The sequence below is a fragment of the Musa acuminata genome, chromosome BXJ2-8 (assembly GCF_036884655.1).
Source record: "Musa acuminata AAA Group cultivar baxijiao chromosome BXJ2-8, Cavendish_Baxijiao_AAA, whole genome shotgun sequence".
NCBI lineage: Eukaryota > Viridiplantae > Streptophyta > Magnoliopsida > Zingiberales > Musaceae > Musa > Musa acuminata.
The window spans coordinates 29,884,567-30,028,745 of NC_088345.1; the positions used below are offsets into that span (position 1 = coordinate 29,884,567).

Genomic DNA, 144,179 nt, shown 5'->3' on the forward strand with positions numbered 1-144,179 from the left:
CTACAAAAGGTGCAACCGCCTGAGCTCGGTCTTCGAGCTCTGGCAAAGAGGTGCAATCGCCTCTGACAGAGGTGGCACCGCCCAGAGGCTCAGTCTTCGAGCTCTGCCAGGCGGTGCAACCTCTCCAGTCAGGAGGTGCAACCGCCTGATCCCGGAATTCCGGGATTTGATCATTTTGAGCTCCAAATTTGAACTGGGTTGGGGCCTATAAATACCCCACCCATTCAGCACTGAAAAGATATAGATCCACACCAAATTCTTGATCTTTTCTGTGATTCTAAGAGCTCAAATTTGTGTAAAGTCCAAAAGTTCTCCTCTTTCTGTTCTTCAAGTCTTGAGTTGTAAAGAGAGGAGAGAAAGGATCTGTAAGGGTTGTCTCCTGAGCCCGTCAAAAGGAGAGAAACTGTAAAAAGGCAATTGGCCTTCGCCTATTGAAGGAAGGCCTCTAGTTGACGTCGGTGACCTCATCGGTGGAGGAAGCCAAAAGTGGAGTAGGTCAAGACTGACCGAACCACTCTAAATCTCTGGTTTGCTTTTATTTTGAGTATTTTATCATTACTGCAAACCTCCTACATAGCTACTGCTCTCTGCGCCTTTACGAACAAGTTTCTAAGTTCTAATCTTTCTGAATCTGCATTCAGACGTAAATCGGTGTTTTCGTACGATCTTCACATCGCAGCTTACATTTACGTCTTGAGTCTGTTTATTACTGCAAACTGTCTTTTGCGCTTTTACGAACGAGTTTCTGTGTAGTTTACGTTTACGTCTTGATTCCATTTATAACTGCAAACTGTCTTCTGCGCTTTTACGAACGAGTTTCTTTGCAGTTTACGTTTACATTTTGTTTCCATTCATAACTGCGAATTGTCATCTGCGCTTAGACGCAAACTGTGTTTAGACGTAAACTGTGTTTAGACGCAAATTGCGCTTAGACGCAAACTGTGTTTAGACGCAAACTGCGCTTAGACGCAAACTGCGCTTAGACGCAAACTGTGTTTAGACGCAAACTGTGTTTAGACACAAACTGCTCTTAGACGCAATCTGCGCTTAGACGCAAACTGCGCTTAGATACAAACTGTGAATCGGCTTTTGCATCATAATAGATTTTATCGAACGAACGCACCTTTCGGTTTTAATCGCTGTAAGATTTCCGCTGCACTAATTCACCCCCCCCCCCCCCCCCCCCCCCCCCCCTCTTAGTGCTCTCGATCCTAACAATTGGTATCAGAGCCCGATTAACTCTCAAACGGATTAAAACCCAAGAGAGATGGCTTACGCCGGAAACCAAGAGGGTCATTCCATTACACGTCCACCCATGTTTAATGGGACAGACTACACCTATTGGAAGACCCGAATGAGGATCTTTCTTATTTCTATGGACGTTGAACTCTGGAATCTTGTCGAGAATGGTTTTTCAAAGTCTTCTCTTCCAATGATCGATTGGAACGATTCGGAGAAGAAGGCTTTCGCTCTTAATGCAAAGGCTATGAATGCCTTATTTTGCGCACTTGATAAAAACGAGTTTAATCATGTTTCGATTTGTGAAAATGCATTTGATATTTGGCACACACTCGAAGTGACTCATGAAGGCACAAGTAGAGTGAAAGAGTCAAAAATCAATCTTTTGTTACACTCTTTCGAACTTTTCCAAATGAAACCGAGTGAGACTATTGGCGACATGTTTACCCGTTTCACGGATGTTGTCAACGGTCTAAAAGGACTCGGAAAAAGTTTTTGAGATTTTGAGCTTGTAAATAAGATTCTAAGATCCCTTCCTAAGAGTTGGGATCCTAAAGTCACTACTATTCAAGAGGCAAAAGATCTAAACAACTTCCCTCTTGAAGAACTAATTGGGTCATTAATGACCTACGAGATGACTTGCAAAGATCATGAAGAGCAAGAAGACATCCTTCCAAAGAACAGGAAGGATATGGCACTTAAAACTTCTGAATGCCACTTGAAAGAAAACTCAAGTGATGAGGACTGTGATGATGACTTGGCACTTCTGACAAGAAAGTTTAAAAAGTTCTTTAAAAGAAACAAGTTTAAGAATGATGCAAAAATTAAACTTGAACCCAAGAAGGACCAAGTGATCTGCTATGAATGCAAAAAGCCGGGACACTACAAGAGTGATTGTCCCCAAGTCAAAAGGAGAACATCAAAGAAGAAGGCTCTTCAAGCAACATGGGATGACTCGAGCGCATCTGAAGAAGAGGAGTCTAACACCGAGCAAGTTGCTCATTACGCCTTAATGGCCATTGGAGATGAGGTAACGAATTTATTAGATGCTGATTTATCTTTCGATGAATTATTAAATGCCTTCCATGACTTATTTGATGAATGCAAGATTATCAATAGAAAATACAAATTGCTGAAAAAGGAGCATGATAGTCTTACTTGTGATTTTGATAAGTTAAAAATTGAATATCATGATAGTTTAAATTCAAGTATCAAATGTCAAGATCTAGAAACTCTCCAAAAAGAAAACTCGCTACTTAAGGACACCTTGAAGAAATTCGAGGTTGGTAGCAAGTCATTGAACATGATCCTTGCAAACAAGGGTCACGTTCCAAAAAGAAGTTGAATCGGATTTGTGAGAAGTCCTCACCTAAATCCAACCACCTTTATAAAAGGCCCCATCTTACATGTTCAACACCAAGCAAAATGTAACTTTTGTTGCAAATTTGGACACAAGACACATTATTGTCCATTCAAGAAAATTAGTCCAAACAAATTGATTTGGGTTCCTAAAGGAACCATGATAAACTCTGTGCAACATGATAAACAATGTAAATCTATTTTTGAGGCACTCAAAAGCAAATGGGTACCTAAAAATCATCCTTTCTTGTAGAAACCCACACCATCGCAAGCTAGGAGCAAGAGATGGTACCTTGATAGTGGATGCTCAAGGCATATGACCGGAGATCCATCTCAATTCTCTAAGCTCACTAGCATAGACGAAGGCTATGTCACCTTCGGAGACAACAACAAGGGTAAAATCATTGGCAAAGGAACCATAGGTAACAAATCCAACTTCTTTATTGAAGAAGTTTTGTTAGTTGATAGTTTAAAACATAACCTCTTGAGCATTAGTCAATTATGTGATAAAGGATACGTTGTCAAATTCAAATCTAATGCTTGCATCATTGAAAAACCACATAAGAACATGTCTATGATTACATTAAAACAAAATAACGTATACACTATTGACATCAATGATTTGTGTGATGAAATGTGTTTTTCGGTTATGAATGAGGATGCTTGGCTATGGCACAGAAGATTAGGTCATGCTAGCATGAAACTAATCACTCAAATATCATCTAGAGAACTTGTAAGAGGAATTTCTCATATCAAGTTCATCAAAGATAATGTATGTGATGCTTGCCAATTAGGTAAACAAATTAAGGGTAGTTTCAAAGCTAAGAATCAAATAAGCACCTCTAGGCCCTTACAATTGATCCATATGGACTTATTCGGACCAATCTCTACATCGAGTCTTGGAGGTAGCAAGTACGCCTTTGTCATTGTTGATGACTATAGCAGATATACATGGACCTACTTCTTAAAACAAAAAAATGAATGCTTTAAATATTTTACCAAGTTTTGTAAACTTGTTCAAAATCAGAAGGGTTCTATGATTTCGTCAATTAGAAGTGATCATGGTGGAGAATTTCAAAACCATGACTTCCAAGAATTCTGTGAACTCTATGGATACAACCATAACTTCTCTACTCCAAGAAATCCTCAACAAAATGGGGTAGTAGAAAGAAAAAATCGAAATCTACAAGAAATGGCAAGAACCATGTTGAATGAACATAGCCTACCCAAATATTTTTGGGCCGAAGCCGTAAACACTGCATGCTATATTTTGAATAGAGTTCTAGTAAGACCCTTACTCACCAAAACTCCTTATGAGTTATGGAATAACAAAAAACCCAATGTCTCATATTTTAAAGTCTTTGGGTGTAAATGTTTCATCTTAAATGAAAATGATAACTTAGGAAAATTCGATGCTAAATCTGATGAAGGAATCTTTCTTGGTTATTCTTCGGTTTCTAAAGCTTTTCGTATTTTCAATAAAAGAACTTTAATTATTGAAGAATCCATCCATGTTGTTTTCAATGAGATTTCCGAAATTAGGAAAAATGATCTTGACGATGATGTTAATTTTGATTCTTTGAATTTAAACGAAACCCCATCTCCAACTAGCATATTGGATGCATCCACTTCTCAGATTTCCTTACCCAAGGATTGGAAGTATGTAGATGCTCATCCTAAGGAGCTAATCTTAGGAGACACATCAAAGGGGGTTCAAACACGATCTTCTTTTAAAAATTTTTGTGCCAACGCTGCCTTTCTCTCCCAAATTGAACCCAAATGTGTTGATGAAGCCATGAAAGATGATTCATGGATTATCGCAATGCAAGATGAATTGAATCAATTTGAGAGAAATGAGGTGTGGACGCTTGTTCCTAGGCCAAATGACCATTTAGTTATTGGTACTAAATGGGTCTTTAGAAACAAGCAAGATGAAAATGGTATCGTGGTTAGAAACAAGGCTAGATTAGTGGCCAAAGGTTTCAACCAAGAAGAAGGTATCGACTATGAAGAAACCTTCGCTCCTGTGGCTCGATTAGAAGCCATAAGAATGCTCCTTGCTAATGCTAGCAGTATTAATTTTAAATTATTTCAAATGGATGTTAAAAGCGCTTTTCTTAATGGCTTTATTTCCGAAGAAGTCTATGTTGAACAACCTCCTGGATTTGAAAATAATAGTCTCTCTAATCATGTGTTTAGATTAACTAAAGCTCTCTATGGTTTAAAACAAGCTCCAAGGGCTTGGTACGAGAGACTTAGTTCTTTTCTTATTGAAAATAATTTCATAAAAGGCAAGGTTGATACTACATTATTCATCAAGAACTTTGAAAATAATTTTCTCATTGTTCAAATTTATGTTGATGATATTATCTTTGGTTCTACGAATGAATCTCTTTGTGAGTCCTTTGCTAAAACTATGAGTCTTGAATTCGAAATGAGTCTAATGGGAGAGTTAACATTCTTCTTAGGTCTACAAATCAAACAACTAAGCAATGGCATCTTTATTAGTCAAACTAAATATGCTATGAGTTTACTAAAGAAGTTTAATATGAATAACTCAAAAGCTATTAACACTCCTATGAGCACCTCCACTAAGTTAGAAATTGATGAAAGTGGAGAAAGCTTCGATCAAAAAACCTATAGGGGTATGATAGGAAGTTTACTTTACCTCACTACAACTAGACCAGACATAATGTTTAGTGTAGGACTTTGTGCTAGATTTCAATCAAACCCTAAGATATCTCATCTCAAAGCAGTTAAAAGAATACTCAGATATCTTAATGGTACCACAAATCTAGGATTATGGTACCCAAAATCAGAGAAGCTTGAGTTAATTGCTTATGCTGATGCGGACTTCGCTGGCTGTAGATTAGATAGAAAAAGCACATCAGGAACATGTCAATTCTTAGGACATGCCCTTGTTTCCTGGTCATCCAAGAAACAAAACTCGGTTGCACTATCAACAACCGAAGCTGAATATATTGCAGCAAGTGCATGCTGTGCACAAGTTGTTTGGATGAAAAATACCTTAGAAGATTATAAAGTTCATCTTAAAAATGTTCCCATTAAATGTGATAACACAAGTGCAATATGCCTAACAAAAAACCCTATACAACACTCAAGAACAAAACATATTGATATCAGACATCACTTTATACGAGATCATGTTACGAATCATGATGTAATCATAGAATTCATTGATACGAAACATCAACTAGCTGATATCTTTACAAAACCTCTAAGTGAAGAACAATTTGATTTCATAAGAAGAGAATTAGGAATGTTAATGTGTCTGAATACTTAAACTAGTTAAAATTATTTTTTCGGACGTTATTGATTACTATTGCATGCCTTGGTATCACTTGATCAGATAACATGTTGGAAATTATGTGACAAATGTATTTGAAAATCAGTAGCTTACTCATATCCGAATGCATGTCATCTTATTTTTTGTTAGAATTTTCCTATACACTCTTATGAAAACTTTTTGAAAAATGAGTTTCCTCCTTCAAGCAACGAACTATAACATAACAAGGGGAAGAGATATTCAAAGTATTATATGTGTCATGCCTTCCTTTATGTGCTTGATAACCTGCTGGAATCACATCTACCATGCTTTTTGATAATGCTACCATGCTTTTTGTTGATGACAAAGGGGGAGAAACATATGAATTGATATGGTTGCTAATGTTGATATGGTTGCTATCACCGATACTATGATTAGGCCATACTTGCATCACCAAGAAAAATATGATTGCCATATGCCCTGTATCAAGATATCAAACAAAAATTTACATCATACGAACTGATATCTTATCATGTGATGCAATGCTACACTTGCTAAAATATTCGAAATGTGTACATCATATGATATCAAAATCTTGCTTCACAACTTTACATGTCGATATCTTACAAAATGATGAATTGCAACAATAACCATCATTCAAATTTGTTAAATTTGAAAATGTATGTCAAGCCTTGACATCATCTTCAAAGAGATACATAATTATAGGAATCATGATGAGAATATGTCTCTTGAATTTATAAAGTTTTAAATTCAAGAAGTATGGCATATAGACAGGGGGAGTTAAGGTTAACTCCATTATCAATTGATTGTCATCATCAAAAAGGGGGAGATTGTTGAATCTCGGATTTTGATGATGAAGTCAATTGTCATTTGTTGTCTAATGTATGTGTTGAGATAAGTGTGCAGGATTAACTACGATGAAAGTAAGACGTACAGCAGGGGTTGCGCCGGAGTCATGACAATGATCACGTTGGGAGTTCGAAAGCTCGACGGAAGTTCGGACAGTCGTTAGAGGTTCTGCGGGAACAAATCCGAGAAGTCCATAAGCTTGCCAAAGGAGCTCGTCGGAACTTGCCAAGTAGATCGTCGCAGTCCAGGAGTTTGCCGGAAGTCCGCAGGAGTATCACCGAGGGTTCATCGGATGATCGACGGAAGTTCGCCGGAAACTCGCCGGAAGAAGCGAGTGACGCACCAAAGCAAGCTGTAGAATATGTCTTAGGAAATAATCGTAGTTAGCACTTTGATTAAGTTAGAAATGAGAGGTGATCCCATTAGCTTAATCCTGGGGCAATTGGGCCCCTGAAGAACTCAAATTGGGTCGAATGGTTCAACCCATTCGGACCCAGGTTGCTGTGGGAGGTGCAACCGCCCAAGCAGGGAGATAGCACCGCCCAGGCTATGTCTCCCAGCGAGACTAGGCGGTGCAACCGCCCCAGCCAAGAGGTGCAACCGCCCAGGTGTCACGCCCCTCAAAATATCCATAATTTTTAAAATTTTCATCATAGACCAATCCAGGATCCAAACTAACGTTTGAGGACACTGAAAAACATTCAATCAAATTCACATCCATAAAACCTGTGCATTTTAAAATCATATATCACATCACTCGATAATTCACATTTATGGCAACCCAAGCCAACTTAACAAACATGAACAACATTTATAAATCCACAAGCTAAATAAATTATACAATCAGAACTTCAACTATTCACCACAAGTTCATATCGTCATAATTTAGACTTAACATTCCGAAATTCTAAATAAGAGAGATCTTCTAACACTTTTACACAGTATATCCATTTCGATTCATCAACAACATTTCATTACATACAAAATATGCTTATACAACAATAACATAACAACCAACAAGACTTGCCCATAATTCTGAATAGTTATCCACTACCTCAGCCCAAATCAAACATCTCGAAGAGTGACACGCTGACCTGAAAGATTTATATAACAACGGAGTGAGCCAAAAACGGCTCAGCAAGTGACAAAACATATTCAGAACAAAAGGAACGATTTCAAACGAGTAAGGTATCATAATGTAAGGCAGAATACAAGAATTCTCAAGGATGCCATCTCATTAGATACAAAATCATATATATCAGGTCATTCAAAACATATTTGATCCATAACAAATGGAGCATAGAGTAATTGGAGCATATCAATGGCAGATAGGACATTTCAGAACATATCAGTTCATAGCAAATGGAGCACAGAGTAATTGGAGCATATCAATGGCAGATAGGACATTTCAGAATATATCAGTTCATAGCAAATGGAGCACAGAGTAATTGGAGCATATCAATGGCAGATAGGATATTTCAGAACATATCAGTTCATAGCAAATGGAGCACAGAGTAATTGGAGCATATCAATGGCAGATAGGACATTTCAAAATATATCAGTTCATAGCAAATGGAGCACAGAGTAATTGGAGCATATCAATGACAGATAGGACATTTCAGAATATATCAGTTCATAGCAAATGGAGCACAGAGTAATTGGAGCATATCAATGGCAGATAAGACATTTCAGAACATATCAATTCATAGCAAATGGAGCACAGAGTAATTGGAGCATATCAATGGCAGATAGGACATTTCAGAATATATCAGTTCATAGCAAATGAAGCACAGAGTAATTGGAGCATATCAATGGCGTATGAAATGTTCCGGAGCATATCAACGACATATGGAACATTTCGAAACATATCAACAGTGGATGAAACATTTCAGAGCATATCAATAACAAATACCGTACAGAAGCTCAAACGTCGTCTTTGACGTTGCAAACATATCAATCTTATCCAAAGCATGTACAGAAACACATAACCAAAGCTCTGGATATCATATCAAACATACAGAAGGTGTAGTGGGATCTCAGTCAGAATGTGATTCATCCATTTCTGAATGACCACCTGACAAAAGTCTCCCACGTCTGGGAGCTCCATCCACCCACGTCTAGGTGAAGTCAAAGGGGGCCGGCAGAGCATCGCAGGCTCTAATCACATACCCACATAGTGGGCAACAAGCGCATACCCTTTACCATTTCTGGCAAAGGTCCAGAATATCCCACATAACGGGACCCCACATAGCGGGCAAATAGCGCATACCCTTTACCATTTCTGGCAAAGGTCCAAACAATCCCACACACCAGAGTACAAAAGGGCAGTTTCAACAATAAGTAGCATATATCGGAAGCACACGCGGAACAACAAAACGTACATGTGCCTTTTCAAGACAATATGCTGCAAGGAACAAATCTCTCACAAATGTATTCATATTAGGAATGAAATGGAAGCAAGAGTATACAGGGAATCCAAGCAATCATATTTAGCTCAATTCAAATAATAAGGTTAGAAGAATTCAATATCCAAAGGAATGAAACTAGAATAGGCACGCATCGAAAGCAAATGCGGAATCATGGGTTATACATGTGCCTATAGAAGTCAATACGATATAGCTTAAACGTTACACAATAGTTTTCAAGAATGCAAATAACTTTAAGGACAAGAGCATACAAGAATTCAGAGCAGTATTATAAAGCTCAATTGAATAAGAAAGCTAAAGGATATCAATTTCCAAAGGAATGAAACCAGAATATTAGAAATCGACCAAAGCTCGATTTCTGGCAGAATACAAGAGGCACATTGAACAAATGATTCAAACTATCAATCGTGCTCCAATTGACTCAGAAATATATCATTGGATTATACTTTCAGATAAGACAGGCTTCATATGAATTGAACTGTCCAATAGAGAGAGTTTCAAATAATTTGGTAAACAAGGGTCGTAGAACAAAATCTCTGTTTGGCAGAATTCATAATGTCAGATTTAATAAGTAACTGGGCAGGTGTTTGGATTCCAAATCTTTCAATCCATATATCAAAAGAAAGATCTATGAGTCTGGTTTCCAATGAAATAAGCTTTGAGTAAATCAATGTTTGCAACAGGGACTTATAAGCAGTTCAGTATCGAAAGGTCAAAAATTACGATCCCTGTTTTGCAGAATCTGTAGGCTCATTTGAAACAGAAGTTTGGGCAGACAAACTTACTCCGAATTCTTAAAATAAGCTATCAAAACAAAGGTTTATGAGTCTATATTCTGATCAAATAAGTTTTGTCCAAATCAGAGGTCAATACATGAAGTTATAGCCATAACAAAGTAGAAGGGTCAGAATATCAGAAGTTGCATAGATTCGAATCGTTACGTCTAAACAGGAGATATATCAAATGAAAGGCTAGAACAATTCAAAGTTCCTCATATTCAAAACAAATGTAACGGTAAAATTGCGGTAAGGAAAAATCAGAACACTTGCAATAGGAAAGATTAGAAAGCTTGCAATAGGAAAGATCAGAACACTTGCAATAAGAAATATCAGAGCAATTATAGGAGAAACGATCAGGGAACTTGCCTTTCAAAGATTTCGATCCGAAGATCCAAAGAAGGTGCTAGCCCAAATCCTTCTACTTTTTCTCCGTGTCCTCTCTCTGTTTCGTTTTGTGCTCCCGTTTTCTTCCTTTCTTCGCAACTACACCACGTGTCGAACATCGAGGCACAGTCACCTGCTCTCTCTTACTCTCATTCCTTCTTTTTCTTTCCGAAACGCAGCTGCCACAGCCGCCGCCACTACCGCTGCCATAATCGCAGCCCCTTCCACCGCACTACCTTCCTTCCTCCCTTCTCTCGCAGACAATAACTGCTGCATACGCAGTCGCTGCCGCTGCGTCCGCAATCCCGTCCGCAGCCCCTTTTTCCCCCTTTCTTTTCTTTCCCAGCTGCAACTGTCACAGTCGCAGTCGCAACCATGGCCGCAGCCACCACAACCGCAGCCTCTTCTTCCTCCGCTACTCTATTTCCTCTCCTTCTTCTCTTCCAACTGCAGCTGCCACTGCCGCAGCTGCCACCCCTTCTCCTCTTCCTCTCTTCTTCCTCTCCTCCCCTTTCTCTTCTTCTTCCTTTCCTTCTCTTCTTTCCCAGCTGCACTGCTGCAGTCGCAGCCTCAGCCACGGTCGCAGCCTCTTCTTCCTCCCCTGCACATCTTCCTCTCCTTCCCTCTTCCAACTGCAACTGCCATCGCAGCAGCCGCAGCCCCTTCTCTTCCCCTTCTCTTCTTCCTCCCCTTCCCTTCTTCCTTCCTCTTCCTCTTTCCCTGCCACAGCTGCAGCTGCCACAGCCGCAGCCGCAGCTACTTCTTTCCCTTCTCCTCTTCCTCCTCCTTCCTTTCTTCTTCTTCTCTTCTTCTCCTTCCTCCCCTTCTTCTCCCCGACGAACAGCTCCTCCTTTCCTCTGTTTCCTCCTGCAGGAAACAGAGGTGCCGCCTCTTCACCTGCTTCTACTTCTTCTCTTCTTCCTCACCATCTCTTCCTCTCCTTCTCTTCCAGCTGCAGCTTCCACTGCCGCAGCCGCAGCTCCTCCTTCCCCTTCTCTTCTTCTCCTCTTCTTCTTCCCTCCTCCTCCCCGGCGTCACACACACCCTCTCCTCTGTTTCCTCTGCAGGAAACAGAGGTATCACAACCTCTTCTCCTGCTTCCTCTTCTTCTTCTCTTCCTCTTCTCCTTCCTCTCCTCTTCGAACGCCCCACACCTCACCTCTATTTCCACCTGCTGGAAACAGAGGTGCTGCAGCCCTAGCTGCTGCCACCTCTCGCTCCTCTCCCTCTTCTTCTCCTTCTCTTCTTCTCCTCTTCCCTTTTCCTCCCCAACACCACACACCTCCTCGCTGCAGCCCTGCTGCAGCTATCCTCCTCTCTTCTTCTTCTTCTTCTTCTTCTTCTTCTTCTTCTCCTTCTTCTTCTTCTTCTTCTCTTCTCCTCCCCAACGCCCCACACATACTCTCCTCTGTTTCCACCTGCGGGAAACAGAGGTGCAGCAGCCCTAGCTGCTGCTGCTGCCTCTCCCTCTCCTCTCCATCTTCCCTCTCTTCTTCTTCTTCTTCTTTTCTTCTCTTCTCCCTCTTCCTCTTCTCTTCTTTTCCCTCTTCTTCTTCTTTCTTCTCTCCTCACGCCCCACCGCTCCTCTCTGTTGAAGAAACAGAGAGTGCGTGGGAGGCGGTGGGATAAAACCGAAATTTTCGGTTTTCTTTATTTTCTTTTCATTTTACAACTTAGCAGTTTAGTCCTTGAAATTTTTATATTTACATATAGGTCCTCAAATTTACATATAGTTTCTTATTAATAATTTTCAAAAGTGAGGGATATTACACCAGGGCTCAGTCTTCGAGCAAGATTGGGCGGTGCAACCTCCTTTGTCAGGAGGTAGCACCGCCAGAGCTCAAGTTTCGAGCCCTGCCAGGCGGTGCAACCTCTCCAGTCAGGCGGTGCAACCGCTTGAGTTCGGTCTTCGAGCTCTGGCAGAGAGGTGCAACCGCCTCTGTCAGAGGTGGCACCGCCCAGAGGCTCAGTCTTCGAGCTCTGCCAGGCGGTGCAACCTATCCAGTCAGGAGGTGCAACCGCCTGATCCCGGAATTCCGGGATTTGATTGTTTTGAGCTCTAAATTTGAACTGGGTTGGGGCCTATAAATACCCCACCCATTCAGCACTGAAAAGATATAGATCCACACCGAATTCTTGATCTTTTCTGTGATTCTAAGAGCTCAAATTTGTGTAAAGTCCAAAAGTTATCCTCTTTCTGTTCTTCAAGTCTTGAGTTGTAAAGAGAGGAGAGAAAGGATCTGTAAGGGTTATCTCCTGAGCCCGTCAAAAGGAGAGAAACTGTAAAAAGGCAGTTGGCCTTCGCCTATTGAAGGAAGGCCTCTAGTTGACGTCGGTGACCTCATCGGTGGAGGAAGCCAAAAGTGGAGTAGGTCAAGACTGACCGAACCACTCTAAATCTCTGGTTTGCTTTTATTTTGAGCATTTTATCACTACTGCAAACCTCCTACATAGCTACTGCTCTATGTGCCTTTACGAACAAGTTTCTAAGTTCTAATCTTTCCGAATCTGCATTCAGACGTAAATCGATGTTTTCGTACGATCTTCACATCGCAGCTTACATTTACGTCTTGAGTCTGTTTATAACTGCAAACTATCTTTTGCGCTTTTACGAACGAGTTTCTGTGCAGTTTACGTTTACGTCTTGATTCTATTTATAACTGCAAACTGTCTTCTGCGCTTTTACGAACGAGTTTCTTTGCAGTTTACGTTTACGTTTTGTTTCCATTCATAACTGCGAACTGTCATCTGCGCTTAGAAGCAAACTGTGTTTAGACGTAAACTGTGTTTAGACGCAAACTGTGCTTAGACGCAAACTGTGTTTAGACGTAAACTGTGTTTAGACGCAAACTGCGCTTAGACGTAAACTGCTCTTAGATGCAATCTGCGCTTAGACGCAAACTGCGCTTAGATACAAACTGTGAATCGGCTTTTGCATCATAATAGATTTTATCGAACGAACGCACCTTTCGGTTTTAATCGCTGTAAGATTTCCGCTGCACTAATTCACCCCCCCCCCCCCTCCCACCTCTTAGTGCTCTCGATCCTAACAGTTAATACCTTTATGAAACAATTTTTCGTCAGAAACGGATTTAATCGCAAGGAAGTTTTAAACCGACGTAATTTTTACAGCTGCACTAATTCACCCCCCCCCCCCCCCCCCCTCTTAGTGCCGACTCTTTTCCTAACACTGATAGCCCCCTTGTTGCTCTCAACCTTGCTAACTTTGGCCAGGCCGAGAGCAACAAGGTGTGCTCTCGGCTAAGGTTGCAAGTAGCCTTCAGCCAAATTGTAGGTAGCAATAGTTGCTGCCCTTTTCCCTCTATTCTGTGACAATAAATTTGGTACCAAAATTTTGATTTAAAATACCTTTTAATAGGGAGAAGACATGCAGTCCAAATCTCAAGAACTATGATAAAAATAACAGCAATTGTGTAAACCAATTCTATGCGATTGAACATAATACACATAATTTAAAAACTAATCTTTTGCACGAGCAAACTGGCTTTGATACTACTATAGGGAAACCTGGGGTGACATCTTATATGTAGTGGAAGAATAAAAAATAAAAATCCTAAAATTTTTCATAGAAAATAAGGTTTCATTATCATGTAAAAATTGGTCCTCAAAAACCCGCAAAATCGAAAAACAGCTTGTACAAGGGAGATTATGTTATCTGAGATTGTATATCTTTGAATTCCTATAGATCTATGAGAGAGAATGAAGAAGGTCAACTATTCTCCTCTCTAGCGGTGATCCACATAGTAGAGGTTGCGAAGATGCTCCTCAAATCGCTGCATAATCCTCCTCGCAGTGCGCACCACACAATCAAGATGGGGTTGCCCCTTCTTACTGTCCACATGGTCCAAATAGGGGCTTCATGTTGAGGAGGAGAGGGAGAGAGGAGAATAGGAGGTGGTAGCAAAACAAACCTAGCCTATGGCCCTTTCGTTCCCTCCTATATATAGAGGACTCTTGTCAACATAACCCTAATAGATATTGTCATATTAGATATTGGATCTCCATCCAACTATTCATGCCTCTTAGATTAGTGGGTCTCTACCCAATATTCTCTCATTGGCTCTTATTGGATTTCATTCATGTGATCCAATAATTCATGGGCTTATTGGATATCCAATAAGATATGAGCTCCAACAGATATCTTATATTTGAACTTCTACTCGTCGCAACACCTACCATATGTGTGTGACTCTCTAGGCCTCGTATCGAGCTTGCTGCGGGTCATACCTATCAAAACTCCTTCTAGCTCAAAGAATTATTATCTTCATAATAATTCACTTGACTCATCGAATACGGGCGTACTATACTACTACGCTATAGTCCCTAAATAATATAGGGGAATCTAATCCATTGAACCTGTCTGTCCTCAATTATCATGTATCTATAATCACTTATCTATCTAATATCCCAAAGATCGTATAGTCTCGCTCTAATCGGATTCTTTCATTGTATCGTATTATTTTTCAAAATTACTACTTTCCATGATATATGAAATTAATAAAGGGTCTTTTTATTCTTATACTATAGTTCTTTGACCCAATTTTTGTTTATATGGATTAAAAACACTTATCTCAAATATGTATATATATCTTAATTTTCTACTAGTTCATGACCCAAATGGAGTTGATATAACTAATTTACTATGAACTATATTTAAGATATATATATATCCTTAGAGCTATATAAGTACTATTTCACCTTTCAACAACCTTTATATAAGTACTATTTCACCTTTCAACAACCTTTATTATATTATGACATACCTCTTAAGACATATTGAGTACAAATAACTCTCCATTCTAAAAATTTAGCAAAAAGAAATAAGATTTTGACTTGATTCATCAAATTTATCATAAAATTCATCACACTTATTGGATACGATAATTTTAAGCTTTCCATCTAATTATCTTTATATTACATTTATGTATACCTGAAAGATGTCAATAATCTTAAGCCTTTCATTTATTAATTATAATATTTATATCTCGAATATCATATATGAAGTGATCCTTAGATAAAGTACATATAATATATTTTATTATATATGAAATATCATATAATATCATATAATATTATATTATATAATAACATATAATATTATTATATTTAAAATATCATATTATTTTATTATATTATATAATAACATATAATATCATATATGTAATATCTTTCTTCACATATGAAGTGATCCTTAGATAAAGTACATATAATCTCAAAAAGTTCATTAATAAAACTATATTTTATTTTAAATTTGATTGTATGGTCGTTAATATTTTTACATACTCAATATTTAAATTAATTCTATACAAATTATCATATAGAATTTTAGAATAAACTTTTATTGAATCATAAATATACCAAGTTTACCAACAAAAGAAAGATAATATTCTAATTATTCTAGATAAATAAATTATATTTCTAGAATTATAAGAATATAATACGTATCATCAAGATCCATTAAATGAATCATTTTTAAGTTAGGTGATAAGTGTCTACTACTATTGTTAGGATCTTAATGATACTAAGAGGGAGGTGGATTAGTGTCACAATAAATTTTAGTCAACTTTAAAATTTGATCGAGAAAAACATGTATCGAAAACGCGAAAAACTAAATATGAAGTGTGAGGAAGAGTTGTAGGTGAAGTGAACAATCATGAGCAAAAGTCATAAGAGAAAGGATGCAAACCAATTTATAGTTGCTATATTTTCTTGACCTATGTCCACCTATGATTCCTCCCTCGAGGTTATCAGCTTTCACTATCAATCTTCTTTCCAACGAGCGAATATCAATAAACATTATCACAACTTTATCTTTTACTAACTTTAAGCCTAATGGCTTTTAGGATAAATGGGCTTTGTTTTAGCCTAATAATAACTCAAATTAGCCCAAAATTTTATCAACCAAGACCTTGACTCATCAACTATTTATCTGAAACATCTTCGAAGCTTTTGACATATTGTCCACTCTTTTAACATGTCATTTGATCTTTCGAACCTTTGTTACATTGTCTTATCCTCTAGTATGTCACTCAATCTTTTAGCATGTCGACTTTCCTATGATATTCGATCTTCGCGCATGATATTTGATCCTTCTAGCATGATATTTAAACTTTTAACATAAAGCATGTTCTTTGGTATATCGACCAATCCTCCCACTTAACGTGTAATTTCTAGTACGATAATCTTCTAACACAATGTTCAACTCTCTTGCTTGATATTTAACCCTTCAGTGGTCCGAGTATATGATCAAAGTATTTCTTATGTCACTTATCTAAGAAGCAAATTAGTTCATTAAATTCATCAATTGATTTCATCATCAAAATTCAGTATTTAATAATTTTTTTTCTTTTTTTATAATAATAAGTAATTGATGAAGGGATCTTAACAAGACTCACTTGTGTATATGCCACCTAAAAAAAATTATGATCAACCTGAATTCAAAATAAAAAGAACATATATTATTTAAATGATAATCTTGAATTTAAGTTGTTCTTATCTATTTAGTCATTTCAACCTCAAATATCAAGGTATAATCAAGTTTCAAATTTCATGATACAATTATAAATAATATTTAATCATTATCAATGTATAACATCATTCAAAGGATAAATAAAAGTTAACCATTTGCATAAAATAAGTCAAACGTGAGTTATATAACTATCAAAAATATCATAAGTTAAAACATGAGTTAATTCTCCTTGTCAGTACATAATCAGATAAAAGTAAAAGTCAAGTAAAAGCTTCGGTTACTATTTATCCTCTTTTGTCATAAAAATAAAAAAAAATAGAGAAATATGCACATAAGAATAACTTAAGTTGCTCGGGTGGAAGTATTCCAAAATATGACTATGTTGTTATCCCTTTTTTTATTTTTTAACCAAGCATCTTAATTAAGGCCATGTGCTATTATTCAAAAAAAAATTAATAGGCTTATTTTTCTTTTAATAAAATCCTCACTCTGGGTTTAGTAAAGGTATTTATCAATTGATATTTTGTATTAATGAAATCCAATGTCATGGTTATTAATATAATCTTTAATAAAATAATATCTCATGTTAATATACTTAATTCGAGAATATTGAATAATATTTTTTTAAGTAAATTGTACTAGTATTATCACACTTTATCAGGATAATTTTTAAAGAAAGTCCGTAATCTTTTAAACTATATTTTATCTAAATTACTTGTGTGCAAAATGCATGTAGTGCAACATATTTAGCTTCAATAGTAGATAGTGTGATAGAATTTTACTTCTTAGATGATCAAGAGACAAGTGTTTGACCTAGAACTTGATAAATTCTAGATGTAGTTTTTCAAATGATCCTACATCGTAAAAAATTAATAGTATTAATATAAGCAATCAAATCCAAATTATCATATATGAAATATCATAGTCGGTATTCCTTTTTACGTATTTTAAAAAAAATTTATAACTTTAAAATGAGACTACTTAGTTTGATAGGATTATGCTACTGTCAATCTCTGATACTTATTATTGTGAATGATTTATATATGTAACTGTAACTAAAAGAATACATGATTCATTTTAGTAGAGGAGATAATAATTCTATCTCCCATGCTGGCATTCTCCCGCTTCACATAACATAATTGTCTTAGACCATTTGATATATGATTCTCTTCCACAAGCACACTCTTTTTCCCATCAACAATTTTATATATATATATATATATATATTTGTGTGTGTGTTTAGAAAAAGATTAGCTAGCTAGCTCACCATGAAATCTCCAATAAAGTGCAACTATGTCACCATGGGCTCAAATCCAGAAGGTTCGGTTTCTCATCTCGTTACATAAGATATAATATGTTTGTTTTGTTTTGTAAACTTGTGAGGGATCGCAATGATTTAATTAAGTTCCCAGAATTTAAGAAATAATTGCAAAACAAAAAAAGTTACAAACAATTGAAAACCCACCCTCTGTTGTTTGTTGTTTTCGGGAGTTTCATTTGATATATTTGGGCAGTTATTACTGGTGAAAGAATCTCATGATATTGTAAACGTTTACAAGCCGAAATGGAAAATTTTGACAAAATTGTAATAAGTAAATACAATGTTTAATATCATCATCATCATCATCATCATCATCATCAATACAATGTTTAATATCATCATCGTCGTCGTCGTCATCATCATCATCAATACAATGTTTAATATCATCATCAGGCTCATTGTTTGTACCAATTTATTTCTGCCTGCGAATTATAATCCATCACAATTCTTCCATGGAAGATTCTGAAATTTCAATCCGACCATGCTCGATACATTCCAGCTGCTTAGATCATCTCAAGATTCCCTGTCCAGATCATGTCCTGTCACATTGTGTTTGAAACAAGCAAAGCAAACCCCACCCCACCCCACCCCACCCTTTTGTTGAATGGATAGAGAGCCTGTGTTACTTCCACACCTCTGAGACAAAGCACTTGAGTGTGTGTGTCAGCTTGGGCAGCTGCTCCACAAAAATAAACACATCTCTTTTTTCTTCTTTTTTTAATGTTCATACCAAATTGTCTTGCATATTGTTCGTTACCAAGCCTCTTTCTTTAGCTCAACTTAGTTGATTCACATTGTGTTGCAGCCAAGATTTGTCCTTGGTATATATCAAGCTACCTTTTTGACTGTGGCTTCTGCTGTCATCGTTCCACTCTTTGCTGCATCTCCATGGAGCTATCTGCGGAGCCACCGAGAGCAAGCAGCAGCTGCACCTCCTCGCCCGAGTTCGAGTTTTGGATGGTCGGCAAGAATCCCTCCACCTGCCAAACAGACTTCCTCACGGCCGACGAGCTCTTCGTCGACGGGGTCGTCCTCCCCCTCGACCTTCTCTCGCTCTCTATTCCCAGCCAAGGCTGCGTTTCCCATTGCCCTTCTGAGCCTGGAACCAACCTGCAGCCGCCATCTGCTCCAAGCTCCTCTTTGGGGAGTGCTCCGCCAGCCTCCCACTCGAACAAGTGGAAAGATCTCATCAAGGCGGGCGAGAAGGCGTTGGAAGAGATCAGGAAGAGGAGGAACCGGATAAGGGGCGGCACGGGTGGCTCCGCTAAGTCCAGGAACGGTATCTGGCCCTTCAACAGCAGCCACTCCTCCGCAAGTACCGGCACTGGCTCCTGGGGCAGGGCCAAAGCGGCGGTGACCCGACGCAGGGCCAGTGGGGAACCTTGTTCCCGGAGCAACTCCCGTGGGTTGTCCTCCGAGCCGCTGCCGGCCACCACCTCATCTTCCTCGAGGTGGCCACTGAGCTCGGGCAGGATGAGGTCTGCCGGAGGCTTCCATCTCAGCAGGACCAATCCAGTGTGGAAGCTTCGAGGGAAGACTGCTAAAACTATTCATGAGAAGGAGGCGAATGTGAGCAGTGCAATCAAAGACAGAACAGGAGATGGAGATGCTGGTTTTGGGACACGGAACTCCAGTGTGGATATGGGTTGTGAGGTTGATCATCCAAATACGAGGCCCAGCGGCGGCGACGGCGGCAGCAGCGGTGGTGGAAGCAGTAGCGTTATCTTAACACTTAGAACTATGTTCTCTAAGAAGGTTCAGTAATGTACAATATATATATATATATATATATGCTTTGTGTTATTTGTTGAACCTTGTTGACTTGTATATAATATATATATATATATATATATGCTTTGTGTTATTGTTGAACCTTGTTGACTTGTATATAGTATTCTTGAGCCGTAAAACCAAGTGTTTTCTGCAGATATTCCACCCAAAAGTCGCATGTATCGTATCATCTGCAGTATTAGTTAGTCGGTTGTTGTTCAATCTCTTTGATCTGCAAATACTAGTCCTGCTGAAGCTTAATCCTTTCTTGCTCCATGGTTTGCTCATCCTCAGTCTTCTTCTGAAACTTATCGCCTTCTTTCTCGTTATTTTCAATCAAGTCTTTTACCCTTTCTTTTTTTCTTCTTCTTCCTTCTTCTTTTACGTGTGGTCAATCATTGCAACAGAAGGTCATGTTGTTGTCCTCTATGTTCCAAGGTTTTCTATGGCATACTTACGACGAATACGATCCACAACTACTCCAATTCAGTCACCATGTCCCAATTCCACATCATCGTAATTGATTGATGACCAGTTAGTTAATCAGTAGCTGCTGATATATGGAGTTAAAAAGTTGAACGAAGAAGAAAACTATCGACATTTTCTTCACCAACCAACCAGAGATGAGATGAGATGAGATGAGAAATTTAGATGGATCTCATTGTAGGATTGGAGATTGGTCATCCTGGTATATTCAATCATATGAACATCGAGGATATCTATACATATATATAAGAATTATAGCTGATTACTAAGCCAATAAGGCAACTCAAATTCCCACACGGAATGTAGGAAGAATGAGTTAAGAGAAGATGGAAATTTAATATAGGATTTCATACTAGCTAACATTGGTGATGGTTGAATTTACTCATTTAAGGTTCAATGTCCCACCTCTCATCATAAAAATTTAATAAGATACCAACAACTAGTAAGATTGATTCTAATATCAAGTTCCATCTTCACCGCTCCATCTTTGCTCAAAAAAAATAAATAATAATAATAATAATAATAATAAGGGACCAAACTCTTGTATTGTAACACACCTACAGGATTTTACGATAAAATTATATATAAAAAAAATGGATCCTATTTTCTATTAAGAATGGTTTCAGGACCTCCTACCAAAAATGTAAAAATGAACCTTACCAAAAAATAATAACTAAAAAAACTACTTTATAATGTGATATTCTTCTATTCGACTCATCGCCTTAACCGACCGCTATCACTTAATCTCTTACCGTCGTTTTCTCATTCATAAATACCATTGATCATATCTTTCTTAATCTTCCTTTCTACATGAACATTGGTGTTGGTGCTATCATTCGATCCGTAAAAAAAAAAAAAAAAAAAAAAAATACAATACAATACAAACTATTTATTATAGTACACACTCACACTACACAGTCTGAAAAATATAAGAATCAGCATAATATACACTTAAGTTTAATACTAGTATTTAACTATGATGGAGCTTGGGATCATGACTCTAATACTGGTCTTGACTCTGTTCTGAGAAATATTGATGATGATGTAATTATTTTGGCTGCAAATGTCTACCTTCTCGGAATAGCCTCAATTCATTGTAGGGTGGGCTGCTATGGTTGGGTCTTCGTGTTCCGGAAGACATATTGGCTGATATTTTGCTTCGACACATCCCCTCCTGCACCTTCAACTACACTCACATTGGTTAGGAAAATTAAAGATTTATTATTATGAATGAAAATTCTCTCATATGTTTAACAAGGAAAATGGAGTTGGAAATTCGATTGGCTTCCTTTGCTCCAACACATGTTTTTTTTTGGACTGGATATACTTTTTTTTATTTTTTGGTTCACTGTGATACAAACCACAATGAACGTTTCTATTCTAATCAGTAAAGTTTAGCCAATCTATATTTTTGGAACATTACATATTCTGAGTACATAAAACCAAAATATATACATGTTACTTACTATCTCGATACACACACATATAACTAACTTAATATAAAAGTGTCTATACTCCCCCAGTTTTATACCATATTATAAGTTAAAATTACAACCGAAGAATGTTGTTATGTTTATTAGGAAATGGCATATAATGGAATACAAAAAAGGTATAAACATTAGTTTGTAGAAGTTGGAGTCGAATTAGAGAAGCATAGTATTCGTCCGCCTTTTCTTTTCCAAAAAAAAAAAAAAAAAAAAAAAAACCAACCAACCATTTGCGAAAAGATACAAAATTGTTCATATCTCAGAGTGAACCATTAAATTATTATGAATTCTACCTTATAGTTTCTTAGTATATATATTGTTCAAAAAGAAAAACAAATAAGGTTATACTTTGGTATGAAATAATTTAAACCCTTGCAACGTTAGATAATATATAAATATATATAGAATTAGGCTGAAATCACTTGCATCCGCCAAAAACAATTAGATATTATGAACCAATTACAACATTATGCGATGATCTTTTTTTACCAATATGACCGTAAAACTCTACGAGAACCCTATAGTTAATTATTCGCTAGGTAGTTGTTACATACAAACCCTAAAATCACGATCCTTTATCCCAAGCCTTAAATCCAAATTCTATATCTTGAACTACAAGTCTTGGATATTAAAATATATTATTATCTATGATGTACATATTATAGTTCACGGTCTATGATTTAGTATTTGATATTCATATATATGATTATGATTTAAGACCTTGGTTATACAGTGTAGCTGAAAAGAAAAATGGATGGGCACTTCAAAATGATTATGGTGTCGCAATGACGGTGATAGCATGAGAAAAAATAAAAACTAGCGATGGTACTCTAGTCTTAAATATGATTAAGGACAATGTGTTTTTGATAGTATTTATCGGTCCGGGATCAATTTTCTAATGGACTTTATATATATATATATATATATATATATATATATATATATATATATATATATATATATATATATATATATATATATATATATATATATATATATATATATATAGTATGGATTAAACCTCTCTTGATCTCTCCAATGTCCGTCACCATCGGCTGAAGAGAATGGTTGTATGGTACGATGAAGAGAATAGTGGTATGGAGAACATGAAAAAGATGCGCGGTTACGAGGGTAGAAAGACGGAGAGAGCCAATGATTCCAAATAATTAAATAAAATTCAAGGACAAAACGAAAGCCAATGATTTCATAAAGCTAATATAAAATCTGAGGACGAAACCAGTCTCTCTATTTAAGAGAGAGAGAGAGAGAGAGAGAGAGAGGAACAGAATGAAATTGACATAAGCAACCTAAATACAATGTATCTTGTCAATAGTCCTTGAGCATGGAATCAAATCTTTCAAACTTGTGGGTGGGGGAGCAGCAGAGACTGAGCACATGGGGTGTGTGGCAGTGGTGGTGTGTGCGCGAGGTAAAAGAGGAAGATGCCCTGCACGGCCTCCGCTCACCAGTACTAAGGTCCTGCAGCCTTTCTCGTGTGCCTCACGGACCCAATCAACAACAATTCCACATCGGAGAGCGTAGGACGTCCTTGGAACTTGTGAGGAAACGCATGTCGTCGGTCACCACTCGGCTCCCCCATGTTTGTGGGTGGTCATATAATATAATATAATATGGTAATCCTTTTTTTATTTTATCAAAATTATCTTTTATTATATATATATATATATATATATTATAAAACATGTAATTTATATAATTTATTTCTTTAGAATCATTTTTTTACCGGATAACATATCATTTTTATCTTAGCCATTTTTTTATAAATAAATATGTACATAATCTTAATTATTCTAGTTAATGATATTATCTTCTATCTGCTGTCTTTTTATTTATTTTATTATCCTTAGAGCAAGACGAGGAGAAGACAAAGGAAAGATGAGAGAAGATGAAAATAAAAAAAAATTAAAATATTTTATTTTAAATTGATTCATTAACCCGAACCAATTAAAATAATATATAAAAGCAAAATCAACATTTATAAAAGAACACCCTAAAGTAAAAGTGAATGATAATGATGAAAAATATATGATAAAACAGCAAGTGTGAGAGGTATTATTCGATTAAAAAAAACTATGAGAGCAAATCAACATCGTTTTTCCTTTTTTTGTTTTTTTTTTTATGTAACAAATGGTTGGACTATCACAAATGGTTGGACATGTACAAATTTCCTCCATTGCAAACAGATAACTCTTTTCACCAAATATTATACTAAATCTGAATAAAATATATTAATTCTAAAATAGAAATAGTTCACAAGGAGCCTTCACTAAGGTCCTGAATGCAAAAGAGCAATTTTATTATATAAAATCTACCACATGCTACCAGTACACATCTACCAAATATCAAAATATTAAACACACGTTTTCAGATCTAATTTGGTCAACAAATCTGAATTACCAATGTGCAAAGAAATGGAAATCTTGGGAGTAATAAGCCCAAAAGTTAATATGTAATCTTAACAAAGAAACCTCCTCACGACTCGATTGATTAAGCTTATTATCATTAATCGTTGCTATGCTTCAAGAAGCATCATCCGACTCTAACTCGGGTAGGTCTCTCATTGCCACAATAAGAGTACTACTCATATGCCAGTTGATTATACCGAATTGCATTCAGAAAAAAAAAAAACAAAAAAGGCCATTGCATTACATGCAAGCACGCATCCTAGGCCTGACAATGGATTGAGCTCCGTCAACGAAAATGGTAGCGCCAGTCGTGTAACGGGAATCATCTCCCACCAAGTACATTACGGTAGAAACAACATCATTCTTCGGATCGAGCCATCGCAACAACGGCATGATATCCGCTGTGGACTTCTCCACCTTCTCCTTCCCCATTGCACGAGGATACTCGTCATCCAATTGAAGACCACGGGCAACTGCATTGACTCTTATTTTGTGCTTACCAATCTCCATTGCTGATAGCTGCAATGGTAAACTAGATTCAGAAAAATTGAAAAGGAGAACAAATTGCATAGGCAAACATGCTCAAATTATCTTCCACCCCATATAGTCACACATAGCTGCAATGGTAATACTTGACATATATAATGTTGTAAAAACTCTAGAATGAACAAGCAAATTTAGAAAATATAAGAAAATGAAAGAGGAAATTGAACCAGCAATAAAACAGATCCTTCACAATCCATCTCCAATAAAAGCACTCAAAACTACAGTGCTGGGTCCCTCCACTAGGGCCTGGCCTTGAAAATAATGGATCAACTAAAGTGACTCAAGATCAAAGAAACTCCATTATGCACAGCTAATGCTTGAGGAATATATAATAGTAAGCAACCAAGACAAAATAAATGAAGGTGACAACCTCCTGTGCTAGCACAAGAATGGCAACAGTTTCGAAATAGTGGCTATGTATTTCATATTCCCTCACTCCAGTATGCTGAAAATGGGGCCTCCCCACCAGACTCGATGTAGGAAGCCAATGAGCTGAGGCCGACTGAGAGGCATGTCTTATGTTTTCCAAACGCTTTCCAATCCCATGTGGGAGTTCAAAGATAAGAGCCCCCAACCTGAATCTTTTGGCCAATGTTCATACATATATTTCACTTAGGGGCTAATTCATTGATTAGCCATCTTTAAATCTTGCAGGATTCAAGAAAGGCAATTGTTATCTGAGAAAATTGTGTCAAAGGGTCCTTTCAACATTGCTGTGCCTGTTCCAACTTTGTGTTTTTCCCTAATATCTTCACACGTGGACATGGGCATGTTGTCTGAACATTTAAATCATGAGTTTTTTGCTGTGTGATTGTTCTCTTCTGTCTATTTCACTAGTTTCTGTGTAGTGTATCCTACTTAGAAACTTTTTTTGAACAAAAGTTAGTCATCTTTCCATTTTCCAGTCTCCAACACCAACAATAGTTCAATAACTATCAAGATCAAGAAGCATTTTACTGGCTGCCTAAGGAACATTGTAAACATCACCCATCCTAGTACTACTCTCGACCAAGCATTCAATTTGATCTTCTCCAACCTTGACAAAGAAGAACTCTTTAAATAATCAACCAGCATCCTCATATTATAATGTCTGTTTATATCAAGTAGTTAAGTTAAAACAACGATGGCAAGGTTGTTGCTATATAATATGTGACCATGGTTTGATATTAGAGGTAAGGTTGCGATACCAACTCTCCGTCAATCCTGCTTCAATCTTCTTTAGCTAAGCTGATTGAAAAGATATGAATATGGTAGAGAAAAAAATAACTGAGTTAAGCAAATAAGTATAAACTCTGGGCAGCATTTACATTGTAAAATTCTAAAATCCTTCCATTAAACACGGCTATCACAAATAATAAGGTCAGGTACTTACCAAAAAATAATAATAAGGTCAGGTATTTGTCAAAGGTCTCCGAAGATAAGACCATGATGCTTTCATATCTCCAATCCAAGTATCAGAAAATACTTTTGCTCATACCTAGAATATTTGTGGCTGTGAAATCAAGAGTTCAATGAACTAAATTTAACACTGGCAAATGGTGACACTTTAACTGTTCATCCAAGGAGTAATGTCAAAGCTTCAAACTCCACAAATTATATGTATGAACAGCGCTAAAACTACCATACAGATTTCAGATAAATATGCTTAACATGCACACCTGAAAAAGAAATCAATTCTATCACCAAAAAATTTAAATGATAGAACATTTTGATTATCAAACAATTGAAGATTTCATACATACATTCCTTTAAACTTTCAACCACCAAAAACACACATTGATGCCATCAATAGTACATGCCAAATTTTAAAACTTAACTGATCAGCAAGGATAATGTAATATTAGTTTATACATATCTATCATTGCATGTATCCACATGACAAAAAGGAACCACTTTGTCAGTTTCCTCAAAGGTGCTCTCATTATTCTTCATAGCACTGGAACACTTGACATTATGATTGTCAAGTGTATTGCATGTCAAATGCCAAGAAGTTGGCTGTCTTCCTAAAAGTTCCAATGGAACACTCAGGCTTCGGCAGCACATCACCAAAGAGGAAAGATACCAAGAACTTAATTCTCCTAGGTCTTTTTGAAGTTATACTCTCTAGTCCAAAATTATGAGATAAAATTCATTTATGCAAAGGCCTACCAGCTGCCAATCTAGAAACACCAACAAAATTCCAGATACTTAAGACAGGATAGCTAATTTGCAAATAGTAATTAGTAGGATTTGGTAATGCGAGGATAGGATATGCCAAAACAACCAAAATTTATTGTGAATGTATTCATCAAATCTTTTGGTTATAGGATCAATTTGCAACAAAATGTTCGAGCACAAATTAGAGAGAGAGAGCGAGAGGTAGGGAGGAAGGAAGGGAAGGAGAGGAATTTATATAAGCTAAAGGCCAGAATTTGACATCATGTGATCTGACCTAAGGAGCCTAAAACCGGTATGAATATGGATCAGGGTGTAGTTTTGATTTGAAGCAGGCAAGGTTTAAAAATATAACGATCAAAGTGCCTAGAAAGCATGTGTATCTGTGGTTCTGCTTTATATTTATTTGTATACAAACAATATTTATATATCTTTAATCAGACACAAAATAATACAAATAATCTTCTTTTTTATCTAACACTTCTTTATTTTATTTGCGTTCAACAATCTATTACAAAGAATTTGAACTCTAATTGTGTAAAGGATGTCATATTTATAAACATACATAATACATCTCATGATATATAGAATTGTGATTCCAAGCTTTAGAAGATTATGAATTTTACAAATTATGATTTATATGAACATGAGCCTCCATGTCACAATAGGGCTTTTCATTTATGACCTAGGTGACTAGTGTTCAAGTTTTAAAAATAAATTTCATACTTGTAGGTTAGGCAACACTGATCCTCCCCAAATCAACATTGATGGGAGCCTCATGCTTCAGGGTGACCTTTTTATGAATCATGATTCTTGTAGAACTTCTAAATTGTGAAGCATCTAAAAAGGATGCATCAGAACTTGTAAAATTAGTGCTACCAAGGGTCTAACTTCAATAATTTAAACAAAAAAAGTAAAACCTACATCACAAGTATTTTGACAAGCAAGGATTGTCCTTTAATGTCACCATGACATGTACAAACAGCTGTACCAGCATACCATGTGTCAGTATGTACTTAGCTTTGAAAAAATGAAAAAAGATTGAAAATTTTATAAAATATATATTACTGCCTGATACAAGCCCTGAGTGGCACGTGCCTAGCTAAGCAAGGCTCATATCAAGTGACAAGTGGTACACAAGCCTTGTAAGCATATTGCTCAGTTTACCCTGGTCCATGTGTCAATATTGACACGGGAGTGTCTAATTTGATACAATCTGCTCATATGGACCTTACTGATGCTATGGTATTTTTTTCAGCCAATATTGTTGCCTCTTAGTCTTGAACTCAGCCCACTCAAATATGACAGCTCAACAACATATTCCCTACACAAAGTTAAAGCTTTTTCAAGATGCTTTTCTTCATGATCAAGGAATACATTAAAGGAGTTGGTTAGCAGCTGTAAAACACTTAATTTCGAAATTCCCTATGCATAAAAGGTTGTTTCATGCACTAGTATTTATTTTGGTGTTTAGGGCTTAAAAAGAACTTTAGAAACTGATGATATTTTAGCAGAAGATTTCTTGGAGTACTCTCATAAACTCTGTATCTCTTGGATGCGTTCTTGAGTGGTGAGTCTTTTATTTTCTAGTTCTGTATCCTTGTTTAATTTTCGTTGGGTAGTGAACTTTCTGTATCCCATTGTGATTTTAAACTTGGTGGTGAGCTATTTTTTCGTTTTTATCAAAGTTGTTTCGTTAGTTCGCTCCTTTTCTATTCGACAAACTGTATTATCGGTTTTCTCTCGAATTCTATTATACTACACTCTCTCCCATACTGCATCACCCCGGTATCAGTTTGGTATCAAAGCTAAAAGCTATAGATTATGACAAGGCGGAATGGAAAAGATATAGTTGGTGAAGGTAGTTGCCATGAAGATAATGCTGAGTCGTTGAGGCTACAGCTACGAAGATTGTTGTGTAGTCTATAAGAAAAAAAATGAAATAATTGAAGAACTTCGAAGTAGAAACAATCTGCATGAAAATGATATCCGTGAGTTTACTTCTGATGATGATACACCTCCTCTTCCAAGGGAGTCGAGAAGATGTCGGACAAGAAATGGAATCCAAGACGAGTGGCAGAATAAATATAACCCAAGATTGGAGATTCTAGAGTTTGAAGGCAAAATAAATGTTGATGACTTTATTGATTGGTTTAATACAGTAGAAAATTTTTTTGATTTTCATGAACCACCAGAACAAAAGAAGGTCAAACTTGTGGCACTCAAACTCAGACGGAATGCATCTTTTTGGTGGAAAAATCTGAAAAAACAAAGAGAACGTGAGGGGAAGAGTAAGATCGTGACATGGGAAAAAATGAAAAAGGAGCTGAAAAAAAAATATTTACGTGACAATTATGGGCAAGAGATCTTTCTCAAAATCCATGATTTTAAACAAAAAGATCTTAGTGTGGAAGAGTACATTGCAGAATTCGATAACCTAATGTTAAAAGGAGAGTTTATGGAACCAAAAGAGTAAACCATTGTAAGATTCTTAGGAGGTCTGAAGTATGAGATTGCTAAAGTTATTCAACCGTAGCCATATTGGTCTTTAAATGATGCGAGTAAGCTAGCATTGAAAGTTGAAAAGCAATAGAAATTTGAAAAGAGTTCTCGGTACGGCCCAAAAGAAGGCTATACAAAAGGAGGAAGTTCCAAGCCTACTATCCAAAGCAAGGTGATATCGAAGGTGCAAGAAAAGGGTGAAGAATCTGCTAGCAGCAAAAAAACACCTAATTCTTCTACCCTAAGTGGCCGAAAATGCTTCAAATGTTATGGTTTTGGGCATATTGCTTCAGATTGTCCAAATAGGAGGATTGTAACTTTGGTTGAAGATTATAGTGATGGAGGAGAAGATGAAGCTGACGACGAACCAAAATACGATGATGATGAGGAAGAGATTACTTATGCTGATCATGGTTTGTCTATTGTATTACAACGTAGCTTACAAGTGTCCTATGTGGCCGAGGATGAAAGTTGGGTGAGAAAAAATGTGTTTCACACTAAATGTACTTCTCTTGGCAAGGTGTGCTTAATAATCATCGACAACGGTGGCTTTGAGAATGTGGTATCTTTGGAGATAGTGCAGAAGCTAAAGTTGGACACAATCCCTCATCCACATCCATACCAATTATGTTGGCTGCAAAAAGGAAATGATATCAAGGTAACCAAAAGATGTTTAGTTTCATTTTCTATTGGCAAGTATTATAAAGACGAAGTATGGTGTGATGTTGCTCCTATGGACGCGTGTCATTTGCTGTTAGGAAGACCTTGGCATTATGATAGGAGGGTGTTGTATGACGGCTACAAACATACTTATTCTTTTAAGGTGAATGAAAAAAAAAATTATCTTAGCTCCATTATAACCTTTCGAAATCAGCGCACCAGAAAGGGAAGTTAGCGCTTTTATGTCCTATGATGAGTGCAAAGGAGAATTGGAAAAGGGTGGTCATGTTATGGCTCTAGTGGTAGTAGAAGAGAATGAACAACATAAAGAGACACCGGCAATCATGAAATCAATCCTAGAGGAATTTCAAGATGTTATACCGGAAGAGATTCCACATGGCCTTCCACCATTGAGAGACATCAAGCATCATATTGATCTTATTTCGAGGGCTATTCTACCTAATAAAGCAATATAAAGAATGAGTCTCAAGGAGCATGAAGAACTTCAAAGGCAAGTTAATGAATTGGTGAAAAAGGGGTTAATTCGAGAAAGCATGAGTCCTTGTGCGGTTCCAGCCTTGTTAGTGCCTGAGAAGGATGGTTCTTGGAGAATGTACGTGGGCAGCTGCACCATCAACAAAATCACAGTGGACTATCATTTTCCTATTCCAAGGTTAGATGATTTACTTGATCAATTGTGTGGTGCTTATATTTTCTCTAAAATTGATTTAAGGAGTAACTATCACCAAATAAAAATGAGACCCGGAGACGAGTGAAAAACAACATTTAAAACTAGAGAAGGCTTATATGAATGGTTGGTTATGCCATTTGGGCTATCTAATGCTCTTAGCACTTTCATGAGATTTATTAATCATATACTTAAGCCATGCATTGGAATATTTGTTGTAGTTTACTTTGATGATATATTGGTGTACAATAAGAGCGAAGAAGAGCATATGATTCATCTGAAAGAGATATTTCTTATTTTGCGACAGCAAAAGCTTTAAGCTAATATAAAGAAGTGTGATTTCTTTACTTCTAGTGCTATGTTTTTAGGATATGTTGTTTCAAAAGATGGAATCATGATGGATCAAAGGTAGAAGTTATTCTCAATTGGCCAACACCTGCTTCATTGCATGATGTGAGGAGTTTCCATGGCTTAACTTCTTTTTACAGAAGATTCATCAAGAGTTTCAGCTCTATTGTCGCTCCAATCACCGAATGTCTAAAATATAATAAATTCAAATGGACTAGTGAGGCTAATGATGCTTTTGATGTGAGGAGTTTCCATGGATTAACTTCTTTTTACAGAAGATTCATCAAGGGTTTCAGCTCTATTGTTGCTCCAACCACCAAATGTCTGAAATGTGATAAATTCAAATGGACTAGTGAGGCTAATGATGCTTTTGAGCTTTTAAAAAAAAATGTGACTGAAGCTCCTATCTTAGTTCTACCAAATTTTGACAATGTGTTTAAGGTTGAATGTGATGCATCTAATGTGGGAATTGGTACTGTTTTGAGTCAAGATGGAAAGCCCATTGCATTTTTTAGTGAAAAGCTGAATGATACGAGGAAGAAATATTCTACTTATAACAAGGAGTTTTATGCGATTTATCGAGCTTTATCTCATTGGATTCAATATCTTCTTGTCAAGCTATTTGTCTTATATTCTGATCATGAGGCATTAAAATTCATTAATCATCAGCACAAGCTAAACAAGAGTCATGCAGCTTGGGTGAAGTTTTTACAATCTTATAACTTTACAATCAAGCACAAATCTGGTATTTAAAATGTGCTGATGCATTGAGTAGAAAATGTTCTTTATTATCAATAATGGAAGTCAAAGTAGTTGGATTTGAAACATTCAAAGATCTCTATGAGAGTGATGTAGATTTCGGCTCAATATGGTAGATTTGCAAATCAGGTTCCTTTCAACAATTTTCTATCTTTGACGGTTTTCTTTTTCGAGCTAATGCTTTATGTGTTCCCTCTTGTTCTTTGAGGCAAGTAATTCTAGCTAAAGCTCATGGTGGTGTTTTTGGTGGACATTTTGGTAGAGACAAGACTCTAGCTCTTATTCAATCAAACTCCTATTGGCTTAAGATGTTTAGAGATGTGGAGAGACATGTAAAGCAAAGTCGAGTGTGTCATTTGGTAAAAACAAGAAGTCAAAATTCTGGATTGTACACTCCATTGCTTGTGCCAATTGCTCCATGGGAGGAAGTGAGTCTTGATTTTGTTTTGGGACTGCCAAGAACTCAAAGGAATAAGGATTCTATCATGGTTGTTTAATACCGAGGAGGGTAAAATGCAGAATGGATTTTGAAAGAAAACCGATGGAACAATTTTTCAAATAGAAAATATCACAGTAGATAAGGAACGAACTCTTGAAGAAAAGTCGTAGTATAGTTGTATTTGCTAGAATGAGTGTTTTGAATAGAAAAGACACGAACTCATAATAAAACTTAAATAAGATCGAAAAATAGTTCACCACCAAGTTAAAATCACAAAAAGATACAGAAATTCACCACCCCAAGGATTATAAACGAGATTACAAAACATAAACCAAAAGACTCACCACTCAAGGATGCATCCAAGAGATACAGAGTTTAAGGGAGTCCTCCAAGAGAGCTTCTGCCAAGATATCATCAGTTTCTAAAGTTCTTTCTAAGCCCTAAACACAAAAATAAGTACTAGTGCATGAAACAACCCTTCATGCATAAGAAATTTCGAAATTAAGTGTTCACAACTGCTAACCAACTCCTTTAATACATTCCTTGGTCATAAAAAAAACACCTTAAAAACAGCTTTAACTTTGTGCAGAGAATATGCTGATGAGCTATTATATTTGAGTGGGCTGAGTTGAAGATTATGAGGCATCATTGTTGGCTGAAAAAAATATCATATCATAATTAAAGTTCATATGATCAGATTGTAGTAAATTAGACACTCCTGTGTCAATCTCCCCCGGTTGAAAAAGACTTGTCCTCAAGTCCTTGTTTGATTCATTAACATGATTATAAAAAGGACTTAAATCAGTCACATTAAATGTTGGGGCAGTGATTTAAAAAGCGCTAGGCGCCAAAAGGCGCCAAGGTCCAAAAACGCCCGAGGCGCTAGGCGCTCGCCCGAGCGAAGCAAGGCGCTAAAATATAAAAATATAAAATATAATTAATAAATATAATTATTTAAAATTTTAAATAAAAATATAAAAATATATAATATAATTAATAAATATAATCACATTAACAGTATAAACCTGCTGATGGAGAAACGAGGAAGCAGCGGCGAGCGGCGGCAGCAGCGGTGGCAGCAACGGCGGCGGCGGCAACGACGAGCGGCGGCAGCGATAGCGGGAAAGGGAAAGGGAGCGGAAGGCGCGAGTAGCGGGAAGGCTCGCAGGAGGCGAGAGGGCTCGCGGGAGGCGCAAGCAGCGGGAGGGCTCGAGGGAGGCGCGAGCAGCAGGAAGGCTCGCAGGAGACGCGAGCAGCGAGAGGGCTCGCGGGAGGCGCGAGCAGCGGGAAGGCTCGCGGGAGGCGCGAGCAGCGACAGCGGCGAGCAACGGCAGCGAGCGACGAGATCGCGATCGGGATCGGGATCGGGATCGAGAGCGGCAGCGGCAGCAGGTTAGTGTTGGGTTAGGGTTAGGGTTGGGGTTATATCGGTTTAGTTGGTTCGATTAAACCAACTAACAACCGAACCAGGACCGAACCAGACCTAAAATTCTGGTTCGGTTTACCTAGGCGCTCGCCCGAAGCGCCCAGCGCCTGGGCTCGGGCGAGCGCCTGTTTGAAGCGCGCCGCCTGGGACATTAGCGAGGCGCTCGGGCCTCGCCTCGCCTCGCCCGAGCGCCTAGGCGAGCGCCCGAGCGCCTTTTGCAATCACTGTGTTGGGGATACTCCGTAATTTTCAGGTAGCTTAATCTTATAAGCATTTTTGTCAATTCTCTTAAGCACCTTGAATGGACCATCAGCCTTTGGTTTCAGTTTTCCAAATTTGTCCGATGGAAATCTCTCCTTCCTTAGATGAATCCAGACCAAATCACATGCATTAAACTCCACATGTTTTCTATGTTTGTTGGCAGCTTGCATGTACCTCTCATTTTGCATCTCAATAGTTGCTTTCACACCCTCATGCAGCTTCTTTACTGCTTAGATCTTTCATCGGCATCTCCACTAAATTGCTTAGTTGTCGAATGAGGGACACAGTCCAAAGGACTAGTAGGATTAGCACCATAAACTACCTCAAAAGGACTCTTACCAATATTATGATGCATAGAACGATTGTAGGCAAACTCAATTTGTGTAAGAATGACATCTCACTGCTTAATATTCTTACCAACATAGCTTCTAAGTAAATTTCCCAAGCTTCTGTTCGTTACCTCAGTTTGCCCATCGGTTTGTGGATGATGCGAGCTGCTGAAATTCAAAGAAGTACCCAGCTTCCTCCAAAGAGTTCTCCAAAAATGACTAACAAATTTTGAATCTCGATCAAATGCCATAGTTCTTGGAATACCATGCAATTTAACAATCTCCTTAAAATATAAATCAGCAATATGAGATGCATCATTCGATTTATTGTATGGAACAAAGTGAGACATTTTTAAAAATCTGTCAACAACAACCATGACAGAATCCTTGTTCCTTTGAGTTCTTGGCAGTCGCAAAATGAAATCAAGACTCACATCCTCCCATGGAGCATTTAGCACTAGCAATGGAGTGTATAAACCCGAATTTTAACTACTTGTTTTGCCAAATGACACACTCGGCATTGCTTCACATGTCTCTCCACATCTCTGAATATCTTAGGCCAATAGAAATTTGAGTGGACAAGAGCTAGAGTCCTGTTCCTACCGAAACATCCTCCCAAAACACCACTATGAGCTTCAGCTAGAATTACTTGTCTCAAAGAACAAGATGGAACACATAAGGCATTAGCTCGAAAAAGAAAACCATCAAAGATAGAAAATTGTTGAAAGGAACCTGATTTACAATTCTGCTATATTGAGCCGAAATCTACATCATTCTCATATAGATCTTTGAACGTCTCAAATCCAACCACTTTAACTTCCATTGTTGATAATAAAGAATGCTTTCTGCTTAATGCGTCAGCAACTACATTTTGAATACCAGATTTGTGTTTAATTGTAAAGTTATAAGATTACAAAAACTCCACCCAAGCTGCATGCCTCTTGTTTAGCTTGTGCTGGTGATTAATGAACTTTAATGCTTCATGATCTGAATATAGCACAAATGCCTTAGCAAGAATGTACTGACTCCAATGAGATAAAGCTCGATATATGGTATAGAACTCCTTATCATAGGTAGAATATTTCTTTCTTGTATCATTCAACTTCTCACTAAAAAAAGCAATGGGCTTTCCGTCTTGACTCAAAACAGCACTAATTCCCACATTAGATGCATCATATTCAACCTCAAACACATTGTCAAAATTTGGTAGAACTAAGATAGGAGCTTCGGTCACCTTTTCTTTTTAAAAGCTTAAAAGCATCATCAGCCTCACTAGTCCATTTGAATTTATCTCATTTCAGACATTCGATGATTGGAGCGACAATAAAGCTGAAACCCTTGATGAATCTTCTGTAAATAGAAGTTAAGCCATGGAAACTCCTCACATCATTCAATGAAGCAGGTGTTGGCCAATTGATAATAGCTTCTACCTTACTTTGATCCATCATGATTCCATCTTTTAAAACAATATACCCCAAAAACACAACTCTAGAAGTAAAGAAATCACACTTCTTTAGATTAGCATAAAGCTTTTACTGTCCCAAAATAAAAAAAAATCTCTTTCAGATGATTTATATGCTCCTCTTCGCTCTTGCTATATACCAATATATCGTCAAAGTAAACTACAACAAATATTCCAATGCATGACTTAAGTATGTGATTCATAAATCTCATGAAAGTGCTAGGAGCATTAGATAGCCCAAATGGCATAACCAACCATTCATATAAGCCTTCTCTAGTTTTAAATATTGTTTTTCACTTATTTTCAGGCCTCATTCTTATTTGATGATAGCCACTCCTCAAATCAATTTTAGAGAAAATAGAAGCACTAGATAATTGATCAAGTAAATCATCTAACCTTGAAATGGAAAAACGATAATCCACTGTGATTTTGTTAATAGTGCGACTGTCCACACATATTCTCCAAGAACCATCCTTCTTAAGCACCAACAAGGTTGGAACCGCACAAGGACTCATGCCCTCCCGAATTAATCCATTTTTCACCAATTCATTAACTTGCTTTTGAAGTTCTTCATGCTCCTTGGGACTCATTCTGTATGCTGCCTTATTAGGTAGAATAACTCTTGGAATAAGATCAATATGATGTTGGATGTCTCTCAAAGGTAGAAGGCCATGTGGAATCTCTTCCGGTATAACATTTTGAAATTCCTCTAGGATTGGTTTCATGATTGTCGATGTCTCCTTATGTTATTCATTCTCCTCTACTTCCATTAGGGTCAAAACATGACCACCCTTGTCTAATTCACATTTGCATTCATAATACGACATAAAAGCACTGACATCCTTCTTTGGTGCACTGATTTTGAAAGGTTGTAATGGAGCTAAGATAATCTTCTTTTCATTCACCTTAAAAGAATAAGTATGTTTGTAGCCGTCATACAACACCCTTCTATCATAATGCCAAGGTCTTCCCAACAACAAATGACAAGTATCCATAGGAGCAACATCACACCATACTTCGTCTTTATAATATTTGCCAATGGAAAACGAAACTAAACATCTTTTAGTTACCTTGATGTCATTTCCTTTTTGCAATCAACATAATTGGTACGGATGTGGATGAGGGATTGTATCCAACTTTAGCTTCTGCACCATCTCCAAAGATACCACATTCTCAAAGCTGTCGCTGTCGATGATCACCAAGCACACCTTGCCAAGAGAAGTGCATTTAGTGTGAAACACGTTTTTTCTCACCCAACTTTCATCCTCGGCCACATAAGACACTTGTAAGCTACGTTGCAACACAATAAACAAACCATGATCTGCATAAGTAACCTCTTCCTCATCATTATCATATTTTGGTTCGTCATTGGCTTCATCTTCTCCTCCATCACTAAGATCTTCAACCAAAGTTACAATCCACCTGTTTGGATAATCTGAAGCAATATGCCCAAAACCATGACATTTGAAACATTTTCGACCACTTGGGGGTAAAAGAGTTAGGTGTTTTTTTACTGCCAGCAGATTCTTCACCCTTTTCTTGCACCTTCGAAGTCACCTTACTTTGGCCAGTAGGCTTTGAACTTTCTCCTTTTGTATATCCTTCTTTTGAACCAGATCAATAACTCTTTTCAAACTTCTGTTGTTTTTCAACTTTGAATGACAGCTTGCTCACATCATTTAAAGACCAATATGGCTGCAGTTGAACAACTTTAGCAATCTCATATTTCAGACCTCCTAAGTATCTTGCAATTATTTGCTCTTCCGGTTCCACAAGCTCTCCTTTTAACATTAGATTATCGAATTCTGCAGTGTACTCCACACTAAGATCTTTTTGCTTGAAATCATAGATTTTAAGAAAGATCTCTTGCCTATAATTGTGAGGTAAATATTTCCTTTTTAGCTCCCTTTTCATTTTTTCCCATGTCATAATTTTACTCTTCCCCTTACGTTCTCTATGGTTTTTCAGATTTTCCCACCAAAAAGATGCATTCCGTTTAAGTTTGAGTGTCACAAGTTTGACCTTCTTTTGTTTTGGTGGTTCATAAAAATCAAAAATTCTTTCTACTGTATTAAGCCAATCAATAAAGTCATCAACATTTATTTTACCTTCAAATTCTGGAATCTCCAATCTTATGTTATATTTATTCTGCCACTCGTCTTGGACTCCATGTCTTGTATGAAATCTTCTCGACTCCCTTGGATGAGAAGGTGTATCATCATAAGAAGTAAATTCATGAACATCATTTTCATGCTGGTTGTGTCTACTTCGAAGTTCTTTAATTATTTCATTTTTTTCTTACAGACTACGTAGCAATCTTCGTAGCTGCAGCCTCAACGATTTAGCATCATCTTCATGGTCACTACTTTCACTACCAATATCTTTTCCATTCCGCCTTTCCATGATCTATAGCCTTTAGCTCTGATACCAAACTGATACCGGGGAGGGTAAAATGCAGAATGGATTTCGAAAGAAAACCGATAGAATAGTTTTTCAGATAGAAAATGTCACAGTAGACAAGGAACGAACTCTTGAAGAAAAGTCGCAGTACAATTGTATTTGCTGGAATGAGTGTTTTGAGTAGAAAAGACACGGACTCACGATAAAACTTAAATAAGATAGAAAAATAGTTCACCACCAAGTTAAAATCACAAAGGGATACAGAAATTCACCACCTCAAGGATTATAAACGAGGATACAAAACAGAAATCAAAAGACTCACCACTTAAGGACGCATCCAAGAGATACAGAGTTTAAGGGAGTTCTCCAAGAGAGCTTCTGCCAAGATATCATTAGTTTATAAAATTCTTTCTAAGTCCTAAACACCAAAATAAGTACTAGTGCATGAAACAACCCTTCATGTATAAGGAATTTCGAAATTAAGTGTTCACTTGGTCATGAAGAAAAGCACCTTAAAAACAGCTTTAACTTTGTGCAGGGAATATGCCGATGAGCTGTCATATTTGAGTGGGCTGAGTTGAAGATTATAAGGAATCATTGTTTGGTGAAAAAAATATCAAATCATAATTAAGGTTCATATGATCAGATTGTAGTAAATTAGACACTCCTGTGTTATTGTTATTGATAGATTTTCAAAAATATATCACTTTGTTCCCTGCAATAAATCGAATGATGCATCTCATATTGCTAATATGTATTTTAAGGAGATTGTTAAATTGCATGGTATTCCAAGAACTATGGTGTCTAATCGAGATTCAAAATTTCTTAGTCATTTTTGGAGGACTCTTTGGAGGAAGCTGGGTACTTTTTTGAATTTCAGCAACTCGCATCATCCACAAACCGATGGGCAAACGGAGGTAACGAACAAAAGCTTGGGAAATTTGCTTAGAAGCTATGTTGGCAAGAATATTAAACAGTGGGATCTCATTTTTCCACAAATTGAGTTTGTCTATAATCGTTCTATCCATCATAGTATCGGTAAGAATCCTTTTGAGGTTGTTTATGGTGCTAATCCTACTAGTCCTTTGGACTGCGTCCCTCATTCGACAATTAAGCAATTTAGTAGAGATGCTGATGAGAGAGCAAAGCAGATAAAGAAGCTACATAAGGGTGTTAAAGCAAACATAGAAAAGCAAAATGTGAGGTACATAGAAGCTGCCAATAAACACAAAAAACATATGGAGTTTAATGATGGTGATTTGGTCTGGATTCATCTAAGAAATGAGAGGTTTCCACCGGGCAAATTTGAAAAATTAAAACCAAAAGCTGATGGTCCATTCAAGGTGCTTAAGAAAATTGACAAAAACGCATATAAGATCGAGCTACCTGAAGATTACGGAGTGTCCCCAACATTTAATATTACTGATTTAAGTCATTTTCACAATCAAGTTGACGAAACAAACAAGGGCTTGAGGACAAGTCTTTTTTAACCATGGGACATTGACACGGGAGTGTCTAATTTGATACAATCTGCTCATATGGACCTTGCTAATGCTATGGTATTTTTTTCAACCAATATCGTTGCCTCTTAGTCTTGAACTCAACTCACTCAAATATGACAGCTCAACAGCATATTCCTTGTTTCAAGCCTTGCTTATATGTTTACACTGTCAGACAGGTAAAAGGTAATTAATTGGAACTATTGCAAGCCTTGCTTATATGTTTCCATCACATTGTAGTAAAGTTTCAAACCCATGTTTGAACCACTAACAAGTACCCATATTTGATACATAGTAGAGCCAGACATACTTTAAAATGTTTACATTCCCTATCTTTGCATAAGATAGAGGTTCCATTTCTAAAACTTGGGTGAGGTGCCCCTCATTTGTTTGGTATAATCAACATTTATCAAGGCTTAGAATGCCCCAGCACTTGTGTTACTAGCCAATGCCAAGTCTGCAACACTTTGTCTACCTTACCATCACAAGAAATAGAGACACAAAGGCACAATTTTATGAATGAGCAAGTTACACTTACAAGACTTCATGTAGTATAAGCATGACAAATGGAAAGCATTAAATTTTATTAACGAGAAAGTTAGAGTAGAATAACTTCTTTTCCTTGTATAATTAAATAAATTCTACTTAATTACATGTTTTCTTATAAATTTTGGACTATCTAATAGTTGTCTAAGGATGAAGAACATCAGAGTTACAATTTTATGTATCTTAGGCGCACTAATAAAATACATAATTTCAAAATTTCATGCCAAAATTAACACTAAAAGCTCAAATATTTTCAAACCAAAAAATTGTTGAGGTATAAGATTTTTAAAGATTGTTTGTTTGGGAACTTTAAATTTGAGCCTTGATCAACATGATTTGACTGTACAATTCGAAAGTGTACAAACTTTATACAAACCAAGGTTCCTTATACCAAGGTTCGTCATACCGTACGGTCGTACCGTATCGGCGTTTCGACCCGGGCTCGGTACGGTACGGTACCGGTGTACCAAATAATTTTATACTTTCATACTGTAGCAATGCGACAGTATAGTACTGTAGCACTGTAGCAGTGCTACAGTATAATACTGTAGCACTGTAGCGATACCGATCGGTCCGCGTACCAGTACAGGCGGTACACTTCGGTATGACAGACCTTGCATTATACCGCAATGTACCGCTTGATATGCTAGTACATACCAGTCCAACAGGAGACCGGTACGAGTGGTACATCACTACGCTCCCATGTACTGTGTGTCGATATACTCAGTACAACATGACACAACTTGATACATACCGTACCAACAGCTAGTCGGGTACAAACCGATAATACAAACCATGATACAAACTTTATATAAACTATAATGATACTTATACATATATAAACCATGATAAACAGAAATTTCAAAATTGAATATTTGAAGAATTTAACCAAATATCATAATCACATCTTCCTAATCTTCAGCCAAAATAAAAGAGTGATAAATACAAGATAAAAGTGAATATAGACACCTAGATTACAAGATATAATATATGCTCCCTACCGAATGTCCCCATATCATGAGATTCATGATAGACATATAATATAGGATACAGGTCCTATGGAACTAACAAACTTACGATCACAATTAGCAGAGAAATTTTCTGCAGAAACAGAGGTAGAGAAGATGTTCAATTCTAAGAAAGATTGGAAGTATCCTCTGGCTTCTAGTTTCTTTTGGATATATATATATATATATATAGCAGGATAAAAATATACTTACAGAAGTGGATGGATAATATCCAATAATGTTTGATATTCCAATTTTAATCATCTATATTCTATATGCATTTTTGAAAAGAAGACATCATGGAGGAAAGAGCAATTACCTGAAGTGGAAGCATAGAACTAAAATATACGTACTCGAACCAATTGTTGCACACCAGCCAAACTTGAACCATAAGCAGCAGCACCTGGATACAAGTCTCTTTCAGCGCCTAATATCTGGGATATGAATACTTTGGATCCTCCTGTTTTATTATCCCGCATTCGTTTTGCAACTGCTTTTAGCAGAAACCATGGAGCCATGAAATTAATTTTTATTGTCTTTTTATACTCATGTTCAGTCACGTCTAGACATCCTTGCATTTTCCCTGTCCGAAAGGTTCAATAAATAAACATTTGACAAAATATAAACCCTAACCTTCGAAACATGCTACATTGATTATCTTGAGAACTACAAAATTATCACTTCGGCCCTGATAAGAAAAATGTATAATGCAAACAAACATATCTATTACAGGATTAGAAACAAAAAATACAAATGAAAATGTCAGTCCCTAAGAAGTAAATTTGTAAGGGCAGTTGTTATAGTATTTCACAGAAAACATTTTATAAAGTATTAAATACTTTTTTTCATTTGCTTTAATATTAATATCTCAATAATGTTAGATTTCACCCAATAATGTGTCACCGTGATGAAAAATAAGTTGCAAAAAAAGAGTACAGTTTGAAAAATGACCAGGATCGCAAGTTTGATGTATAGATCCTGCATCGTAGATATCTTAAAGCTAAAGTATGATGCTGAGGCAAGTGTGACTTCACAAGATAAAGATTAGGCCTTACATGAGTTTATATTGAGCCCAGTTTGGGTGAAAGGTATCATTCTGTTTTCTTTTATTTTTACCTATTTTTTTGATATCTTTATATGTATTTTCATCCTTATTTTAGTTTCTACTATACAGAATCTTTAGAGTTTTATTTCAGTTGTATTGTTGCCCTTTGAGCCCCAATGCAGGTATGTGTTGGATTAAGAATCAAGTTTCATAAAGATCTAGGTGTCTCCTTACGAAAGGTCTTAAGCGATTTATGAGATCTATCACTCTCTTAAATAAATCTTCATAGTATAAAAGTTCTAATATATCATATAAAGACTATTATCTCTTAAGGTAATGAGTAATGATATTAAAATTAACATTAATAACTGGAGGTTTTCTCTTCTTGGCCTGTAATGTGAGGCCATTTATTTTGCGTCTGTTTGATCACACTGACATCGATTTGAGTCCATAACTGAAGCGAATCTGGATTAGTTCAAACTTATTTCAATTGTCAAGAACAAGGAAGGAAGGGTTAAACAAGATCATGGAGGATGAGATTCATCTACCTTGTTCAAAAGGATGTTTAAAATGTCAGATAAAAGAGGATCTGAATACTCCACATTCAATGAATTCAGTCAGAATCCAGATTTCCCCTAACAATAACAAATTTCAGATAAAATCAAACGTCAACAAGGAGTGCAAGGCCAAAGTTTATGGAAGTGGAACAACAAAGGTGCCCATGCCACAAGTCAAGTAAAGAATGGTGAAGTACAGGATGATTCTCTGAAATTTACAAGAAAAGCCTTCTATATATCTTAAAAAATGAACTTCTGAATGTTAAAGAATTTCTTAGGTATGCTGCTGAAGTTATTTTAGGTCTATCTCAAGATGCACGGTAACACTCCAACAAAGAATAAGGAGTTAAAGACAAAATTGGAGTAACCAACCATTGAGGAGATGGTAGCAGAAGCAAAATGCCAAAGATGTTCATGCTTTAGCCAGTTATCCATATTATAGTCAGTTCAACCTCAGATGTAGATGACAATGATCATGCTTTTAGAACTTATTGGTTTGTTCAAAGAAAAGAATCAATTATGATTTTCAAAATAAAATGAAAAAGGAACAAAGGAACGAAGTTAAACATTGACAAGTTCAACATTAGGAGGGTGGAAAGTTTTACGTCCCACATAATGCTCAATGCAGAAAAGTTCTTCAAGTGAAAAAAAATAAATTTCCAATAGAAATGACCACTTTATCCGTTATACACATTTAATGTGAACAGCCTTATCAAAAGTATCCACTATTTACCTTGGAGTTAGTTTTCAGTCTCACAAGTTGTCCTAGCTGCTTTAACAATTATCAGACACTATGCCAAGAGAACCAGGTTTGCAAATCTATTCACACAATATAACTAGGTTGGCGTCTGCATCAGATTTATTGGGTTATTGGACCTTTTTTTTCATATCAATGGATTCAAGTTTAAGGGGGGGAAAAAGTAAGGACTTCTATGTACTTGTTAGAATTTACATAAGTGGTTTTACTATACATTCTCCCTACATAAACCAAATATTAGCATGAGTAACTACATGTATGACTAACTATATTCCTGGATTAACCCTTTAAAACTTGAAAAACGAAGAATACAGAAAAACCGTGTTTTGCTTTTTGTATAAATTGTATAACCAGCATTGCAATTCTAGCTTCAGATGTACCCTTGTCAAGTCCTTTATCTGTCAATGAAAATTGTCCCCTAGCCAGTGCTATTCTAGTCATTTATCGTGTTCAATGTGAGGCTATATATGCTAATATAATCTTATAGCCGTCAAATGAAATTTGTAACACATTAATAGTTTGAAGCTTACTAGGATGCAATCAATAGCTTTTACAATAGAAAAACTATACAAATTCATAGCATTGTAATCATAAAAACATTATTTTTACCAATGCAAATAGCAATCTTCCTGATTTACCTTCATAAGCACAACAATTAACGAAAGCATCAAGTGTCCCTAATAGCTTCCATGCCAAATCCACTGCCTCATCAAAGACAGCCTCAAGATCTTCTTCCATATTCAAACCAACAATTTTGAATGCATTGACCTCCTTGAAAGAGCTCGCCATATCCCCCACCATTTTCTGAAGTTGGTTTTTATCGCCCATCAAAACTAACCTAATTGTTATATTACAACCAGCAGCATAAGCAAACATGAAGAAAAATTACAAAGAAATAATAAATGGAACTTAGAGAAATAACATTTAGATCAAATTAATTCATGAAAGAAAAAGAATCATTAAACACATTTTCTGTACATAAAGAATTAGAGGTCTTATAAATTGTAATTTGACCACACAGTAATACATCTGTACCAATAGACAGTGACAACGTCTGATAAATAGATCAAATCGATTAACCATTCAAATGATAATAAAGTTGTTGGAGACGAGCAAACTAACTAACTTTCAAATGTAGAAATCAGTAGTAATTTTATATTTATTGAAAAAGTCAAATCCTGTAAGTGAAAATCTACCAAACACTGATGTTTCAAGCATGCAAAAAAATGGTCCTCCACTGTAATCGTCAGTTAATGACTAGTTTGATCCAATTTGTGCCTTCACGAAAAGCAAGTAATTTTCGCCATGTGAACCTCATTGGGACGGTTTGATCTAACCGTTACAATCAAAAGTTGTCGGGTTCCAATTATTGGAATCTTTGGGAAATCCCAGAATTAAAAGATTATTCGCCATCAAAAATGCAATTAATGGTGCAACTTATGGGAAATTGTATTAGTCCTCTTGATGGATCCCGATATGTCTCCTGCTCACCTCTAAATCTCTATCTCATATTTATTTCAAACATCTTGGTTCTTTAGTCCGACACAACCTTTCCTATCCAAGGCATTCTACTTGCATCGAAGAACACGAAAGAACAAGGACCAGCACATACGAGCCGAAGATTCTTAAAAGTAAAAAAAAAAAAAAAGTGTAAAATCAGGAACGATCGAAAGAAGGAAAAAATTAGAAGAAGAAGAAGAAGAAGAAGAAGATACCTGCAACCGGCTTTGGCCAAGTGGTAAGCGATGCCATTAGAGATCTCATCGCCGGCGGAGGTCAACAGAACCCTGTTCACGGAATCCCCCATCCCTGCCCAGTAATCCCGAGTCACCAAAACAAGCCCCAGAGAATCACCCAAGGAATCGAAGATGATTGGGAAGAGGGAGGGAGACTTGAAAATAGAGGAGGAACGAGACGACACCAAAGAGGCGACCGTCAGAAGTTAGGAATACGCATCCAAGTGTGGCTTGGTGGGCTGTCATCACAAATTTTGGCATTCTTTCATGTTTTTACATAAATAATCCTTTAAATAAAAAGAGTCTTAAAATCGATGCCTTGTATTCTTGAATCAAATATTATGCAAATTTCAAGTGCAACTCCCCATATTGTTATTATTTAAGAAGTTTCTAAACAATTAGTTATCGATTAAAGTTTGGTGTAAAAGGGGGTACTCGAAATCACCAACAGCCCGTGCAAGTGACAGAATACGAGAAGATGAGGTCAGCAAGCTTGGTCAAAATATCGTAGTCGCTCCCGTAGTCTTCATCCTTTTGAGTCGAAACCAACTCATCGCATCCATCCTCCGCCTTTGGGTCAAAAACAATAATACCAAGTGAGATTTGCGATATTATTGTACTCGTGTTATTGACTCTTAAAGTTCTTTCAAATATTATTTGAAGTATATATATAAGTAATGAAAACATGCATTCTTCCAATAAGTATAAGTGTGCTAGTCGATTATATTAAGTTATAAGTATGTACATAATAATAGGTTTTAATTGATTCTAAATGCTTAGTTTGATCATATTTAAAATAAGTGAGTTTAATGTTTAAACATAATATTTGTGTGGAGGATAGCATATTGATTTACTTATGCATGACTGAAGCAGTGGATCATTAAGTGGAGATAAAAATTTTGGTCTTATCTTCCCCACCAACCTAACAAGTCAAGTCATGAAACTCTCTCTCTCCTTCAGCAACCCTCTCAGTTCTGCATTTTATCTTCGTTAAGGCCAAAGACCCTGGTTCTACATAAGAACAAGGTAAGAATATCTAATTCTTCCCCTAGCTATACTTAAGTTTCAGTTTAGTAGTTTATAGGCTAATGAGTTCATATACTTTTGAGTAACCTATGCTTTAATTTAATCTCTGAATTTTAGGCATATTGTGTATAAATTTGTTATGATTCTAAGCTTGTAGTGTATTGCTTTAATCTAATACTTGTGTATAAAGTTATGATTGTTCTAATTTGAGATGCTTATAATCTTCTATTTTTAGTGAAGAGGTCTTGTTTAAGTTGAATTGATACTCTTAAGGATATAATTAGCTCTTTAGATATATCTTAAAAAGATTCTTAGGGTTTTATAGGCTTTAGAATTGAGTGAATGTCATTTCTGTATATCTAGTCTCAACCTAGTTTTAATAGCATAGAATAGGTCATGGTAGTTGAATTATGAGAATACTTTAGCATCCTAATAATTTTATTTTAAGCTAAAATTATTGTATGTCCCCTAAGTTCTTGAAAAAATTTATGATAATATAAGATGGTTTGATCAACAACAATAGTGAAATAAAATTATTTCACAAAATCATATAATTATTTGATCGGTAAGCAACAATGTCATTTAATTATAGGTGGAATTGTTGGCAAATTAGTGGTGAAATTTAAGTGAATTTTCCGATTGGATATAATCTAATTCAAAGAGATTTACCAAAATTTTGCTACAAATCATTAGTTATAGTGGGAGTTATTAGTGATTCAAAATGAAAGGTTTTTACTTTGAGCATATCATGATCTTGTGCTCTAATTTTATATATTTTTAATTCCCTAGCATGCTTAATCATTGAGGTAGTGGTACTCTGATGGAAACATCATCTTAAGTTGAATCAAGTAAGTATAAGCTTAACTAACTATAAAATAGTAGTCATATAAATTATGGGTATTCAAGATATAAAGTATGTTTTAAATGAGATGATTGTCATGAGATAGCTATAAATATAATGTTAATATATGCATTACATAAGAATAAAGAGCATATGAATTACAATGAAAATAACTAACATGCATATACATTGTGGTGTAGAAGTATACTAATATATTATGATGTGTTATTCACGTATATATTATGATATGTGATATGGAAGTGTATATATATGTTATATGTTATGACAGGCGATGAGAGAATGTGTATATATATATGTTATGATATGCAATATAGGAATACACAAATATGTTATGACATGTAGTGTAGAAGTATACATATATATTATAAAATATGATGTGAATATGATATGAAATATATTATAAGTACTATAAATTATCCTTGCATATGTGTATTCTAATTTACTTTAAATCATAAGTTTATCTCCTTATTAGGCATCTGCCATACTAAAATGCTTTCATCGTGAAATATTTTATGTATTTTTTTATATGATATGCGGTATGAGAATACATATATATATTATGATATATGATATGGAGTTCATAAATATCTTATGATTTCCTATTACAAATATTATGAATTTTTCAAACTAATTATGGGGTCGTACATTATGAGACCATAGGAAGATGAGTTTATCATAAAAAGTATTTATTTATATATACATGCAATATAGGAGTTTATGCAGATGTTATAACGGTAAAAGCATATCATTTTATTTGTCATTTATTGATCCAGCAATGGGGAAAGCATGTCACTTTGTTTACCAATTAAAATATTTTAAATTGATCCACTTTTCCATTATGTTATTCTAGGGTAACCTTATATATTAATATGGCATTGTTGTTGGATTCCTTAATTGAATCAAATTAGTTGGATAAAAATTTTTAAATATATAAAAATTCTGCATTAAGATAAAAATCTATAAAAATTAAAATTTTATATATATATATATATATATTTCTCCCCCGCAACCCCTGCTTCTTCCCACTTTCTCCCTTACCCCTCCACCTCCCCCCTACTCTCTTCCCCCTCCCCTCTTCCACCTCTCACTCTCGTACTTCCACCTCCTCCCCCACTCTCCTCCTTTTTCTCTCCCTCGCCTCCTCCACTTCCCCCTTGCCCTTGGTCTCCACCAACTCCATTCCTCCTCCCCCACCTCCTGTTATTTGACGGATGTCACTCGACAATCCAACATATGTAGATAAGGGCATCACTCTTCAATGCTACTCGTCGCTCGAAGAGAATGAAAAAGGAAAAAAAAAAAAATGAACATTTACAGAGAATCTTTAGAATATTAAAAATTTTAAAAATGAGATTGTAAATAACAAAGAGGGGGTTACAAATAAAAATCTCTAATAAAAAATATGTAATTTATCGAAAAAAATTCTCATAATCACTTTTTATTAGAAAGCACCCCTCTATTGAAAATTTATCATATATCTATTTTTTTTCTAAATTTTAATTTATCCCTAATCTTTGTAATTTTTCTGTAACTATTTAAACTGATTTACATCAATGTATCTTTATAATATTTTCCTCTTCCTAAGCCTTGTTTCTCTTCTCCGCCTCCTCTCACTTCTCTTCGGTTGTCTTCTTCTTCTTCTCTGCCACCTCCCCTTCTTCTACCACTTCTTCCTCCTCCCCTTTTGCTACCCCTATCATTGCATAACTTTTCATAGCTATAAATATGATTAATTGGTCCCATGTTCCTAAATTAATAAATGGGGATACTTACCTTTTAGTTAATTTTGCTCGCTAGGGCTCTTTCCCAAACTTGGGGAAGTATCTTTTTCTTTTTTAAAAAAATAGATCAATTATTTCTTTATCCCTAATTTTAATAATATTTTCTTAAAATTTTGAATTAGCTTGATTAATGAATCCATTCAAAATTTTCTAAATGGTCGTCCCTCCTCCTCCTCTATCACCTCCTCCCTTCACGCCTTCTCCTCCACTACCCTCTCAATCTACTCACTCCCCCTTCCCTGCACTCCTCTATCTCCTTCTCCTCCTTCCCTCTACCTTCTCGCTCTTCTACTCCTCCTTCCCTTTGCCTCCACCTTCTCACTCTCCTCTTTCTCCTCACCTTCTTCTCTTCCTTCTCCTTCTCTCCTTTTCCTCTTCTATTGCTAAAGTTTTCATAATTATAAATGTGGATAACTAGTCCCACATTCCTAAACCAACAAATTAAATAATTTTGTTCATTGGATGCCCTCTTCCTCCTCTGCCTTCTTGTTCTCCCCCTTCTCCTACTTCGCCTCCTCCTACTCTTACTCATCATTCCACTCCTCTTTCTGCTTGTCCTCATCCTCCTCTTTCGCCTCCCTCTCCTCTTCGCCCTTCACCTCCACCACCTCATCCTCCTCATTCTCATAATTTATACACAAGTCATTATTACACTTCAAAATGAATTAAAATTCATTCATTCATCCAACTTATAAAATGTGTCAATTTCAATAAAAAGAATATTAAATTCATCATGAAATGAGAAAAAAAATAGTACAACCATTGTTAGAATTATGTTTAAGTGGAATTATCAAAATTTAAGATAGTTTCATAAAACTTGATTTCATTACACAAAGAAACAAATTGAAATAATTTTATGCATTGAACATATTAAAAAAATGCCAATTTTGATAATAATTCATCATAAAATGAACAAACCAATACAACCATTGTTTGAATTATGTTCAAGTAGAATGATGAAAATTTGAGAAAGTTTGATCCAAGTTGATTTTGTTACACTAAAAAGGAAATTGAAATAATTTTGTGCACAACATATAAGAAACATGCCAATTTTGATTAAAAAAATCCTAAAGTTATCATAAAATGAAAAAAAATCATTACGATTCTCGTTAGAATCATGTTCAACTAGAATTATAAAAGCTTGAGATGATTTGGTCAAAGTTAATCTGTTAGACTAAAAAATAAACTCAAAATGTTTTTGTTGAAAGAACTTGCCTAAAAACATATCAAATTGGATAATCAATTATTTCAAATTCAGCATAAAATAGACATAGTAATAATGGTTTTCCACCGATGTACCAGTTATCTTGTCATTGAGCTTGGTGTTTATTGATCTCTTATCCTTACTGGTTTTCCTTCAACATCACCCCATATCTTCCGTTGCCTCATGCACAGACTATCTCCTGGCAAAGCATTTTTTGTTTCATAGAGTTCCACCAAGCTTGTATGGACGACATTGAGATGCATCTCGGTCTTCATAGAAAAATTCGTTAGCGGTTTCAGATGAGCAATTGTTGCGCCATGCTCTCATCGGACAAATACCACAACATCTCAATCTTAATAGAAAAACTCTCTAGCGCTTCTGGATGAGCAATCGTTACGCCATGCCCTCACAGGACAAATACCACAACATCTGAGTCTTAATAGAAAACCTGGCTAGTGCTTTCAGATGAGCAATCATTGCATACCTCGGTCTTATGCAGCAGATAATAAAAAGAAACCCAAATTTGATCTTCCATGCGAAATAATTCTTCACGTGTATGGCCACAATTGAAATCTCTTGCTGTTATATGATTGCAACTCTCACCGGTGCACTACTCGTCTCACACGAGGAAGCTGATGTGGAATCTGTTAAGGCAATAATGACAAATTTATCCTTTGCTCATGATAAAATTATGAAGTGGCAATATCTATCACTGGTGACTGCCAAGAAGAGTAAGAGAAGCTCCGCAATATAGTTGCTCCCATCTCAAAAATACTTTTACAGAATTTCATAGGAAAATTGGAGCCTACAACTCTGTTGTATGTTTTTGTTATGAGTATCTTTCTTACCTGATGTGAATTCGCAAATCATCTTCGGAAGTTAAAAATAAACATGATTGAGCTATAAAGCACTTGTGCCAACTACTTGCCATCTCCTTCAGAAAGGTGCTAATAACATCTTCAGACAAGTTTAAAAAAAAAAAAAGCAGGCTGCTGACTGTGGGAAAACTATGACAGCGGCAACGTTAAGGATTGATTGGAATGTGGTCTCCCAGTCACATATGAGCACTCTTATGATACTGCTTGCATTTCCCTAAAAGGTAATGCTCCTTTAGTAGAAGTTTTAAAAGAAATTTAATGGTGGCCAACTATATAGAAATAAGTTGCTAACTCTGTTTCTAATCCTTTAATCCATGGGTTAGAGAAACTAGAGCAACGACATCAAGTCAGACGACCAAGACTTTCTACTCCCAAATAGATTTGGGAGCAAATAGCCATTGTTACTGGTTTCATTTAATCTCAAAAAGATTAAGATGTGATTTGCGTAACCAAAGAACTGGCTATCAACATCTGCACATGTCAATTTAAGGTCCAAAACGCTTGATGTCATTGCATATTCCAGCAACAGTGGTCAGTTTACTTGTGGCTAGAAGAAAAAAAAAAAAGTTCACTGATGACAGTCTTCTTCTAGCTATGGTAAACAAGGATGATAAAAATTACAAAAGCCTGTTTTGGATACTGTACAAAAAAGAAATCTTATATTACACAATTGTAATTTAAAATAATTTTGTGCTTACTCTTAAACAACTTACAACAGATTACCAGATATATTATTAAAAATCACAAGAAAAGCCACTACATACCAGAAGCTGGTGAGATTTTGTTTCCTAAGCTATAATGTGTTCCTGTTTTCTTTGACATGGCCATTAGGTACACAATCTTCATCAGAGCGTACACACTGCAAGGAAAAGAATGACAATAAAAATATGACGGTACAAGAAGCCCATGGCTACAAATGATATAAGAGGAATTACAAGCAGTGTATAGACAGATATAAGCAACATACCCTGACAACAAGCTAAAGTTATAGAATCTATGGTTGCAATACTTGTCCAAGAAATTGCATTACATAAAATAATCAGCTGAAACAGAACTCCCAAAATTCTATTAACAAAAACACACAAGAAATTTGATTTATTTTCTCAACAATCGGGAGTTCAGTCAGAACCAATAACCAAATAGTAATCATTATGTTCGCATCAAATGTTATGGTAATTTTTAAAAGTTCAAACTTGTGAAACTTCTCATTGAGCTAGCCTATTCCAAACAGATGGGACGTCACAGCTTGTTATTGTTGTATACTTCTCGTTCAAGAAAAATAATTATACTTAATACTGGAAAAGATTTACCCATCTTGAAATACATGTAACAAGCCACTTCAACAATTAAAATTAGTGCTCAAACAAAAGATCTCATATATGCCTTGAAGAAAATGGTGATGGTTATCAACTCTTAAAAATATTAGATACAGGGGAGGAATACCATTCTCTTAAAGAACAATAAAGGGAAAAGGTCGATTACATGCCACCAAGAATAGATCCAAGGAAAACAATTCAGAAAGGAAAAAATGGCATCATATTCCTTACGGAAATATTTCGATAACTTGATCGGATAACTGCATCATGTGAGACAGCAATGCAGATAAACATAATTATTTTTTTTCCACTGTTGAAGACAAGCTTAATATGTACTGCGGCCAGCCCTATTACCCATCATAAATGAAAGATGCCCAAAGGTGGAGCACTCAAATATGCAAGAGACGAGTAAAGGCAAGCTACACTTGGTTGATCCACATTAAATAATTCCAGCACTGTTTCCTTGATCTTCAAAGATTTAAATATGCTCCTCACTGAAAATGTATATATGTGTACAAGATTTGGAAGTCTCAAAAGGTATATATATGTACATTAGATTTGCCTGAGTAAATTTCCATTGTAATTGCGACTTTAAAGTTCTAAAACACTATCCATATATGGATACAATCCCCTTTAAAGTGTCTGGCTTTTATTCATCATCTATCATAATATATGAACAAAATTGGGATAATTAAGTGAAATAATAAATACTAAAAAACTCTTTTTTATGGTGAATCGCGGTAGGAAAGTATTGTCCTAAAAGGCTTATTGAACTGCTCCCAGGTAACAAAATTCTATTGTTCTTTGTGGCTTCTATTTTTTTATTTTAGTAGTCAACCAAGCATATGTTTTACCTTCTAAAATAAAGATGTGGTCACTATCTGTTCCTTAGTGCATCCAATGGCCTCACAGGTCTTCTACCTGACAAAACCATCATCCCATAAGGGATCAGATCCACCATCAAAAGCAGAGAGGCCAAGTTGCTTGAATCACTAGTCTGGAGTTAACACCATGATTAGCTCAGTATGGCATACTCCACGATGTTGTCATTCCTGTAGCTGAAAGTATTACCTCATGCCATCTAGAACTTCATGAATATTTTGATGTGCATGCACAGCTTCAGGGCTGCCTGCAAGGTCGCTTGCTAGATTCAATGAAGTCTATGGAGGTTGAGAATTTTTTTTAAGACTAAGATTGCTCATGCAGAACTTAGAGAATCAGAGGAAGCTCATCATTCAGGTTCAATGGAGGAACTATAAGGCTGCATGAAGCAGTGGGATTATGTCCACTAACTCTACCACCTTAAGCAGTAATCTTCCCTACAATATTACAACCAGATAATCACATACAAGGTTCTAAACTTATGATAACAAATCATACAACCTAATACACACAAGCTCATATCCATGGTCTGATAGCATAAAAGATTGTCGTTCCCCGAATTCAAAATCCACATAACAACAATATAAAAAAACATTACAATCTTCACAAGAATATCAAGAGTAAACAAAACTAATCCAGCTTATTAATAAAATAATATTCATGTCTTCTTTGTCACAATTCAAATATTCAATGACTAATTGTCTCTAACCGAAACACAAATATTAAACATCTTAGATGCTGCTACTAGCGGTAAACGATGATCTTTTCTCCTTTGAGTCTCGTATATTTTGCTGTCAAAAGACTACCCTGAAAATATAATACATAGATATAGTTCACCAATAGTAGGGATCTTTGAAAATTTTTAAAATCCAGAATACAAATCTTTTTTAATCAAATGCATCAATTAATAAATTAAAATATCATATATATAATCATATTGTTTATCTAATATATACATAAATCTCATGCAATATAACATCATCTCACATGCATAATCGTCAAACATCTAGCATCATCAGTCAACAAAGACTGTCAGATGCTCTCCCGACAGTTGATGGAACGGTTTACCTCCTCAAAATGATTTTTATTCTCCACAAAATGATAGTTGATGAACCACACTCTCAACAACTTATGGAGTGGTATCTCTCATCCGTCAAGATCAAGACATGTTCCTTCCAAAGGCTCATGGACAGCTCGATAATAATTAAACTGAATCATACCACTAGTACTAGCCACTATGAAACAAATGTGAAAAACTATCATCATCACATATCATATTTGTTATTTTTCATTTACATGGTCAAACAACCATTCATTTATTCATCACATAATACATCACGAACTACCAGTAATGTCAAAGGCGTTAGGTGCTCATCTCAACGAATCAAGGCACTCGCCAATATAAAGATTAGGGGCTGTCAGGGAGAGAAAGATGCAGAGAAGGGGGGGTTTGTCAAGGGGAGGGGGGGGTTTTCAATGATGAGGTTGGTATACGGGGAAGGGTGGGATAGGGACAAGATGTGTGCTAGGGAGAGAGAGAAGCACGAGGGAGAAGCGACGACCAAAACTAGCAAAGTGATGGGGGAGGAGGCAGGGCCGCAACGGCTCTACTAGAAAGAGCGAGAGAAGAGGGACTATCAGGGGAAGAACATAGGGGACGAGTAATGACTGATACCAATAGAGGGTCGGAGGAGAAATGGCGATTGATTACCAAGGGAACGAGGGGGGCGGTGGTTGGGGGTAGACGATGGAGATGGATGCCCAAAGCCAATTGAGAAAAGCGGAGGGGAGAGGCGCACCACCAAGAGGGGGGGGGGAGAGAGAGAGAGAGAGAGGTATCGTCACTCATGAGATGGGAGGCACCACCTATGGTTTGCCTACCGACCATCGACTACCTTGCACATAAACCTAGCCATGGTTCAATAACTGAGAATCGAACTGATCAAAACTAGAACCAGAATCGATCAATAATTCCATGATTCTGAACCAAACCGATCAATTTCAGTTCCACCCTATAACTAGAACTAGGCCGAAAAGAAGAAAAAAAATTAAGACAAACAGGTTCTATAGTTTAGCGGTTAGCACTTTAGAATTTGAATCTAGTGACTTTGGTTTAAAATAAATTCGGGTGGCACCATTTTATTTTTTTTCATTGTTTTCCTCATCTTTCTCATCCTCCCCTCGTCTGCCCCCCTCTCCCCCTCCTTCGCTCATGCTAGAGATTGCATAGGCTTCTGACGCCATCCGATTCCCCTCCTCCTGCCACTATACTTTCTCCCAGTTCCCTAACCTCCTCTTCGTTGTCGTCACGGCCCCTACTGACGCCCTCCCCTCCTCCCGCTCCCATGTTGAGTCTACCCTCGCCTCTATCGCAGTAAACCCTACTTGTGTCATCGTTGCCCACGACCACCTCAAGCACCTCTCCCTCTTTATGTGTTGCGTGTTCACCGCCTCCACCCTCCCTGTTAGCTACCTCATTGATGCTCGCAATTAAGCAGGGAGGATCATTGTTGGTTGCCTTACACACACGAAGAGGAGGATCACCAATGGGGTCACTCGTAGGGATCAGGTTTCCAACGGTATCACGGGTTTTGTTTTAGATCAGGCTTGGTTTGGTTAGACTACTGTTGATCTAACCAGGATTGGGTCTAATCAGGTTTGAACCTGCTTGATCTGGTTCAGGTGCTCACTTGAGCCACCCAATACCTGGACCATGCCCGATTAGAACCTAAATCGAGAAAATTGATTCTCGCCTCGCCTCACCCAGGCACCTAGGTGAGCAGCCGAGCACCATTAACGACCATGTTTATTATAGGAATCCATGATATGTTTTTAAATGCATGACTTCTATACCGGCAAGGAAGTGCCAAATGAAAAATATTAACAAATTGAAATCATTAATAATCATAAATATGTTTTTAAATGCATCACTTTTCAATCATTAATAAGTGCCCTCAAGACATAACAACAAAACAAACGGTGCAAGGCCTCCATGACCATGTGAAAATCAATAATCAAGTCAGATCTATAAAAGTTGAACAAAAATTTGAGCCAACATAAATTAATTTCGACCACCGCACAAGGATGCGCACTCTAGGTCGTGTTTGCTAAATTGCCCATTGGATCATGCCTGCACAAAAAGTCAGGCACATGATAACCCATTTGCACCTTGTCATGGTTGGATCAACCTAGTACAAGCCAGACAAGTTCATGTGCTTGAGCCGCCTAGCCCAGATTAATGTGGTCAATGTGGCAACACCTAGTTATAATGGACTGCTCAACATCGAGAACCAGATCCCCGCTCCAACTGTTTCGTGGCCTGGGCTGGCCTAGCCAGCACCCCACTTAGATCGGATCTAGGTCCGCCTGCATAGGCTGGAGTAGAAGTCACAGTCTCTTTGGAATCAGTCAGCACCCAAACTGGGTCTAACCCATTCTGGACCTATGCTTGTGTCAAGTATGACCCGCACTCACGCTAGGTCTAACGTGCATCAAACCTATGTCGGCATCATGTTTGGCTCACACAAGAGCTGGGTCTAGCCAATAACCTAGGCCTGACTAGACTGGGGTTTGGACAAAGCACTCTTTTCTTATACAGATTATTCCAAAATTCAAAAATTAATAGTCAAAGATAGTTTCTTGCCAAATAATCTACAAATCATGTAACAAATGAATAACATTAGTCTAGTTTATTAATCATCAATCCATAATGCAAAACTTGATAACAATTGAATTTAAAAATTAAATCAATAAAAAATTAGAATATGGAAATAATTCTCGAAATTAAAAAAAATCATGAATAGTCACATAATTAAAAGCATATAGAACAGAAATTAGTGACATACTATCAACATCAATTTAAATTCAACATCATGTCCAAAATCTAAAGCATAACATCATTGCCATAATTTTGTTTTTTATTTAAACTAAATTCATGTTTATAAGATACAATTTCCAATCTTAGATGCACTTTCATAGGTATTGTATTTACTTAGAAGTTGGATAAAGTTAGATAAAGCTGAAAAGGTTCCTATATGCACTTTAGAAGTTAGATCAATAAATAAAGCTAAGCATCTCTTTGCTTGGTCAAGTAAACAAGTAAAGCCAGCCAACCAACCAGAGTTTCTTGGTAAGTGTGCATCAGCAGCAATCACAAGCAAAAAGGTGGAACCACACTTATTTAGAGCATAGGCATGCTGCATCAATGACAAATATATTGAAGATGCATGACATTCACATGATCCAGTTTTCATCTTATATATCTATTCATGTAACAAAACAAAATCTTGTGCAGCACCTACTGAACTTATTCATCTATTCATATATCAAATTGCATTATAAAAAGGTAAAAGGCATATTTTAAATTATAACAAATCTTTTATCTGCCTATGAGCACATAGTGAACTTTTGAAAATAGAAAAACTGACAAGAAAGCAAAGCATAGTCGAAAGCATGGGAGGCAGTGATCCTACCATTCGTTTGCTTATGTAGGGATGTATCTTAGATGAAAACCCTGATGGACTCTCATTCTCATGAAGTTTCCTCTTCTCCAGTTCAAATTCTTTTCGAGATTCCTTCCTGGTACCTGCTTGCCAAACTCTACCAAAATTAGGAAGCCAGTTAGCATCACAACTTTTTGGAAGAGTCTCTCCCCTCTTCTCCATCTCAAGCTCAGCTCTTCTTTTATCTGCCCATGCTGCTCCCACACGTTTTGGATTCAGCTTTCTTGACTTCCCAGTGCTAGATGATGGAAGCGCAAGTCTATAAACATTTGGATCGTTATTTGCCATATTTTCTTCACTTATTTCTAACCAAGGAGGTGGAGCACCAGTATGCATATTTGCTTGACAGGCTTCAGCAGGCAATGATATTGGCGTGAAATTCTGCAATACTATACACCAGAAGAAAATGATAGTTTTCAGCAACTACAACAGGTATATTCCTGATAACCAAGACAATTTTTAAGAAAAAATATTCTGGAACAATAAATACCCTCGTTGGAGCCCCCATTAGAATCAGTCCTTTGATCCTGATGCACAAAAGATAACATCAATATTTTTCTACATACAGATTAAGTTTACAGAGGCAATATAATATGAGGCATTAAGTAAGCAATTATGATCTTAGATCTATAGCAAGTGCACATTAGAGTGTCTCCTACAGCTTTTTAACCAATTCTCCCAAAAGTTCAAATAATTTGCAAAAAAAAATTCAAAAACTTGATCTACAAACAAAGGTATTAGACGGATGAAAGTTCTTGAAAAAAGGACATGAAAGGACACATGAAAGTTCTCAAAATGAAAAATAGAATAGGTGAAATGGTTCCAAAATTTATCACTAATATTGTAATACTTTAAACGCCAACACATGTATTAAAAAGAGAAATGAACATTTGATTGCATATATCAGCCGACTATATCAGCGTTTTTTTCTGCATATAAGAAAAGGCCAAAAAAGCATCAAAATGTCAAATTACTGGGAGAAAATTTGACCGCACACTAGAGAACTAATGTTACTAGATGTGGATAGAAAATAACAGGTTAACAAAGAAGAACAGAAAAATCAAAGATAACTGTTGGTGGAGTAGTGAGATACAAAAAGCTATCAGCCAAATAATATGTTAGTTCAGGAAACTTCAGAATACCAACAACCTTATAGATAAAAATTACCAGACAAGAAACAAAAAAAGAATCAGCAAAACAACATTTAAGGCCTGTAATACTACTCTTTACTCAATTTTAGCACTAGAGATGAACAGTATGACATATGGAGTTGATAATTGAGGGTAAGGGAGACTAGCCATTTAGGTTGAGTACAATGCATAACCATGAAGCCTGAAGGATTCTGATGAAACTTGAAAGCAAATTAGACCGAGAACAATTATGAAGGAGATCTAGACTTGGCGGTGCTTTCTTTTGCTAGAGAATATTTTGCTGTCTGCATAACCGATGCATTTATCTCAAAGGGGAGTTCAGACACTTCTGGATTTGGATTCAATCATTGTTGAGTGAACAAAGCCAAGTCAGTAGCCCACTTGAGAGATGTGTGAAACCTTAAGCGGCCAAGAAATGGATGTGTGCCAAACTGATTTAGGACTAAAAAAAGGCAGAACATGGATCCATACAGGAAGAAGATATTTTTCATGATTCAGTAACAAAAGTCATGATGATAGTAAGAGCTAGATGATAATAAATAAATAGATTGTAGGTTTGTTAAAAGCAAAGTTTATAAAACGGAGATATGGGTTGGTACAAGCTGGTTTATTCTGGAACACACCCCAATATAAAATGAATAATTTTGAAAATCATCTTAGTTCTATGCCAAGAATATAGATTACAGAAATCTTTGCTTAGCAAGATTTACAGATGGAAAAGATTACTGACAAGAGTGAATAGAGTGGGTTTTGCTGGCTAAGAAAAATATGTAATAGAGTTCAAGCAATCATTAGCAGTGTCAAAGGAAGAATTGTAAACTTTGGAAAAGAAGAGTCAATTAATTACTAGTGTCCAAACAATGATTAAACCAAATGACTCTCCGGCAAAAAAAAGTTTATTCCGGCATCAACCTGAAACTAAATGTTAATTTGCACTGTAACCAAATAGCAGACTCTATTTACTGATAATTATTTTAATTTTGGAACAATGGTTCTGACTTAAACAGAGAAAAAACTGTAGAAGAAAAGGGTTCCCAAATAAGTAGAACAGTCAGTGAACCTTTGATTTCAACAAGGCCCAAAAACTTTAGTTTTGAAATTTTCACTATTTTATGATCAGTTCCCTAAAGAAGATTTGAAAATTGGTAGCCAGTATTCAGCAATTTATGCTAACAAACATGGAAATAAGAGAAGTTAAAAGCATAAAACAAGAGAAAAACAGAGTATATTCAAGAAAAAAATGAAATGAGTGCAAAAAAAACATTTACATGCTTAATCAGAAATTAAATGTATTTTGTTGATCGTCTCTTTGCCAGAGCTTCTTTCAGATGTCCACCCTTATCAATTTAGAAAGCATGAAATTTTATGCCTTTGATTTGATTACGCAACAATCATTATGATAAAATGAACTGAAATGAAGAGTCAACAGTGAAAGGATGGTATCTATTAGGTATAGTTTGCCATACTTGGACACAAATTGATAATAAGTCGATAATACTGATTGGAGTCGACACAAAAAAGCTTGAAGGATTCACTTTTGGCTACCATTTAGTGATCAATATCAGGCTCGTGATCAGATTGGATGATATAAACAGGCATGCGTCACATACCCTTGACTGCAAATAGGATCATCATATAGAATTTTCTAGGATTGACTAAGTATTCGATATAGGTTGACGGTATTAGATATTTACTATAGAAATAAAATAAGAAAAAGATAGTAGAAAAAATTACTAGGACTAGATGGTGGAATTTTAAAGATGATAATGTAAATACTTTCAAGAATAAGATGAAAAGAAAGATGACTTCAAACTTAACTAAAGATAATATTAATATTATTTGGACTACGATGACTAATAAGATTATGGGTTTAACAAAGAGATTCTTGATGAAACTAAAGGTAGATATGTAACCTTAAAAGAGAGTTGGAGGTAGTGTAAAGAAATTCAAAAAACTAATTTTTATCAAAAGATCATGATTTAAAGATTGATAAAATAATAATAATGAGAAAAAAATTTAAAAGATATAAAGAATCTAAAAAAGAGGCAAAAAAGCAATTAGTATGGTAAGATACAAAGTTTATGATAATTTTTATAATAAATTAAGCACTAAAGATGATAAAAAAACATATATCAAATTGCAAAAGCCAGGAAAAGAAAGTGTAAGAATTCAAAAAACATTATATGCATTAACGACGAAGAACAAATAATACTTGTTAAAGATAACGAGATTAAAGAAACATGAAAATTTTATTTTTATAAATTATTTAATGAATATTCCAAACAAGACTTAGATTTAACGATAAATAATAGAGGTAAATTTAATAATCATAGATTTATTCATAAAATTAGAGCTAATGAAGTAAAAGACGCAATAAAGATGAAAATAACTAAAAGTGTGGGGCCTAATGGTATCCTTATTGAGGTTTGGAAAAATTTAGGAGACAAGAGAGTAACTTAGTTAACTAGCTTATTTAACAAAATCATAAGATTCAGAAGGATACCTAATGAATGAAGAAAAAGTTTTTTAGTGTCAATTTTCAAAAATAAGGGTGACATACAAAATTGTTCAAATTATAGAGGAATTTAAATCATGAGTCATACTATGAAACTCTTGAAAAGAGTTATCGAAAGTAAGATAAGGCTTGAAACAAATATCTCTAAAAATCAATTTGGTTTTATGCCTCGAAGATCAACTATAAAAGATATTTATTTATTAAGATAATTAATGAAAAAGTATAAGGAGAAAAAGAAAGATTTGCATATGGTTTTTATTGACTTAGAGAAAGCCTATGATAAGGTTCCTAGAGATTTATTATGATGGGTTTTAGAAAAAAAAAAAAGACGTGTTCACTAATTATATTTATGTTATTAAGAATATTTATGATAATGTAGCTACTAGTGTTAAAACTATAGGGAGTATGTCTAGTGAGTTTCCTATTAACATATGATTAACACCAAGGATCCGCATTAAGTCCCTACTTTTCATATTAATAATGGATAAACTTATTAGTCACTTACATGATAGACCTTCCTAGTGTATATTATTTACTAATGATATCGTCTTAGTTAATAAGAGCCTAAGTGGAATTAATAATAAACTTGAGCCTTGGAGGCAAGCTTTAAAAACTAAGGTTTTAGATTAAATAGGACAAAAACTAAATATATAAAATATAATTTTAGTGATTCTAGAAAAATACAAGAGAATATAGTTAAATTGGATGGACAAAAAATCTCTTTAAGTAAAAGTTTTAGGTATCTTGAATCAATTATTCAATAAGTTAAAAAGATCAATGAAGATATTATTCATAAAGTCAAAACAGGATGGTTAAAATGATGAGGGGAGTCAAGAGCCTTTAGTGATCATCTAATACCTTTAAGATTAAAAGAAATATTTTATAAGACAGTTATAAAACCAACAATACTCTATGGATTTGAGTGTTGAGAAATTATAAAAAAAACATATACAAAATGTTTATTTTGTCGGGATGAGAATGTTAAGATGGATGTGTAGAGCTACTAAAAAAGATATGAAAAGAAATACTTTTATTCATGAACAATTAGTTATCACTTCGATATATGATAAGATAAGAGAAAATCGTTTAAGATAGTATGAGAATATGCTGAGGAGACCTCCAGATGCGATAGTCAGAAGAGGTGAAATAATTAATGTTAATGTTATGAAGAAATAAAATAAAACCTTAAAAACTTTAATAAAAACTATAAATAAAGATTAAATACTTTGAACTTAAATAACATATGGCTTTTTATATATTTCAATGACAGCAAAAGATCCATGTAGCCAACCACAAGTAGTTGAGACTTACGGTTTTATTGTTGTTGTACTAAGTATTCAAGATTAGGTAGAATAGGCACAACAGTTGATATCATACGGAATATGCCAATATCCACCAGGACTTATTCGAATAGCTAGAAATTTTGTTGCATTAATCATGGATTAATTAGAAACAACTCAATTCTAACCGGATCAACCAAGTATCAACTAGAATCAATAACAATTGATCATAATCCACAAGGATCATTCAGGATGGATGGCATCAACTATAATTGACCAAGATCAATCAACATTGGTTAAGATTGATTAATCCTTACCAACTATAGTTGATCAAGACCAAACCAAGAGATTCTTAAGTGGACAACTTAAATTAATCCCGACCAATTAACATCAATCACCTTGATTTTGGTATGAAAAATAAAATTCAGTATAGTGAAGCATCTCTAGCCCCAATAGTCAAATTTTGAAACTTTGATTTGTGCTAATAAAATGATGAACCAAAGTTGCCAAGCCCCTACTGGTTTATGGAAAGGAGAAACCTACAGCAGAGACAATGTAGTTATCTAATGCAAGACAATATAGAAAACTGTCCCTTGACATAGGACAATTTGGAGCTCTGGACCAAATCAAATTGTGCAACAAAAACAAAATCAAATTTAAAGGACTAAGAGATATCTTGAGACCAATAAATATAGACACTTGAAAGGAATTAATTTCCTGGAAAAAGCACATCCAAACCTATAATAGGTAATTGTTAATGCACCCCTTAATTAATGAGCACAGATTTGTGAAGATTTGAGATTTCAAAACCCACATCCCACCTTCCCTGCCACTAGGTGCAATTGGCCTTCTGCACATCCTTTCTATTCTTCATTCTCCACTATATTTTTCCTATTTTCTTTCCTTTACATTGCTGCTACCACCTAACTTCAGACATCCCCAAGAGTTGATTAAAACTATCAGCGGTAGATTTACTTCAGTTGTTTTAACATGAAGAAATTACTTCTGTAGGTTCCTGTCTTCCAGTGATCAGGCAACAAATCATCCAGAATTATTGTCAATAAATGATGAGATCTACCAAATTTAGACCCACCTTCAAATCCCCACGAATGCAAATCAATCATACTTTGGTTTGGAAAAGATTGAGAAAAACTTTGGGTTGACACATTATCAGTCAAATGTCCAGTGAAAGCCTCCACATTATCACCATAAGATTTCGATAAAGGTTATAAGTCTAAATTGCAGAAAGTTTATATTTTTTGTTTAAAAACATCTATCCTATGAAATATGTTCTAAAAGGTTATACTTGGTGGTGGCCTGTTGCTTTGCTTTGTTCTCATCTAAGAAGCATGAACATGACACAACGTGTACATGACGACAGTGATTTAAAAAACGGTATGCGTCAAAAGACGTCAAGGTCCAAAAACGTCCGAGGCGCTAGGTGCTCGCTCGAGCAAAGCGAAACGCTAAAATATAAAAATATATAATATAATTAATAAATATAATTATTTAAATAAAAAATATGCTATTAAATTAAGAAAATCAGGTACAAAATCACAATAAATAAATAAATCATAATAGTATTTTTTATTTTTTAAATAAAAAAATATACTATTAAATAAATAAAAATTAATAGTATTAAAATCAAAATAATATATTATTAACCTAATAAATAAAAATACTATTATTAGTATATAGTTAGCAATATACTATTAATATATTGTTAACAGTATAGTGAGAAGACCGAGGCTACTGAGGCAACGATAGCGGTAGCACGCGACAGCCGTAGCTGAAGGGGGAGCGGCGAGCGACAACAAGAGCGGCGATAGCAACAGCGAGCAATGACAGCAGTGGCGAGCAACGATTGTGGCAGCGGCGAGCAGCGATTATGGCAGCGACGAATAGCGATAGTAGTGGCAATGGCAGCAGTAGTAAGAGAGCAACGACAGCGGAAAAGAAATCACGATCGCAAGTGTTAGGGTTGGGGAAGTCGAGGAAATCGCAAGAGGGAGCTTGATATCAGTGATTTAGTTGGTTCGATTAAACCAACTAAAGCACCGAAGACCAACCAGACCAAAAAATCTGGTTCGGTTGCCTGTTTTAACCCAGGCGCTTGCTCGAAGCGCCCAACGCTTGGGCTCAAGCGAGCGCCCAGGAGGCGCCTCTTTGAAGCGAGGTGCTTGGACATGAAGCGAGGCGCTCGGGCCTCGCCTCACCTCTCCCGAGCGCCCGAGCGCCTATTGAAATCACTGCATAGCGACACATCATTTTTTAAAAAATAAAGATACGAACACAACGAGAACATGTGTATTTTTTAATATATATATACACACGATTAATATGAGTTTTAGTATTTATACTTATATTTTATAAGCTCAGCAATATGAACAAATAAATATCATCATACAAGTTGAAACAATTAAACTCATCTATATCTAATCATCCAAATTTGATTAAGTACATTAAATAATTTTTAATAATCACTAAGACTCATTCTGAACATCATTATCATCTTCATCCGATGATTCATCAACATCATCAAAAATATTTTTTTCTAGCTTTGCTTCATCCAAGGAAAAATGCACAACTTTAAGTACTCCAGCATCAAATGAATCAAATTTATCTCTAACAAAATCTCACGTCTTAATCTGTCCCCCTAAGCATGGTATGCAGTACCGAATGGTACCTCCCGATACGGGCGGTACGTACCGGTTCGACGGCATACTGGTACGCGGACCGCTCGATACCGCTACATTGCTAGAGTATTACACTGTAGCAGTACTACAGTGCTACATTGCTATACTGTAGTAGTGCTACAGTGCTACAGTAATGAAGAAAATATATAAAATTGTTCGATATACCAGGATGTATCGCTCGGTACGTCCTAGTGTACCGCTCGGTACACCGGTACCGTACTGTACCGAGCCAACCTCGAAACACCGGTACGGTACGGTATTGCATACCTTGCCCCTAAGTATTGCGAAGTTCTCTTGGAGAGAAGACAGAAATTACTATGAATGAATACCAAATCCTCTCATTGAAGAGTCATTTTGTTCCGTTAAGAGGATGCAGGAAAGAATAGATACTCCAATTTCTCTTGCAAAATGATGAAGAGGAAGGCTACACAAGTAATTTTAAAGCCAATTGTGCAAAGAATAATAATCAACAAAGAATCAAACTCTACCACAAAAATTAACATATTCTGCATTAACACGTGTACTCTCCTTAGTGGTTGAATAATATCTTCTTAGACATCGTAGTCTTTCTCGAGAGACCTCTAGATCTCTACGTGGGGTACTCGATTGGGATCCTCTTGAAACTATTTATCACTATAATATCTGAAATATAAATAAATAATAATAATTTTATAAATATACTTAATTATATAGCAAATATCACCAGAAATCAAAATTAATAGATACATGAGATTTAAAGAATGAGCCAAGCAATAAAGTGTAGTATTATTCTTTGTCCAACGATCAATGAGAATTTATTTAATTACATCATAGAAAGATGAAGATTCATCTGATTTCTTTCCTTCATGTCTATTTTTTTCTTTTCTTTCACTTTCTCAATCATACTATCCCATATGTCATATATTAAATGAAGACATAGTTTATCCGTGTCACAAAATCTAAACATTTCATAAATAGGTCTAGTTAAATTAAGAGTATAATCAATACTATCACACCAAATATCATCGAGCATCTTTTCCTTCACAAATCTTACTTTATCAATATTATCATCCATATAACATGATCACTAAAAACTATAGATTGAAGCCCACCTTTGATATGTTTAAACTTTTTAAGTATAATAATTGTTAAACCCATGGTTCACCTTACCGATCCGTAGCGGTGTACCGACCAACTATCGGTACAATACATACCAAGCTGTACCAAGCAATATTGAGCGTACCGACACATGATATCTGGGGCGTACCAATGTATCGCCCGTACCGGTCACATGTCAGATCGGTACGTACCAACCATACCAAGCGGTATGTCACGGTACAACAAACCTTGGTTGAGCCAAAATGTGTATCTGCTATAAAGAGTAACCAACTTCAATAAGCACAAACTCATTAAATATAGACAATCTCATTTAATGATTCATAATGAAACTTTTTATCAAAGATTCAACTGCATGCATCATATGTTAACTGATTATTTTTAATATTCTTTGCAACGTAAATACTTTTAAATGCTAAATTGAGAGTATGAACTATACAATCCTAATAATATTTATTTATTTGTTAATAAATAAAATCAATCTAGTGTTATAAAATATATTGCATGTAGATAGATCTTTAATGTGTGTTATGATAAAAAAAATATGGAGTCCAACCATATCTCAATCTAGCATTAAAAAATATTTGTACAGTAAAAGATATTGAATAAAATCTTAACATATAATGCATGCAGTTAGATCTCTGATATTGCAGGTGATGTTGCAATGATAAAAAGTTTCATTATGAATCATTTTATGACAGTGATTTGAAAAGGCGCTCGGGCGCTCACCTAGGCACTCGAGCGAGGCGAGGCCCAAGCGCCTCATTTAAGGACCAAGCGACATGCTTCAATGAGGCGTCACATGGGTGCTCGCCCGAGCCCAGGCATCGGGTGCTTCGGGCGAGCGCCTAATTGATATAAGACGATTGAACTGCTTAAATTTACGTTAGTTGGTTCAATCGAACCGTACCGCCCAGTACGGGCGGTACGTACCGGTCTGACAGGTTGTCGGTACGCGGACCGCCTGTTACCGGTCTCTACTCTTCCCTACTACTGTTAACAGTAAATATACTATTAACAGTAGCTTATTAATTATTTCTTAAAATAATCTTTATTTATTTGATTAATAATATAATATTTAGATTTTAACACTACTAATCCTTGTTTTTAATTTAATATCATATTTTTATTTAAATAATTATATTTATTAATTATATTATATATTTTTATATTTTAATATTTTAAAGCGTCTCGCTTCACTCGGGCGAGTGCCTAGCGCTTTTTAAATCATTGTTTTATGATATTGGTCAAATTTAATAAGTTTGTTTTACTGAAGTTACTCTCTATAGTTAATATACATTTTAGCTCAATAATTGTTATGCTTAAAATGTTTAAATTTATTAAAGGTGGACTTTAATGTACGGTTATTAGTGATAAGTGGTCATGTTACAAGGATGATATTGGTTAAGTAAGATTTGTGAAGAAAAATGTGTACGATGATATTTGGTGAGATAATATTAATTATATTCTTAATTTCACTGGATCTATTTATGATATGCTTAGATTTTGTGGCACGAATAAGCCACGTCTTCATTTAGTATATGACATGTAGGACATCATGATTGAGAAAGTAACAATATATATATATATATATATAAAGGAAAAAAAATCAAACGAATCTTCATCTCCATAATTTAATTTACCAAATTCTTATTAATCATTGGACAAAAAACAATACTCCACTTCATTTTGGTTTGAATGTCAGGTATAGCTTATTCTTTGAATGTTAGGACAAAAAACAATATATATAGCTTATTCTTTGAATATCAGGTATCCACCAATTTTGGTTTCTAATAATATTTGCTATATTTATGAAATTAGTTATTTTTATTTTTTATTTAAGATATTATAGTAATGAATAGCTTCAAGAGGATCTCAATCGAGTACCTCACAAAGAAATCCAAAGGTCTCTCAAGAAAAGTTAAGATCTAAGAAAACTGACAAATATTTTGAATCAAGGATTATGATTTTATATCGGGATACTCTACCCGTCCATAGCTGGACTGGTATGTATGCCAGTATCAGTATACCGACACTCAGAACACCAATATATAACGAAGAAGAAGAAAAAAAAGCTATGAAATACATGGAATAAGAGAAGGCGATGGAGGAAGTGGAGAAAGGAGGCAGATGAAGGAAGAAGCGGAGGTAGTGGAGAAAGGAGCAGGCAGATGAAGGAAGAAGAGGAGGTAGTGCAAGAAGAGGAGAAAGGAGGAATACGAAGAAGAGGAAAAGAAAAAAGATGAGGCAATGGAGGAAGAGAAGGATGATATGTACATGAGGTCCACGCGCCCAATGGGCGACTAGGAGGAAGGAGGGGCAGATGGTAGCCAGCAGCTCACAATTCCGACTCCTGACATACGAAAAAGAGGGCTCACATTCGAAGCCCTAACTGAAGCACTAACCTTTTAAGTTTTTTTCTCTAATAGATCAGTCGTCTTAATTCAGGCTCGGACCTATAAATACAGGTCAGTACAAGCCAAACTGTGTGAAATTGTAGTCCTTGTTTTAAATTACATATCCAAGTTTGATCCTGCATCAAAAATCTAGAGGACTCCATGCTGCATATAATATTCTAATAAGCATATCAATAATTCTGTTGGAAATTCTTACATCAAAAAATGAACAATAGAGAGAAAAATAATGACATTGGAGTATAATAATTGCCCACTAAAGCCTCTAACATTCTTATCAAGGAACTATTATAATTGTTGGCAAACTCTTCACCATAGGATCTCGATGTAGATTCATTTTTTCATTTTTTTTGGTTTAATCGTATTGGTTTTCTTTTGCCTTTGTAGTAGTTTAATTAGTTAGAGTTTATATTTAAATAAGTTGTGGCATACCAACTTTTCATGTGTTAAAAAGCTTCAGTGAGTAATGCACTTAAGTTTATTATACATTTAGTTCGTCATATACCTATCAAATGGATTAGGTTTTGTTAGCCTTTTAGCCATTCAAAATTCAGGATTATGTTACTGAATTTTCCCTGCAATAACATGATTAGTAAACTATAGTTCATAACTCTTTCTGAACAGCCCAAGCCTGAATGAGAAGCAACGTTGAGAGATACATGTCATAAAAGCTTCGATCAAATTCTTGTTTAAGTGCAACAAATATGAAATTTTCAAACATGAGATACATGATAAAAGAGGAAACTTACAATAACATTGCGTAGAGGCCAACCAATTAAGCTTTTTGCATTACTGGCAAGACATGAAAGATGTCCGTCTGAAATAATAAAGGCATCATCAAGAACTAACATCAACAAATTAACAAGAAGAATCTCAAGTGCATTCCCACGCAAAGAAGGAAAAAATTAATATCCTTAAAAAACAACAGAGGGCCGACCTGATAAATGCCTTGAAACACTACCAAAGACATAGGTGCCGGGAAGGCCAATATTCCCCTGTATATCCACGGACCAAGAAGTAGCAATATGTGGGATGAAACCTCCAACTGTGGATCCACTAACTGCCGGATCATGTTGATTATCATAATTCTCATTTGTAGGACATTGTAAAGGCATAACAGAATGAGAAGCATTTGAAACAAAAGAATTGATAGAATTTTTTTCAAAATTGTCCATATCACTAGAGGTAAGTGCATATTGGATATCTTTCGATGAACCGGTTGATGGTCCTATAGACCTCTCACAAGATGATGTTGTCGCATTGTTTAGAGTTTCACAGCCTTTCTCCCACTGCAATTGCAAAAACCAACCAAATAACTACTATTTTAGAGTTGAGGATGGACATATAAAGTAACCCAACAAAATTTGCTTTCCAATAGGTAAAATAACTCTAGGAAATTATGAAAACTTCAATATAATACAGAAACACAGATATTAGTATAATACAGCCTTATGAGAAGTGACAGCTACTTTGTCCTTCATACTCAAACAACAGTCAAACTGATTTCCATTGGAATATAGGAATATGTCACAATCTAACCTGAAACAAACCCATTAACTTAACACATAATGGGCCTAGAACCACGTGATCCAAGACGTCTAACCCCAACTGATGAGGAGTAGAACCATCCAACCCTGGATGCCATTACAACTACTAGTTTATAACAGGTGTGACAATTTGAACTCAGATTAAATGAATATTTGAATCCACTGAATTAGAAGCCCAGAAAACCATGAGAACTCTATTGATGGCTGAAGTATCAAACCATGGAATTCTCTATGAAGCAATGTCATCCCACCTTTTTTTTTAAAGGCGCTAGCTAGCTTAGCTATAAAGGCTTTGTCAAATCATTACAAGGTCTTGGGATCAAAATATGCTTTCAACATTTACCATTTATAAAATAAAAAGGTACTCAAAGTATGACTTAAGAAATAAAGAAAGTTGTATTTAGCTTAAAAATTGATGATAAAGCTTATAATAATCAAGCAGAAGCAAGCCACAAAGTAGCATCACATCATGCTCAGATATGCCACCTAGGACTCAGAACTTTTGCCCATTCATATGTTTTGCTGTTATGAAACAAAGTAATGTTTTGATATACACAACCAGAGTTTGTTTAAGGCCCAAATCACCAATTTCTTTGTAGATGTATAATCAACTTACATAAAACATACTGATAACCATACAAAGATATATGTGATTTAGATTTGTGTCAAATAAATTAAAATGTCTTTTTGTTCGAGTGTTTATATTCTGCAAACAGCTAAGAAATTATCCCCAAGTTCAAGGAGAAAAATAGGTGTTGTATCAGGATATAACATACAACAGAACCAAATTACAGTATAAATGCTTCTAATGGTCTTGTAAGAGAAATGTTGAAGAGTTAATGGCAGCATACAGAATAATTTAGAAAAATTAGCCTTCAACGCAGAAAGCTGATTTGTAAGGTTTGTCAGTGATGATATATCCTACACAATCCATACTTCCGAAAAGGTAAAATAAGAAATAAAATGATGCACATTGTGACCATGGCACTTGTCAAAGAGGGCCAATTAAAGTGTCCCAATTTTGCATGTTCATCAACCAATTATCAGCTTGGACTTTCCATGATAAGATATCACAGTTTTGTTTTCTTTGACTTCCTAAAATGCTACAAAGATGAAGCTTGCATGAACAATATAAATTTCTGAACTGCAAGTATGTGTTTACCAACTTCTAGTCAAAAGTCCATAAGGCTAGAAGAATTGCATATCATGTGACTTTGACTTGTATGACAAATGCTTTTTGCATTGCAAATCTTATTTACTAAAGATCTATAGACTATCAACAATCATGGTTTAGGTAGTAACTCCACCTCATGGTGTTTGTTCATGTCATAAGACAACCATTACATAATTCATTAGGTATTTATAGTTGATCAAAAATATTCTCAAAACCATATATTTGCACATGCTTTGTTGTGGTTCGCAGCTGCATCCATATATCATGCAGTACATGCCCTTCTCGATTGTTAGCTCAAATCAACACTAAATTCAACCGTATCCTCAAGCAAAAGAGAAGAGTTGGTCACCTTGAGGAGCTCCGCCTCAGAAACCCTGAAAGAATCTACCCGATCCATCCCTCCCCCATGTTTCCTCAAGAACTCCTTCAGGTTCCTCAAATGCTCCGAGCTCGCCAGATGTTTGATGGTGTTGCTACTGCAAAACATATACCCAATGATCTAATATATAAACCTTTGACCGATTATTGTTTGATACAAAGATACGATCCGAAAAAGAGAAACACTAATATAACAAAATGTAAAAATCTCGGACCTGCAGCCATCAAACTCTATTGGCGACAACCGATCTCAGATCAGTAACCCTAGAAATCACTCGACAGAGGAAGAAATATAGGAGAAGGAGAGAAGGGGTTACGAGTTACCAGGCGAAGGAGCTGCCGAGCTCGCGGAGGTCGCAGCGGCAAAAGAGGCACCAAAGGTGGTTGAGGACGGCGTGCTCAGGGCTGAGAGAGGAGGGATTACGAAGGAAGAAGCGGATGTCAGAGAGCTTCCCATGGAAGCGAGCAAGGACGGCGGCGAGGGCGCGGGCGTGGGAGGGGAAGTACTTGTGCCGGCGCCCTTGGTCGTGATTCAACCTGCACACCTCGCAAAACTCGAAATCCTGTCCGTTTTCTCCCGATGACTTCGACATCGCCTTCTTACTCGAGAAGGGCAACGCTGACTCAAGCACGGCCGTCTGCATGCAGCGGGGAGGGCGGCGGAGGCGACGGACAAGCAGAGCGCGGGGAAGGAGAGGTGTTTGAGGCAGCGGATAGAGGCGGCGGCGCGAGCAGGGTTTGCGGGGGCGGAGGCGGAGGCGTGGATGGACTCTGCCTGGGAACGGGAGGAGTGGAGGGCGTCAGCGGGGGCCGCAACGGCAACAGAGAGGAGTTGGAGGGTGGAGGAGAGGTCGGGGGACTGAGAGAGAGCAAAGTGACAGGAGGAGGGAAACCGGGTGGCGTCGCAGGCCTGGGCGATCTCCGTCGGGAGCGGAGGGAGGAGAGGGGGAGGATGAGAAAAAGGAGAAATAAAAATGGAAAAATAAAAATAAAAAGTCCGATTCGGAAACGGAGATACCCACAATTTAAATTCGGGATTTTCATTAATCTGTTTTTTTTTTTTTATCAATTTCAGCTTGGTTCTCTGGTTCGGGTCGGTTCTCGGTTCTCGGTTCCGGTTTAGACCAACTCGATTTTGATTTGAATTGGATATAGTTTGATTCGAACTCTTGTGAAGTCCTCCGTAAACTTGACTATAGTTTGATTTGAATTGGAATTGATTCCCGTTTAATTTTGAACCTTCTAAAAGAAAAAGAACGGTCAACACACAAACGGGGTTCCATGGTGGTTGTTAGCACTTTAGACTTTGAATATGGTTACTTGGGTTTAAATCCAAATGCCCTTTTTTTTTCTTTTTGTTTTTTTAAATCTAAGTGGAGAGGGCCCTTCCTATTATCTGCATGATTATGGGATTGGAACGGATAATGCACTCCCCACTCGTTTCTGTCCTATCAATATATGAATTTAAGATGTTGGGCTCCCGATTGATTCAAATCACATTAGGTTAAGTTTTGGTTGAATCATTTGGTTCAATTGAACTCCTCGTAAGTTTTCTTATTTATGTAGGATTCATCTTGTATAGATAATTTAAGCATAAAAATAGAAAAATAAGATTAATTAAGAAAATAACTAATTTATAGATTTATTTGGAAATTTTTTAATAAAAAAATTAATAATATGTTTCCTTATTATATTTGGATATATTTAGTTATGTTTCTGTTTGGATATATTCATATTTGAACATTTTTATGAAGTGTAAACTTCATAATAATAATAATTATTATTATTATTATTATTATTTATAAATTTAATATTTTTTATAAATATTTTTATTTTTTTAATTAAAAATAAATTAATTAGGAGAATATGAAAGATGTGGATGAAGGATGCACTCCACGTTCCTTCGAGGCACACAAGATTGATTTGACCCATTACATTGAAATTATTATAACATTTCCAAACAAAATCAAATACCAATTGACTCATTTTGGAAAGCTTTTTTTAGCCCTACATGACCCATAGTAAAGTTGTTACCATAGATTTTGCACCAAAATTTTATTGTTTAGAAAATCTATGGCCTCAATTTTCATAGATTTATCATGAAATTAGTTGGTTTATCTAAATTATGTGGCCACTTCGTGATATCCACATGTAAAAGGTTATCTACCTGTAACCTCTTATAGTCTCGTAAGAATCTACAAGATAAAAATAAGATAGTGGAAGCAAAGCTTAAGATCATACAAATATACATTTAAGTAAAAAAATTTATATATGCTATAAAATATAAAGATGGACTTTGTAATATTTTAATAGTTACACAATCAAAGATTCAAGGTAGTATCTACATATAGCTGTCATCGTACATAGCTCATGTGACATCGATAGCAAGATCAAATCGAAGTCTCATTTAGCTTCATGCCACCCAGGGGATTCTAAGTTATTGACGTTTCGTGTTATAAGGCCATCAACTAAAAATTAACCTATGGCATGTGAAAATACGGTTATTTCAACCATTTTCCCTGCACGATGCTACTCTAACTACAATGCTTTTGTGTTTTACATAATAAAAAAAACAATGCTAATAATGGCAAAATGGGGTTGATAGTAGTACTTTATGCTTCTTGATCAAGGATAATCAACCAAACTTAAGTTCAAATTTGATCCGCTCAAAGATTGAAGTTAGAGCTCAAATTTGGCTAAGCAACATCATATCCAATTCGATCCCTCCTAGATCACTAGGAGTTGGGCTTAAATTAAGAAGACTTGGTTGATGAAGAGTCTAAGAGTCCTCTATCTAATAATATAAGTTAGACTCTAATTAAAAGTCATTTCTAGTTATGAGTCTTCCCCTCTGTAACCGTAAATAAAGAGGTTCAATAACACTAGGGAGAAGGGGAAAAGGATAGAGATGTCACCAAGGGAGAGGCCTCATGATGTCTAAGCTTTTTTCTCAAAAAAATCTCTTTATAATTGCATGAATAGGTATTCTTTTTCAAGAAGAAACATAATCCTTTTTCTCTTTTCGTATTCTCTTCTTACAACATCTCTATCAATCATTTCATATAGTACAAATTTATTTAGAGGAAGGATCAAAATCACTAAATCCTTCACCCAAATAGATCAAGTGATATCAAAGCGATGATCCTCACAAATGGACAATTACAAGCTAAGCTAGCCAATTGAGCTTTGGGTTTCCAATAGAGATGGATGGTTCTTGAATGTCTTTTGGGGATTGTTTAGAGTTACAATGGATGCTCGATTGAAGAAAAATATTGTGTTATCACTGTAGATGGATGGATAAATCAAAATAGTGAATCATATGATAGTTTGTCTACTATGAGGATACAACTCTTAGCATTCGAAGACATGGGATAAAAGCCTATCATATTTGCAATTCACATTTAATTGCATGAGCATAACTTCATGACCAAATCAACATTCAAGGTATGCTTAGACTATTTACCCTAAAGCCTTTTTGATCTATAGTTTATGTATGATCAATTCAACATCATAAAAGCAACACAATGTTACAAAGTTTCTTGAACGCATCCAACGGATGCATGAGGAAGTTAAACAATAGCTTCAATTGGCTCAATAGAAATACAAAGAGTGACACAATCGACATCACGTGGAGGGTTGGTTCCAAGACAGTGATATTATTTAGCTATACTTAGAGAAGGAAAAACTAAATATAAAAGAAAAGGAAATCAAGTTCATACGATTTGAAGCATTCAAAGTGTTATAACAAATTAGAGACAATGTTTGCTAACTCAAGTTGCCTTGATATACAAAGATGTACTTAGTTGCGAATGTTGAGAACTTGAAAGCATTCGAGCCATCGATGTTAGTTTATAAGTTGATCGAGATGTTGTGCTTAATAGATAACTTGGTGATTGACCAAGAGAAGTTGCAATTATCATAAGATGCAATTATCGAAAAAAAAGGTTACTATCATAAGATGATATGTCAAAACAACTTTCCAAGTAGGACATAAATGATAAAAACTGAGTTCAACAAAGTGATTCATGAAATAAGTCATTAATGTAGAGTTTCCCCATCTTCAATTTTGGATTTAACAAGTCAAATCATCAAATTAGGGGAGCTATGATAAGAGATTATCAACCTAGCAAATTTTGGCTAGCCTAAAGACTCAAACCCATGCTCAAATCAAGTTAGACTTAAAATTAAGAAGACTTCACTAATTATGAGTCTAAGAGTTGTTAGGAATGAGTTGACACTAAGAGGGGGTGAATTAGTACAGTGGTAAAAATTACGTCGGTTTCAGAAAATCTTTCGTACGTTGAAAATCGATCCCGAAAATATGCTTAACTTGAAAGTATGTTCATAAATGTATTGAAAGCAGTAAGCAAGTAAGGAGGTTTATAGTCAGATAAATTACACAAAAGAAATGCAAACAAGATTTTTATAGTGGTTCGATCGTCGTGACTTACATCCACTCCACTGATTCCTCTTCCGTCGAGGCCATCGACATCCACTAATGATCTTTCTTTAATAGGCAAAGATCAATCTCCTTCTTACAACTCTATTCTCCTGCAGGCTTAGGAGAGAACCTTTACACCCCCTTTTTATAAAGCTTCCCACACACTCTCCCTTATAATGATCTTTAAACTTTAGGATGAGGGGCTCTATACTTTACAAGAGTTTTCAACTATAGAAACATAGAGTTTTTGTTCACATTTCTTGCTTCTCCATGTAGAAATAGCTAGTGTATTTATAGACCCCAAATGACTTCGAAAATGGAGCCAAAATTCAAATCCCCTAAAATTTTAGGGTACGTGCGATACCACTGCCTGTAGCCTGACACTGGGTGGTACCTGTTGAGAAATCATAAGGGGGCGACATCATATGCGCAGCGGAAGAACAAGAAAACAAAAATCCTCGATTCCCAAAAAGATGTTCATCGTCGTGCGAAGATTGGTGCGCAAAATCCGCAAAAACACAAAACTGCGTATAGAGATTGTGTTACCTAGGGAGATCGTATATCCCTGTTTCCTTGCAGATCCTTAGGAGAGGGTGAAGGAGGTCAAGCGTCCTCCTCTCTAGCGGTGATCCACACAGCAGGGTTGCGACGACGCTCCTCAAAACTCCAGGCCTACTCTGAGGGGAGAGGGAGAGGAGAATAGGAAGGGCAAGCAAAGACTCTAGCCTATGAGGCTGTGAATCCCTCCTATTTATAGAGATCCCGTGTCAAAACCCTAATGGGTCCTTTCCCTAATGGGTATTGGATCTGCATCCAATAAGACAAGGGCTCCGTCGGATATCTCATATCCGAACCTCTACTCATCGCAATGCCTACCATATGTGTGTGACCCTCTAGGCCCAATATCGAGCTGGCCGTGAGTCATACCTGTCAGAACTCCTTCTAACTCAGTGAATTATTATCTCTGTAATAATTCACTCGACTCATCGACTACGGAAGTACTAGGCCACTACGCCGTAGTCCCCAGACGATATAGGGGAATCCAATCCATTGGACCTGTCTGTCCTCAGTTACCATGTACCTATAGTCCCTCATCCATCTAATATCCCAGAGACCGTATATCGAGCATGGTGCTGTCAGACCCATACGGTTTCTACTCGAGTCTCGCTCTAATCGGATTCTCCCGGAGAACTCTTTCTCTCTCAACCCGAATGACCCTGGCCAGGGATTTGTCTGAGCAAGAACACATGGGATATTCCTCTCATGATACCGAGAGTGGATGATCCTCTATCGACACTCAATAGCCCTCGTAAGGTCGACTACCACTCCCAATGACCAGCTGTACTAGATCTGGGAACAGCCAAACCTATAAGTCTGGTATCAAAGAGTGGAGCACTCATACAGGACATCCTTGGTATCTCAAGTCTAAGAACCAGATACACCACTAGGACTACAGAATCGTTGTCTGACAATAAGGCATCATCAACCATCCAGCATTCCGTAAGCGGATCAATCAGTGAACTCATTCTCCAATGAGCACCTGTACTGTATCCCTAGTGTCCCTACACGAGCAGCTATGAGACCAGCTGCATCCATCATATGGACGGGTATACAGCACACCAGTCTATCCGGTTATCACGATATCCCTCTCGAGTAACCTATGACCGGGATTATTTAGGATATGTGTTTAAAGGTGAATCGATCTCATTATCGTGATCTCATCACGATCCGATTCCCATTGCACAAATCCAAGGACATCACAATATATATGCATTTATGCAATAGTTATAAAGTAATATACGCCAAAATATAATAAGCAAAAAGATTCTGTATCAAGTCACACGTGCCATCACTCACGTGATTGGCTTGCTGGGCACTTATGACTAGCAATCTCCCACTTGACCTAAAGCCAATCACCTATGTGTCTGATCCCCATCAGACCCCTGTGACGCTCAAAGACAAAATGAGACAACGGCTTTGTCAGTGGATCTGTAATGTTATCTTCGGATGGAACTCTTTCCACTGCTACATCTCCTCGGGTTACGATCTCTCTTATAAGCTGGAACCTCCTCAGAACACTTCTGATAAGACCCGGGTTCCCTTATTTGAGTAATCACCCCATAGTTGTCGCAATATAAGGAAGTCGACTTGTCGCTATCTGTATCGACTCCCAAATCTGTGATGAACTTCTTCACTCAGACTCCCTCCTTTGCTGCATCTGATGCAGCAATGTGCTCCGCCTCTGTGGTCGAGTCAGCAGTGGTATCTTGCTTGGAACTCTTCCAGCACACTGCTCCTCCATTCAAGGTGTACACATACCCTGAATTCGACTTGCTATCATCGACATCAGATTGAAAACTTGAGTCAGTGTAGCCTTCAACCTTAAGGCTATTACCTCCATATACTAGTAAAAGATCCTTAGTCCTTCTCAAGTACTTAAGGATACACTTTACTGCTTTCCAGTGCTCCAAGCCTGGATCCGCCTGATACCTGCTCGTGACACTCAGAGCATGCGCTATATCAGGCCTAGTACATAGCATGGCATACATGATAGACCCTATTGCTGAGGCATAAGGTATCATATTCATGTTTGCCCTTTGGAATTTTCCATGCCAAACCTTTTGACAATGGTTTCTATGTACCTGGACTGGGACAAGCCAAGCATCCTCTTGGATCTATCTCTATAGATTCTAATCCCCAAGATGTAAGATGCTTCCCCTAAGTCCTTCATGGAGAAGTGTCTAGATAACCAAGTCTTTACTGTGGATAGCATTCCTACATCATTCCCAATGATGAGGATGTCATCCACATATAACACCAAAAAGGCTAATAGCGCTCCCACTTACCTTTCTGTATACACAAGGCTCATCTTCGTTCTTAACGAAGTCATAAGATCTGATTGCCTCATCAAATCTTATGTTCCAACTTCGGGAAGCTTGCTTTAGTCCATAAATGGATCTAAGCAACCTACACACCTTATCTGGGCAGTTCTTGGACACGAATCCCTCAGGTTGCATCATATACACCTCCTCCTCCAGGTTCCCGTTGAGGAATGCGGTTTTCACATCCATCTGCCAGATCTCATAATCATAGTGTGCTGCAATAGCCAATAGAATTCTGATGGATTTTAGCATTGCTACGGGTGAGAAAGTTTCGTCGTAGTCAACACCTTGCCTTTGACGATACCCCTTAGCCACTAGCCTTGCTTTATAGGTCTCTACCTTTCCATCTACTCCGATCTTTTTCTTAAAGATCCACTTGCAACCGATGGGTACAATACCTTCGGGTGCATCAACTAGGTTCCAAACCTTATTGGAGTACATAGAATCCATCTCAGAATTCATGGCTTCTTTCCACTTCCCGGAGTCTATACTCATAATAGCCTCCTCGTAGGTCTGAGGATCAATATCCTCTACATCCTCTGCTCTAATATGTCCCACATATCTCTCAGGAGGATGGGATACTCTATCAGACCTGCGTAAAGTTGAAACTTGTGTATTAGATACCTGAACAGACTCGGGCTGTAGAGTGGTGCTTGAGCTTGGTTCTCCAACCTCGCTCAATTCTATCATTCTCCCACTGTCTCCGTCAAGAATGTGTTCCTTCTCAAGGAACACTGCTCTCTTAGCTACAAAGACCTTTTGGTCCTCGAGATGATAGAAGTAATACCCACAAGTTTCCTTGGGGTATCCCACAAATTTACATCGCCCTGTCCTTGATTCTAACTTATCGGGGTTGTGTCTTTTAACATGGGCAGAGTAGCCCCAAATCTTAACTACTTTAAGATCAGGCTTCTTCCCTTTCCATATCTCATATGGTGTAGACACCACCGACTTAGTTGGAACTCTGTTTAGAAGGTAAGCTGCGGTTTCTAGGGCATATCCCCAGAATGAGATGGGTAGGTCAGCGAAACTCATCATGGACCGTACCATATCTAATAAAGTACGATTTCTCCTTTCAGAGACACCATTGAGCTGAGGTGTGTAAGGAGGTGTCCATTGGGATAATATCCCATGGTCCTTGAGGAACTGAGTAAACTCTGTACTTAAGTACTCACCTCCTCGATCTGATCGAAGAGTTTTGATACTCTTTCCAGTCTGGTTCTCTACCTCATTCTTATACTCTCTGAATTTCTCAAAGGCCTCGGACTTGTACTTCATTAAGTACACATATCCATACCTTGAGAAATCATCAGTAAATGTAATGAAGTAGGAGTAACCTCCAATGGCATGAGTTGACATGGGTCCACATACATCACTATGTATGAGTTCCAACAACTCAGTGGCTCTCTCTCCAATTCCACTAAATGGAGAGTTGATCAGTTTTCCACGAATGCAAGGCTCACAAGTTACATATGACACATAGTCGAATGGATCTAGATATCCATTATTTAGCAACTTTTGAATCATTCTTTCATGGATGTGACCTAGCCTACAATGCCATAGGTATGCACTGTTCACCTCATCTCGTTTCCTCTTAGACACTTACATTCATGATATGTGGAGTAGTGTCTTGCATAAACAAACCTTTATGCAATATTCCTCTCGTCAATCTCCCCTCGGCTTTGCTAGAATTTATAATAAATTGTAGATGTAATAAGCAATACTGGTATCCAATACCAATGCACTATCACAAAAATCTGCCAATTGGAGATTGATCATGAATGTACCTGAAGCTTCACCAAGCTTCTATTTCGCCCTTTCTACAAGGTACTCTTTGTAGTTCCTCTTCCATTGCCCATCTTTACCATAGTGGAAGCACTGGCCTTTGTCCTTTGCTGGGTCTTTCTTAGCAACCTTTGCTTTACCTGGTTTGCCCTTGCCCTTTCCCTTCTTAAGGGACCTTTCTGCTTTCCTTTTCTTTCTGGTCTCACCAGTGTAGAGAACTGGCTTCTCTTTCTTAATAGTACTCTCTGCCTCCCTCAACATATTGAGGAGCTCTGGGAGAGTCACCTCAAGCTTGTTCATATTAAAGTTCATTATGAACTGTGAAAAGGAATCTGGTAGGGACTGAAGCACAATGTCCACACACAAGTTATCCTCTAGGACCATTCCTAGACCTGTGAGTTTCTCTATCCACTCAATCATCTTTAGGACATGGTTCTGAACCGGTGTCCCCTCAGTCATCCTAGCGCGGAAAAGGCTCTTGGATATCTCATATCGTTGAGTCCTTCCCTGTTCCTCAAACAATTTACGGACATGTAGGAGAATGGATCTGGCATCCATCTTTTCATGTTGTCTCTGTAACTCTGGAGTCATAGAGCCCAACATATAGCACTGAGCAAGAGTGGAGTCATCAATGTACTTCACGTAGCGAGCGATCTCATCCTCGCTTGCCCCTTCTTCGGGCGTAGGCATCACTGTATCAAGGACGTACACGATTTTCTCCGCTGTGAGAACAATTCTCAAGTTACGGAGCCAATCCGTATAATTTGGACCAGTGAGGCGGTTGACATCAAGTATGCCACGTAAGGGATTTGAAAGCGACATTTTCTGAAAATAAAGATGTAGCAAAAATGAATAACATGCAGATTTTGCAAGAAATAAACTATCAAGATATGGACTTCTATCTTAATATGCTCCCACTATTTTACTAACGAGTCACGCGACACCCTCAGCACGTGAAACGGAAGTCTCCGGCAGACTTCTAGTGGGGATCAGGATCCAATCAGCGTCTTAGTGTAACCTCGAGGGACTCGACCAATCACACTAAGCCTAAAAGGTAGACAACTCTTGCCGATCACAACTCCTTGTGATTCCCGTCCTTTTCGGCCTCCGAATCACCATGGCCTCGAGGGACTCGACCAACCATGATGCTCGGTTAAGTCAACACCTTCGTTACAAGATGAGTCTGATTTGATGATATACCCTCGAGGGACTCGACCAAGCATATCATGCCCTCAGGTCACCGGTGACATCTCTATGTCGTAAGCAAGATAGCGAATCGCGATATAGGTGAGTCTCGAGGGACTCGACCAACTCAACCTACACCGGGATTCGGTTCCTACTCATAACGATGGAAGGCCACGTGGGTCAATCTAATTGCCTCACGTTTACCGACTTAATATTATCGAGAGATGTTTCTATGATTTGGTCTCCTAATATGACATGTCACACATATGCATATTTAATATATATCTACATCGCATGCAAATATATATACATATCTAGTATGTGTATAAGCAATCACACCAGATGATCATGGACCACAACCTAATATGATTAGGCCCGAGCCAGTAGGCCTAATCACTCACATCAAGATCTATGTGTGCAACGGTGCATCTCCATGCCTTGTGATCGTCCATCTCATCCTCGTCGGTTCCGTCGACATCTTGATGCATCTCCATGCATCACGATCGTCCGTCTCGTGGGTCCCGCTATGGCATCCACGCTCCCGCTGCGCCTCCTCATGTGATTACAACTTAATCATAGGCACGCAGGCCCGACAATAAACGAGAAATATAATGGAGGTTCGCAGACCTCAATAATAATAATCACAAGTACACACATCACACGGTCCATGATCATCCGTCCACACATCATACATCACATGTATAAATAATCATCATCATGTAGGACTACTAGATAATAATAAAAATAATAATCAACTAAACCTTTTAATTAATTAATATTTTCTGAAATCAGGGATATATAGGGAATTTCTCAATTCCTAAGGGTATTTTCGTAATTTGGACAAAAGACAGAAACTGAAATTTCTCAAATTCCGAGGGGCAAAACTGTCTTTTGCCCAGAAAACCCTAATACCCTTTGCCCTTTTTGCTGCTGCCGCCGCCGCCACCCTACCGGCGGCGGCCCGTGCAGCGGGGCGAGGGCACTGCCCTCGCCTGCAGGTGGCACGCCCGCTGGCGGCGATGCCGCTGCGGGTGGGCGCCCCCTTCGGGCGCCGCTGCCTCCGCAGACGGTGCTGTACCGCCGGGCGGCCGCCCCTGTGGGGGGGTTTCGCCCGCGGGAGCAGCGGCGGCAGGCGCCGCTTCCTTTCGGCGGTAGGCGCCGCTTCCCTGCGGCGCCTCTGCCCGTGGGTTGCCAGCCCCGCCAGCAGCAAGCCTGCTGCAAGCAGACCGTCGGCCGGCTGCTGCAGGCACAGCGCTTGCGCATGCGCCGGCGCTGTGCTGCCTGGCTGTGGCTGCAGCTGCGGCTGCCGCTGCAGGTGGCTGCAGGTATGCAGATCGAGGGCAGCAACTGTTGCTGCCCTTCCTCGCTTTTGCGTCAACGATTTTGACGTCAATATTCTTCCTAAACACAACACACGCAGTTCAAAACCAATCATTCGCACGAACAACCTGGCTCTGATACCACTGTTGGGAAATCATAGGGGGCGACATCATATGCGCAGCGGAAGAACAAGAAAACAAAAATCCCCGATTCCCAAAAAGATGTTCATCGTCGTGCGAAGATTGGTGCGCAAAATCCGCAAAAACACAAAACTGCGTATAGAGATTGTGTTACCTAGGGAGATCGTATATCCCTGTTTCCTTGCAGATCCTTAGGAGAGGGTGAAGGAGGTCAAGCGTCCTCCTCTCTAGCGGTGATCCACACAGCAGGGTTGCGACGACGCTCCTCAAAACTCCAGGCCTACTCTGAGGGGAGAGGGAGAGGAGAATAGGAAGGGCAAGCAAAGACTCTAGCCTATGAGGCTGTGAATCCCTCCTATTTATAGAGATCCCGTGTCAAAACCCTAATGGGTCCTTTCCCTAGTGGGTATTGGATCTGCATCCAATAAGACAAGGGCTCCGTCGGATATCTCATATCCGAACCTCTACTCATCGCAATGCCTACCATATGTGTGTGACCCTCTAGGCCCAATATCGAGCTGGCCGTGAGTCATACCTGTCAGAACTCCTTCTAACTCAGTGAATTATTATCTCTGTAATAATTCACTCGACTCATCGACTACGGAAGTACTAGGCCACTACGCCGTAGTCCCCAGACGATATAGGGGAATCCAATCCATTGGACCTGTCTGTCCTCAGTTACCATGTACCTATAGTCCCTCATCCATCTAATATCCCAGAGACCGTATATCGAGCATGGTGCTGTCAGACCCATACGGTTTCTACTCGAGTCTCGCTCTAATCGGATTCTCCCGGAGAACTCTTTCTCTCTCAACCCGAATGACCCTGGCCAGGGATTTGTCTGAGCAAGAACACATGGGATATTCCTCTCATGATACCGAGAGTGGATGATCCTCTATCGACACTCAATAGCCCTCGTAAGGTCGACTACCACTCCCAATGACCAGCTGTACTAGATCTGGGAACAGCCAAACCTATAAGTCTGGTATCAAAGAGTGGAGCACTCATACAGGACATCCTTGGTGTCTCAAGTCTAAGAACCAGATACACCACTAGGACTACGGAATCGTTGTCTGACAATAAGGCATCATCAACCATCCAGCATTCCGTAAGCGGATCAATCAGTGAACTCATTCTCCAATGAGCACCTGTACTGTATCCCTAGTGTCCCTACACGAGCAGCTATGAGACCAGCTGCATCCATCATATGGACGGGTATACAGCACACCAGTCTATCCGGTTATCACGATGTCCCTCTCGAGTAACCTATGACCGGGATTATTTAGGATATGTGTTTAAAGGTGAATCGATCTCATTATCGTGATCTCATCATGATCCGATTCCCATTGCACAAATCCAAGGACATCACAATATATATGCATTTATGCAATAGTTATAAAGTGATATACGCCAAAATATAATAAGCAAAAAGATTCTGTATCAAGTCACACGTGCCATCACTCACGTGATTGGCTTGTTGGGCACTTATGACTAGCAGTACCACTGCCTAGTCTGGTGGAACCACTGTCCAATTTGACGGTACCACTACCTAGAAGATTGTGTAGGCGGTACCACCACCTAGATTAGCAGTACCACCGCCTGACATAATCTCGGAGACTGTGTCACGATGGTTTAACTTGTTTAGTCATTGTTTGAGCTTTTTTCTTAACCCATCACAGCCCAAACTTGGGCCCAACTATCCCTTAATTGGGTTGGCCCAATTTTAATCCAAATTATGTGCTAACTATGAATTTTAATATATTTACTAAGCTAAACAAAGTCTATAAGTCTAGGTTTCTTCCAGCGAGCTTCCGGTAATCTTCCAATGAACTTTTGACGATCTCTTGACAATGTTCCAGCGGACTCCTGACAAGCTCCTGGACTTCACGATAATCTTCTTAGCAAGTTTCGATAAGCTTCTTTGGCAAGCTCCTGAAATTCTCAGTTAATTCTGATAGAACTTCCGACGAACGTCCGGACTTCCAACGAACTCTTGAACTCCCAATGAAATCGCGTTCTTGACTCCAGAACTTCGTTTTTCTTTATGCCATTGCTATTGTAGTTAATCCAATACATATAAAAACCTACTTCGATCTTAGACAATTATTACAAAGCTTGAATCATATTGTCTGGCATACCATTGGTTTATCGACGCTTCGTCCAATTCTTCGACGTATCGTCATCTTTTGCGGCCTATTGCCCAATCAGCCAGTTGACCTCTGCAACTTTGATTTTCTTGGTGCAATATCTGTTCTTTTTGCCCCGATGCCAAAACTCATGGCCCGAAGCCTTCTGTCGATATGTCGACCAATCCTTCGGCTCGACGTCCAATCTTTTAACATGTTTTTCTCTGGCCCAACATAATTCTTCCTGCTTTAATTGTCTCTCCCTAATCGAAGCATCCTACATCACTCAAAACATAAATTAAATCATAAACACTATCAATTGGTTTCAACATCAAAATATAAGATTTAACAAAAATCCCCTGTACATGACTAAGAGTTGGACCGAGCCCTTCTTTAGTTATTAGTTACGAGTCTTTCTCCTATGTAACTATAAGTAAAGGGGTCGGCAACTCTAGAGGAGAAAAAAATAAGGAAAAAAAAAACGAAAGAGAGAGATACGACTATGAGAGAGAAACCTCAATAAGCTAAGCATGCATGCTCAAGAAATTTAAGCTATTACTCAAGAAGTCAAAAGTTGTTGCTCAAGAAGTTTCTTTATAATTGTGAATCATGCATTCTTTTTCAAGAAGCAATCTAGATTATTTTCTCTTTCAATTTTTTTTTCCTAGCATCTCTATCAATTCTCTTACAAAGAGTAAATCTGCTCAGATGAAGCATCAAGATCACTAAATCTTTATCCTAAACAGAACACCAAATCCTTTTTATAATTCTTTTAAAATTTAAAATGAATTTACAATCACATTGGGCCAAAAACCACTTAAATATTATCAGCGAAGATTTTTTAATATTTTAAAATAAAAATAAAATTTTGGATTATTGAGTTACACTATTTTTGAGTGAGGTTATATTTTTGGATCCTATTAAAAAACATTGTAACCTCATTTGAAAATGGTGTAATTAACTCTTACTTCCTCCAAAAATACTTAGGAAACTTAGGAAATTACTTAGAAAAGACTAAATGACTTGTTTTTTATTTTTAAACATTTATAAAGGAATTTTTATGATTTAAGCACTTAAAAATATTAAATTTTTATCATTTTCTAATTTTACCCAGTTAAAGGTGAATTTACAACCACATTGGGTCGAAAACCATTTGAATATTATAAAAAAAAATTAAAGGACTAAGTCATATTATTTTTTAGTCCTATTCTAAAATAGTGTAACTTAACATCAATTTCTTCTAAAATTTCAGAAAGTCTTGAAAATTACTTTAAAAGTATGAAACGAGCAATTATTTATTTACAGGTATTTAAATGATTTTTTGAATAATTTCAGCACTACAAAAGTGTTGGATTTATGCCATTTTTCAATTTTATTACCTCATTTAAGGTGAATTTATAGCCACATCGGACCACGGACTTCAGATGTTTGGAAGTAAAAATTAGTGTTTTGAACGACTGAGTTATTTTGACTGTAGTCATACTTTTTTTGGATCCTATTTAAAAATAATATAACCATATTAAAAAACATGTACTCATTTCCACTTTGTAAAAAAAAAATCACATTTTAAGGAAACCATGAAAGTTATTTTTAAATAAATTTTTTTATTGTAAGCATATAAAATGTGTACTCTAAATAATTTTTGTTAGGTCTGAGTTGATACTAAATGGGGGTGAATTAGTATTTACGAAAAAAATCACATTGGTTTGAAAAATTCATATGATAAAAAATGATATCGGAAAAATATTAACTTGAAAACACGTTCGTAAGCATAGTAAAAGTAAAAACTCAGTATGCAATGAAAATAAAAGCTCAAAGTAAATACAAACTAGATTTATAGTGGTTCGGTCATCATGACTTACATCCACTCTCGATTCCTCTTCACTCGAGGCCACCGACTTCCACTACCGGTCTTCCTTTAATGAACGAAGACCAACTACCCTCTTATAACACTTTCACCTTTTTACATATTTAGGAGATAACATTTACATGTCACTCTTTTACATATAGTTCCTCACACACCTCTCATAAGATTAACTCTAAGCACTAGGAGAAGGGAACTTAAAGTTTTGGTAGAGTTTACGTATTTTTTCCTCAAAAATTCTTATACCTTTCTTGTTGTCCAAGTGAGATATTTATAAGCCTCAAATGGTTTCAAAAATGGAGCCAAAAATTTAAATTTCCGGGTCTTTCGGGTACGGGCGGTACCCACGCTTGCATTGGGCAGTACCACTGCTTGTAACCTGACACTAGGCGATACCACCGCTTGACCCAACTTTTGAGTCATTGAATGAGCCTCCAATTAGCCCATATTAGTCCCAATTATGGCCCAATTGGCCCATAATTGAGTTAACATGATTACACCAAAAATTAACTCAATTAGCCCCCTAAACTACTTTAATATTAGATAAATGATTACAAAGCATGAATCCTTTGTCCGGCATGTCATTGGTTCATTTGGTGCTTCATTCGATCCTTCGATGCATCGTCCTCTCCTTCGGCGTATTACCCAATTAGCATATTGACTCCCGCAATATCCAATCTCCTTGGCGCAATGTCCGATCCTTCGGCCCGACGTCCAATCTTCTAACATGTTCACTCCTGCCCAATGTCTGATTCCTCCTACTTTAATCAATTTGACTCTCCTTGATCGAAACTAATCCTGTGTCACTCAAAATGTAGATCAGATCATAAACTCATCAATTGATTTCATTATCAAAATCCGAGATTCAACAATCTTCCCCTTTTTGATGATGACAATCAATTGATGACGGAGTTTAAACTAAACTCCCTCTATCAATATGTCATATTGTTAGAAACTTTAAATTCAAAAAATATGACTATTTTACAATATAAAAGTACATTATACCATGCATGATTCAACTCATCATCATATCTTCTCCCCCTTTGTCATCAACAAAAAGGAGAAGTTTTACAATATACAAGCTAGCAACAATTTTGAGTTTTGCAAGTTTGTAAATTTTGCTTTTTGAGATGTGCAAGTTACCATGTTTGCTTTTCTTTACGATATTCAAACTAGCAAGTTTTTTTTAAAAAGAATGCGAGATAGTAAATAACAAGTTTAGAACATACAAGCTAGCAAGTTTTTCACATATGAAAGTTGACAAATTTTTGTATTTTTTGAGATGAGCAAGCTAGCAAATTTTTCTTCAATTTACAATACAAGTTTTCAAATTTTACGTCTTGAGCTAGTAATTCTTTCTCCCCTTTTGTCATTATAAAAAAAAAAGGGAAGAATATAACGTTGTAATTCTTTTCCCTTTACATCAATCTTCATATCATGACAAAGATAAATAAAAAAGATAAATTTGCATTAATATTTCAATCATAAAAAATGAAAGATCAATTCATGAATACCAAGAGATTATATGTCAGTTTTTACAAATCTTTTCTTTTGTAAATAGAAGGAATGAAAGGAAATTATCTTGATTCAAAAAGAAAAAAAAAAAAGTCATAAATAACCGAGTAATCAAGATAATGATAAAAAAATATATAAGAAGAATTTATGCATTTGGAAGATTTAATTTTATCATTCAAGCTAGTATTTTTTGGTTCTCTTTTGTAATGCACAAGCTAACAATGTCCTTTTGCAACAATGATTCAATCAAGATATACAAATCATAAATACAAGAAAATTATACATAATAAAATTTAAATTATAAATATCAAGAAGTCTAGTGATATATCATGGTTAATTTGAATACATCCCCCTTTTTTAGTGAATACCAAGAAGAATCGTAGGAGGACAATTTATGAAAAATCTTGATTCATAATAAATCTCAATTCCTCGAGTGAAAGAATCAAAATTCGTTTGGATAAATTTCTTCTTTAGTGAAAAGAAAAATCTTGATTCATAGAAAACTTTCAAGTTGTAATCAAAAGAATAACCATGATTTGTTTGGATGAATGTTCTCTTAAAAGAGTGAATTATATGAGAATTAAGAAAAATATTTTATATAAAATACATCTCAAGTCGTAAACATCAATAAATTATTCAATTGGATTATCATCTCATTATTAAAATGAATCATAAAAAAAGAAATAAAAAATCATCATCAAAATCACTTTTCAAAAAATTCAATGAAAGCAACATAGATAGATTCCTATAAGATTAAAAATAATTCAAGTTCTTTTAGTTCCAAAATTTGTGATTGATTTCATGCTCTAGTCTTTCATACAAAGGCTATGCATTATCATTTATAATAAAAAAGCAACATGAAAATCATCAAGAAATACATTATTACTTCTTAAAATATACATAGAGTTAATCTTATTAGGTGTACAAGTATTAGATTTAAATCTAATATTTTGTTCCTTTATCATAAAATATGCAATTGTCATGATTGTTTTTCAAAATCACTAGAAAAAGAAGCATGATTTTTTTTTATTTTTTTATTTCTTCTAACTAATTTAAAAATAACTCATGAAAAATATCAAGTAATTTTATAGTCAGGAGTTTTGGTTGAGTTACTTTCCTTGTTGTCGAAAGCCACCAAGACGTAGTTTACCACTTTGTCTTTGTTGGTTTGCTCCTCATCTTCAGATGTACTCAGATTCATCCCAAGTCACTTGGAGTCTTCTTCTTCTTAGGCAACTTCTTCTTCAATTTTATACCATCATCTTTGAAGTGCCATGGCTTCTTGTGTTCATAGAAAGTGGTTGTATCCTTTTTTTTAGTTCATTTCTATTTTTTGATTCTTATTTTATGAACCTTTTAAAATTTCTTATTAAAAATTTTATGTCATCATCACTTAAAGCTTTCTCAAGAGTGGTTTTTTATTGTTCGAAGTGCCAAATCTTTCCGTTTTTTGGAATGTTGTTTTTATGTTCATCAAGTTCATCATGGTCTTCTATTATTCGAAGTGTCAAATCCTTCCCATTTTTTGGAAGGTTGTTTTTATATTCGTCAAGTTCATCATGTGTCTTGCACGTCATTTTATAAGTCATTAATGACCCGATAAGTTCTTCTAGTGGAAAGTTGTTTAAGTCCTTGGCTTCTTGAATTGTAATTACTTTAGGATCCAAATCTTTGAAAGGGATCTTAATATCTTGTTAACAAGTTCAAAATTAGAAAAACTTTTACCAAGTGCTTTTAGACCATTGAAGACATTCATAAACCGAGTGTACATGTCTCCAATGGTCTCACTTAATTTCATATGAAACAACTCAAAATCATGTATCAAAAGATTTATCTTAAAATCTTTAACTCTACTAGTGCCTTCATATATAATTTTAAGAGTATGTCAAATATCGAGTGCATTTTCTCAAATATAAACTTGATTAAATTTATTTTTATCTGTAGCACAAAATAAAGCATTCATCACTTTAGCATTCAAAGAAAAAATTTTATTTTCTAAATCATTCCATTCGTTCATTGGATTAGAAGGCTTTTCAAAACCACATTCGATAATATTCCATAAATCAAAGTTCAAAGAAAGCAAGAAAACTCTCATCATAGTTTTCCAACACATGTAGTTTGTCCCATTGAATATAGGAGGATGAATGATAGAAAGACTATCTTAAAAGTCGAAAAAAACCATCTCTCTTGGGTGTTAATCCAATCGAGAAAAACTTGGCTCTAATACCAATTGTTAGGACTGAGTCGACACTAAGAGGAGGGTGGGGATGAATTAGTGTTTACGAAAAAATCATGTCGGTTTGAAAAATTCATATGATAAAAAGTGATGTCGGAAAGATGTTAACTTGAAAACACGTTCGTAAGCATAGTGGAAGTAAGAAATCAGTTTGCAAATGAAAATAAAATCTCAAAGTAAATGCAAACTAGATTTATAGTAGTTCGGTCGTCGTGACCTACATCCACTCCCGATTTTTTTCACTTGAGGCCACCAGCTTCTACTACTAGTCTTCCTTCAATGGGCAAAGACCAACTACCCTCTTACAACACTTTCTCCTTTTCACAGGTTTAAGAGATAACCTTTACATATCACTTTTTTATAAGTAGTCCCTTACACATTTCCCATAGAACTAACTCTAAGCAAGGAAACTCAAAGTTTACTCAGTTTTCTCCTCAAGAATTCTTACACCTTTTTTGCTGTCCAAGCGGGGTATTTATATGCCTCAAATGATTTCAAAAATAGAGCCAAAAATTTAAATTTTTGGGTCTTCCGAGTACGAGCGGTACCACCACCTGCAGCCTAACATTGGGTGGTACCACCACCAAATCTAGTGGTACCATCGCCTGACACACTACTACTGGGTGGTACCACTACTTGACTGTCACGCCCCTCAAAATATCCATGATTTTTAAAATTTTCGTCACAGACCAATCCAGGATCCAAACTAACGTTTGAGGACACTGAAAACATTCTATTCATATTCACATCCATAAAACCTGTGCAGTTTATAATCATATATCACATCACTCGATAATTCACATTTATGGCAACCCAAGCCAACTTGACAAACATGAACAATATTTATAAATCCACAAGCTAAATAAATTATACAATCAGAACTCCAACTATTCACCACAAGTTCATATCACCATAAATTAGACTTAACATTCTGAAATCCCAAATAAGAGAGATCTCCTAACACTTTGACACAGTATATCCATTTCGGTTCATCGACAACATTTCATTACATACAAGACATACTTATACAACAATATCGTAATAACCAACCAGACTTGCCCATTATTCTGAATAGCTATCCACTGCCTCAGCCCAAATCAAACATCTCGAAGAGTGACAAGCTGACCTGAAAGATTTATATAACAACGGAGTGAGCCAAAAACGGCTCAGCAAGTGACAAAGCATATTCAGAACAAAAGGAACGGTTTCAAACGAGTAAGGTATCATAATGCAAGGCAGAATACAAGAATTCTCAAGGATACCATCTCAATAGATACCAAATCATACGTATCATGTCATTCAAAAACATATTTGATCCATAACGAATGGGGCATAGAGTAATTGGAACATATCAATGGCAGATAGGACATTTCAGAACATATCTGTTCATAACAAATGGAGCACAGAGTAATTGGAACATATCAATGGCAGATAGGACATTTCAGAACATATCAGTTCATAGCAAATGGAGCACAGAGTAATTGGAACATATCAATGGCAGATAGGACATTTCAGAAAATATCAGTTCATAGCAAATGGAGCACAGAGTAATTGGAACATATCAATGGCAGATAGGACATTTCAGAACATATCAGTTCATAGCAAATGGAGCACAGAGTAATTGGAGCATATCAATGGCATATGAAATGTTCCGGAGCATATCAACGGCATATGGAACATTTCGAAGCATATCATCAGTGAATGAAGCATTTCAGAGCATATCGAAAACAAATATCGTACAGAAGCTCAAACGTCGTCTTTGACGTTGCAAACATATCAATCTTATCCAAAGCATGTACAGAAACACATAACCAAAGCTCTGGATATCATATCAAACATACAGAAGGTGTAGTGGGATCTCAGTCAGAATGTGATTCATCCATTTCTGAATGACCACCTGACAAAAGTCTCCCACGTCTGGGAGCTCCATCCACCCACGTCTAGGTGAAGTCAAAGGGGGCCGGTAGAGCATCGCAGGCTCTAAGTAATATCCCACATAGCGGGACCCCACATAGCGGGCAAATAAGCGCATACCAGAATATCCCACATAGCGGGACCCCACATAGCGGGCAAATCAGCGCATACCCTTTACCATTTCTGGCAAAGGTCCAGACAATCCCACACACTAGAGTACAAAAGGACAGTTTCAACAATAAGTAGCATATATCGGAAGCACACGCGGAACAACAAACGTACATGTGCCTTTACGAGTCAATCCGAAGTAAGCAATAATCTTTCACAAGTATATTCAGATTTGAAGGGAATTGAAAGCAAGGGCACATATGGAATCCAAGCAATCACAAATAACTCAATTCAATAAGAAGATTTGATGAATTCAATGTCCAAAGGAATGAAACTGGAATAGGCACATATCGAAAGCAAATGCGGAACAATAGGATATACATGTGCCTATATGAGTCAATACGATATAGCATAAACGTTACACAACAGTTTTCAAGAATGCAATAATTTTAAGGACAAGAGCATACAAGAATTCAAAGTAGTAATATAAAGCTCAATTGAATAAGAAGGCTAAAGGATATCAATTTCCAAAGGAATGAAACCAGAATATGAGAAATCGACCAAAGCTCGATTTCTGGCAGAATACAGAAGGCACATTGAACAAATGATTCAAACTATCAATCGTGCTCCAATTTACTCAGAAATAATCATTGGATAATATTTTCAGATAAGACAGGCTTCATATGAATTGAACTGTCCAACAGAGAGAGTTACAAATAATTTGGTAAGCAAGAGTCATAGAACAAAATCTCTGTTGGCAGAATTCATAATGTCAGATTCAACAGATAACTGGGCAGGTGTTTGGATTCCAAATCTTTCAATCCATATATCAAAGAAAGGTCTACGAGTCTAGTTTCCAATGAAATCAGTTTTGAACAAATCAGAGTTTCCAACAAAGACTTATAGGCAGCTCGGTATCAAAAGGTCAGAATCTCAAAAGTTGCACAGATTCGAATCGTTACGTTTAAACAGGAGATATAACAAATGCAAGGCTAGAACAATTCAAAGTTCCTCATATTCAAAGCAAATGTAGAGATAAAAATGGCAGTGAGGAAGATCAGGATACTTGCAATAAGACATATCAGAGCAATTATAGGAGAAACGATCAGGGAACTTGCAATAGAAAGGATCGAAACAAGTGGGAAACTTGCCTTTCAAAGATTTCGATCCGAAGATCCAAGGAAGGTGCCAGCCCAAATCCTTCTACTTTTCCTCCGTGTCCTCTCTCTGTTTCGTTTTGTGCTCCCGTTTTCTTCCTTTCTTCGCAACTACACCACGTGTCGAACATCGAGGCACAGTCACCTGCTCTCTCTTACTCTCATTCCTTCTTTTTTTCTTTCCCAAACACAGCTGCCACAGCCGCCGCCGCTGCCGCTGCCACAATCGCAGCCACGACCGCAACTGCGGTCACAACCACAGCCCCCTTCCACTGCACTATTTCCTTCTTCCCTTCTCTCATTCCTACTCTTTCTCTTTCCCAAAAGCAGCTACTGCAGCTACTGCAGCCACCACCGCTGCCGCAGCTACCGCAGCCAACGTTGCAGCCGCAGCCGGAGTCGCAGCCACGGCCGCAGCCACCACACTCGCAGCCTCTTCTTCCTCCCCTGCTCATCTTCCTCTCCTTCTTCTCTTCCAACTGCAGCTGCCATCGCCGCAGCTGCCACCCCTTCTCCTCTTCCTCTCTTCTTCCTCTCCTTCCCTTTCTCTTCTTCTTCCTTTCCTTCTCTTCTTTCCCAGCCACAGCTGCAGCTGCCATCACCGCAGCCGCAGCCCCTTCTCCTCTTCCTCTCTTCTTCCTCTCCTTCCCTTTCTCTTCTTCTTCCTTTCCTTTTTCTCTTTCCCTGCCACAGCTGCAGCTGCCATCGCCGTAGCCGCAACCCCTTCTCCTCTTCCTCTCTTCTTCCTCTCCTTCCCTTTCTCTCTTCTTCCTTTCCTTTTTCTCTTCCTCTTTCCCTGCCATAGCTGCAGCTGCCACAACCGCAGCCGCAGCTACTTCTTTCCCTTCTCCTCTTCCTTCTCCTTCCTTTCTTCTTCTTCTCTCCCCGCTGCAACTGCTGCAGTCGCGGCCGCAGCCACGGCCGCAACCTCTCCCTCCTCCCCTGCTCATCTTCCTCTTCTTCTTCTCTTCCAGCTGCAGCTGCCATCGCCGCAGCTGCAGCCCCTTCTTCCCCGGCGTCACACACACCCTCTCCTCTGTTTCCTCTGCAGGAAACAGAGGTATCACACCTCTTTCTCTTCCTCTTCTTCTTCTTCTCCTCTTCCCCTCTTCCCTTTTCCTCCCCAAGGCCACACATCTCCTCGCTGCAGCCTTGCCGCAGCTATCTTCTTCTTCTTCTTCTTCTTCTTCTTCTTCTTCTTCTTCTTCTTCCCTTTTCATCCTCAACGCCCCACACATCCTCTCCTCTGTTTCCACCTGCGGGAAACAGAGGTGCTGCAGCCCTGGCTGCTGCAGCTGCCTCTCTTTTCCCTCTTCTTCTCCTTCTCTTCTTCTCCTCTTCCCTTTTCCTTTTTCTTTTTTTTTTGCAACTTAGCAGTTTAGTCCTTGTAATTTCTATATTTACATATAGGTCCTCCAATTTACATATAAATCTTTATTAATAATTTTTAAAAGCGAGGGATATTACACTCTCCCCCCCTTAAAAGAAAATTTAGTCCTCTAAATTGATCATAGCTCAATCGATGAAAAGATGAAGATTATGATATCTTTATTTCCTCCTCCTACTCTTAAATAGTTTCATCAATACAATACAATTACATAATTATCCACGAGTGACCGAAATATTCTCCTCCTTGATCCTCAATAGACGGTAACCCGACCTTCAATCAATTTCTAAAAATACTTGCGTACCCTGTAATTAATCGAGCAAGTCGTTACTTCAGAAAATACTCGTTTTTGATGGTCACCTAATTCAACTGTCTATAATCATTACAAAGCCTCAATGTTCCATACATTTCTTTTAACTAACACCGGAGCACCCCATGATGAAATATTAAGCTAAATAAAATCCTCATTTAACAATCCTTGTAGTTGCTTTTCCAATTCCACTTACTCAAATGATATCTTTCTGTAGAGAGGCTTAGATATTGGGATTATCCCAAGGACCAAATCAAAAGCAAAGTCACATTTGGAGGTAATCCAAGCAAGTCATCCTGGATACATTAGGCAAGGAGATAAATCATGTCCCATACTCTCAAAGTAAAAGATCGACTGATCAAATATACAAAAAGTGATCATTTGTTATATATCAATCCATACTGGTATGATAAGAAGATGGCCAATCCATACCAAGTATAATATCATAACTCCAAATCTCTAGGAGAACTAAATCAGCATAAATTCAAGTTCTCCAATAAGAATCAGACAAGAGGACCAGATTCAACTTCGTTATCAAAGAATCTCCAATGATCGTATTTACTTATAGCACATAATGTAGTGGTCTAGGTTGAATACCCAAGTGATAAGCAAAATATTACGAATCAAATCGTAGATTGGACCCATGATCGAACAAATATTTGCATTCTTTCATAAACATGCATAATACCTTTGGCCACTAATTCAGAAGTTTCAGAATCATATTCAGTGATAGCATACACTCTTACATGGGCTGATGATTTAGGAGGCAGTGACTCTTTCTTCTTGTTCAAAGGGCAAACTTTTATTTTATGATCCAACTTTCTACAAGCAAAATAGACTCCAATCACCCGAAAGCACAAACTTGTTTCATAATTTAACTTGTAATTCACACATGATTAAGTCTTTGGTGGTGACTTTCCTTTTCAAATCCAAATGTCTTGACCCTCTTGTCATTACTTTCTGATTCATTTCCAATCATATTCTTATTGGTAAACTTGTCCTTATCATTCTTGTCACTGATCTCCAAAAATTCTTTTCATTGTTGCCAATAATAATCAGCCTCTACTTCCAATATAAGGTGGCAAAAGAAATCTTTTGATCATCAAAACAATTTTGTACATCAAATATCTTCTCTGTTTGCATCATTCATTTTTCTACCACCAATGAAATTAGGTCCACCATGCTTCCGCTACGCCACTCTGATTCAATATCCCCAATCAATCCTTTCATTCCCCTTAATTAATCAGAAACAATGAAATAGGAGGACCAAATGTCCTCATCATCCCAGATTCCTAAAATACATCAAAGAAAATTTCCACCAATCACTATAGTTCATTAGACCTCAATATATTTTGCACGTCAACATATCAAATATTTCAGTAATCCTCAAATAATGCTCTGATACCACCTCTGTCACGCCCCTCAAAATATCCATGATTTTTAAAATTTTCGTCACAGACCAATCCAGGATCCAAACTAACGTTTGAGGACACTGAAAACATTCTATTCATATTCACATCCATAAAACCTGTGCAGTTTATAATCATATATCACATCACTCGATAATTCACATTTATGGCAACCCAAGCCAACTTGACAAACATGAACAATATTTATAAATCCACAAGCTAAATAAATTATACAATCAGAACTCCAACTATTCACCACAAGTTCATATCACCATAAATTAGACTTAACATTCTGAAATCCCAAATAAGAGAGATCTCCTAACACTTTGACACAGTATATCCATTTCGGTTCATCGACAACATTTCATTACATACAAGACATACTTATACAACAATATCGTAATAACCAACCAGACTTGCCCATTATTCTGAATAGCTATCCACTGCCTCAGCCCAAATCAAACATCTCGAAGAGTGACAAGCTGACCTGAAAGATTTATATAATAACGGAGTGAGCCAAAAACGGCTCAGCAAGTGACAAAGCATATTCAGAACAAAAGGAACGGTTTCAAACGAGTAAGGTATCATAATGCAAGGCAGAATACAAGAATTCTCAAGGATACCATCTCAATAGATACCAAATCATACGTATCATGTCATTCAAAAACATATTTGATCCATAACGAATGGGGCATAGAGTAATTGGAACATATCAATGGCAGATAGGACATTTCAGAACATATCTGTTCATAACAAATGGAGCACAGAGTAATTGGAACATATCAATGGCAGATAGGACATTTCAGAACATATCAGTTCATAGCAAATGGAGCACAGAGTAATTGGAACATATCAATGGCAGATAGGACATTTCAGAACATATCAGTTCATAGCAAATGGAGCACAGAGTAATTGGAACATATCAATGGCAGATAGGACATTTCAGAACATATCAGTTCATAGCAAATGGAGCACAGAGTAATTGGAGCATATCAATGGCATATGAAATGTTCCGGAGCATATCAACGGCATATGGAACATTTCGAAGCATATCATCAGTGAATGAAGCATTTCAGAGCATATCGAAAACAAATATCGTACAGAAGCTCAAACGTCGTCTTTGACGTTGCAAACATATCAATCTTATCCAAAGCATGTACAGAAACACATAACCAAAGCTCTGGATATCATATCAAACATACAGAAGGTGTAGTGGGATCTCAGTCAGAATGTGATTCATCCATTTCTGAATGACCACCTGACAAAAGTCTCCCACGTCTGGGAGCTCCATCCACCCACGTCTAGGTGAAGTCAAAGGGGGCCGGCAGAGCATCGCAGGCTCTAAGTAATATCCTACATAGCGGGACCCCACATAGCGGGCAAATAAGCGCATACCAGAATATCCCACATAGCGGGACCCCACATAGCGGGCAAATCAGCGCATACCCTTTACCATTTCTGGCAAAGGTCCAGACAATCCCACACACTAGAGTACAAAAGGACAGTTTCAACAATAAGTAGCATATATCGGAAGCACACGCGGAACAACAAACGTACATGTGCCTTTACGAGTCAATCCGAAGTAAGCAATAATCTTTCACAAGTATATTCAGATTTGAAGGGAATTGAAAGCAAGGGCACATATGGAATCCAAGCAATCACAAATAACTCAATTCAATAAGAAGATTTGATGAATTCAATGTCCAAAGGAATGAAACTGGAATAGGCACATATCGAAAGCAAATGCGGAACAATAGGATATACATGTGCCTATATGAGTCAATACGATATAGCATAAACGTTACACAACAGTTTTCAAGAATGCAATAATTTTAAGGACAAGAGCATACAAGAATTCAAAGTAGTAATATAAAGCTCAATTGAATAAGAAGGCTAAAGGATATCAATTTCCAAAGGAATGAAACCAGAATATGAGAAATCGACCAAAGCTCGATTTCTGGCAGAATACAGAAGGCACATTGAACAAATGATTCAAACTATCAATCGTGCTCCAATTTACTCAGAAATAATCATTGGATAATATTTTCAGATAAGACAGGCTTCATATGAATTGAACTGTCCAACAGAGAGAGTTACAAATAATTTGGTAAGCAAGAGTCATAGAACAAAATCTCTGTTGGCAGAATTCATAATGTCAGATTCAACAGATAACTGGGCAGGTGTTTGGATTCCAAATCTTTCAATCCATATATCAAAGAAAGGTCTACGAGTCTAGTTTCCAATGAAATCAGTTTTGAACAAATCAGAGTTTCCAACAAAGACTTATAGGCAGCTCGGTATCAAAAGGTCAGAATCTCAAAAGTTGCACAGATTCGAATCGTTACGTTTAAACAGGAGATATAACAAATGCAAGGCTAGAACAATTCAAAGTTCCTCATATTCAAAGCAAATGTAGAGATAAAAATGGCAGTGAGGAAGATCAGGATACTTGCAATAAGACATATCAGAGCAATTATAGGAGAAACGATCAGGGAACTTGCAATAGAAAGGATCGAAACAAGTGGGAAACTTGCCTTTCAAAGATTTCGATCCGAAGATCCAAGGAAGGTGCCAGCCCAAATCCTTCTACTTTTCCTCCGTGTCCTCTCTCTGTTTCGTTTTGTGCTCCCGTTTTCTTCCTTTCTTCGCAACTACACCACGTGTCGAACATCGAGGCACAGTCACCTGCTCTCTCTTACTCTCATTCCTTCTTTTTTTCTTTCCCAAACACAGCTGCCACAGCCGCCGCCGCTGCCGCTGCCACAATCGCAGCCACGACCGCAACTGCGGTCACAACCACAGCCCCCTTCCACTGCACTATTTCCTTCTTCCCTTCTCTCATTCCTACTCTTTCTCTTTCCCAAAAGCAGCTACTGCAGCTACTGCAGCCACCACCGCTGCCGCAGCTACCGCAGCCAACGTTGCAGCCGCAGCCGGAGTCGCAGCCACGGCCGCAGCCACCACACTCGCAGCCTCTTCTTCCTCCCCTGCTCATCTTCCTCTCCTTCTTCTCTTCCAACTGCAGCTGCCATCGCCGCAGCTGCCACCCCTTCTCCTCTTCCTCTCTTCTTCCTCTCCTTCCCTTTCTCTTCTTCTTCCTTTCCTTCTCTTCTTTCCCAGCCACAGCTGCAGCTGCCATCACCGCAGCCGCAGCCCCTTCTCCTCTTCCTCTCTTCTTCCTCTCCTTCCCTTTCTCTTCTTCTTCCTTTCCTTTTTCTCTTTCCCTGCCACAGCTGCAGCTGCCATCGCCGTAGCCGCAACCCCTTCTCCTCTTCCTCTCTTCTTCCTCTCCTTCCCTTTCTCTCTTCTTCCTTTCCTTTTTCTCTTCCTCTTTCCCTGCCATAGCTGCAGCTGCCACAACCGCAGCCGCAGCTACTTCTTTCCCTTCTCCTCTTCCTTCTCCTTCCTTTCTTCTTCTTCTCTCCCCGCTGCAACTGCTGCAGTCGCGGCCGCAGCCACGGCCGCAACCTCTCCCTCCTCCCCTGCTCATCTTCCTCTTCTTCTTCTCTTCCAGCTGCAGCTGCCATCGCCGCAGCTGCAGCCCCTTCTTCCCCGGCGTCACACACACCCTCTCCTCTGTTTCCTCTGCAGGAAACAGAGGTATCACACCTCTTTCTCTTCCTCTTCTTCTTCTTCTCCTCTTCCCCTCTTCCCTTTTCCTCCCCAAGGCCACACATCTCCTCGCTGCAGCCTTGCCGCAGCTATCTTCTTCTTCTTCTTCTTCTTCTTCTTCCCTTTTCATCCTCAACGCCCCACACATCCTCTCCTCTGTTTCCACCTGCGGGAAACAGAGGTGCTGCAGCCCTGGCTGCTGCAGCTGCCTCTCTTTTCCCTCTTCTTCTCCTTCTCTTCTTCTCCTCTTCCCTTTTCCTTTTTCTTTTTTTTTTGCAACTTAGCAGTTTAGTCCTTGTAATTTCTATATTTACATATAGGTCCTCCAATTTACATATAAATCTTTATTAATAATTTTTAAAAGCGAGGGATATTACACTCTCCCCCCCTTAAAAGAAAATTTAGTCCTCTAAATTGATCATAGCTCAATCGATGAAAAGATGAAGATTATGATATCTTTATTTCCTCCTCCTACTCTTAAATAGTTTCATCAATACAATACAATTACATAATTATCCACGAGTGACCGAAATATTCTCCTCCTTGATCCTCAATAGACGGTAACCCGACCTTCAATCAATTTCTAAAAATACTTGCGTACCCTGTAATTAATCGAGCAAGTCGTTACTTCAGAAAATACTCGTTTTTGATGGTCACCTAATTCAACTGTCTATAATCATTACAAAGCCTCAATGTTCCATACATTTCTTTTAACTAACACCGGAGCACCCCATGATGAAATATTAAGCCAAATAAAATCCTCATTTAACAATCCTTGTAGTTGCTTTTCCAATTCCACTTACTCAAATGATATCTTTCTGTAGAGAGGCTTAGATATTGGGATTATCCCAAGGACCAAATCAAAAGCAAAGTCACATTTGGAGGTAATCCAAGCAAGTCATCCTGGATACATTAGGCAAGGAGATAAATCATGTCCCATACTCTCAAAGTAAAAGATCGACTGATCAAATATACAAAAAGTGATCATTTGTTATATATCAATCCATACTGGTATGATAAGAAGATGGCCAATCCATACCAAGTATAATATCATAACTCCAAATCTCTAGGAGAACTAAATCAGCATAAATTCAAGTTCTCCAATAAGAATCAGACAAGAGGACCAGATTCAACTTCGTTATCAAAGAATCTCCAATGATCGTATTTACTTATAGCACATAATGTAGTGGTCTAGGTTGAATACCCAAGTGATAAGCAAAATATTACGAATCAAATCGTAGATTGGACCCATGATCGAACAAATATTTGCATTCTTTCATAAACATGCATAATACCTTTGGCCACTAATTCAGAAGTTTCAGAATCATATTCAGTGATAGCATACACTCTTACATGGGCTGATGATTTAGGAGGCAGTGACTCTTTCTTCTTGTTCAAAGGGCAAACTTTTATTTTATGATCCAACTTTCTACAAGCAAAATAGACTCCAATCACCCGAAAGCACAAACTTGTTTCATAATTTAACTTGTAATTCACACATGATTAAGTCTTTGGTGGTGACTTTCCTTTTCAAATCCAAATGTCTTGACCCTCTTGTCATTACTTTCTGATTCATTTCCAATCATATTCTTATTGGTAAACTTGTCCTTATCATTCTTGTCACTGATCTCCAAAAATTCTTTTCATTGTTGCCAATAATAATCAGCCTCTACTTCCAATATAAGGTGGCAAAAGAAATCTTTTGATCATCAAAACAATTTTGTACATCAAATATCTTCTCTGTTTGCATCATTCATTTTTCTACCACCAATGAAATTAGGTCCACCATGCTTCCGCTACGCCACTCTGATTCAATATCCCCAATCAATCCTTTCATTCCCCTTAATTAATCAGAAACAATGAAATAGGAGGACCAAATGTCCTCATCATCCCAGATTCCTAAAATACATCAAAGAAAATTTCCACCAATCACTATAGTTCATTAGACCTCAATATATTTTGCACGTCAACATATCAAATATTTCAGTAATCCTCAAATAATGCTCTGATACCACCTCTGTCACGCCCCTCAAAATATCCATGATTTTTAAAATTTTCGTCACAGACCAATCCAGGATCCAAACTAACGTTTGAGGACACTGAAAACATTCTATTCATATTCACATCCATAAAACCTGTGCAGTTTATAATCATATATCACATCACTCGATAATTCACATTTATGGCAACCCAAGCCAACTTGACAAACATGAACAATATTTATAAATCCACAAGCTAAATAAATTATACAATCAGAACTCCAACTATTCACCACAAGTTCATATCACCATAAATTAGACTTAACATTCTGAAATCCCAAATAAGAGAGATCTCCTAACACTTTGACACAGTATATCCATTTCGGTTCATCGACAACATTTCATTACATACAAGACATACTTATACAACAATATCGTAATAACCAACCAGACTTGCCCATTATTCTGAATAGCTATCCACTGCCTCAGCCCAAATCAAACATCTCGAAGAGTGACAAGCTGACCTGAAAGATTTATATAACAACGGAGTGAGCCAAAAACGGCTCAGCAAGTGACAAAGCATATTCAGAACAAAAGGAACGGTTTCAAACGAGTAAGGTATCATAATGCAAGGCAGAATACAAGAATTCTCAAGGATACCATCTCAATAGATACCAAATCATACGTATCATGTCATTCAAAAACATATTTGATCCATAACGAATGGGGCATAGAGTAATTGGAACATATCAATGGCAGATAGGACATTTCAGAACATATCTGTTCATAACAAATGGAGCACAGAGTAATTGGAACATATCAATGGCAGATAGGACATTTCAGAACATATCAGTTCATAGCAAATGGAGCACAGAGTAATTGGAACATATCAATGGCAGATAGGACATTTCAGAACATATCAGTTCATAGCAAATGGAGCACAGAGTAATTGGAACATATCAATGGCAGATAGGACATTTCAGAACATATCAGTTCATAGCAAATGGAGCACAGAGTAATTGGAGCATATCAATGGCATATGAAATGTTCCGGAGCATATCAACGGCATATGGAACATTTCGAAGCATATCATCAGTGAATGAAGCATTTCAGAGCATATCGAAAACAAATATCGTACAGAAGCTCAAACGTCGTCTTTGACGTTGCAAACATATCAATCTTATCCAAAGCATGTACAGAAACACATAACCAAAGCTCTGGATATCATATCAAACATACAGAAGGTGTAGTGGGATCTCAGTCAGAATGTGATTCATCCATTTCTGAATGACCACCTGACAAAAGTCTCCCACGTCTGGGAGCTCCATCCACCCACGTCTAGGTGAAGTCAAAGGGGGCCGGCAGAGCATCGCAGGCTCTAAGTAATATCCCACATAGCGGGACCCCACATAGCGGGCAAATAAGCGCATACCAGAATATCCCACATAGCGGGACCCCACATAGCGGGCAAATCAGCGCATACCCTTTACCATTTCTGGCAAAGGTCCAGACAATCCCACACACTAGAGTACAAAAGGATAGTTTCAACAATAAGTAGCATATATCGGAAGCACACGCGGAACAACAAACGTACATGTGCCTTTACGAGTCAATCCGAAGTAAGCAATAATCTTTCACAAGTATATTCAGATTTGAAGGGAATTGAAAGCAAGGGCACATATGGAATCCAAGCAATCACAAATAACTCAATTCAATAAGAAGATTTGATGAATTCAATGTCCAAAGGAATGAAACTGGAATAGGCACATATCGAAAGCAAATGCGGAACAATAGGATATACATGTGCCTATATGAGTCAATACGATATAGCATAAACGTTACACAACAGTTTTCAAGAATGCAATAATTTTAAGGACAAGAGCATACAAGAATTCAAAGTAGTAATATAAAGCTCAATTGAATAAGAAGGCTAAAGGATATCAATTTCCAAAGGAATGAAACCAGAATATGAGAAATCGACCAAAGCTCGATTTCTGGCAGAATACAGAAGGCACATTGAACAAATGATTCAAACTATCAATCGTGCTCCAATTTACTCAGAAATAATCATTGGATAATATTTTCAGATAAGACAGGCTTCATATGAATTGAACTGTCCAACAGAGAGAGTTACAAATAATTTGGTAAGCAAGAGTCATAGAACAAAATCTCTGTTGGCAGAATTCATAATGTCAGATTCAACAGATAACTGGGCAGGTGTTTGGATTCCAAATCTTTCAATCCATATATCAAAGAAAGGTCTACGAGTCTAGTTTCCAATGAAATCAGTTTTGAACAAATCAGAGTTTCCAACAAAGACTTATAGGCAGCTCGGTATCAAAAGGTCAGAATCTCAAAAGTTGCACAGATTCGAATCGTTACGTTTAAACAGGAGATATAACAAATGCAAGGCTAGAACAATTCAAAGTTCCTCATATTCAAAGCAAATGTAGAGATAAAAATGGCAGTGAGGAAGATCAGGATACTTGCAATAAGACATATCAGAGCAATTATAGGAGAAACGATCAGGGAACTTGCAATAGAAAGGATCGAAACAAGTGGGAAACTTGCCTTTCAAAGATTTCGATCCGAAGATCCAAGGAAGGTGCCAGCCCAAATCCTTCTACTTTTCCTCCGTGTCCTCTCTCTGTTTCGTTTTGTGCTCCCGTTTTCTTCCTTTCTTCGCAACTACACCACGTGTCGAACATCGAGGCACAGTCACCTGCTCTCTCTTACTCTCATTCCTTCTTTTTTTCTTTCCCAAACACAGCTGCCACAGCCGCCGCCGCTGCCGCTGCCACAATCGCAGCCACGACCGCAACTGCGGTCACAACCACAGCCCCCTTCCACTGCACTATTTCCTTCTTCCCTTCTCTCATTCCTACTCTTTCTCTTTCCCAAAAGCAGCTACTGCAGCTACTGCAGCCACCACCGCTGCCGCAGCTACCGCAGCCAACGTTGCAGCCGCAGCCGGAGTCGCAGCCACGGCCGCAGCCACCACACTCGCAGCCTCTTCTTCCTCCCCTGCTCATCTTCCTCTCCTTCTTCTCTTCCAACTGCAGCTGCCATCGCCGCAGCTGCCACCCCTTCTCCTCTTCCTCTCTTCTTCCTCTCCTTCCCTTTCTCTTCTTCTTCCTTTCCTTCTCTTCTTTCCCAGCCACAGCTGCAGCTGCCATCACCGCAGCCGCAGCCCCTTCTCCTCTTCCTCTCTTCTTCCTCTCCTTCCCTTTCTCTTCTTCTTCCTTTCCTTTTTCTCTTTCCCTGCCACAGCTGCAGCTGCCATCGCCGTAGCCGCAACCCCTTCTCCTCTTCCTCTCTTCTTCCTCTCCTTCCCTTTCTCTCTTCTTCCTTTCCTTTTTCTCTTCCTCTTTCCCTGCCATAGCTGCAGCTGCCACAACCGCAGCCGCAGCTACTTCTTTCCCTTCTCCTCTTCCTTCTCCTTCCTTTCTTCTTCTTCTCTCCCCGCTGCAACTGCTGCAGTCGCGGCCGCAGCCACGGCCGCAACCTCTCCCTCCTCCCCTGCTCATCTTCCTCTTCTTCTTCTCTTCCAGCTGCAGCTGCCATCGCGGCAGCTGCAGCCCCTTCTTCCCCGGCATCACACACACCCTCTCCTCTGTTTCCTCTGCAGGAAACAGAGGTATCACACCTCTTTCTCTTCCTCTTCTTCTTCTTCTCCTCTTCCCCTCTTCCCTTTTCCTCCCCAAGGCCACACATCTCCTCGCTGCAGCCTTGCCGCAGCTATCTTCTTCTTCTTCTTCTTCTTCTTCTTCTTCTTCTTCTTCTTCTTCTTCTTCTTCTTCCCTTTTCATCCTCAACGCCCCACACATCCTCTCCTCTGTTTCCACCTGCGGGAAACAGAGGTGCTGCAGCCCTGGCTGCTGCAGCTGCCTCTCTTTTCCCTCTTCTTCTCCTTCTCTTCTTCTCCTCTTCCCTTTTCCTTTTTCTTTTTTTTTTGCAACTTAGCAGTTTAGTCCTTGTAATTTCTATATTTACATATAGGTCCTCCAATTTACATATAAATCTTTATTAATAATTTTTAAAAGCGAGGGATATTACACTCTCCCCCCCTTAAAAGAAAATTTAGTCCTCTAAATTGATCATAGCTCAATCGATGAAAAGATGAAGATTATGATATCTTTATTTCCTCCTCCTACTCTTAAATAGTTTCATCAATACAATACAATTACATAATTATCCACGAGTGACCGAAATATTCTCCTCCTTGATTCTCAATAGACGGTAACCCGACCTTCAATCAATTTCTAAAAATACTTGCGTACCCTGTAATTAATCGAGCAAGTCGTTACTTCAGAAAATACTCGTTTTTGATGGTCACCTAATTCAATTGTCTATAATCATTACAAAGCCTCAATGTTCCATACATTTCTTTTAACTAACACCGGAGCACCCCATGATGAAATATTAAGCCAAATAAAATCCTCATTTAACAATCCTTGTAGTTGCTTTTCCAATTCCACTTACTCAAATGATATCTTTCTGTAGAGAGGCTTAGATATTGGGATTATCCCAAGGACCAAATCAAAAGCAAAGTCACATTTGGAGGTAATCCAAGCAAGTCATCCTGGATACATTAGGCAAGGAGATAAATCATGTCCCATACTCTCAAAGTAAAAGATCGACTGATCAAATATACAAAAAGTGATCATTTGTTATATATCAATCCATACTGGTATGATAAGAAGATGGCCAATCCATACCAAGTATAATATCATAACTCCAAATCTCTAGGAGAACTAAATCAGCATAAATTCAAGTTCTCCAATAAGAATCAGACAAGAGGACCAGATTCAACTTCGTTATCAAAGAATCTCCAATGATCGTATTTACTTATAGCACATAATGTAGTGGTCTAGGTTGAATACCTAAGTGATAAGCAAAATATTACGAATCAAATCGTAGATTGGACCCATGATCGAACAAATATTTGCATTCTTTCATAAACATGCATAATACCTTTGGCCACTAATTCAGAAGTTTCAGAATCATATTCAGTGATAGCATACACTCTTACATGGGCTGATGATTTAGGAGGCAGTGACTCTTTCTTCTTGTTCAAAGGGCAAACTTTTATTTTATGATCCAACTTTCTACAAGCAAAATAGACTCCAATCACCCGAAAGCACAAACTTGTTTCATAATTTAACTTGTAATTCACACATGATTAAGTCTTTGGTGGTGACTTTCCTTTTCAAATCCAAATGTCTTGACCCTCTTGTCATTACTTTCTGATTCATTTCCAATCATATTCTTATTGGTAAACTTGTCCTTATCATTCTTGTCACTGATCTCCAAAAATTCTTTTCATTGTTGCCAATAATAATCAGCCTCTACTTCCAATATAAGGTGGCAAAAGAAATCTTTTGATCATCAAAACAATTTTGTACATCAAATATCTTCTCTGTTTGCATCATTCATTTTTCTACCACCAATGAAATTAGGTCCACCATGCTTCCGCTACGCCACTCTGATTCAATATCCCCAATCAATCCTTTCATTCCCCTTAATTAATCAGAAACAATGAAATAGGAGGACCAAATGTCCTCATCATCCCAGATTCCTAAAATACATCAAAGAAAATTTCCACCAATCACTATAGTTCATTAGACCTCAATATATTTTGCACGTCAACATATCAAATATTTCAGTAATCCTCAAATAATGCTCTGATACCACCTCTGTCACGCCCCTCAAAATATCCATGATTTTTAAAATTTTCGTCACAGACCAATCCAGGATCCAAACTAACGTTTGAGGACACTGAAAACATTCTATTCATATTCACATCCATAAAACCTGTGCAGTTTATAATCATATATCACATCACTCGATAATTCACATTTATGGCAACCCAAGCCAACTTGACAAACATGAACAATATTTATAAATCCACAAGCTAAATAAATTATACAATCAGAACTCCAACTATTCACCACAAGTTCATATCACCATAAATTAGACTTAACATTCTGAAATCCCAAATAAGAGAGATCTCCTAACACTTTGACACAGTATATCCATTTCGGTTCATCGACAACATTTCATTACATACAAGACATACTTATACAACAATATCGTAATAACCAACCAGACTTGCCCATTATTCTGAATAGCTATCCACTGCCTCAGCCCAAATCAAACATCTCGAAGAGTGACAAGCTGACCTGAAAGATTTATATAACAACGGAGTGAGCCAAAAACGGCTCAGCAAGTGACAAAGCATATTCAGAACAAAAGGAACGGTTTCAAACGAGTAAGGTATCATAATGCAAGGCAGAATACAAGAATTCTCAAGGATACCATCTCAATAGATACCAAATCATACGTATCATGTCATTCAAAAACATATTTGATCCATAACGAATGGGGCATAGAGTAATTGGAACATATCAATGGCAGATAGGACATTTCAGAACATATCTGTTCATAACAAATGGAGCACAGAGTAATTGGAACATATCAATGGCAGATAGGACATTTCAGAACATATCAGTTCATAGCAAATGGAGCACAGAGTAATTGGAACATATCAATGGCAGATAGGACATTTCAGAACATATCAGTTCATAGCAAATGGAGCACAGAGTAATTGGAACATATCAATGGCAGATAGGACATTTCAGAACATATCAGTTCATAGCAAATGGAGCACAGAGTAATTGGAGCATATCAATGGCATATGAAATGTTCCGGAGCATATCAACGGCATATGGAACATTTCGAAGCATATCATCAGTGAATGAAGCATTTCAGAGCATATCGAAAACAAATATCGTACAGAAGCTCAAACGTCGTCTTTGACGTTGCAAACATATCAATCTTATCCAAAGCATGTACAGAAACACATAACCAAAGCTCTGGATATCATATCAAACATACAGAAGGTGTAGTGGGATCTCAGTCAGAATGTGATTCATCCATTTCTGAATGACCACCTGACAAAAGTCTCCCACGTCTGGGAGCTCCATCCACCCACGTCTAGGTGAAGTCAAAGGGGGCCGGCAGAGCATCGCAGGCTCTAAGTAATATCCCACATAGCGGGACCCCACATAGCGGGCAAATAAGCGCATACCAGAATATCCCACATAGCGGGACCCCACATAGCGGGCAAATCAGCGCATACCCTTTACCATTTCTGGCAAAGGTCCAGACAATCCCACACACTAGAGTACAAAAGGATAGTTTCAACAATAAGTAGCATATATCGGAAGCACACGCGGAACAACAAACGTACATGTGCCTTTACGAGTCAATCCGAAGTAAGCAATAATCTTTCACAAGTATATTCAGATTTGAAGGGAATTGAAAGCAAGGGCACATATGGAATCCAAGCAATCACAAATAACTCAATTCAATAAGAAGATTTGATGAATTCAATGTCCAAAGGAATGAAACTGGAATAGGCACATATCGAAAGCAAATGCGGAACAATAGGATATACATGTGCCTATATGAGTCAATACGATATAGCATAAACGTTACACAACAGTTTTCAAGAATGCAATAATTTTAAGGACAAGAGCATACAAGAATTCAAAGTAGTAATATAAAGCTCAATTGAATAAGAAGGCTAAAGGATATCAATTTCCAAAGGAATGAAACCAGAATATGAGAAATCGACCAAAGCTCGATTTCTGGCAGAATACAGAAGGCACATTGAACAAATGATTCAAACTATCAATCGTGCTCCAATTTACTCAGAAATAATCATTGGATAATATTTTCAGATAAGACAGGCTTCATATGAATTGAACTGTCCAACAGAGAGAGTTACAAATAATTTGGTAAGCAAGAGTCATAGAACAAAATCTCTGTTGGCAGAATTCATAATGTCAGATTCAACAGATAACTGGGCAGGTGTTTGGATTCCAAATCTTTCAATCCATATATCAAAGAAAGGTCTACGAGTCTAGTTTCCAATGAAATCAGTTTTGAACAAATCAGAGTTTCCAACAAAGACTTATAGGCAGCTCGGTATCAAAAGGTCAGAATCTCAAAAGTTGCACAGATTCGAATCGTTACGTTTAAACAGGAGATATAACAAATGCAAGGCTAGAACAATTCAAAGTTCCTCATATTCAAAGCAAATGTAGAGATAAAAATGGCAGTGAGGAAGATCAGGATACTTGCAATAAGACATATCAGAGCAATTATAGGAGAAACGATCAGGGAACTTGCAATAGAAAGGATCGAAACAAGTGGGAAACTTGCCTTTCAAAGATTTCGATCCGAAGATCCAAGGAAGGTGCCAGCCCAAATCCTTCTACTTTTCCTCCGTGTCCTCTCTCTGTTTCGTTTTGTGCTCCCGTTTTCTTCCTTTCTTCGCAACTACACCACGTGTCGAACATCGAGGCACAGTCACCTGCTCTCTCTTACTCTCATTCCTTCTTTTTTTCTTTCCCAAACACAGCTGCCACAGCCGCCGCCGCTGCCGCTGCCACAATCGCAGCCACGACCGCAACTGCGGTCACAACCACAGCCCCCTTCCACTGCACTATTTCCTTCTTCCCTTCTCTCATTCCTACTCTTTCTCTTTCCCAAAAGCAGCTACTGCAGCTACTGCAGCCACCACCGCTGCCGCAGCTACCGCAGCCAACGTTGCAGCCGCAGCCGGAGTCGCAGCCACGGCCGCAGCCACCACACTCGCAGCCTCTTCTTCCTCCCCTGCTCATCTTCCTCTCCTTCTTCTCTTCCAACTGCAGCTGCCATCGCCGCAGCTGCCACCCCTTCTCCTCTTCCTCTCTTCTTCCTCTCCTTCCCTTTCTCTTCTTCTTCCTTTCCTTCTCTTCTTTCCCAGCCACAGCTGCAGCTGCCATCACCGCAGCCGCAGCCCCTTCTCCTCTTCCTCTCTTCTTCCTCTCCTTCCCTTTCTCTTCTTCTTCCTTTCCTTTTTCTCTTTCCCTGCCACAGCTGCAGCTGCCATCGCCGTAGACGCAACCCCTTCTCCTCTTCCTCTCTTCTTCCTCTCCTTCCCTTTCTCTCTTCTTCCTTTCCTTTTTCTCTTCCTCTTTCCCTGCCATAGCTGCAGCTGCCACAACCGCAGCCGCAGCTACTTCTTTCCCTTCTCCTCTTCCTTCTCCTTCCTTTCTTCTTCTTCTCTCCCCGCTGCAACTGCTGCAGTCGCGGCCGCAGCCACGGCCGCAACCTCTCCCTCCTCCCCTGCTCATCTTCCTCTTCTTCTTCTCTTCCAGCTGCAGCTGCCATCGCGGCAGCTGCAGCCCCTTCTTCCCCGGCGTCACACACACCCTCTCCTCTGTTTCCTCTGCAGGAAACAGAGGTATCACACCTCTTTCTCTTCCTCTTCTTCTTCTTCTCCTCTTCCCCTCTTCCCTTTTCCTCCCCAAGGCCACACATCTCCTCGCTGCAGCCTTGCCGCAGCTATCTTCTTCTTCTTCTTCTTCTTCTTCTTCTTCTTCTTCTTCTTCTTCCCTTTTCATCCTCAACGCCCCACACATCCTCTCCTCTGTTTCCACCTGCGGGAAACAGAGGTGCTGCAGCCCTGGCTGCTGCAGCTGCCTCTCTTTTCCCTCTTCTTCTCCTTCTCTTCTTCTCCTCTTCCCTTTTCCTTTTTCTTTTTTTTTTGCAACTTAGCAGTTTAGTCCTTGTAATTTCTATATTTACATATAGGTCCTCCAATTTACATATAAATCTTTATTAATAATTTTTAAAAGCGAGGGATATTACACTCTCCCCCCCTTAAAAGAAAATTTAGTCCTCTAAATTGATCATAGCTCAATCGATGAAAAGATGAAGATTATGATATCTTTATTTCCTCCTCCTACTCTTAAATAGTTTCATCAATACAATACAATTACATAATTATCCACGAGTGACCGAAATATTCTCCTCCTTGATTCTCAATAGACGGTAACCCGACCTTCAATCAATTTCTAAAAATACTTGCGTACCCTGTAATTAATCGAGCAAGTCGTTACTTCAGAAAATACTCGTTTTTGATGGTCACCTAATTCAATTGTCTATAATCATTACAAAGCCTCAATGTTCCATACATTTCTTTTAACTAACACCGGAGCACCCCATGATGAAATATTAAGCCAAATAAAATCCTCATTTAACAATCCTTGTAGTTGCTTTTCCAATTCCACTTACTCAAATGATATCTTTCTGTAGAGAGGCTTAGATATTGGGATTATCCCAAGGACCAAATCAAAAGCAAAGTCACATTTGGAGGTAATCCAAGCAAGTCATCCTGGATACATTAGGCAAGGAGATAAATCATGTCCCATACTCTCAAAGTAAAAGATCGACTGATCAAATATACAAAAAGTGATCATTTGTTATATATCAATCCATACTGGTATGATAAGAAGATGGCCAATCCATACCAAGTATAATATCATAACTCCAAATCTCTAGGAGAACTAAATCAGCATAAATTCAAGTTCTCCAATAAGAATCAGACAAGAGGACCAGATTCAACTTCGTTATCAAAGAATCTCCAATGATCGTATTTACTTATAGCACATAATGTAGTGGTCTAGGTTGAATACCTAAGTGATAAGCAAAATATTACGAATCAAATCGTAGATTGGACCCATGATCGAACAAATATTTGCATTCTTTCATAAACATGCATAATACCTTTGGCCACTAATTCAGAAGTTTCAGAATCATATTCAGTGATAGCATACACTCTTACATGGGCTGATGATTTAGGAGGCAGTGACTCTTTCTTCTTGTTCAAAGGGCAAACTTTTATTTTATGATCCAACTTTCTACAAGCAAAATAGACTCCAATCACCCGAAAGCACAAACTTGTTTCATAATTTAACTTGTAATTCACACATGATTAAGTCTTTGGTGGTGACTTTCCTTTTCAAATCCAAATGTCTTGACCCTCTTGTCATTACTTTCTGATTCATTTCCAATCATATTCTTATTGGTAAACTTGTCCTTATCATTCTTGTCACTGATCTCCAAAAATTCTTTTCATTGTTGCCAATAATAATCAGCCTCTACTTCCAATATAAGGTGGCAAAAGAAATCTTTTGATCATCAAAACAATTTTGTACATCAAATATCTTCTCTGTTTGCATCATTCATTTTTCTACCACCAATGAAATTAGGTCCACCATGCTTCCGCTACGCCACTCTGATTCAATATCCCCAATCAATCCTTTCATTCCCCTTAATTAATCAGAAACAATGAAATAGGAGGACCAAATGTCCTCATCATCCCAGATTCCTAAAATACATCAAAGAAAATTTCCACCAATCACTATAGTTCATTAGACCTCAATATATTTTGCACGTCAACATATCAAATATTTCAGTAATCCTCAAATAATGCTCTGATACCACCTCTGTCACGCCCCTCAAAATATCCATGATTTTTAAAATTTTCGTCACAGACCAATCCAGGATCCAAACTAACGTTTGAGGACACTGAAAACATTCTATTCATATTCACATCCATAAAACCTGTGCAGTTTATAATCATATATCACATCACTCGATAATTCACATTTATGGCAACCCAAGCCAACTTGACAAACATGAACAATATTTATAAATCCACAAGCTAAATAAATTATACAATCAGAACTCCAACTATTAACCACAAGTTCATATCACCATAAATTAGACTTAACATTCTGAAATCCCAAATAAGAGAGATCTCCTAACACTTTGACACAATATATCCATTTCGGTTCATCGACAACATTTCATTACATACAAGACATACTTATACAACAATATCGTAATAACCAACCAGACTTGCCCATTATTCTGAATAGCTATCCACTGCCTCAGCCCAAATCAAACATCTCGAAGAGTGACAAGCTGACCTGAAAGATTTATATAACAACGGAGTGAGCCAAAAACGGCTCAGCAAGTGACAAAGCATATTCAAAACAAAAGGAACGGTTTCAAACGAGTAAGGTATCATAATGCAAGGCAGAATACAAGAATTCTCAAGGATACCATCTCAATAGATACCAAATCATACGTATCATGTCATTCAAAAACATATTTGATCCATAACGAATGGGGCATAGAGTAATTGGAACATATCAATGGCAGATAGGACATTTCAGAACATATCTGTTCATAACAAATGGAGCACAGAGTAATTGGAACATATCAATGGCAGATAGGACATTTCAGAACATATCAATTCATAGCAAATGGAGCACAGAGTAATTGGAACATATCAATGGCAGATAGGACATTTCAGAACATATCAGTTCATAGCAAATGGAGCACAGAGTAATTGGAACATATCAATGGCAGATAGGACATTTCAGAACATATCAGTTCATAGCAAATGGAGCACAGAGTAATTGGAGCATATCAATGGCATATGAAATGTTCCGGAGCATATCAACGGCATATGGAACATTTCGAAGCATATCATCAGTGAATGAAGCATTTCAGAGCATATCGAAAACAAATATCGTACAGAAGCTCAAACGTCGTCTTTGACGTTGCAAACATATCAATCTTATCCAAAGCATGTACAGAAACACATAACCAAAGCTCTGGATATCATATCAAACATACAGAAGGTGTAGTGGGATCTCAGTCAGAATGTGATTCATCCATTTCTGAATGACCACCTGACAAAAGTCTCCCACGTCTGGGAGCTCCATCCACCCACGTCTAGGTGAAGTCAAAGGGGGCCGGCAGAGCATCGCAGGCTCTAAGTAATATCCCACATAGCGGGACCCCACATAGCGGGCAAATAAGCGCATACCAGAATATCCCACATAGCGGGACCCCACATAGCGGGCAAATCAGCGCATACCCTTTACCATTTCTGGCAAAGGTCCAGACAATCCCACACACTAGAGTACAAAAGGATAGTTTCAACAATAAGTAGCATATATCGGAAGCACACGCGGAACAACAAACGTACATGTGCCTTTACGAGTCAATCCGAAGTAAGCAATAATCTTTCACAAGTATATTCAGATTTGAAGGGAATTGAAAGCAAGGGCACATATGGAATCCAAGCAATCACAAATAACTCAATTCAATAAGAAGATTTGATGAATTCAATGTCCAAAGGAATGAAACTGGAATAGGCACATATCGAAAGCAAATGCGGAACAATAGGATATACATGTGCCTATATGAGTCAATACGATATAGCATAAACGTTACACAACAGTTTTCAAGAATGCAATAATTTTAAGGACAAGAGCATACAAGAATTCAAAGTAGTAATATAAAGCTCAATTGAATAAGAAGGCTAAAGGATATCAATTTCCAAAGGAATGAAACCAGAATATGAGAAATCGACCAAAGCTCGATTTCTGGCAGAATACAGAAGGCACATTGAACAAATGATTCAAACTATCAATCGTGCTCCAATTTACTCAGAAATAATCATTGGATAATATTTTCAGATAAGACAGGCTTCATATGAATTGAACTGTCCAACAGAGAGAGTTACAAATAATTTGGTAAGCAAGAGTCATAGAACAAAATCTCTGTTGGCAGAATTCATAATGTCAGATTCAACAGATAACTGGGCAGGTGTTTGGATTCCAAATCTTTCAATCCATATATCAAAGAAAGGTCTACGAGTCTAGTTTCCAATGAAATCAGTTTTGAACAAATCAGAGTTTCCAACAAAGACTTATAGGCAGCTCGGTATCAAAAGGTCAGAATCTCAAAAGTTGCACAGATTCGAATCGTTACGTTTAAACAGGAGATATAACAAATGCAAGGCTAGAACAATTCAAAGTTCCTCATATTCAAAGCAAATGTAGAGATAAAAATGGCAGTGAGGAAGATCAGGATACTTGCAATAAGACATATCAGAGCAATTATAGGAGAAACGATCAGGGAACTTGCAATAGAAAGGATCGAAACAAGTGGGAAACTTGCCTTTCAAAGATTTCGATCCGAAGATCCAAGGAAGGTGCCAGCCCAAATCCTTCTACTTTTCCTCCGTGTCCTCTCTCTGTTTCGTTTTGTGCTCCCGTTTTCTTCCTTTCTTCGCAACTACACCACGTGTCGAACATCGAGGCACAGTCACCTGCTCTCTCTTACTCTCATTCCTTCTTTTTTTCTTTCCCAAACACAGCTGCCACAGCCGCCGCCGCTGCCGCTGCCACAATCGCAGCCACGACCGCAACTGCGGTCACAACCACAGCCCCCTTCCACTGCACTATTTCCTTCTTCCCTTCTCTCATTCCTACTCTTTCTCTTTCCCAAAAGCAGCTACTGCAGCTACTGCAGCCACCACCGTTGCCGCAGCTACCGCAGCCAACGTTGCAGCCGCAGCCGGAGTCGCAGCCACGGCCGCAGCCACCACACTCGCAGCCTCTTCTTCCTCCCCTGCTCATCTTCCTCTCCTTCTTCTCTTCCAACTGCAGCTGCCATCGCCGCAGCTGCCACCCCTTCTCCTCTTCCTCTCTTCTTCCTCTCCTTCCCTTTCTCTTCTTCTTCCTTTCCTTCTCTTCTTTCCCAGCCACAGCTGCAGCTGCCATCACCGCAGCCGCAGCCCCTTCTCCTCTTCCTCTCTTCTTCCTCTCCTTCCCTTTCTCTTCTTCTTCCTTTCCTTTTTCTCTTTCCCTGCCACAGCTGCAGCTGCCATCGCCGTAGCCGCAACCCCTTCTCCTCTTCCTCTCTTCTTCCTCTCCTTCCCTTTCTCTCTTCTTCCTTTCCTTTTTCTCTTCCTCTTTCCCTGCCATAGCTGCAGCTGCCACAACCGCAGCCGCAGCTACTTCTTTCCCTTCTCCTCTTCCTTCTCCTTCCTTTCTTCTTCTTCTCTCCCCGCTGCAACTGCTGCAGTCGCGGCCGCAGCCACGGCCGCAACCTCTCCCTCCTCCCCTGCTCATCTTCCTCTTCTTCTTCTCTTCCAGCTGCAGCTGCCATCGCCGCAGCTGCAGCCCCTTCTTCCCCGGCGTCACACACACCCTCTCCTCTGTTTCCTCTGCAGGAAACAGAGGTATCACACCTCTTTCTCTTCCTCTTCTTCTTCTTCTCCTCTTCCCCTCTTCCCTTTTCCTCCCCAAGGCCACACATCTCCTCGCTGCAGCCTTGCCGCAGCTATCTTCTTCTTCTTCTTCTTCTTCTTCTTCCCTTTTCATCCTCAACGCCCCACACATCCTCTCCTCTGTTTCCACCTGCGGGAAACAGAGGTGCTGCAGCCCTGGCTGCTGCAGCTGCCTCTCTTTTCCCTCTTCTTCTCCTTCTCTTCTTCTCCTCTTCCCTTTTCCTTTTTCTTTTTTTTTTGCAACTTAGCAGTTTAGTCCTTGTAATTTCTATATTTACATATAGGTCCTCCAATTTACATATAAATCTTTATTAATAATTTTTAAAAGCGAGGGATATTACACTCTCCCCCCCTTAAAAGAAAATTTAGTCCTCTAAATTGATCATAGCTCAATCGATGAAAAGATGAAGATTATGATATCTTTATTTCCTCCTCCTACTCTTAAATAGTTTCATCAATACAATACAATTACATAATTATCCACGAGTGACCGAAATATTCTCCTCCTTGATTCTCAATAGACGGTAACCCGACCTTCAATCAATTTCTAAAAATACTTGCGTACCCTGTAATTAATCGAGCAAGTCGTTACTTCAGAAAATACTCGTTTTTGATGGTCACCTAATTCAACTGTCTATAATCATTACAAAGCCTCAATGTTCCATACATTTCTTTTAACTAACACCGGAGCACCCCATGATGAAATATTAAGCCAAATAAAATCCTCATTTAACAATCCTTGTAGTTGCTTTTCCAATTCCACTTACTCAAATGATATCTTTCTGTAGAGAGGCTTAGATATTGGGATTATCCCAAGGACCAAATCAAAAGCAAAGTCACATTTGGAGGTAATCCAAGCAAGTCATCCTGGATACATTAGGCAAGGAGATAAATCATGTCCCATACTCTCAAAGTAAAAGATCGACTGATCAAATATACAAAAAGTGATCATTTGTTATATATCAATCCATACTGGTATGATAAGAAGATGGCCAATCCATACCAAGTATAATATCATAACTCCAAATCTCTAGGAGAACTAAATCAGCATAAATTCAAGTTCTCCAATAAGAATCAGACAAGAGGACCAGATTCAACTTCGTTATCAAAGAATCTCCAATGATCGTATTTACTTATAGCACATAATGTAGTGGTCTAGGTTGAATACCTAAGTGATAAGCAAAATATTACGAATCAAATCGTAGATTGGACCCATGATCGAACAAATATTTGCATTCTTTCATAAACATGCATAATACCTTTGGCCACTAATTCAGAAGTTTCAGAATCATATTCAGTGATAGCATACACTCTTACATGGGCTGATGATTTAGGAGGCAGTGACTCTTTCTTCTTGTTCAAAGGGCAAACTTTTATTTTATGATCCAACTTTCTACAAGCAAAATAGACTCCAATCACCCGAAAGCACAAACTTGTTTCATAATTTAACTTGTAATTCACACATGATTAAGTCTTTGGTGGTGACTTTCCTTTTCAAATCCAAATGTCTTGACCCTCTTGTCATTACTTTCTGATTCATTTCCAATCATATTCTTATTGGTAAACTTGTCCTTATCATTCTTGTCACTGATCTCCAAAAATTCTTTTCATTGTTGCCAATAATAATCAGCCTCTACTTCCAATATAAGGTGGCAAAAGAAATCTTTTGATCATCAAAACAATTTTGTACATCAAATATCTTCTCTGTTTGCATCATTCATTTTTCTACCACCAATGAAATTAGGTCCACCATGCTTCCGCTACGCCACTCTGATTCAATATCCCCAATCAATCCTTTCATTCCCCTTAATTAATCAGAAACAATGAAATAGGAGGACCAAATGTCCTCATCATCCCAGATTCCTAAAATACATCAAAGAAAATTTCCACCAATCACTATAGTTCATTAGACCTCAATATATTTTGCACGTCAACATATCAAATATTTCAGTAATCCTCAAATAATGCTCTGATACCACCTCTGTCACGCCCCTCAAAATATCCATGATTTTTAAAATTTTCGTCACAGACCAATCCAGGATCCAAACTAACGTTTGAGGACACTGAAAACATTCTATTCATATTCACATCCATAAAACCTGTGCAGTTTATAATCATATATCACATCACTCGATAATTCACATTTATGGCAACCCAAGCCAACTTGACAAACATGAACAATATTTATAAATCCACAAGCTAAATAAATTATACAATCAGAACTCCAACTATTCACCACAAGTTCATATCACCATAAATTAGACTTAACATTCTGAAATCCCAAATAAGAGAGATCTCCTAACACTTTGACACAGTATATCCATTTCGGTTCATCGACAACATTTCATTACATACAAGACATACTTATACAACAATATCGTAATAACCAACCAGACTTGCCCATTATTCTGAATAGCTATCCACTGCCTCAGCCCAAATCAAACATCTCGAAGAGTGACAAGCTGACCTGAAAGATTTATATAACAACGGAGTGAGCCAAAAACGGCTCAGCAAGTGACAAAGCATATTCAGAACAAAAGGAACGGTTTCAAACGAGTAAGGTATCATAATGCAAGGCAGAATACAAGAATTCTCAAGGATACCATCTCAATAGATACCAAATCATACGTATCATGTCATTCAAAAACATATTTGATCCATAACGAATGGGGCATAGAGTAATTGGAACATATCAATGGCAGATAGGACATTTCAGAACATATCTGTTCATAACAAATGGAGCACAGAGTAATTGGAACATATCAATGGCAGATAGGACATTTCAGAACATATCAGTTCATAGCAAATGGAGCACAGAGTAATTGGAACATATCAATGGCAGATAGGACATTTCAGAACATATCAGTTCATAGCAAATGGAGCACAGAGTAATTGGAACATATCAATGGCAGATAGGACATTTCAGAACATATCAGTTCATAGCAAATGGAGCACAGAGTAATTGGAGCATATCAATGGCATATGAAATGTTCCGGAGCATATCAACGGCATATGGAACATTTCGAAGCATATCATCAGTGAATGAAGCATTTCAGAGCATATCGAAAACAAATATCGTACAGAAGCTCAAACGTCGTCTTTGACGTTGCAAACATATCAATCTTATCCAAAGCATGTACAGAAACACATAACTAAAGCTCTGGATATCATATCAAACATACAGAAGGTGTAGTGTGATCTCAGTCAGAATGTGATTCATCCATTTCTGAATGACCACCTGACAAAAGTCTCCCACGTCTGGGAGCTCCATCCACCCACGTCTAGGTGAAGTCAAAGGGGGCCGGCAGAGCATCGCAGGCTCTAAGCAATATCCCACATAGCGGGACCCCACATAGCGGGCAAATAAGCGCATACCAGAATATCCCACATAGCGGGACCCCACATAGCGGGCAAATCAGCGCATACCCTTTACCATTTCTGGCAAAGGTCCAGACAATCCCACACACCAGAGTACAAAAGGATAGTTTCAACAATAAGTAGCATATATCGGAAGCACACGCGGAACAACAAACGTACATGTGCCTTTACGAGTCAATCCGAAGTAAGCAATAATCTTTCACAAGTATATTCAGATTTGAAGGGAATTGAAAGCAAGGGCACATATGGAATCCAAGCAATCACAAATAACTCAATTCAATAAGAAGATTTGATGAATTCAATGTCCAAAGGAATGAAACTGGAATAGGCACATATCGAAAGCAAATGCGGAACAATAGGATATACATGTGCCTATATGAGTCAATACGATATAGCATAAACGTTACACAACAGTTTTCAAGAATGCAATAATTTTAAGGACAAGAGCATACAAGAATTCAAAGTAGTAATATAAAGCTCAATTGAATAAGAAGGCTAAAGGATATCAATTTCCAAAGGAATGAAACCAGAATATGAGAAATCGACCAAAGCTCGATTTCTGGCAGAATACAGAAGGCACATTGAACAAATGATTCAAACTATCAATCGTGCTCCAATTTACTCAGAAATAATCATTGGATAATATTTTCAGATAAGACAGGCTTCATATGAATTGAACTGTCCAACAGAGAGAGTTACAAATAATTTGGTAAGCAAGAGTCATAGAACAAAATCTCTGTTGGCAGAATTCATAATGTCAGATTCAACAGATAACTGGGCAGGTGTTTGGATTCCAAATCTTTCAATCCATATATCAAAGAAAGGTCTACGAGTCTAGTTTCCAATGAAATCAGTTTTGAACAAATCAGAGTTTCCAACAAAGACTTATAGGCAGCTCGGTATCAAAAGGTCAGAATCTCAAAAGTTGCACAGATTCGAATCGTTACGTTTAAACAGGAGATATAACAAATGCAAGGCTAGAACAATTCAAAGTTCCTCATATTCAAAGCAAATGTAGAGATAAAAATGGCAGTGAGGAAGATCAGGATACTTGCAATAAGACATATCAGAGCAATTATAGGAGAAACGATCAGGGAACTTGCAATAGAAAGGATCGAAACAAGTGGGAAACTTGCCTTTCAAAGATTTCGATCCGAAGATCCAAGGAAGGTGCCAGCCCAAATCCTTCTACTTTTCCTCCGTGTCCTCTCTCTGTTTCGTTTTGTGCTCCCGTTTTCTTCCTTTCTTCGCAACTACACCACGTGTCGAACATCGAGGCACAGTCACCTGCTCTCTCTTACTCTCATTCCTTCTTTTTTTCTTTCCCAAACGCAGCTGCCACAGCCGCCGCCGCTGCCGCTGCCACAATCGCAGCCACGACCGCAACTGCGGTCACAACCACAGCCCCCTTCCACTGCACTATTTCCTTCTTCCCTTCTCTCGTTCCTACTCTTTCTCTTTCCCAAAAGCAGCTACTGCAGCTACTGCAGCCACCACCGCTGCCGCAGCTACCGCAGCCAACGTTGCAGCCGCAGCCGGAGTCGCAGCCACGGCCGCAGCCACCACACTCGCAGCCTCTTCTTCCTCCCCTGCTCATCTTCCTCTCCTTCTTCTCTTCCAACTGCAGCTGCCATCGCCGCAGCTGCCACCCCTTCTCCTCTTCCTCTCTTCTTCCTCTCCTTCCCTTTCTCTTCTTCTTCCTTTCCTTCTCTTCTTTCCCAGCCACAGCTGCAGCTGCCATCACCGCAGCCGCAGCCCCTTCTCCTCTTCCTCTCTTCTTCCTCTCCTTCCCTTTCTCTTCTTCTTCCTTTCCTTTTTCTCTTTCCCTGCCACAGCTGCAGCTGCCATCGCCGCAGCCGCAGCCCCTTCTCCTCTTCCTCTCTTCTTCCTCTCCTTCCCTTTCTCTCTTCTTCCTTTCCTTTTTCTCTTCCTCTTTCCCTGCCATAGCTGCAGCTGCCACAACCGCAGCCGCAGCTACTTCTTTCCCTTCTCCTCTTCCTTCTCCTTCCTTTCTTCTTCTTCTCTCCCCGCTGCAACTGCTGCAGTCGCGGCCGCAGCCACGGCCGCAACCTCTCCCTCCTCCCCTGCTCATCTTCCTCTTCTTCTTCTCTTCCAGCTGCAGCTGCCATCGCCGCAGCTGCAGCCCCTTCTTCCCCGGCGTCACACACACCCTCTCCTCTGTTTCCTCTGCAGGAAACAGAGGTATCACACCTCTTTCTCTTCCTCTTCTTCTTCTTCTCCTCTTCCCCTCTTCCCTTTTCCTCCCCAAGGCCACACATCTCCTCGCTGCAGCCTTGCCGCAGCTATCTTCTTCTTCTTCTTCTTCTTCTTCTTCTTCTTCTTCTTCTTCTTCCCTTTTCATCCTCAACGCCCCACACATCCTCTCCTCTGTTTCCACCTGCGGGAAACAGAGGTGCTGCAGCCCTGGCTGCTGCAGCTGCCTCTCTTTTCCCTCTTCTTCTCCTTCTCTTCTTCTCCTCTTCCCTTTTCCTTTTTCTTTTTTTTTGCAACTTAGCAGTTTAGTCTTTGTAATTTCTATATTTACATATAGGTCCTCCAATTTACATATAAATCTTTATTAATAATTTTTAAAAGCGAGGGATATTACATTGACAACCTCGAAGATAGGGTTTTTTGAGTTTTCCAACTCACAAGCGGTTCCAACACCTATTCTGGTGGTGCCACCACCTGACCTAACTTTTGAGTCATCGAATGAGCCTCCCAATTAGCCCAAATCAGTCCCAATTAAGGTCCAATTGGTCCATAATTAAGTTAGCATGATTATACTAAAAGCTAACTCAATTAGCCCCATAAACTACTTTGATCTTAGATAAATAATTACAAAGCATGAATCCTTTGTCTGATATGTCATTGGTTCATCCGGTGCTTTGTCCAATCCTTCGGTGCATTGTCCTCTTCTTCTGCGTATTGGCCAATCGGCATGTTGACTCCCACAACTTTCGATTTCCTTATTGAATCTCGAATTTTGATGATGAAGTCAATTGTCATTTGTTTATCTAATCTATATATTGAGATAAGTGTACAGGATTAACTACAATAGTAGTAAGACATGCGGTAGGTGTTGAGCCGGAGTCAAGACCAAGATCACGTTAGGGGTTCGAGAGTTCGTCGGAAGTCCGGACATTCATCGGAGGTTCTGCGAGAACAATCCGAGAAGTCCAGGAGCTTACTAAAGAAGCTCGTTGGAACTCACCAAGAGGATCGTCGCGAAGTCCATGAGTTTCTTGGGAGTCGGCCGAAGCATCGCCGATGGTTCGTCAGATGTTCGCCGGAAGAAGCGATTGATGCACCGGAACATGATTTGCAGTATTGATGTCTTAATTGTCGTAGTTAGCACGTATATTAAGTTAGAATTGGGAGGTAATCTCATTAACTTAATCTTGGGCCAACTGGGCCCTTAACAGACCTAAATTGGGCAGAATGGATCAGCCCATTCGAACCCAGAATTCTTGGCCGGCGGTGGCACCACCCAAGAGACTCGATCTCCCAGGAGTTCTGGGCGGTAGTACCGCCCCTGTCAGGTGGTGGTACCGCCAGCAGTTATTATTGCCAGTGGTGGTATCGCCGATAGTTATTACTGCCAGCGGTGGTACCGCCTGAGCTTGGTCTCCAAGTGATGTCAGGCGGTAGTACCGCTCAGTGACAGATGATAGGCGGTAGTGCCCCCCAGTTATGGCGGTGGTACCATCAGGATCTTGAAAATCCGGGAATTGACACTTTTGAGCTCCGAATTCAAACTGATTGGGGCCTATATAAACCCCACCCTTTCCTGCATGAAAGGGCAACCGAAAGTTTGCTTTTTATTCTGAGTATTTGAGAGCTTAAAAGTGTTGTAAAAGGCTAGAGTTCCTCTCCCTCTTTTCTTTGTAAGTCTTGATCACTCAAGAGAGAAGTGAAAACTTGTTAGGGTTGTCTCCTAAGCCCGTCAAAAGGAGAAAAGCTGTAAAAGGGTGGTTGGCCTTCGTCTATTAAAGGAAGGCCTTTAATGGACGTCGGTGACCTCATCGTAGGAGGAAGCCAAAAGTGGATGTAAGTCAAGATTGACGGAACTACTCTAAATCTCGGTTTGCATTTACATTCTTCTCTTTATCTTAACTGCAAACTACCTTCGTTGCTTTACATCAGCTATACTTCAGTTTACTCTCAAGTTAAAGATCTTTCCGAAATGGTTTTTGAACCAACGAAAGTTTTCCACTGCACTAATTCAAACCCCCCCACCCCCCCCTCTCTTAGTGCTCTTGATCCTAACAATTGGTATTAGAGCGAGTTCACTCTCAGTTGGATTAAAACCCAAGTGAGATGGCATATGTCGGAAACCAAGAGGGTCACTCTATTACACGTCCGCCCATGTTCAATGGGATGGACTATACCTATTGGAAGACTCGAATGAGGATCTTCCTTATTTCCATAGATTTTGAACTTTGGAATATTGTTGAAAATGGATTTTCAAAGTCTTCTCTTCCAATGATCAATTGGAATGAATTGGAGAAGAAGACTTTCGCTCTAAATATAAAGGCTATGAATGCCTTATTTTGTACACTTGATAAAAATGAGTTCAATCATGTTTCGATTTGTGAAACTGCATTTGATATTTGGCATACACTCAAAGTGACTCATGAAGGCAAGAGTAGAGTGAAAGAGTCAAAAATCAGTCTTTTAGTACATTCTTATGAACTTTTTCGAATGAAACCGAGCGAGACCATAGGTGACATGTACACCCGTTTCACAGATGTCGTCAATGGTTTAAAAAGACTCGATAAAAGTTTTTCGGATTTTGAACTCATTAATAAAATTCTAAGATCCCTTCCAAAGAGTTAGGACCCTAAAGTTACTGCTATTCAAGAGGCTAAAGATTTAAACAACTTCCCTCTTGAAGAATTAATCGGGTCATTAATGACCTACAAAATGACTTGCAAAGCTCATGAAGAACATGAAGACACCCTTCCAAAGAACAGTAAGGATATGACACTTAGAACTCAAGAAGACTACTTGAGAGAAAACTCAAGTGATGAAGACTTTGACGATGACTTGGCACTTCTAATAAGAAAATTTAAAAAATTCATTAAAAGAAATAAATTTAAAAATGACACTAAAAATAAATTTGAACCCAAAAAGGATCAAGTTATTTGCTATGAATACAAGAAGTCGGGACACTATAAAAGTGATTGTCCCCAAACCAAGAAGAGAACAAAAAAGAAAAAGGTGCTCAAAGCAACGTGGGATGACTTAAGCGTATCCGAAGAAGAGGAGTCCAACACCGAGTAAGTTGCTCATTATGCACTCATGGCCATTGGAGAGGAGGTATCAAATTTAATTGATGCAGATTTATCATTTGATGAATTGTTAAATGCTTTCTATGATTTATTTGATGAATGCAAAACAATTAGTAGAAAATATAAATTGTTAAAAAAGGAGCATGATATTTTTGTTAGTAATTTTGATAAATTAAAAATTAAACATAATGATAGTTTAATTTCTTGTACAAAATGCCATGACTTAGAAGTACTTCAAAAGGAGAACTTGCTACTCAAGGACACCTTGAAGAAATTCGAGGTTGGTAGCAAGTCCTTGAACATGATCCTTACCGATAAGGGTTACGTTCCTAAAATAAGTAGAATCGGATTTATGAGAAGCTCTCACTAAAATCCAACCACCTTCATTAAAGGCCATATCTTGCATATTTCGCACCAAAATAAATACAACTTTTGTTACAAACATGGACTTATAACTTATCATTGTCCATTCAAGAAGGTTAATCTTAACAAATTGATTTGGGTTCCTAAAGGAACCATAATAAATTCCATGTAACATGACAAGCAATTTAGATTGATTTTTTAGGCATCCAAGATTAAATGGGTATCTAAAAATCATCCTTTTTTGTAGAAACATATATCACCATAAGCTAGGAGTAAGAGATGATATCTTGCATTTTGGGTGCTCAATATTTATGACCCGAAATCCAAAAAGACTCATAATGCTCTCTAGCTAAAATGATAAAAATAGGATTAATAGAATTAAAACTATCAATTACAAAGTGATACTGATACAATCCTGTTTGATCCCTCAGATTTTGAAACTCATGAATTCCCCTTCACACATCCTCTGGATTTCCAAATTTATCGGATACATTTCTTCTTCAATTTTTTTTTTCAGATCCAACTATATTTTACAAGATCATGAACTTATGTCTTGCAAGCCAAGTTTGCATACGAATAAATCATGAACTAGCGACGCTTACAATACTACATAATGAGTCATGAACATGTTGAAAACTCTATATGATATTTGAAGTAGAGTATGCACTTCACAAGATCTATCATAAACATACAAAATCTCTCATCTTGTGATGGAAATTTTTACATAACTATGTAATTAAGGTTGGGTGCTCCACAAATAAAAACTCTCTTCAAATTGAAAACACCCACATTAGCCCACATAGCCCTGAAAGCAATGCTCACTGCTTATAGGCAGTGGCACCACCCAACTGGCGGTAGCACCATCGGCTGTCATGGGTGGTAGGCGGTTGCACCGCCGGCAACCTGCCCTCTTTTAAACCCAAGCTAGGGCCAGCGGTAGAACCGACCCCAACTTATTTTCTTCTTCTCATTGCAGCTCTAAACTCTCCTCCAACTCCATTCCTCTCCTTTAGCTGCCTAAAACTGCCTATTTCCTGCAAGATCAAGAGTCAATCCTACTTCCTCTTGAAGATCTCAACTAAGATATTCTCTAAAAACCTTTGATTTCTCTTTTATTTGATTTGCTCTTGCTCATTATTTATCCTCCTTAATAGTAGTATTTATGGGTTCTAGAACATCCTCTAGGGACAAAGGGAAGAGGAGATTAGAAGAAAACTTTGATTCCACACTTTTTGATTCAAATCTACATGCCCAAAAATTTGCTTCCATAGAATTTAGAAATGTTCACAAGGGAAAGCATGTTGATTTAGATGAACTAAGTGATTTAGAACAAATTCAATGGTTTGCAAATTTAGATCTTCTCCCAATCCTACAAATAAGTGAACCCATCTACTCTAGACTTGTTAGGTTGTTTTATAACAATCTACATGTAGATAAAGAAGAAAGGGTGTCTACCTATCTTCTAGAACATCAAATATCTATTACGGATAGATCCCTTTGCGACATAATAGGCATCCTTGTAAAAGATAGAGGCTGCTATTTTAGAGGACAATGAGATGATGAAATAGTTGGGACCATGTATGTTGATGCCTTAGGAACAATTTTCGGTAATCCCAACTTAATGGTACTCCCTAAAGGCTGTGAACATCTATTACCATTAAACACCAAAATACTTCATCACATTCTAATAAGTATCATTCTCCCTAAACAATATCATCATGATGAAGTAAGTCAAATGAAATTAGAAACCATGTACTGGATCATGAAACGATATAACAACTGCTTTGGTTACCTTATCCAACAAAACATGATAGAAATATCTAAAAAAGACATGATGCTTCCATATCGTGGTATAATAACTAGAATACTTTAGGCCTACGATATTGTAATACCACCCGACGAAGAGGTTATAATGGTAGATAGATTTAGCATCATAAATAAAAATCTACTTCGTCGAATGAGATGTATATTTAGAAATAGTATGTGGGTTAGAATGCCTAGAAGAACCGATCCCCCTCAACCTGAACCAGAACCAGAAACACCAATATTTAGGGATAATCAATCTCCTCCAACTGGTCCCTTTGAGGAATCACATCCATTCGAGCAATCTCCTTCATCATCTATCAAAGACATAGGGATTCGAATGGATCGCTTTGAATAAAGACAAGATCGGCTTGAACATCATCAAGATCAAATCCTATCTGAGCTGTAGTAAATTCATCGGTAGTTTGACACTTTATTTAGCTATTTTAATTTTCCACCACTTGAATGAGCATATGTATGTATTTAGAAAAAAGTGGACACAATTCCTTCTTATTGTAAAACTATGTTGTTGTAAACTCTTTATGCTACTCACCTTGATCACAATGTCACTTGCTTTGATGATTGCAAATCTTTGATATGTTTAACTATTGGTATCTATGACTTGATGTATTATTTGGTGAGCATTTACAGAGTTAGGAATATTAATGTTGATTGAACTTCATTTTCGGATTTTTCTAATTCTTTGATCACTTAAATTCCATGCTGAAAATTTTATACGAATTTGACATGATTAAATGCTTCGATAACATATTTACTTTAAAGTTGAAAATTTTGTGCCTTGGTACTAAAAGTTTCCATGATGAGCATATTATACTCTCATTGTGATTTGAGAAGGTTTATTCATACATCGAATTCTTAATCTTTGAGTACTACAAAACACTAATAATTTTGCTTCATAATTGTGATTGAAAAACTTGTTCGAATGCATGAATTTATTAAATTTTATTTTCGGACTTTCTTGATCCTTGATCAATCACTTAGAAACTCAATGCTGAAAATCTTATTATACGTATTTTACATGATTATATGCTTCAATAACATGTTGGAAATTGTGTGTCTTGATGCCAAAAATTTCCATGATGATAAACATGTTTTACCTTCATGATTGTAACAAAACATTGTTCGAATGCATGATTTTGTATTTCTCTTCCGGACTTAATGTATTTGTTGAATGGAGCTTTCATGAGCCTATGTCATATCAAGCTTATTTCATATCAGTGCTTCATGATTTTTGACATAAGAAATTAATTAACAAATGCATCTCTCATAGATTTACCTTGTGAAAAATAATTTTTAAATCGAGAAATGGATTTGATGTAATGATTCTTTCACATGAATTCCTTCTTGACGAAGGAAGATTTCTTTTTGAGATGAACACTTGCAAGGATTTAATTTCACATGTATATCTTAATCCTTGCGAAAATGAAGCATGATTTAATCTTTTATCGTTTTTAACTCAATGGCTTTCCTCCTTCATGCAAAACGTTAATGACAAATAAAAAGGGAAGAAGTAATGAAAGCTATCTCCTTAGTGGATTTTTGAATGATACCATGTCATGATTGCTTGAAAAATAATTTGTATGAATGGTATCTTCTCACTTATTGTTGAAAAAATGACATGAATCTTTTTATGACATGTATCTTTACCATACTTATTGTTGAATCACTCTCCTTTTTGTTGATGACAAAGGGGGAAAAATATGTGGTAAATTGATGATAAAATGAATTGCTATGATTGCTTTCCTTTTTGTTGATGACAAAGGGGGAGAAATATGTGGTAAATTGATAATTGAATGAATTGCTATACATATTTGATGATAGAATGAATTGCTATACACTTGAAATATTTGCATTAATGATAAGATATCTAGAGCTTACAATGCAATTTTATAATATTGATATCTTACCATATGATAAATTTCTATGATTGCTATCCTTCGTGAAAAGATGTGGTAAATTGATGATAAATTGATTGCCATATTGGCATTATGTTAAGATATCTAGAGCATACATTACAATTTTACAAATTGATATCTTACCATATGATGTATTGCTATGACTATCCTTCATATTTGAAATATGAGACTTGAAAATGAATGTCATGCCGTGACATCATTTTCAGAAAGTTACATCATGATAGAAATCATGATGGGTATTGATAAGTTTAAATGAACTTAACTTATCAATATATCTCTTGAATTCAAAGGTTTGAATTCAAAAATGAATTATCTCAAGTATGACATATAAATTGGGGGAGTTAAGGTTAACTCCGTCATCAATTGATTGTCATCATTGTTGAATCTCGGATTTTGATGATGAAGTCAATTGCATTTGTTGTCTAATGTATGTGTTGAGATAAGTGTGTAGGATTAACTATGATGAAAGTAAGACATGCAGCAGGAGTTGCGTCGGAGTCATGACAATGATCACGTTGGGAGTTCGAGAGCTCGACGGAAGTTCGGACAGTCGTCGGAGGTTCTGCGGGAACAAATCCGAGAAGTCCAGAAGCTTGCCAAAGGAGCTCGTCGGAACTTGCCAAGTGGATCGTCGCAGTCCAGGAGTTTGCCGGAAGTCCGCAGGAGCATCACCGAGGGTTCATCGGATGATCGACGGAAATTCGCCGGAAACTCGCCGGAAGAAGCGAGTGACGCACCGAAGCAAGCTGCAGAATATGTCTTAGGAAATAATCATAGTTAGCACTTTGATTAAGTTAGAAATGGGAGGTGATCCCATTAGCTTAATCCTAGGGCAATTGGGCCCCTGAAAAACTCAAATTGGGTCGAATGGTTTAACCCATTCGGACCCAGGTTGCTATGGGAGGTGCAACCGCACAGGCAGGGAGGTAGCACCGCCCAGGCTGTTAGGATCGAGAGCACTAAGAGGGGGGGGGGGTGAATTAGTGCAGCGGAAATCTTTCAGCGATTTAAAAAACGAAAGCTGCGTTCGTCCGATAAAAACGATTTCGATGTAAAAGCCGATTCTAAGATTACTTAAGATTAAGCACAGTTTACGTCTAAGCACAATTTACGTCTAAACTGAGTTTGCGTCTAAATACAGTTTGTGTCTAAACGCAGTTTTGCGTCTAAACACAATTTTACGTCTAAACGCAGTTTTACGTCTAAACTCAGTTTACGTCTAAACGTAATTTTACGTCTAAACGCAGTTTGCGTTTAAAAGAAGTTTACGTCTAAAACACAGTTTTATGTTTAAACACAATTTGCGCAGTTTACGTTTAAACGCAGTTTTACGTCTAAACGCAGTTTGCGTCTAAACGTAGTTTTACGTCTAAACGTAGTTTGCGTCTAAAACAGTTTCAAAGGGATCTAAACTTAGAAGCTAGTTCATAAAAGCGCAGAAGACAGTTTTGCAGAATCAAAACACAGACGTAAGCTGATCGTACGAAAAACACAGATTTACGTCTGAATGCAGATTCGAAAAGATCAGCACTTAGAACTTATTCGTAAAGGCGCAGAGAGCAGTAGTTATGTAGGAGGTTTGCAGTAATGATAAGGTACTCGAAATAAAAGCAAACCAGAGATTTAGAGTGGTTCGGTCAGTCTTGACCTACTCCACTTTTGGCTTCCTCCTCCAACGAGGTCACCGACGTCAACTAGCTGCCTTCCTTCAATGGGCGAAGGCCAACTGCCCTTTTACAGTTTCACTCCTTTTGATGGGCTCAGGAGACAACCCTTACAGAACCTTTCTCTCCTCACTTTTACAATTCAGAAGCTTAAAGAACAGAAGGAGGAGACTTAAAGGCTTTACAACAATTTTGAGCTCTTAGAATCACAGAAAGAATCAAGATTTCGGTGTAGGTCTCTGTCATTTCTGTGCTGAATGGGTGGGGTATTTATAGGCCCAAATCCAGTTCAAATTTGGAGCTCAAAACGATCAAATCCCGGAATTCCGGGATCAGGCGGTTGCACCTCCTGACTGGAGAGGTTGCACCGCTTGGCAGAGCTCGGAGACTGAGCCCAGGCGGTTGCACCGCCTGAGTTTGGCTCGGAGACTGAGCCCCAGGCGGTGCCACCTCTTGACTGAGGCGGTTGCACCTCTGTGCCAGAGCTCGAAGACCGAGCTCAGGCGGTGCTACCTCTCTGTCAGGGAAGTTGCACCGCCCAGTCTAGCTCGAAGACTGAGCTCAGGTGGTGCTACCTCTCTGTCAGGGAGGTTGCACCGCCCAGTCTAGCTCGAAGACTGAGCTCAGGCGGTTGCACCTCCTGGCTGGGGCGGTTGCACTGCCCAGTCTCGCTGGGAGACTTAGCCCAGGCGGTGCTACCTCTTTGTCACGACCTTAGCTGGTTTTGCCTAAGGCGTGCGGCACCCTCGCGCGTCCGTCCGCAAAGGTCAGCCTCCCCGAAGCCTCCCATTGTCCCTTAGGACCAACAAAAGAGAGAACGGGTTAAAGAGAACGCCTCAATCGGGATCCACAAGCAAACATGTCCGAAATACACTTCATAGACAATGCAAATTACAAACAGACTTTACAAGCTCTGAATAGTTGCACAACAAAGGGTAAAATGGTCCATTACAGACCGAAAATCTCTGTCACGTGTCCACATGACACAACCTTTATTTACAAGCCTAAAGAGGCCACCAACCCAACTAAAATGGGACTTATAAGCCTTCGACTGCCCCTCTACCTGCTGTACAAGGCATGAACATGCCAAAAGACAATGGACAGACATAAGCATTGCATCCAACATCTTGTTTAGAAGTTTGTCCGTTACATTCTCCCCCACTTATCCCTTCGACGTCCTCGTCGAAGCCTTTGTGAACACTGCAACTCTTCGCCTTTGCTGAGTCTTCAATCTTCTGCTCCAGCTGCAATGCGCCTCCTGGCTCCCAGCTGCTCTTCGCTGCTGTTTCTGAGTAGTCGAACCTTTGATCCGCCATGCTGCTTCAACTCGCCAATGACTCTGACTCTGGTGTGGGGTTGGCTGAGTTGTATTGATCCTCGTTGATTCCTGCGGATCCACCAAATGAAGGAAAAGACCATCCTTACTGCGCCAGTCTCTCAAAATTTTCCCATACTGCTTGAACTGGGTGGATGCTTGTTGGAGCTTTAACGAGCATCGCCTCGCAAACTTCTGAAGTTTTGGGTCCTTCCTCCACAAAATCTGCTCATTGACTCTTCTTTCAGTTAGTTGTCACATCCAAGTAGGTTCGCATCACTTCCGCTTTCGATTGGCATTTCGTAGGGAAATGAGGCGGACAATCTACTCTCAGTAGCACTGATCACCGTTGGTGAGGATTTGACAACTATTGTCTTCCATTATCTTCGAAGGGTCTTTGAACTTGTGCAGCGCTCCTTTGCTGGATAGATAAGAGAATTGGGGTACTCGGTTTCGCCCATTCTCTTAAGAGTTGAGAAGGCAAAAGTTACTTGACTTCGCCCGCCTCCTCGAGGTTGTACTTCATGCATCGAGCTGGTTACTAGCCTTCGCCTGCTCTTTGCTCACACTTCTGAAGCACTCGAAGTGTTTGCACTCCTTGCGTTGAGTTAGCTACTGTGATTCACCTTCTCAAAGCCATTGAACTTCTGGAATGCAGGAAGTTTTCACCCCAACTTGGAGTAATTCTCTGATAGATGAGGTCGCCTTTGGGATTGTACCGTCTTCTCCATCAACCCTGCCGCCTACTCCACTGAGTAGCAAAGGTACAGCACCGCGTACTGCCTGCTTCGTTCCTTGGTCGTGCACTCTTGCATGACCCGAAGTCCTTCATTTATGGCTATCTTGATGAGAAACTTGTTGACACCGGTCTTACGAAGTTTCTTGGCCTCTGCCCTTCAGCCTTGTCTCGGTACTTGGAGATTGCCTCTGCATGCTCCACCTCCTCGGCCCCTTTCACGACCAAGCGCTCTCCCTCCGTGAGAGCAAGGGATCAATGACTTGCACGGAAGTCCCGCCTCTGCGGTACCATGGCGCTGCCATGCCCATGGCCCTACTATCCGTCGCCTCGCCTCTGTATCCCTTTTCTTCACAATCAGTAGAGATGTCTCCGTGGCACTCCTCTGAGTCCACCTCCATTCTAACTGATGCTTGATTTTTGGGTAGCTAAGTCCCTCTGGACTCATCGTCGCTTCCTCGCCCCTTTCAACACCTCTGTGTTCTCCAAGCAGTCCGTTTGGTCGATGGAAAGACAGACTGCAACTCCCATGCATGGCCTCTGCCATCACGTTGTAGAGTTTGCACCGATTCTGTTCTCCTTAGCTTCCTTGGTAGCAACGTTCGCTTACTCGACCTTGTCCTCTGACTTGTCGGGCTCCCTTAAGCGAATATGAGCTTTGGAGCAATCCAACTCTCCAGTTGCTTCGATCATACCTCTGCATGATCAAGTCCCTCCCATGGAACTCACTGGTACTTGCATTCGAACTTTTCCCTTGGTGGAACCCAGCCCCCATATGCTAATGACCAAGGTTTTCATCCGATGCAAAATTCGGTACACGCCCGGAAGACCCGCCTCTTCGGTACCATGGCCTTCACTCCTTGAATCCATATCCCTTCTTGCCATCGTGTTGTTCACCAAAGCGGAGCTCCCAGTAGCTCCCGATCATACCTCCATATGATCTCATCCCTCACGGGACACTGTCGTGTGTGTCGCATTGCCACGAACTGTTCCACCACGATCCGCTGCACCATGTCGCCTCTTGGTGACATCTCCATTGCATTCTGATCTTTGTGGACTAAACTCGAATTGTGAACCCTCCATGTGTGGCCTCTGCCAATACATCGCAGGGTCTCCTCCACCTTCGATTTTGTTCACTCCTTTGGCAATCGACCTTCATCCACCCACTCTTGGGTCACACCTAGATGAAGCACCACTCTAGGGCAGTCCGTCGCCTAGCAGCTCCCGAAGTCCACCGACTTCACTGTAGTTTGTGCACCATTGTCTGGATCCTGGGCCTTTGCCCCTACCAGCACAATCTCCGCTGCGCACTGTTTCCTTCATGGCAACTTGAATGGCAACACTGTGGCATATTCTTCAAGAGTACCCGCCTCTGCGTCCTCTTGCCCCGTGCTAAGACCTTCTGAACCCAACTTCGCCTCCGCAAATTGAGTCACCTTAGTTCCTCCATCAAATGCTCCTCCGAGAAAAGGTGCATGTGCCCAGAAGCTCCCTTCATCTTTGGCACCATGCAAGATGAGTCCGCTCTGTCAGAATGAAGGACCCATGGAACAACATGATCCTACCCTTGCCTCTGCAAGAGTTCATGTCTTTGACCTCTGTCTAAGGAAAGCACTGTGCTTCTGCTCCATGTTCCAACTTCTCTGCTGGCTCCCTTCATGCGGCTTGGGTACTTCGCCAAGTTACACCCAAGTTGCTCCGCTCCTCGTTTTTGCATTGAGTCGATGGTGGCCCTCGCGCCCTCCATTCCACGGGTCAGCCCTCCCTTGAGTCCGATCTCCATATCGACTCTAAGTGTGCCTTCATTTAAGTTGCTTCAGGTCGCTGCCCCACTTGATCTCACAATGCATCCACCAATGCATTCTCTCAAGTGAGATCATGTGACAACTCCTCGCCGCTTGCTCAGTCCATCGAGCTTCATGAAGTTGTTGTTTGTGAGGTACTCCTCCTCAACATGTGAAGTCCGTCTCACATGATTCTCCCTCTGGAGTGCCGAGACTTATCCCTCCTAGATAACTGTCCCGTTGGAGCAACATCTCTCTTCGTTTCGGAGACCCCCATCCCCTTGGACTACTCCGATCTGCTGAACAAACTGTGCATTGTTCTGCCTCTTGCAAACGCACTTGCTAGATTGCGCCTCCACGTCAATACAGCCACCGCCGCACCCCTCAAGGCCTAGCAACATGCTAAACTCATTGCACACTTCAGCCTCCTCCAGACGTATCCTTCACATGACGAAGAGAAAGTTTCAATGCTCCATGGCGCCGAGTCTCGGTCGCCTTGGGATGGCCACGAACATTCCATCGTCCGCATACAAGCCCATGCATGAGTACCAAATTCTTCGAGTTAGCAATTCCCCTCACCTCTGTGAGCTTTGCATAACTCTTTTGGTCGTTGAACAACTTATTCCACCTTGGATGGTCTCATTCTTGCCAAGCGCCTCGCTTGCCTAGAGCACCATCAAGTATAGTTGTCAACATTGAGCCGTAGCTCAAACTCAGCCATCCCAACCTTTGTGCGCTCCAAGTTCAACCAAGCTTGCCTGTTCTCATGGTGCCTCTTGCGCGAAGGGTTGGCCATTCCTCTGAATGCCAATCTCAGATGCTCCCTCCTCTGAGTGACTCTTTTCCCTACATCTCCATGCTCGTTTTCCCTCAAACGGTCGCGCGTGTGCTGACTGCCCTCAACGCAGCCCCGCTAGGTCCCCCACGTTTGCATGTCAAGTGTTTCTATGAGTGCTTGTCCCGCTCTGATACCATATTGTCACGACCTTAGCTGGTTTTGCCTAAGGCGTGCGGCACCCTCGCGCGTCCGTCCACAAAGGTCAGCCTCCCCGAAGCCTCCCATTGTCCCTTAGGACCAACAAAAGAGAGAACGGGTTAAAGAGAACGCCTCAATCGGGATCCACAAGCAAACATGTCCGAAATACACTTCATAGACAATTCAAATTACAAACAGACTTTACAAGCTCTGAATAGTTGCACAACAAAGGGTAAAATGGTCCATTACAGACCGAAAAGCTCTATCACGTGTCCACATGACACAACCTTTATTTACAAGCCTAAAGAGGCCACCAACCCAACTAAAATGGGACTTATAAGCCTTCGGCTGCCCCTCTACCTACTGTACAAGGCATGAACATGCCAAAAGACAACGGACAGACATAAGCATTACATCCAACATCTTGTTTAGAAGTTTGTCCGTTACATCCTGGCCTAGGCGGTTGCACCTCCTGGTGCAATCAGGGTCCGAATGGTTAGCTCCATTCGGCCCAATTTCAATCTTTTCAGGGGCCCAATTGCCCCAAGATTAAGCTAATGGGATCACCTCCCATTTTCCAACTTAATCAACGTGCTAACTACGATTAAATCTAAGACAATTTCTGCAGCTTTGCTCCGATGCGTCAATCGCTTCTTCCGGCGAGTTTCCGGCGAACTTCCGTCGATCATCCGATGAACCCTCGGTGATTCTTCTGCGGACTTCTGGCAAACTCCTGGACTTTGCGATGATCTACTTGGCGAGTTCCGACGAGCTTCGCTTGGCAAGCTTCTGGACTTCTCGGATCTGTTCTCGCAGAACCTCCGACGACTGTCCGAACTTCCGTCGAACTCTCGAACTCCCAACGTGATCATGATCTTGACTCCGGCGCAACTCCTGCTGCTTGTCTAACTTTCATCGTAGTTAATCCTGCACACTTATTTCAACACATAGATTAGACAACAAATGACAATTGACTTCATCATCAAAATCCGAGATTCAACAATCTCCCCCTTTTTTATGATGACAATCAATTGATAATGAAGTTATCCTTAACTCCCCCTATCTATATGCCATAGTTGAGATAAGTCAACCTTGAATTCAAGACCTAAGAATTGAAGTGACGTATTGATAAGTTAGATCAGTTAAACTTATCAATACTCCCATCATGATACCCATCATGATGTATCTCTTCAAGAATGATGTCAAGGCTTGACATACATCATCAAGTTTGTATGATTGTGTTTGTAACTATTCATCATGTAATTGAATATTATCATATAAAGCTACGAAAGACTATTACATGATGCACACATTTGAGATTTTCTAGCAAGTTTGCATTTACTTCACAAGATAGGATATCAACTCAAGACATTAATGCAAACTATAGCACATGTTCATATATCTCTTGGTGATGCAAGGATGGCATAACCATAACATTGTTTATAGCATCACTCAAGTATTTGCAACTATGACATAGACATGATCATGGCAGTGTTTATCAATTCATATGTTTCTCCCCCTTTGTCATCAACAAAAAGCATGGTAATTGTGATACCAGGAAAATAATATTAGCAAGCTTATTGAGGAATTTTACATAGATTGCTTTGAAAACTTCTTCCCCTTTTTGTTATAATCCATTTTACCCGTAAAGATATTACAGGATGAAATACATACACAGGAATCACTTTATCAGATTTATTTCAGAAACTTATGAAAGTGTACGAATAAATCTGTTTTATAGCATTCGAACAAATAAGATGCATTTGGACAAGATTTTGTTACAGATTTTCACATATAAACATGGCAATCAAGTGATCTGATCATTCAATATAGTCCGAAAAATAAGTTTATTTATTCGGACACATCAACATTCCTAATTCTCTTTTAATGAAATCAAATTGTTCTTCACTTAGAGGTTTTGTAAAAATGTCAGCCAGTTGATGTTTGGTATCAATGAACTCTATGGTTACGTCATGATTAGTGACATGATCTCGTATAAAGTGATGTCTAATATCAATATGTTTTGTTCTTGAGTGTTGTATAGGATTTTTAGTTAAGCATATTGCACTCGTGTTATCACATTTAATGGGAATATCTTTAAGATTAACTTTGTAATCTTCTAAAGTGTTTTTCATCCATACAACTTGTGCACAGCATGCACTTGCTACAATATATTCAGCTTCGGTTGTTGATAGAGCAACCGAGCTTTGTTTCTTAGATGACCAGGATACAAGGGCATGTCCTAAAAATTGACATGATCCTGATGTGCTTTTTCTATCTAGTCTACAGCCAGCAAAGTCCGCATCAGCATAAGCTATTAACTCAAAATTTTCTGATTTTGGGTACCATAATCCTAGATTTGTGGTTCCATTAAGATATCTAAGTATTCTTTTGACTGCTTTGAGATGAGATATCTTAGGGTTTGATTGAAATCTAGCACAAAGTCCTACACTGAACATGATGTCTGGTCCGGTGGCAGTGAGGTAAAGTAAACTTCCTATCATACCCCTATAAGTCTTTTGATTAAAGCTTTCTCCACTTTCATCAATTTCTAACTTAGTGGAGGTGCTCATAGGGGTGTTAATAGCCTTTGAGTTGTTCATATTAAACTTTTTTAATAAATTCATAGCATATTTTGTTTGACTAATAAAGATGTTGTTGCTTAATTGTTTGATTTGTAAACCTAAGAAGAATGTTAATTCTCCCATTAAGCTCATTTCAAATTCAAGACTCATGGTTCTAGCAAAAGATTCACAGAGAGATTCATTTGTAGAGCCAAAGATAATATCATCAACATAAATCTGAACAATGAGAAAATTATTTTCAAAATTCTTGATAAATAATGTAGTATCAACCTTGCCTTTTGTGAAGTTATTTTCGATAAGAAAAGAACTAAGGCTCTCATACCAAGCCCTTGGGGCTTGTTTTAAACCATAGAGAGCTTTAGTTAATCTAAACACATGATTAGGGAGGCTATCATTTTCAAAACCAGGAGGTTGTTCAACATAAACTTCTTCGGAGATAAAGCCATTTAGAAAAGCGCTTTTAACATCCATTTGAAACAACTTAAAATTATTACTGCTAGCGTAGGCAAGGAGCATCATTATGGCTTCCAATCGAGCCACAGGAGCGAAGGTTTCTTCGTAATCGATATCTTCTTCTTGGTTGAAACCTTTGGCCACTAATCTAGCCTTGTTTCTAACCACGATACCATTTTCATTTTGCTTGTTTCTGAAGACCCATTTAGTACCAATAACTAAATGGTCATTTGGCCTAGGAACAAGCTTCCACACTTCATTTCTCTCAAATTGATTTAATTCATCTTGCATTGAGATAATCCATGAATCATCTTTCATGGCTTCATCAATGCATTTGGGTTCAATTTGGGAGAGAAAGGCGGCATTCGCACAAAAGGTTTTAAGAGAAGATCGTGTTTGAACCCCCTTTGACGTGTCTCCTAGGATTAGCTCCTTAGAGTGAGCATCTACATACTTCCAATCCTTGGGTAAGGATATTTCGGAAGTGGATGCATCCAGGTTGTTAGTTGGAGAAGGGGTTTCATTTAAATTCAAGGAATCAAAATTAACATCTTCATCAAGATCATTTTTCGTGATTTCGGAAATCTCATTGAAAACAACATGAATGAATTCTTCAATAATTAGAGTTCTTTTATTGAAGATACGAAAGGCTTTAGAAACTGTAGAATAACCAAGAAAGATTCCTTCATCGGATTTAGCATCAAATTTTCCGAAGTTGTCTTTTTCATTCAAGATAAAACACTTACACCCAAAGACTTTAAAATATGAAACATTGGGTTTTTTATTGTTCCATAACTCATAGGGAGTTTTGGTTAGTAGAGGTCTTACTAGAACTCTATTTAAAATGTAGCATGCAGTATTTACGGCTTCAGCCAAAAAATATTTGGGTAGGTTGTGTTCATTCAACATGGTTCTTGCCATTTCTTGTAAATTTCGATTTTTTCTTTCTACAACACCATTTTGTTGAGGGTTTCTAGGAGTAGAGAAATTATGGTTGTATCCATTGAGTTCACAAAATTCCTAGAAATCATGGTTTTGAAATTCACCACCATGATCACTTCTAATTGACGAAATCATAGAACCTTTCTCATTCTGAACGAGTTTGCAAAACTTGGTAAAAGATCTAAGGCATTCACTTTTCTGTTTTAAGAAGTAAGTCCATGTGTATCTGCTATAGTCATCCACGATGACGAAAGCGTATTTGCTACCTCCAAGGCTTGATGTGGAGATGGGTCCGAACAAGTCCATATGGATCAATTGTAAGGGCCTAGAGGTGCTTATTTGATTTTTAGATTTGAAGCTACTCTTAATTTGTTTACCTAATTGGCAAGCATCACATACATTATCTTTGATGAACTTGATATGAGGAATTCCTCTTATAAGTTCTTTGGATGATATTTGAGTGATTAGCTTCATGCTAGCATGACCTAATCTTCTGTGCCATATCCAAGCATTCTCATTTAAAGCAGAAAAACATATTTCATTACATAAATCATTGATGTCAATAGTGTATACGTTATTTTGTTTTAATGCAATCATAGATATGTTTTTATGTGGTTTTTCAATGATGCAAGCATTAGATTCAAATATGATAATATATCCTTTATCACACAATTGACTAATGCTCAAGAGGTTATGTTTTAGACCATCAACTAGCAAAACATCTTCAATAGAGAAGTTGGATTTGTTACCTATGGTTCCTTTGCCAATGATTTTACCCTTGTTGTCTCCGAAGGTGACATATCCTTCGTCTATGCTAGTGAGCTTAGAGAATTGGGATGGATCTCCGGTCATATGCCTTGAGCATCCACTATCAAGGTACCATCTCTTGCTCCTAGCTTGCGATGGTTTAGTTTTCTACAAGAAAGGATGATGTTTAGGTACCCATTTGCTTTTGGGTTCCTCACAAATAGATCTACATTTTCTATCATGTTGCATAGAATTTGTCATGGTTCCTTTAGGAACCCAAATCAATTTGTTTGGACTAATTTTCCTGAATGGACAATAATGCGTCCTGTGTCCAAACTTGCAACAAAAGTTGCATTTGTTTTGATGTCTAACATGTAAGATGGGGCCTTTTACGAAGGTAGTTGGATTTTGGTGAGGACTCCTCACAAATCCAATCCCACTTCTTTTGGGAACATGACCCTTGTTTGTAAGGATCATGTTTAATGACTTGCTACCAACCTCGAATTTCTTCAAGGTATCCTTAAGTAGCAAGTTTTCTTTTTGAAAAGTTTCTAGATCCTGTCATTTTATGCATGAGTTTAAACTATCACTATGTTCAGCATTTAACTTATCAAACTTGTAAATAAGACTATCATACTCCTTTTTTAGCAATTTGTATTTACCACTAATAGTCTTACACTCATCAAACAATTCATGGAAGGCATTTAATAATTCATCGAATGATAAATCTGCATCTAATGAATTTGTTACCTCGTCTTCGATGGCCATTAGGGCGTAATGAGCAACTTGCTCGGTGTTGGTCTCCTCTTCTTCGGACGCGCTCGAGTCATCCCATGTTGCTTGAAGCGCCCTCTTCTTTGATGTTCTTCTTTTGACTTGGGGACAATCACTCTTGTAGTGTCCCGGCTTTTTGCATTCATAGCAGATCACTTGGTCCTTCTTGGGTTCAAGTTTATTTTTCGCATCATTCTTAAACTTGTTTCTTTTAAAGAACTTTTTAAACTTTCTTGTTAAAAGTGCCAAGTCATCATCACAGTCCTCATCACTTGAGTTTTCTCTCAAGTGGCATTCAGAAGTTTTGAGTGTCATATCCTTCCTGTTCTTTGGAAGGATGTCTTCTTGCTCTTCATGAGCTTTACAAGTCATTTCGTAGGTCATTAATGACCCGATTAGTTCTTCAAGAGGGAAGTTGCGCAGATCTTTTGTCTCTTGAATAGCAGTGACTTTAGGATCCCAACTCTTAGGAAGGGATCTTAGTATCTTATTTACGAGTTCAAAATCCGAAAAACTTTTTCCGAGTCCTTTTAGACCGTTGACGACATCCGTGAAACGGGTAAACATGTCGCCAATGGTTTCACTCGGTTTCATTCGGAAAAGTTCAAAAGAATGCAACAACAGATTGATTTTTGACTCTTTCACTCTACTTGTGCCCTCGTGGGTCACTTCAAGTGTGTGCCAAATATCAAATGCAGTTTCGCAAGTTGAAACACGATTAAACTCGTTTTTATCAAGTGCGCAAAATAAGGCATTCATAGCCTTTGCATTAAGAGCGAAAGCCTTCTTTTCCAATTCATTCCAATCGATCATTGGAAGAGAAGACTTTGAAAATCCGTTTTCAACAAGGTTCCACAGTTCAAAATCCATAGAAATAAGAAAGATCCTCATTCGGGTCTTCCAGTAGGTGTAGTCCGTCCCACT

The 144,179-nt window shown here is 38.0% G+C and overlaps 4 protein-coding genes across 6 annotated transcripts; 1 reads left to right on the forward strand and 3 right to left on the reverse strand.

Annotated features, from left to right (window-relative positions):
• The first annotated feature begins 18,914 nt into the window (after positions 1-18,914).
• On the forward strand, positions 18,915-20,002 carry LOC135618441 (uncharacterized). Its single transcript, XM_065119310.1, has one exon. The coding sequence runs from the start codon at positions 19,043-19,045 to the stop codon at positions 19,916-19,918; it is 876 nt and encodes a 291-aa protein (XP_064975382.1). The 5' UTR covers positions 18,915-19,042; the 3' UTR covers positions 19,919-20,002.
• A 4,371-nt stretch (positions 20,003-24,373) lies between these two features.
• LOC135619351 (uncharacterized) lies at positions 24,374-45,699 on the reverse strand. The gene is made up of 4 exons (XM_065121274.1): positions 45,424-45,699; positions 44,347-44,546; positions 41,703-41,932; positions 24,374-24,842 (listed from the first exon to the last, which is right to left on the reverse strand). Exons 1-4 carry the CDS (start codon positions 45,513-45,515, stop codon positions 24,564-24,566), a joined length of 801 nt encoding a protein of 266 aa, XP_064977346.1. The 5' UTR covers positions 45,516-45,699; the 3' UTR covers positions 24,374-24,563.
• A 4,564-nt stretch (positions 45,700-50,263) lies between these two features.
• On the reverse strand, positions 50,264-73,134 carry LOC103994873 (TITAN-like protein). Its single transcript, XM_009415326.3, has 8 exons — positions 72,470-73,134; positions 72,117-72,243; positions 69,984-70,335; positions 69,796-69,863; positions 58,386-58,422; positions 57,866-58,284; positions 51,960-52,054; positions 50,264-50,961 (listed from the first exon to the last, which is right to left on the reverse strand). The coding sequence occupies exons 1-7, from the start codon at positions 72,787-72,789 to the stop codon at positions 51,989-51,991; spliced, it is 1,389 nt and encodes a 462-aa protein (XP_009413601.2). The 5' UTR covers positions 72,790-73,134; the 3' UTR covers positions 50,264-50,961; positions 51,960-51,988.
• Positions 73,135-92,417: 19,283 nt separating this feature from the next.
• On the reverse strand, positions 92,418-117,526 carry LOC135619352 (uncharacterized). 3 transcript variants are annotated; one of them, XR_010489381.1, is made up of 6 exons: positions 117,391-117,526; positions 111,745-115,343; positions 106,087-109,697; positions 100,459-104,039; positions 94,813-98,411; positions 92,418-92,765 (listed from the first exon to the last, which is right to left on the reverse strand). XR_010489381.1 is itself a non-coding variant. In XM_065121275.1 (3 exons), exon 3 carries the CDS (start codon positions 107,340-107,342, stop codon positions 106,254-106,256), a length of 1,089 nt encoding a protein of 362 aa, XP_064977347.1. In that variant the 5' UTR covers positions 107,343-109,697; positions 111,745-115,343; positions 117,391-117,526; the 3' UTR covers positions 104,077-106,253. The 3 variants fall into 2 exon arrangements, 1 of the variants encoding a protein (XP_064977347.1); XM_065121275.1 differs by lacking the exons at positions 92,418-92,765; positions 94,813-98,411; positions 100,459-104,039 and having other exon boundaries at positions 104,077-109,697.
• Positions 117,527-144,179: the final 26,653 nt, after the last annotated feature.

Excerpts from the sequence above, each read along its gene's own strand:
- LOC135618441 (XM_065119310.1), top strand. The coding sequence starts at position 19,043 with ATGGAGCTATCTGCGGAGCCACCGAGAGCAAGCAGCAGCTGCACCTCC.
- LOC135619351 (XM_065121274.1), bottom strand. The coding sequence starts at position 45,515 with ATGGGGGATTCCGTGAACAGGGTTCTGTTGACCTCCGCCGGCGATGAG. Across the intron at positions 41,933-44,346 it reads TAATTGTTGTGCTTATGAAG|GGAAAATGCAAGGATGTCTA; the intron begins GTAAATCAGGAA and ends CCTTTCGGACAG. Across the intron at positions 24,843-41,702 it reads GTGTGCAACAATTGGTTCGA|CTATCAGCAATGGAGATTGG; the intron begins GTACGTATATTT and ends TTACCATTGCAG.
- LOC103994873 (XM_009415326.3), bottom strand. The coding sequence starts at position 72,789 with ATGCAGACGGCCGTGCTTGAGTCAGCGTTGCCCTTCTCGAGTAAGAAG. Across the intron at positions 69,864-69,983 it reads TGTTTCAAGGCATTTATCAG|ACGGACATCTTTCATGTCTT; the intron begins GTCGGCCCTCTG and ends TTATTATTTCAG. Across the intron at positions 58,285-58,385 it reads TAATGGGGGCTCCAACGAGG|TATTGCAGAATTTCACGCCA; the intron begins GTATTTATTGTT and ends TCTGGTGTATAG.
- LOC135619352 (XM_065121275.1), bottom strand. The coding sequence starts at position 107,342 with ATGTGTGGGGCGTTGAGGATGAAAAGGGAAGAAGAAGAAGAAGAAGAA.